Raw genomic sequence first — 144,179 nt, 5'->3', positions numbered from 1 at the left:
ACGAACTGTTACAAACTGGTCACGTCAAGGACAGCTCCGAGCCAGACACCCTGTAGCGTGCATTCCATTGACACCAAACCATCCCCATCACCATCTTCAGTAATGTCAAGGAAGATCTCATTGAAGGGCAGGGCGGACGTCTGTTGTGTTTTCCGATAAAAGCTGCTTCTGCTTCGGTGCCAGTGATGGCTGTTTGTCGATTAGAAGGAGGCCAGCTGTAACTAACCCATCTGCATGATATACACACTGCACCTATAACTGGATTTATTGTCTCGGCTGCGATTTCGTAAGACAGCGGGAACACACTTGTTGTTATCTCCCATGCCCTTAATGCAAATTTGTCTGTCTGTGTGGTGATTCGACTTGATGTGCTGTCATTCATGAACAGAATTCCTGGGGATTTTTTCCAACAGGATAACGCACGCCCACATACCGCTGTTCTAACCTAACATACTCTACAGAGTGTCGATACGTTGCATGGCCTGCTCGATTACTAGGTCTGTCTCCATATGGGACATCACTTGACGACAATTCCAGTGTCACCCACAAACAGCATTAACCGTCCCTATATTGATCCAGAAATGCGAAAGGCATGGAACCCCATCCAACAAACAGAGATCCAGTTTCTGTTCAAAGCAGCTTACATGCTTGCTTTCGACGTTTTGGCGGTTACACTGGTTATTAATGTACTAGCATTTCACATAAGCAATGGCTTGTCTCGCGCTTACATTAACTTGTGATCTTAGAATGTTAATCACTTAAATGTGTTACATAAACAAATGTATTCCCGTAATTTCATTACTCTGCGTCAATTATTTTTTGGTGTTGCGACTTTTTTCCGTAATGTGAAAGGGGACTGTCCCATCTGCCATGACTGTTTTCAGGCAATTTTGTCCATAAATGTGAATGAAGTTACGAATTTGTTAAATGTACTCAACCTGTGTGGTACAGTGAAGCGCCAAAGAAACTAGTTTAGGTATGTGTATTCAAATACAAAGATATGCAAACAGGCAGATTACGGTGCTGTGGTCGGCAACGCCTATATAAGGCAACAAGTGTCTCGCGCAACGCTTTTATAAGATAACAAGTGTCTGGCGCAGTTGTTAGATCGGATACTGATGATGCACTAGCAGGTTATCAAGAATTAAGTGAGTTGGAACGTGGAGCGATGGGACACAGCATCTCCGAGGTAGCGATAAAGTGGGGATTTTCCCGTCGACCATTCCATGAGTGTACCGTGAATATCAGGAATCCGGTAAAACATCAAATCTCCAACATCGCTGAGGCCGGAAAAAGCTCCTGCAAGAACGGGATCGACGACGACTGAACAGAATTCAATGCAGGGCCATTTACAAGTGTCAGCGTGCGAACCATTCAACGAAACATCATCGATATGAGCTTTCGGAGCCGGAGACCCACTCGTGTATCCTTGATGACTGCACGACACGGAGCTTTACACCTGTTGCCTGGACCCGTCATCACTGACATTGAACTGTTGATGACTAGGGACATGTGGTAGTTACCATTCTGGCCAGACAGCTACATGAATGAAAATACAAGACCGGATCCTAATCCTTTAATTTATGTTATGCACTTTAAGAATAGAGATGAATACTCAATACCGACAAATGATAACAAAATGACGACCATCTGTATACTTGTTGAAGCAATATGGTTAAAACGATATCAGAATTTTACTGACAGGTATTATATATGGTTCATATGGCACCCAGGCTACAAGCAAATCATTTTTATTGTATATATTAGATGTTGTTGTTGTGGTCTTCAGTCGAGAGACTGGTTTGATGCAGCTCTCCTTGCTACTCCATCCAGGGCAAGCTTCTTCATTTCTAACCAACTACTACACCCGACATCCTTCTTAATCTTCTTAATGTATTCATCTCTTGGTCTCCCTCTACGACTTTTACACTCAACGCTGCCCTCCAATACTAAATTGGTAATCACTTGATGACACAGAACATGTCCTACCAACCGATCCCTTCGTCTAGACAAGTTGTGCCACAAATTTCTCTTCTCGTCAATTCTGTATAGTACCTCCTCATTAGTTATGAGATCTACCCATCTAATCCTCATCATTCTTCTGTAGTACCACATTTCGAAAGCTTCTATTCTCTTCTTGTCTAAACTATTTATCTTCCACGATTCATATAGATGCATGGCTACACTCCATACAAATACTCTGAGAGAGACTTTCAGACACTTTAATCTATTCTCGATTTTAACAAATTTCTCTTTTTCAGAAACGCTTTTCTTGACATTGCCAGTCTACATTTTATATCCTCTCTACTTCGACCATCATCAGTTATTCTGCTCCCCAAATAGCAAAACTCATCTACTACTTTTAGTGTCTCATTTCCTAATCTAATTTACTCAGCATCACCTTATTTAATTCGACTACATTCCATTATACTCGTTTTGCTTTTGGTGATGTTCATCTTATAGACTCCTTTCAGCTGCTCTTCCAGGTCTTTTGCTGTATCTGACAGAATTACAATGCCATCGACAAACCTCAGAGTTTTTATTTCTTCTCCATGGATTTTAATTTCTGCTCCAAATTTTTCTTTTGTTTCCTTTACTGCTTCCTTTATGTATAGATTGAATAACATTTGGGATAGGCTACAACCCTGTCTCACTCCCTTCTCAAACACTGCTTCCGTTTCGTGACCCTCGACTCTTATAACTGCCATCTGGTTTCTGTACAGATTGTAAATAGCCTTTCGTTTCCTATATTTGATCCCTGCCACTTTCAGAATTTGAAAGAGTATTCTAGTCAACATTGTCACAAGCTTTCTCTAGGTCTACAAATGCTAGAAACGTGATTTTTCCTTTTCTTAATCTGTCTTCTAACATAAGTCGTAGAGTCAAATCCAAACTGATCTTCCCCGAGATCGGCTTCTACCAGATTTCTGTTCGTCTGTAAGGAATTCGTGCCAGTATTTTGCAGCCAGGACTTATGAAACTGTTAATTCGGTAATTTTCACACCTGTGAACACCTGATTTCTTTGGCATTCGAATTATTACATTCTTATTGAAGTCTGAGGGGGTATTTCGCCTGTGTCATACATCTTACTCACCAGGTGGTAGAGTTTTGTCAAGGCTGGGTCTCCCGACGCCATCAGTAGTTCTAATGGAATGTTGTCTACTCCCGAGGCCTTGTTTCGCGTTAGGTCTTCCAGTGCTCTGTCAGATTCCTCACGCGGTATCATATCTCCCATTTCATCTTCACCTACGTCCTCTTTCCATAATATTGCCCTCAAGTACATCGCCCTTGTATAGACCCTCTATATACTCCTTCAACGTTTCTGCTTTCTCTTCTTTGCTTATAACCAGTTTTCCGTCTGCGCTCTTTATATTTATACAAGTGACTCTCTTTTCTCGAAAGATCTCTTTAATTTTCCTGTAGGCAGTGTCTATCTTACCCCTACTGATATATGCCACTACATCCTTACGTTTGTCCTCTAGCCATCCCGGCTAGGCCATTTTGCACTTCCTGTCAATCTCATTTTTGAGACGTTTGTATTCCTTTTTGCCTGCTTCATTTCCTGCATTTTTATATTTTGCCTTCACTATTTCATCTCTCAAAGCCACCCATTCTTCTTCTACTGGCTTTCTTTCCCCCATTCTTGTTAATCGTTCCCTAATGTTCTCTCTGAAACTCTTTATAACCTCTGATTCTTTCAGTTTATCCAGATCCCATCTCCTTAATTTCCCACCATTTCGCAGTTTCTTCAGTTTTAATATACAGTTCATAACCAATAGATTGTGGTCAGAATCCACATCTGCTCCTGAAAATGTCTTACAATTTAAAACCTGATTCCTAAATCTCTGTCTTACCATTATATAATGTAACTGAAACCTTCCAGTGTCTCCAGGTCTCTTCCACTTAATATATTAGATAAGGTTTTTAAATATGGCAGATGTGCGTGGAATTATATGTTTTTCGGGACAATTCATTATGGCGTTAAGATGTATGTAACTAGTTATCTAATTCTTTCGTAAATTTGTTTCATGTATTCTGGACACGAATGGGAAGCGATCTTGGCTAACATACACACACAAACGAATCTCAATAGAAAGGTGATGCTGGATGGCTTAATGCAATTTGCTGTGGCTCTATGCTGAATGTCATACCATGTCTTAGCTTATGAAAGATGGACCAGTGGAAACAGTGCTAATTATGGCAATTCTACAGCAATGACTGTAGTTCTTCTAATTCTTGTTTGTCAGTGGAGTTTATAACAAGATACTCCATCCTCCCTGAGTCTGCCTGGGTATCATTGTTATTTTTAGCTCTGTGGATTGTCAGTGGGGAAACTGAACGCAAAATACCATGCGTCTTGAGTTTTTCCTAGGAACGTGCTCTTGCTACCATGCTGGTGCAATTGTGATACGTGTGTGTATGATAAAACAGTGGCGTGTGTGATATTTTGCTGTGATATTTTTTCCTCACATTGCATGTTGTGGTTCTCTTAGATTTTTCAATAATTTTGAACAGACACTTGTATTTTGTACCATACTGTAAATGTACGTATCTTTTTTGCTTTATTTGAACTGATAAGAATATTCACTTGTCTTCATAAAATTTTCGTAAACATTTGAACAGATAATTATAACTGTTTTGAAAAGTTTTGTACTTTGTTGCATGGAATGTGTGTATCTTTCTTACTTCATTTGAATTGACAGGAATTCTTACTTGTCCTTACAGGTTTCTTCTAAGCAATTTTACAGCTAATTGTAATGACTTGTAGTGCTTTGTACCTTATTGTAAAACAGTAGGTATTTATGCCTTTGTATCTGGCTGAATTAGATTATTGATTTATCACAGCAAGCATCGGATTATGCCATGTCCTCTATTACACGAAAAATATGTAAACTGACTTATTACTGGAAGATTTGTACACTTGTTGGCATATATTTACTGTTACTTCTATTTGAACTCACGTACCATATTTACTTTATAGCACTTTGTACCTGTTCACCGACAGTCGTCAATCACGCCAGGTCTTTTTAATCAAACGTTTTGTGCTCTCCTTCTGTGATTGTCTCTTTTGGACAAATTTTTGAGTGCCTCCTGCTATTGAACCAGTAGAAAACACTCTGTAAACTTCTTCTTTAATAGATAACTGGTCTATATCCAAGAAGTAAAGAGGGAGTAAGATACATAGTAGCACTACATGATATTTTCTCGAAACATACCAAAAGGTATGCCATTAAAAATGCAACAGCCACAAATATCAGAAAAAGAATTGAGGAAGACTATTTGAGAAGAATAGGTAAACCAAAGGTACTACTAACTGATAATGCTTCATTTTCCGTTGGCAAAAGTGGAAACAATTTATGACCTCTCATGGTATAAAAAAATGTATTAGTAAACTTTGTCACCCAGAAGTAAACCCAGTAGCACGAGTCTTTCAAGAATTTAACCGGTTTATTAGAACATACACCCCTCACACACACACACACGATGGGTAGAATACGTAACTCCTTTCACTGAAGTTGTCAATAATCTTCCACATTCTTCAACAGCTTTCGCACCTAACGAATTGATGTTCTGAACAAAATAAACAAATGAGTGGGAGTCGCCCATACCAAAAGTATCCAATACAGAAACGACTAAATCAAACAAGTCATGATTACACTCGAAAATAGGGCAGAGTATAGAAAGAAAATTTATAATAAGAAACTGAAACGTGTTACACAGTTTTTTGAAGAGCAACGAGTCCTCTTATGGACGCACCCTAAATTGACAAAATTGGCAAAATGAATAAGAAGTGGCAGTTATTCTATTGAGGACCATATATAATTTCCAGAATACCTTACTCTGGAACATACAGATTCGTCTATGAGAAAACGGGGAGAGACAAGGGTCTCCACCTTCACAAAGACGTTGTATAAAATGTACAGAACGGTAAGTGTAATTTTTCTCTTCTGGAGCGTATTTTAGAATAAAGTGATGTGTATAGGTATAAGTAATTCTTTTTATTTGTACACGTAAGCATAAAATCAACAGGAATGAGATGGAATACACTGCTTCACGCGAAGCGAAATTTTAATCCAAATTAGCTTATGGCTCAGCAGTGCGCGCTCAACAATGCACGCTGACGTCAGTAGCATAAGAGAAGGCATTGACCTGTGCACATGCGCGACAGACTGGCAGAAGGTGCAACCAAATACGTGTACGATATGTACAAGTACCTAACTTAAATACAGAGTAAACGGATATACTAAGCAATTACATCCACTGTCTAAGAACGAAGGAACCTATTCATAGATGTACACAGAGATTTACTTAAATACTAAGCTATATACAACATATTTACAAGCGAAAGGAACCATTATGAAGAAATGTACAAGACGTTTAAACTAAGAATAAACGATAAAATAACGTAGGAAATGTCAAATAATTTTCTTTGCATGGTAAATGGTCATCAAGGGCAACGGAATAAACGAATTTCTATGAATTTAAATAAAGTATGGAAATATCTGCGGACGTATATAATGGCCAAATGTATCAGTGGCCACCGAGCTACGTAATGCAAATAGTATTAAGTTTTTGTTTTCTTTCAACGACCAGTGCATTGTCACGGCGCAGAGGAAGAGAATTACGTCCAGAGTAGCAGGTACCAAATAGACAAACAGGCCACATCTCGAGAAAACAATTTAGTTATGAGGATATTTATACAAAGATCACAAGGCAATGAAAAATAAAAATATGCATAATCGCAGTATATCTCCGTTACATTGACCGGTACCTGTTAGCTGCAGAGTACACATAAACATGCAAGCATGTGATTTTCCAAAAGCCAATTAACTTTTAACGTATCACATGAAAGCATAAGTAATACATTTCCAGATATTCGAGAAAGATAAATCTACGATGGGTGAAACTCCTTCATAATTAACACTAAGCTACACGTGAACTGAAGTAAGTACCACTAGCACATGAAGAAACAACATGATACTACATGAATAATTAGTCACTACACATCATTTCCATGGAATAAGAGTTCCTTGGCAACTAGAACATTATTGTACGTTTTATATTTCCTCATAAATCCTTGACCCAGTAGATCGGTATTTCATTTCTTCCTTCCGAAACAAAGTAGACGGGGCCAAGCGTAGTTAGGCCAGCAATGCCTAATGTTTTAGTCCTATTTTGGATGTTTTTCTGTCTTCTCTACCCAAGGAAGAAATGGGCTATCTATAAAATGAAGTAAAAATGTATCATATGCTTGTATTGTACAATAACAATGTGTTATGTAATTAATTTATATATGTGATGTGAACGAAGATAAGTTAAAACTAACGAACTGTAGTAACAGAACCCAGTTAATGAAAAATTTATGAAGTTTTAAAACTTAAGGAATTTCTGTTCTTAGTATAAGCAAGGGATGGAATGTCAGCCATAGGTATGAGCTATCATGTTATATATTGTTATAACTCAATGCTTGTATGAATTTTCATTGGAAACCAAACTCCATATAAAGGAATGAACTTGAAAGACAAGTAATTTATATATTGTTTTGAATGGTTGTATATGTCTTTCAACAAAGTGAATAGTGAAATGTGGTGACATTAACATACGTGTTCAACGAAGTAATCTCTGAGTATTGTGTCTCACAATGTCCGTTTATTCATTAATAAGTGAACTATAGTTGTTCGAACCAGTACTTATTTCGTCGACGGATGCTGTTGACCAGGGTTCTCTCCACTGAAAATGCGAGTACGACGGGTAATAATGACGGCCGGGCCGTAAGAACGGAGATGTTCTGCCACAGCGTCGGGTTTTGAACAATAAGCACACACACACACACACACACACACACACACACACACACAGCACCCAGAATGAAGACAAACGCCACGGAAATTCTTTAATATGTAATACACAGGTGAAAGTGCGACACTCAATGTGAAATTAACGCTAAGAAAACGAATGTACACACGTGCGACCGTTTCAACTAGTATTTTGACTGTTAGCGGCGTGTGCTTAGGCGCCCAACGTACTAGTGCGCAAGCGTGAAACCTGGCGGGGAGACCAAAGCAAACTGAACATTATTCTCAGCGCGCTAAATTCAAGCATGTAATGGACGTTCATATCATGTGTACAGTTTCTCAATTTCTTGTAGAATTTTCACATACATAGGATAAGCTGACATATCCATTCCATTAAATAAAAGAGAAGCTAACAAATAAAGAGCATGGACCCCTATCCGCAAAAGTAAATATAAATATGTACATGCAAAAACATTGCACTTCTTCATACCATGTCAACGTACAGTGTGGAGGCCATTGTGTAGGTACATGGTGAAAGACCGCCCCTGGATATAGTAAAGTTAAAATTTACTAAAAGAAAATGAAACAGCGAGAATGACAGAAGCAAAAACCAACCATAATTGTCGACAAAGACATTAATTATGAATGCGCAGTAAGACACAGAAAAATGAACAAAAAACATCATTAACTTTTCTTTGCACATGATTTTCGTTTCACTCTCTGATATGCAGAAGGATGGTTTAAGATGTATTGCTCAAAGTATGATGTGCTACGAGTGTTTTGTATTACGTGTGATTCTGAATAAGAGAAGACTTAACAACAGTACTGAGTATTTTTATTGAAGTGAAGTGGTGTCAAATTGAGAGAATTTCCTTCATCTCGAAAGGCGCTGGTGCCCTTGGAGTCGGCTCACTGCAGCTGCAATTTAAATATAAGAGAGGAAGGCCACAGTTCTATTTCGTAAGATTAACAGAAGTATAAGAGCTTTCAGAAGACGACAAATATAATTAAAATATACATGGTGATGGACACACACAACACGAGGAAGTGACGCAAGGTAAAGTGAATGAAGAATAGCAAAATTTAGTACACGCAGAACATTTACTAACAATGAAATTGTACTACCCTTTAATTTTTTTCCTTTTTTTATCATCCCCGTTTCTGAAATGAGGCACACACACTGCATAGAAATCTAGTGTGATTTGGGAGGGGGGGGGGGGGGGATAGCTTGCAAAATGGTAGACCTTTTGGCCTCTTCGTACACTTGTTAAGGAACATCAAATCAGCCTATCTTGCATTTCAAAAATCTAAATTTGCATACATGCAAATTAATGTTATTTCACTACCACACTTCACTGGCATGCAAAGCAGGTAATCAGGTGCTGTGTACTGGTATGTACATAAATGGGAGTAGGATGCATGCATATCATAATTCTGTTCATCGGTTGTAGGAGGCGTCAGGAACTTTTGGGCTGTGAGGTGACCAATTGCCCACAACAGCACAGGTAGGGGAAAATTTGGTCACTGGGAATTGCGGACAGAGCACTACCCGTTGGCTGTCAGCTTTCTCTTTTGATGTCGATGTCAGAGGCCAGAGCGACAGGAGAACGCTATTTTTACAATGGCTCACGAAAGCCGCATGTTTTGGACAGGACCGCACTAGCTCGGCGTCTCAGTTGTGCTATTGCTTGGTACGTTTTGGAGAAATAGTCACTGAGCTCCACGGGACAGCAGACATTGTTCAATGCATGGTTCATAAACACAGGGCAAAGGCATTTTCCAGAATCTCAACAACTTGTCTGAAAATTCACTGCCAGTAAATTTTGATTCAATGGAAAATCAACTTCTGTCCAAGTCTACCATTGGGCAGGTCTATTGCTCTATGCAGTTGTTATATTACATTCTTATTACTGTGATTATGAAAAAAAGGTAAAACTATTAATGAGGGTACAACATACTTCTACAGATGACTAGATAATGAAGGGGAGGTTTCAGGACCTAAAATATAAGTCCTTGTTTGTGGGGCTTTTTTCTTGAAAATACTCTTTCCCCTTTGCAAGCAGAAGCACATTGACTCAGTAAGAGTGTTTTGCGACAGCTGTTCATCACAGAACAAAAACTGTTGTAACCTTTTCACGTTGCAAGTGATTGCTCATGAATTCAATTTGCAAGTAGAGTGGTTCTTTCCCATTAGAGGTCATTCCTATACACCTGCAAATAGGGAGATAGGGCTTTTGAGCTCGTTAAAAAAAATGAGAAAAAAGCTGTATCCGTTTGCCAGAAGAGTATGATAACTTGAGACCGGGTTATATGCATTTGCATGTTGCATATGCATTTGCATATGTGGCCCCTCTTAACTGAGAATTACATATTTTAACTAAAAGTTAAGGGAGATGCATATTTTCGCACTATGTTTACAGTGTTTTAAAAATTCTACCTTAATCTGGTTTTGATGTCTCACAGTTTGACCGTGACCTAGAACTGCGAACAATCGAAAACCGAGAGGCCACTGGCTAGCGAAATCATTACAGAAGAGGAACAGGAAGAGGTAGACCGAGTCGATGCTCCTGCGCCCGCGCCCCCGATTGATCCCCTCCACTGTCATATCGTACGTGTCGGCAACAATTAAATTAAACTACGCAAACTTTCAGTCGCACGTCCATTGAGACAGTTTAGTTTCTGTTTACTTGTATACAGTTGCGCGTGTTTACGACGTGTAGTGTGTATCGTGTTGTGCGCCAAGCCGCCCGAGAAAAGAAACGTGGGTAACTGACCATCCAGGAACATTTACATATGACGAAATTGTTTTGTATTGTCTATTTTGCGAGAAAAACTTTTCGTGCAAAAGTAAAAGTTTCAAATAGACCAGCATGCCAAGATAAGTCTTCATATCGCAAGAATGTAGAAGAAAGGACCACGACAACAACTTCTGACAACAGCAAGTTGCAGTAGCAGGGACTTGTCCAAAGGTAACAAAAAAATTCGGTTTAACATAGAACTATGTGAATCATTCCTTGGAAGCAATATTCCTATTCGCAAACTTACAAACCCTATCCTCAAAGGTTTCCTGCACAAATATTGGTTAAATGAAAATATGCCAGATGAATCAACATTGCGTAAAAATTACATGCTGACAATTTACGTAAATATTGTGGAACAAATATGCAATGAACTCAAGGACAGCGTTATCTGGATTTCAGCTGACGAAATTACAGTCATTTGTGACTGTTATATTGCAAATTTAATTGTTGGTGCTTTAAAAGAAGAACTTTCTTCTTCCTATTTAGCGGCCTGCAAAGAACTTGAAAAAGTAAATGATTCTGCGATCGCCATATTTGTGAATGAGGCTATTAGAAAAATATTTCCAGATTCTTCTGCAGATGAAAGTGTTTGTGTTTATTTCAGATGTTGCTCCCTATATGATCAAAGCAGGAAAAGCCCTCCGAGTATTTTATCCCAATCTGATTCATGTGACATGATTTGCTCATGGAGTACATCACCTTGCTGAAGAAGTACGTTCCACATGTGTGAATGTAAATAAACTGATTTCATTCACAAAGCAAATCTTTCTAAAGGCTCCTACTCGCATCAAGACCTACAAAGAAAATTATCAAATGTGTCTTTACCTCCCGAACCAGTGGTAAATCGTTGGGGTACGAGGGCCGAAGCTTTGCTGTTTTACAATGAATATTTCGATGCCATTAGTGGAGTAGAAACGATTTCGATAGTGCAGAGGCTTTGGCGGTTTGCCAGTGCAAAGAGGCTTTTAATGATTCTGGTATTAAAAAAGACATTGCTGTAACTAGCACCCATTTTTCCCATATACATGAAAGTATTAAAAAGCTTGAAACTCAAGGTTTGGCGTTGAATGAATCTATTCAGCTAATGAATGAAATTATTCTGGTGAACTCCTAATTGCCGATAGTATTTCCAAGATAACTTAAAGAAAAGTTTGAAAACATTTTAAACAATAACCCATGAAAGGGAAGCAGTGGTTGGGAAGGGAGTGAGATAGGGTTGTTGCCTCTCCCCGATGCTATTCAATCTGTATATTGAGCAAGCAGTAAAGGAAACGAAAGAAAAGCTCGGAGTGGGTATTAAAATCCATGGAGAAGAAATAAAAACTTTGAGGTTCGCCGATGACATTGTAATTCTGTCAGAGACAGCAAAGGACTTGGAAGAGCAGTTGAACGGAAGGGACAGTGTCTTGAAAGGAGGTTATAAGATGAAAATCAACAAAAGCAATAAGAGGATAATGGAATGTAGTCGAATTAAGTCGGATGATGCTGCGGGAATTAGATTAGGAAATGAGACACATAAAGTAGTAGATTAGTTTTGCTATTTGGGGAGCAAAATAACTGATGATGGTCGAAGCAGAGAGGATATAAAATGTAGACTGGCAATGGCAAGGAAAGCGTTTCTGAAGAAGAGAAATTTGTTAACATCGAGTATTGATTTAAGTGTCAGGAAGTCGTTGCTGAAAGTATTTGTATGGAGTGTAGCCACGCATGGACGATAAATAGTTTAGACAAAAAGAGAATAGAAGCTTTCGAAATGTGGTGCTACAGAAGAATGCTTATGATTAGATGGGTAGATCACATAACTAATGAGGAGGTATTGAATAGAATTGAGGAGAAGAGGAGCTTGTGGCACAACTTGACTAGAAGAAGGGATCGGTTGGTGGGACATGTTCTGAATCATCAAGGGATCACCAATTTAGTTCTGGATGGCAGCGTGGAGGGTAAAAATCGTAGAGGGAGACCAAGAGATGAATACACTAAGCAGATTCAGAAGGATTTAGGCTGCAGTCGGTACTGGGAGATGAAGAGGCTTGCACACGATAGAGTAGCATGGAGAGCTGCATCAAACCAGTCTCAGGACTGAAAACCACAGCAACAACAACATCTTCTTTTTAATTTAGAGAGCAACGAAAGCTGTTTACCATACAGCCAGGAAAAGGATATTATGATCATGAAAATCTCCTTATGAATGATAAATACAGTAAGTCTTCAATATTGTTCTGCATGGCGGCAGTACTGCAGAAGTCACAGGGAGTGCCATTTAGTTCATTGTTCAGGTTGTGCGAAAGTGAAAATAATGAGTAAAACATTTTGTGAAATAAATATGTTCTCAATCATTTTATTTGTAATTTTTCTACATCCTTAAGTTAATAAGAGTTGAAAATAACACATGGAGAGTGTAAACTGTAGTACAAAATGCAGCAAATAAAACAGACACTTATATATTACTTCTTATAGTAACATGTGTAATGTAACTCCAAAATAGCAATTACCAAATTTAACACAATTTTTTGATAAACGGTACCAAATCCACTTTTATTTATACATTAAAAGTTAAACAAACAAACACTTAATACAGATACTTGGTGTAATGTGTCTTAGCATCTTCCTAAATATAACCAAAAAAGCTACAAATCATATTCTGATACTACTGTGATTGTGAAAGTGTCTCCTGTTAGATTAGATATTATGGATGTTGTACCATTTGAAAATGAGCTTCTCACTTTCCTTCAAATATCCCCACAAGATAAAATCGCATGGAGTCATGTCTGGCGATCATGCTGTTCAAGAATATTGGGCAGTGTCTAGGGGTCCCCCACGTTGAGGCAGAGTGTCATTGAGAAACTGAGTTACGTTGTTGTGCCACTGTGGTGGAGATCGAAAAATGAAGTCAGCAGAGTACTCTCGCAGTTGTGAAAAAAGAGCAGATTGTCGTAGGCTCTGCTCAAAAGTTTGCTGAATTCTTTCCACCTAGTCATCCGAAATTCGAGGTTGTCCTGGACTCTTACCTTTGTGCAGATACCCTGTCTCTTCAAATTGACCATAACAACGACGAATGTTTTTGCTTGCAGACGGATCAGTGCCAAAACGCCGACAAAAATCGTGGTGGACCGAAATCACTGATTCAATCCTTGCAAACAGCAGCAACAGAACGCCTTCTGATGAGCAGGTGTTACCTTACTTCCGACTGACTGCCGACTGAGAAGATACATTGACAGACATCTAACGGCGATTTCTTAAACTCTAGACGACCACTCATATTGAAACAACGCTCATTTCCTTGTTGACACGTCCCATGTCTCGTAATTATTACGAAATCAGGGCACTCTTTTTGAAACACCTTGTATTTTCACTGGATATTTCCAGTGCAACAGCAAGTATGTACAGTCAAAGTGGTGATTTGTCTCAACTTTTGTAACAGGATGTGCCAGGAGCAATGATCATTACTTAGAAATATGATTGAAAGCTCATTTGAAGCAAGATACCTAGTTTGAATATATGCCCGACTCCAAATGATTTCAGAACTTGAACACATTCAATGGGCTAGTAGCGTGCATGATGAGACGGAACTGCATTCCCTTTTCCTTTTTTTGGGGGGGGGGGGGGGGGAATTAGTTTGTTGAACACCTTGAGAACTTTACTTGGGCCACGTGAACTACAGTGTACTCTGACCATGACAGGTCACTTCCACATTCAAACAGATGTGTGAGGTAACAATTAAAGCACACATAGTGTGATGGCTGGATTGTTTCTAAAAGTACAGTCAACTGGCCACCAAGATCGCAAGAACTTACACCATTAGATTTTTCATAATTATGGGGTTAAATGAATTCTGAGGTGGAAACTGTGTCCATATGAAGTTTATTGCTTCAAACAATCGTTTCTTCCTTGACACCCTGCACGCAGTGCAATAAGGTTAATATGCCTCTAAGCACTATGGGACTTAACATCTGAGGTCATCAGTCCCCTAGACTTTGAACTACTTAAACCTAACTACCCGAAGGACATCACGCACATCCATGCCCAAGGCAGGATTCGAACCTGCGACCATAGCTGCAGCGCGGTTCCGGACTGAAGCGGCTAGAATCACTCGGCCACAGCGGCCGGCGTTCAAAAGGATACAATGCTTTCGCTTACTATGAAAGGCTTTTATTTTTTCATGCCTACCATAATCTCAATGCAGGTCAGTAAAGGACAGTGCAACTGTGACGGCTTATTATGTAAGTGGAATCATGATAATGCCATATGGTATACCTGGAGGGTATGTTTCTAAGTGACAACTTATGTTGCTGCTTCTTTATTCAAGTCGACGTTCATGTTTCAGTGTCTCCCAGCGCTGATGTTACTGGGACTCAGACTTATGAGTGCATTGAAAGGGTACAGTACCGCCCGACATTGAAAATAGGTACAACATACTTCACTATTTTTGTCAGAACAACACATTATTTTTTGTAAAATAACTCAATTTCAATTAATACAGCGAAGCCGGATACCAGTGTGGGAAAGAATGACAATTTATTTATTTAATTGATCACATGTGCACTCCCACAAAGTAAATCCCCACATCCAGTTTGGTGAGATCTGTGAAATGAATGAATGTATGGTCGTCTGCTAACCGCAGATAGTGAATGTGAATATATGATCATCTTTGACCTGAGCTTTGAGCGCCTGAAATGTGGCTGACCAATACGGTAGCAAGGTGCTTCCCCACTTCAGCAGAGGTGCGAGATGACCTGAAGAACGGCCATGTCTCGGCACTCTGCCGCTGGATCTTGTGCTGTTAAGACCTGTCTTAGTTGTGCTCTGTAAGGACAAAAGAGTGGAGACATGGTATGCATGTGGAACATTTAAGAGAAGATTGAAATAATAATTTCTCTATTTCAGGAACTTTTGTGGGGAGAATTAAATGTCAGGCAGGTAATATTAATGGGATCGTAGTAATCTTCGGAAGTGACCAACGGTCACAATGAAACCACTTGTAGCAATAAGTTGAAATACTTCCGTGTGCTTAAGTTAAGCTGAATTACTAGCGTGTGTACAATAAGTTGAAATATTTAAGAAATAGCGTGTGTACCATAAGTTGAAATATTTCAGAAATGGCGTGTGCAGGACTTGAAATTAGAGATGAGTACTTCCACGTGGTGAGTACTGTGTGAGTCTCAAACTGTGTATGAGACAAAAGATAAAGAGAAGTACTCGTCCATGGTATCAGTTGAGGACTCGCGTGTGTGATGAATATGTTCTTAATATTACTTTGTGTGATATGATTCCGTGTGACGCTAGATTCAAACTCTGAGAGAGAAGCAAGGTGAGTCGGCCGTCTATCCAGCAACACCACTTGCCTTGCATTGCGCAGGAAGACGTGCATATATCTCCAGAGTTCATAGTAGGAAAGTAGAATTACGAAGTGGGGCAGTGTCGTGTGAAACTGGGATAAATATTAATTGAAGTGGGAAAGCTGAAAGTGATAATGTTGTGACTATTCCCTGTGTAGTATTTCATATTGTAGTGTGGTGTATGTCATGTAATTTGGGTATGTGTGGTTCACATAGGAGAGTAGCGAGGTAGTTTCAAGAGATTAGTGGGCTATGCGTGTTCCTCTTGTACTGCTCGGTCTGGAGGAAAGTTTCGTGATGATGATTGTGAGAGTCGAAGTGTGAGAAATAATAAAAGATCCACCATCCTATCCAGAAAGTGAACTGTAGCGTTAAATAATTACGAGACCATAAGGTAGAGAATCACCAATGTTAAGCCATGCCCACTGGGCGGAATTTCTCATGTGTTCTTGTTGTAGGTTATAGAATTTGTGTGTTTAGGTTATAGAATTTATCGGAATAAATAAGACACTGAAAAGAAAAAGATTGGTGGCCTTTTCCTTCGAATTGTATGTTGTCATGATATCCAGAATTTATAGTGTGTGCGCCACTCATATTCAGTGCGATGGCCACGTGTTGATAAAAGCCGTTAAATAAAAAGGAAAGAAAATGTGGTATTGCCAGTGCATAGTGAACAGTCAGAGTTCTGTAAATTACTGATAGTCAGTTGCGTGTTTCCGTTGCGTATTATTCATACAGGAGGATAATTTGTAACTAAATTGTGAGTACGAGAGTTCATGTTACTCGATAAGTAAGAATGAATCCACTCGCTTGGTAGACCACTCATCTTGCAGGCCTGACTGCTTGATGCCACAGTATGAGCAAGGCATGTGGGTGCCTCTCATAATTTCGACCCTGCCAGGATAGTTTTGCCAGGATATTCTGCCAGGATAGTTTGCCAGGATTCTGCTGTTAGGGTTTGCTGTTAAGATTTTTTTTATGGACTGTATTGTGATAGCGCTAAGAAGTAAAATTTTTTTTTGTTTGCAGTTTCTTTCTGGATTGGTGAGGATCTTTTATTTTTTTTATGTAATCGCTTGCTACGTCATCTAAGGTTGGTAGATCACTGTATAATTTTTTTGCGTAATGTCCGTAGTAACTAGGTCGCAGTCGAAAAGTGTAGTCACCATGGAGAATAGTGATTCTGGCGTGAACGTAGCAGTGCGGCAGGAAGTAGCTGTCGACCATGGGCTAATGAGCGGGAACGGCAAACACTCGGAAGGGGCTGAATTGTTCAGCGGACCGCGACTAGGTGATCCTTTATGCGGTGGGCTTTGTCCACAAACGGGGGCTTTTCCCAATGACGCGGGCGAGCCGAGACTGGGTCAGGTATGCAGTGAAAGTGAAGCTACCCTTGGCGAAGCGCTAAGAAGTAAAATTTTTTTTTGTTTGCAGTTTCTTTCTGGATTGGTGAGGATCTTTTATTTTTTTTATGTAATCGCTTGCTACGTCATCTAAGGTTGGTAGATCGTTGTATAATTTTTTGCGTAATGTCCGTAGTAACTAGGTCGCAGTCGAAAAGTGTAGTCACCATGGAGAATAGTGATTCTGGCGTGAACGTAGCAGTGCGGCAGGAAGTAGCTGTCGACCATGGGCTAATGAGCGGGAACGGCAAAAACTCGGAAGGGGCTGAATTGTTCAGCGGACCGCGACTAGGTGATCCTTTATGCGGTGGGCTTTGTCCACAAACGGGGGCTTTTCCCAATGACGCGGGCGAGCCGAGACTGGGTCAGGTATGCAGTGAAAGTGAAGCTACCCTTGGCGAAGCTACGGTTTCTCAGGCGAACGAGGTGAGCGCACCGAAAGTAGCAAATGACAATGTGCTACTGCAGTTTTTACAGAGGGTGGACAGAGATAATAAGGAGAGAGATAGGGAGACTAAGGAAAAATTGGAAGCATATAAGGAAAGATTGGAAGTGATTGATAAAGATAATAGGGAAAGATGGGAAGCGTATAAGGAAAGATGGGAAGCGTATAAGGAAAGATTGGAAGCGATGGATATAGATAAAAAGGAAAGATTGGAAGCGGTGGATAAAGATAATAAGGAAAGATTGGAGGCAGTGGATAGAGGAAATAAAGAGGCAATGACGAAGCTACACACAGTTATCAATGAGCTTCTGCCCGCAGTTAATAATCGGTTAGATGAGGGGGAGAAGAATCCGGGTACGTTGAAGCAAGTATATGACGCCGTGAAAGAAAAAGCCAATAATTTGGAGGTACGAATATTTGCAATAGAGAGTGATACTAATGAACGTAGGGACGAGTTGCCGGACGAGCGAATCAAAGAGGTAGTGATCGGAATGAATACGATTAGTGCAGATGTAGAAAAGCTCAGTAGAAGAGGCGAGACAGGCTCTGACAGCACGCAGCGAGAGGTTTGTGCCAACCAGGGGGAGATACAATCACTATTACAACTTAAAGAGGCGCAATTAGAAATAAGTAGGAAACATAGGGAAGAACTAGCACAGTTGCAATTAGCGTGCAGTAGCGAAGGTGGCACATCACCAGGTAGATTGCAGAGGGAGAGTGAGATAAATTCAAAAAACGAAAATAGGCAGAAAGCGGAAGACGAACTCAGAGAGTTAGAAGAACGGTTGTGTTGCATTAAACAGGTGGCAAACCCAACTGGGTATAGTCCAAGGCTGTCTCAATTTCAAGATTCATTACCTTCATCGCGTGGACTGCCACTCAAAATGAAGTTTGTGTGTAACCATTTGAGGGACGAGGCGTGAGTGAAAATGCATGAAGTTATTAAAGACTGTAGTAGCTATTTAAATGAATTCTGGTCGAAAAGTAAGCAGGACCAGGTTATGCAAAGCATATTGATGATGCCAAATTGTAACGAAGGTGGTATAAGAGATCCAGTGGCGTGCTATCAGGAAATGATGAGACGAAATAGGTATTTGGATGTGCCATACGAACCTGGGGAGCTCTTTAGGATCTGTATAACGAAGTTGCCAGTGAAATTGCGCAGAGATATAGTGATAGCAGGCAGAGGCTTAGACAATTCTTCGTCATTTCAGCACTTGTTACAGGAACTTGGTAATGGGAGCAACATCGTAAACGGAGCCACGACTCATAGGTCAGACAGAGTCGAGGATAGGAACGGCAGAAACTATCAGAATGACAGGAGAGCATGGAATCCTGGCATTTCATTCTTGTCATAATGGATTGAAGAATAGGAGAAACTAATCCAACATATCGGCCCTTAGCATCTTGCCTTAAAACACATGCAGCTGGCACTGAAAATTGTCTATATAGCAGACATACTCTACTGATATGTAGGAATGCAAATACCATGCTTCTGATCAGAGGATAAAACACCAGTAATGGCATCTGTTAGGCTGGTCTCTCAGAGCAATATTTGCAAATTTTTATTTCGAACAGTAAAGTAAAAGGACTGTTTCCTCATAGAAACCAGTTGCTAAAATGTTATGTAATAATGCCAATGAGTCCAGTATAATTAGTGTGATTTGACTATTGCAGGTACTTAACACGGAATGTAAAAAGTCAACATAGTGATCGAAGTTTTTTAGATTAGCTGCCATCTGATCGGTAGTATGTCATTGTCATAGTGACAGTTATGAGGTGCGGCGTATGGATGTTCGGAATCTGGTGTTAGGGAAAGAGACCACTAGCACCAAAGTTTCTGCACTTGGGCTGTCCCATTTCTCCCAGCTTGTATATTCTCTGCACACATTTAATTTTCATGTAAGCTTAGATTCCTAACTAGCAAATTCTTTACTGTATATAGTGGACCATTCAGAGTGAGGCGGATTGTCCATGAAAATGCTGTTCTGATTGAGACGATCAAGGGAAAACAATCTCGTGGGCTTCATCACATTTCTAACATCAAATTATGGAAAAGTTAAGGATAGATCGAAAGTAGGCAATTTATGGTAGATAGTCAGTGTATTTATTTGTGGTGTGTAACGTTGTGCAGGGGCAAATCGAACATAAGAATTTTCAGGCGGGATGTCAGGAAGTATGACGGAATAGACTGGTCGAATGAGTCATGAACGGGAGTCGACAGAGTGGTGTATGTACGTATTTTTTGTCATATGAATAAGGGTCAAGCAGAAACGACGTGATGATTAATGAGTGGATAAAGATGGTAGATAGAGAAGCGACGTGATAAATAGTAGTGGATAAAGGTGATATTTAAGGAGAGAAGCGACGTGAAGTAGTGTGATTAATAAAGAGAGATTCGACGTGATGAAACAGTGGCAAATAAAGGTGAGTAGAACTAATAATGCGGAGATGTCTTAGAGGTATGTTACAGAGAGGCCTGTGTATGCTGCAATCGAGATTGATGCGAATGGCGAAGGAAGACCAGGAAATGATGGAGTAATCTACGGACGGAGAGCCGAAATACGAATGAAGAGATGACGACAACTGCACAACGTGAAAGGAAGTATGAGATCCAGATGGTGAACGTTGTGGAATACTGACGTAAGATGTAATATAAGTGTAAATCTAAATCTTACCATAGCATTTGCTATACGAAAAAAATAATTTTTGTTGTTGTTGTTGTTGTTGAAGCCTGGAACCAGTGTAACTAATCAAAACGGTACCAAGAATGTGTACATTTATTTTGCAGGATGAATAATTTGTGTATTTCTTGTTCTTAGATGAAATGTCGCAATTCTATGTTGATATTTAGCATGATGAATTATCGGTAAAGTGAATGCAGAGGTAAGCCGATGGAGAGAGGTGCCGGAGTGAAAGGACGAATTCGGAGACTGGAAAGCTATCTCCAAAACAGCTTCATGTGTTATGTGGTTGAGTATACGGGAGCAAAGGTATGGTATGTTGTCGTGAGTGTGGTAGTGTTAGGGTTAGCTGACTTCTAGACCTATTCTGTTAGTGTATTAATGGGTTGAATGAGAAGGAAAATGTGATGTCTGGTGAGTGAGAGTCGTAGAGTAGTGTGATCAATGCGCACACTTCTGTAAAGGGGATGCTACCGACCCATAACTAAAACATTATTGTGTTTTATTGTTTGATTGGGATGAACCTCGATGGCAGGTCAGGATCTGACATGTGGATGGTACATACGTGTCCTAGAAATGTTGTTATATATAATAAAATGTAAAATATATAAAGAGATACTAATTTCAGTCTGTCACGAGCACAAAGGTGCATTGTATGTTGTAGATTTTGAGTCACCAGTTTCTAAAATGTTTATTGTGTTAGGATGTTAAAGTAGTTTACTATTTAATAACATGTGGTAGGTAATTGTGAGCTCTGTAGATTATTTCTTATTTTTTTGTTAGAACACTTTCAAGGGGTATTAATTTCAGTCTGTCACAAGCACAAAGGTTCACTGTATATTGTAGTTTTAGAATAAACGGTTTCTAATATTTTCACTGTGATAGGATGTTAGAGTAGCCTACTATTTGATATTGTAATTATGAGCTGTATAGATTGCTTATTATTCCTTTTGTTATTGTTTTTTTTACACTTTCATGTTTTGTATGAGGGACGACAGGTACAATCAATAGCACAAGTGTGGGCTGTATATAGAAAAGGGATAAATGTTGATGTTGTATATGTAGAAAACTAGGGTGTATGATTTTATGTTTTTTAGAACAAAGATTCTTTTATTACCAATGTATCTAATAGATCATACATGTAATCAATGAGTATTTAAATACTGTAAAAATATCCTTTTGTCTGTAATGTTGCGAGATGCACAGAAGGGTCTCACTGATTGGGTGTCGTAGCGCTGAGGGGCTACACCGAACGCGCCCATACCACATAAGCCAAGCAGACGTTGGCAACAGAGCCGGTGCGCTCCCCACTCCACTGCCGGTCGGGGTACACTCCACGCACCCGCTACAGCAGGTCAACGGCCTGGGGTTACACGCACGTACCACTGGCCATTCATAATTTCCGCCACCATTACGACTGGGGAAAGTATCCCGCGGAGGCAACAGCGAGTGGTTTCTTCTGCTCAACGGGGCGCGCGGCGGCGCCATGGCAGAATGAACGACGCGGGGCAGAGTCCGGCGGGCATTTGTTACCAGCAACTATTAACTAGTACTGGACTGTGGAGCCGTGGAACAAGATGACTGCTCGTTACGTCTTCATAAGGTGGAAAGTGAAGGACTGGTATTCCCACGTTGTGAGTGGTGGAAAAGATTTAGTCTTTAGCAGACAGGACGATTGTTTTGTTTTGTCTTGACCACTGAATGGTGGGATCCATAAACATTTGGCAGTGACTTGATAAATGTGCTTTGTGAATTGCATGTGGGACGCTTGGTATACTTAAAGAGAACATTTGTCGTTTGGTGACTAATTATTGTATGAACGCAAGAAACTAAAGTGGGACATTGACATTTGCATTGGTAGTAGGAGACATTTCTTTAATTGGTGCGGGAATAAGTGCTGTTTGTTGGAACTTACGACTTTTAATTACACCATGAACTGAAAGGACAGAACCGTGGGTAATAGTAGTTGTAGGGACATTTTTGGACGACCAGATTTGTGTGGATGGTACTCTGAGAGTGACTATGACATTTGTGTTTAATGTGAGATACAGTTTACTGTTCAGTGCGTGTTCAAAATGCCGATTTGAGTGACTTAAAGACTTTCGTCCGGGTAACCATGGGAGAGCTTTGACACTGAGACAGCGTTTCTGGGGAACCTGTCAGCAACTTTTTTTTTACCCCAAGAAAATCACTGAATGAAATGATTCCGTGTGACTCGCAAGATAGAGAATAATGTATTTTTACTTGTAATTGTGTAAAATTTTTTTATGTTTCATTCCTGAAGGGACAGCAAGTGTAATTGTATTTCATTAACATTTGTGTTTAGAATAGTTAGAGTTTTTTTTGTTTGTTCTGGACTACCAGTTCACGTAGCATGTTTATTAGAAAATTTGGTACAATGATGCTTTAATTATTAGCCAGTGGCGTAATACTAACGTAGCGGCTCTTGTTGCGTAGGTCAGTAAGGTTGTCACAGGGGACAAGAGTTTGCATTGCACAACAAATATCGGAATTAATTGATGCATTTTGATGTTGTTGACAGTAATGATCTTGTTGGTGTGTTGACTGAAGCCACTTATTTTCATTATCACAGTGGTGATATTTCACATTAAAGTGTAATGAAGGCTAGTCGAAATGCAAGTTCTTGTCGTCCAAATATATAACAACAGAGAAATGAGCAGTAGAGTAAGATACGAGAGCTACTGGTGGATTCAAGCACTTATTGCTAAACTATTTACTGCGTGTATTGATCAAAGTTGATGGACTGACTGGCGCAGCAGCACGTATTTGTACTGGTGGACAAGGATCAGGATAAACTCACAGTAGAGTAGTGGTGGCAATTGCTTAAGTGATGATAGTTAACGAGGTGTGACATGATGTCTTAGGTTGACTATATTACATAACCAGTATGTAACTTGTGGTATGTTTCATTGTTTTTCTTCTCAGTTTTATTTCTCTGTGGGTTTGATTTATATTTTAGAGTACTGATATGGAGCCTGACTTCTACATGTAACTAGTGTACGCAATTGTTTTCTTTTGTTGATTTTGTTTTGTATTTAAACATTGCCATGTAAAGATTATTATAACGCAATTTATGAATGTCAGATTACTTGCCCTCTGTTTGGACGGTGGGCTATTTAAAATTTCCTGAGTAATATTAGTATTTTTTTTTATTTGTCATAGAATTATTGAAGTCTGGATTACTCATAAAAATAACGAAGATCCCAGTAACGAAGCAAATTTTTATCTCAACATTATTTTTTTATTGGTATGATGTAATGTTTTATTTGTCATCTGGATTGTTGTAAATTTGTACGTGTACGTTACTCCGGATTGTGGAGAGTACAATAATGCAACAACTGTGTCAATAATTTTGTAAAGTAACAGCATTTGGTCGTCTATTTGAGGTCACCAGGGGCTAAGGTCTCCTCCTGGTTACTTTGATGACTTGCTACGTTTGTTCTAATACAGTTTTCTTAACAAAAAAATGTTCGGAACTACCCTCGCATTGCAAGGATAGTACCGCGCCATTTTTTTCTGCATGGGTAGCTGATGGTGAAAGGGTACAGTACCACCCGATATTGAAAATAGGTACAACATACTTCATTATTTTTGTCAGAACAACACATTTTTTTTGTAAAATAACTCAATTTCAATTAATACAGAGAAACCGGATACCAGTGTGGGAAAGAATGACAATTTATTTATTTAATTGATCACATGTGCACTCCCGCAATGTAAATCCCCACATCCAGTTTGGTGAGATCTGTGAAATGAATGAATGTATGGTCGTCTGCTAACCGCAGATAGTGAATGTGAATATAGGATCATCTTTGACTTGAGCTTTGAGCGCCTGAAATGTGGCTGACCAATACGGTAGCAAGGTGCTCCCCCACTTCAGCAGAGGTGCGAGATGACCTGAAGAACGGCCATGTTTCGGCACTCTGCCGCTGGATCTTGTGCTGTTAAGACCTGTCTTAGTTGTGCTCCGTAAGGACAAAAGAGTGGAGACAAGGTATGCATGTGGAATATTTTAGAGTAGTTTGAAATAATAATTTCTCGATTTCAGGAACTTTTGTGGGGAGAATTAAATGTCAGGCAGGTAATATTAATGGGATCGTAGTAATCTTCGGAAGTGACCAACGGTCACAATGAAACCGCTTGTAGCAATAATTTGAAATACTTCTGTGTGCTTAAGTTAAGCTGAATTACTAGCGTGTGTACAATAAGTTGAAATATTTAAGAAATAGCGTGTGTACCATAAGTTGAAATATTTCAGAAATGGCGTGTGCAGGACTTGAAATAAGAGATGAGTACTTCCGTGTGGTGAGTACTGTGTGAGTCTCAAACTGTGTATGAGACAATAGATAAAGAGAAGTACTCGTCCATGGTATCAGTTGAGGACTCGCGTGTGTGATGAATACGTGCTTAATATTACTTTGCGTGATATGATTCCGTGTGACGCTAGATTCAAACTCTGAGAGAGAAGCAAGGTGAGTCGGCCGTCTATCCAGCAACGCCACTTGGCTTGCATTGCACAGGAAGACGTGCATATATCTCCAGAGTTCATAGTAGGAAAGTAGAATTACGAAGTGGGGCAGTGTCGTGTGAAACTGGGATAAATATTAATTGAAGTGGGAAAGCTGAAAGTGATAATGTTGTGACTATTCCCTGTGTAGTATTTCATATTGTAGTGTGGTGTATGTCATGTAATTTGGGTATGTGTGGTTCACATAGGAGAGTAGCGAGGTAGTTTCAAGAGATTAGTGGGCTATGCGTGTTCCTCTTGTACTGCTCGGTCTGGAGGAAAGTTTCGTGATGATGATTGTGAGAGTCGAAGTGTGAGAAATAATAAAAGATCCACCATCCTATCCAGAAAGTGTACTGTAGCGTTAAATAATTACGAGACCATAAGGTAGAGAATCACCAATGTTAAGCCATGCCCACTGGGCGGAATTTCTCATGTGTTCTTGTTGTAGGTTATAGAATTTGTGTGTTTAGGTTATAGAATTTATTGGAATAAATAAGACACTGAAAAGAAAAAGATTGGTGGCCTTTTCCATCGAATTGTATGTTGTCATGATATCCAGAATTTATAGTGTGTGCGCCACTCATATTCAGTGCGATGGCCACGTGTTGATAAAAGCCATTAAATAAAAAGGAAAGAAAATGTGGTATTGCCAGTGCATAGTGAACAGTCAGAGTTCTGTAAATTACTGATAGTCAGACGCGTGTTTCCGTTGCGTATTATTCATACAGGAGGATAATTTGTAACTAAATTGTGAGTACGAGAGTTCATGTTACTCGATAAATAAGAATGAATCCACTCGCTTGGCAGATCACTCATCTTGCAGGCCTGACTGCTTGATGCCACAGTATGATCAAGGCATGTGGGTGCCTCTCATAATTTCGACCCTGCCAGGATAGTTTTGCCAGGATATTCTGCCAGGATAGTTTGCCAGGATTCTGCTGTTAGGGTTTGCCATTAAGATTTTTTTTATGGAATGTATTGTGATAGCGCTAAGAAGTAAAATTTTCTTTTGTTTGCAATTTCTTTCTGGATTAGTGAGGATATTTTATTTTTTTATGTAATCGCATGCTACATCATCTAAGGTTAGAAGATCGTTGTATAATTTTTTTGCGTAATGTCTGTAGTAACTAGGTCGCAGCAAAAAGTGTAGTCACCATGGAGAATAGTGATTCTGGCGTGAACGTAGCAGTGCGGCAGGAAGTAGCTGTCAACCATGGGCTAATGAGCGGGAACGGCAAACACTCGGAAGGGGCTGAATTGTTCAGCGGACCGTGACTAGGTGATCCTTTATGTGGTGGGCTTTGTCCACAAATGGGGGCTTTTCCCAACGACGTGGGCGAGCCGGGACTGGGTCAGGTATGCAGTGAAAGTGAAGCTACCCTTGGCGAAGCTACGGTTTCTCAGGCGAACGAGGTGAGCGCACCGAAAGTAGCAAATGACAATGTGCTAGTGCAGTTTTTACAGAGGGTGGACAGAGATAATAAGAAGAGAGATAGAGAGACTAAGGAAAAATTGGAAGCATATAAGGAAAGATTGGAAGCGATTGATAAAGATAATAAGGAAAGATGGGAAGCGTATAAGGAAAGATGGGAAGCGTATAAGGAAAGATTGGAAGCGATGGATATAGATAAAAAGGAAAGATTGGAAGCGGTGGATAAAGATAATAAGGAAAGATTGGAGGCAGTGGATAAAGGAAATAAAGAGGCAATGACGAAGCTACACACAGTTATCGATGAGCTTCTGCCCGCAGTTAATAATCGGTTAGATGAGGGGGAGAAGAATCCGGGTGCGTTGAAGCAAGTACGTGACGCCGTGAAAGTAAAAGCCAATAATTTGGAGGTACGAATATTTGCAATAGAGAGTGATACTAATGAACGTAGGAACGAGTTGCTGGACGAGCGAATGAAAGAGGTAGTGATCAGAATGAATACGATTAGTGCAGATGTAGAAAAGCTCAGTATAAGAGGCGAGACATGCTCTGACAGTACGCAGCGAGAAGTTCATGCCAACCAGGGGGAGATACAATCACTATTACAACTTAAAGAGGCGCAATTAGAAATAAGTAGGAAACATAGGGAAGAACTAGCACAGTTGCAATTAGCGTGCAGTAGCGAAGGTGGCACACCACCAGGTAGATTGCAGAGGGAGAGTGAGATAAATTCAAGAAACGATAATAGGCAGAAAGCGGAAGACGAACTCAGAGAGTTAGAAGAACGGTTGTGTCGCGTAAAACAGGTGGCAAACCGAACTGGGTATAGTCCAAGGCTGTCTCAATTTCAAGATTCATTACCTTCATCGTGGGGACTGCCACTCAAAATGAAGTTTGTGTGTAACCATTTGAGGGATGAGGCGTGAGCGAAAATGCATGAAGTTATTGAAGACTGTAGTAGCTATTTAAATGAATTCTGGTCGAAAAGTAAGCAGGACAAGGTTATGCAAAGCATATTGATGATGCCAAATTGTAACGAAGGTGGTATAAGAGATCCAGTGGCGTGCTATCAGGAAATGATGAGACAAAATAGGTATTTGGATGTGCCATACGAACCTGGGGAGCTCTTTAGGATCTGTATAACGAAGTTGCCAGTGAAATTACGCAGAGATATAGTGATAGCAGGCAGAGGCTTAGACGATTCCTCGTCATTTCAGCACTTGTTACAGGAACTTGGTAATGAGAGCAACATCGTAAACGGAGCCACGACTCATAGGTCAGACAGAGTCGAGGATGGGAACGGCAGAAACTATCAGAATGACAGGAGACCATGGCATCCTGGCATTTCATTCTTGTCATAATGGATTGAAGAATAGGAGAAACTAATCCAACATATCGGCCCTTAGCATCTTGCCTTAAAACACATGCAGCTGGCACTGAAAATTGTCTATGTAGCAGACATACTCTACTGATATGTAGGAATGCAAATACCATGCTTCTGATCAGAGAATAAAACACCAGTAATGGCATCTGTTAGGCTGGTCTCTCAGAGCAAAATTTGCAAATTTTTATTTCGAACAGTAAAGTAAAAGGACTGTTTCCTCAAAGAAACCAGTTGCTAAAATGTTATGTAATAATGCCAATGAGTCCAGTATAATTAGTGTGATTTGACTATTGCAGGTACTTAACACGTAATGTAAAAAGTCAACATAGTGATCGAAGTTTTTTAGATTAGCTGCCATCTGATCGGTAGTATGTCATTGTCATAGTGACAGTTATGAGGTGCGGCGTATGGATGTTCGGAATCTGGTGTTAGGGAAAGAGGTCACTAGCACCAAAGTTTCTAACACTTGGGCTGTCCCATTTCTCCCAGCTTGTATATTCTCTGCACACATTTAATTTTCACGTAAGCTTAGATTCCTAACTAGCAAATTCTTTACTGTGTATAGTGGACCATTCAGAGTGAGACGGATTGTCCATGAAAATGCTGTTCTGATTGAGACGATCAAGGGAAAACAATCTCGTGGGCTTCATCACATTTCTAACATCAAATTATGGAAAAGTTAAGGATAGATCGAAAGTAGGCAATTTATGGTAGATAGTCAGTGTATTTATTTGTGGTGTGTAACGTTGTGCAGGGGCAAATCGAACATAAGAATTTTCAGGTGGGATGTCAGGAAGTATGACGGAATAGACTGGTCGAATGAGTGAGTCAAATGAAAACATTAAATATTTTTAAATATTATTCATTGTGCAGAAGTGGTACAAAGCTGTATCACTTTTCAACGTAATATCCCCCACGCTCAATACAAGTCCTCCAGCGCTTACAAAGTGCATAAATTCCCTTAGAAAAAATTCTTTTTGCTGTCGGCGCATCCACTCATGCACCGTGTGGCGTACCTCTTCATCAGAACGGAACTTATTTCCTCCCATCGGGTCTTTGAGTGGTCCAAACATATGGAAATCACTTGGGGCAAGGTCTGGTGAGTATGGTGGATGAGGAAGACACTCAATATCCAGGTCTGTGATTGTTATATCGATTGTACAGGCAATGTGGGGCCTTGCATTGGCATGTTGCAAAAGGACACCTGCTGACAGCAATCCGCGTCGCTTTGATTTGATTGCAGATCGCAGATGATTTTTTAGGAGATCTGTGTATGATGCACTGGTGACAGTGGTCCCTCTAGGCATGTAATGCTCCAAAATGACGCCGGTTTCGTCCCAAAAGAGAGTCAGTATAACCTTCCCTGCTGATGGTTCTGTTCAAAACTTCTTTGGTTTTGGTGGTGAGGAATGGCGCCATTCCATGCTCGCTCTGTTTGTATCCGGTTGGTGGACGTCAACCCAGGTTTCGTCCCCAGTAACGATTCTTGCAAGAAAGCCATCACCTTCTGGTTCAAAGCGCCGAAGGAGTTCTTCACAAGAATCAACACGTCGTTCTCTTATTTCAGGAGTCAGCAGCCATGGCACCCATCTTGCAGACACTTTGTGAAACTGGAGCACATCATGCATAATGTGGTGTGCTGACCCACGACTAATCTGTAAACATGCTGCACTGTCATTCAGCGTCACTCGGCGGTTTTCCTTCACTATTGCTTCAACTGCTGCAATATTCTGTGGAGTCACAACTCGTTGTGCCTGATCTGGACGAGGAACATCTTCCACGGAAGTCACACCATTTGCGAACTTCCTACTCCATTCGTAGACTTGCTGCTGTGACAAACATGCATCACCGTACTAAACCTTCATTCGTCGATGAATTTCAATAGGTTTCACACCTTCACTACGCAAAAATCGAATAACAGAACGCTGTTCTTCCCTGGTGCAAGTCGCAAGTGCGGCAGCCATCTTTACACTGATACTGTGACGGTATGTGTGCATCTGCACTATGCTGCCACCTACAGGCCATTCTGCACACTGTTTGTAGTACGCTTACCAAATTACAGGATAACAGCGCGAAATTTCGTTTTGTTATTACAAATTTAAAGTTTTCATGTCACTCACCCTCGTACATCACAAGCCACACACTGATAATTTCTCCCAAACCAGAAGACTACCTCTGAGGCAATAGTATACTGCAACTGTAGCAAAAGTCTAATAATCGTTAACTACGCTCACAAAGAAAATATACTAGGCATCAAAGCCTACATTGTATGTACAGGTAACAGTGGCTTTCGTCTGATCAAGTTTCCTTGTGCATTAGGAAGATCTGAAGTTGCTGGCAAGAAATGCTCAGCAATGAAACAAGAAATATTTTAAAATATTTATTTATAAATTACGAGTAACGAAGATAACAGTCTATAAATAATGATACAAAGACAACAAAATAAATTACAGTTGGTAAAATTGTCTTACTATACAGCATGGTTTCACTGTTTGAGATCACTTTCTGTGTTTGAAAACGTCCATATCTGCAACTACCAAACATTATCATAGAAAACGAGAACAGAATTTATGTTGTGGAATTGTAAAAATAAAATAAAATAAAAAATACATAAAAATGCATAAATATATTAAGTGTCCTAAATAATTGTCTTCTTTGGGATAACAAGCAACAAGAATATGATCGAAGCAATCCTGTTTCTGTTAGATAATTAATCTGAGTGAGAATATGTCGATGAAGTTTGTAAGTAGGTTGTTTAGGTTTTTATGTTGGTAACGTCACGTAGCGCTCTGTATTAAAATCACTGGCTGTGCTGTGTGTAGTCTGTGACTGGTTGGCATTGTTGGAATATTCGCTATTGTAGTGTTGGGCAGTTGGATGTGAACAGCGCGTAGCGTTGCGCAGTTGGAGGTGAGCCGGCAGCAGTGGTGGATGTGGGGAGAGAGATGGAAGAGTTTTGAGAGTGGACGATCTGGACGTGTGACCATCAGAAAAACGAAATTTGTAAGACTGGATGTGATGAACTGATATATATATTATGACTTCTGAACACTGTTAAGGTAAATACATTGTTTGTTCTCTATCAAAATCTGTCATTAGCTAACTATGCCTATCAGTAGTTAGTGCCTTCAGTAATTAGAATCCTTTATCTAGCTGGCAGCAGCTGGCAGCTGTATTGCAGCAGTTCGAATAACGAAGATTTTTGTGAGGTAAGTGATTCATGAAAGGTATAGGTTAATGTTAGTCACGGCCATTCTTTTAGGGATTACTGAAAGTCAGATTGCGTTACACTAAAAATATTGTGTGTCAGTATAGTGATGATCAGAATAAGTAAAGAGAGAAATGTTTGAATACATTCAGTTTTGCTCAGCTGTTTGAAAATCAAATAACGTAGGGGGTTTACCAGCAAATTAATTCATAAATTTTTCTATGGGGAGGTTTCAAGTTTAATCGTTGAAAGTAGGCCATGAAAGGTATGGGAATGGAGGGTAACTTATTTTGTTACTAAGTAGAATGGTATATTGTGTCAGATGATACACCAGTTGTTATCAGTAATACAGTTTCACATAATTTGAAATGAATCACATGCTTTTCAATTATAACCCTTTCTAGTTCTGGCGATTTTCAGTTGGCATCCATATTGCTTTAGCACATTCTATTATTCACAGAATCGATTTTATTAAAAATTACTGGATCTACTAGTCGGCATAATCAGTTCCTCAGTCCATTCCGTGCATGTAGATCACGCAACACGAATGAATTTCATTTTCTCCATTAATGATAATTAGTTGTCAATTTTGTGTCTTTTAAACAAAAAAGATACTGACTTGGGAAAAGTTAGTAGTGAAATTACAGTATCTTAAAAATGATTGGGCGGAATGGCATGAAAACAGATCCTGCCTCTGAGTTAACATAACATAAGGTGTAATATCGCTGATAGTCGTCGTATTAATGTGCATATTAGTATCTGGGATTTCATGTACTTCACCTGCAGGCACGCAGTCGAATAATGGACAGGTGATAGTGATACAGTGCGATGCGGTGTAGGATGTGTACATGACATTAAGGCCGAATGGTGTTGAGTATCCAGGTGAGGAAGGAGGAGACGCGGGTGTAGACTCCGGGGTAGCCCTCCATGCCGCACTCGCGGGGGCCGAACGAGACGACGCCGACGAGGACAGCCCTGGGCGGCCGGCCCTCGACGGCCATGAGCGGGCCGCCGCTGTCGCCGGAGCACGAGTCCTTGCCCTCCCTGCCGCCGGCGCACATCTGCGACGGCACGATGAGCCGGTTCCAGCGCGAGTACCGCTGCTGGCACGTCTGCTCGTCCACCACCGGCACACCCACGTACAGCTTCACTGGGCTGGAGTCACCTGCAAACCCCAAACACGCGCTTTTTAACCACTAATCAGGCATACAATAAATGTTCTAGAGAGAGAAAAATTCTTGAATGAGATTTTCACTCTGCAGCAGAGTGTGCGCTGATATGAAACTTCCTGGCAGATTAAAACTGTGTGCCGGACCGAGACTCGGGACCTTTGCCTTTCGCGGGCAAGTGCTCTACCAACTGAGCTACCAAAGCACAACTCACGCCCCGTCCTCACAGCTGTCCTCACAGCTGTCCTCACAGGCCTCACAGGCTGTGGCTAAGCCATGTCTCCGCAGTATCCTTTCTTTCAGGAGTGCTAGTTCTGCAAGGTTCGCAGGAGAGCTTCTGTAAAGTTTGGAAGGTAGGAGACGAGGTACTGGCAGAAGTGTGGTGGTGGTGGTGTGTTAGGGCTTATGGGCGCTCAACATCGAGGTCATCAGCGCCCTGACACACATTAAAAGGAACGAATGTGGACAGACCTAATAAAACTAAAGCACACACTCAAAGAAAGTAGGAAAAGAAGGAAAATTCTACATAAGAAAGTCAAATCTAAGGAAAGGGAAAACATAGCAACAGGAATGCCACAGGAAATTGTTATTGGCTGGCCACTTACATAAAATATGGGCGAGCTTGTCACACAGTGAGCAAATTAAAATCCTCTTCCTAAAATCTTTGTAAAAACATTTGACATGGCACAGAACTTTAAAACTTTAACCACATTTGTCCGAGTGTTGCCTAAAAGAGATAGCAGGTCCGCTGGCAAGTCAACCGCGGCCCGCTGGCCAGAAAATAAAACGCAATCCAATAAAACGTGGCGCACAGTGACCTGGACGCCGCAAGCGCCACACATTGGAGGGTCCTCTCGGCGGAGCAGGAAGCCATGCGTCATAGGGCTGTGCCCTATTCGAAGCCGAGTCAGGAGAACCTCGTCCCGTCGATGGGGCTGAAAGGAAGTAGCTCAGTTGGTAGAGGACTTGCCGGCGTAAGGCAAAGGTCCCGAGTTCGAGTCTCGGTCCGGCACACAGTTTTAATCTGCCAGGAAGTTTCAGAAAAATTCTTTTCATAAATCGTCATGGTTTTAGAGAGCATTATTCAGCTTGATCCTTTCTCACATAATATCCTGTGAACCACAAATGAAGGGGAACAAGTAGTTTCCAAACTGCTAGATTTCCAGAAAGCAGTTGTACAGCGCCCCACTGTAGACTGTTATGGAAGATCGGAGCATACGAAGTAGGTTCCTCGATATGTGAATGGTTCGAAGACTTAAGGAAAAAAACACAGTACATTTTCCTGGACGCGTGTGTTCGTCAGTAACAACGACACCATCAAGATTGCCAAAGGCAAATGCAACGGGACCAGCCTGACGGATAGAGTGAGCAGCAATCCGTGATCGTTCGCTGATGACACTGCAGGGTAAAGTAAAGTGCTGTCTACTGACCGTTGGAAGCTACAGCACGATTCTTTGGGTGTGACAGATGGCATATTGTTTTAAATGTACAAAAATGTAAGCTAATCCGGATGAGCAGGAAAATTAATCTTGTAATGTTCGACTACGGCATTAGTGGAGTTTGCTTGGAAGTCACGCCACGTCATTTAAATACCTAAGCGTAATGTTGCAAAGCGATATGAAATGGAACAAGCACATAAGAACAATAGTAGAGAAGACGAGTAGACGCTTTGCTTTATTGGGAGAATTTTCAGAAAGGAGATAGAGTATAGAACACTCGTGTGACCCATTCTCGAGTATTGCTTGAGTGTTTGGGATTCTCAACAAGTCAGATTACAGGAAGAAATCGAAGCAACTGAGATGCATTCTGCTAGATTTGTAACTGGTAGGTTCCATCATCGTCACACAGAAATGTTCTGTGATCTGAGTTGAGTCCCTGGAGGAAAGACTGCGTTCTTTGTGCAACATGCTATTTGAAAATTTCAGTGCCCTCATTTACAAACGACACTAGCATGATTTTATAGCCGCCTAATACATTTTGCATTAACACTGTGAAAACTGGGTAAGAGAAATTACAGTTTGTAAGAAAACATACCGACAGCCATATTCCCTCGCACCATTTGCGGGCGGAATAGAAAAGGGAATGACTAGTAATGGTACAAGATGTCCTCCGCGACGCACCATATAATGGCATGGGGAGTATTTATATAGATGTAGATATGCTAAGCCCTATTTGGCTGCCTTCAGTGTATGTATGTAGATGTCGATATGGGGCTGGAATAAGGTTTTCTTGGTGAAGAGGATGCAGAATGTTATCTCTGATGATGAGTCACCGACAGATGTAGACTTTAACTTGAAGTGTGCTCCAGGAAGTGTGTTAGGAGCCTTGCTGCTATTTTTTTCTCTTAATGACGTGGCAGACAATATCAATAGTAAAACAAGACGTTTAGCAGATGACCTAAAATGAAATATTGTTTGGAAAACTCAGCACAAGTTTCCAAACAGATGTTATGCTTAAGGCTTTCACCACACAATAACAATTTCAAAGGTTCTCTAGTGTTGTACTGGATAGTTTTGTAGAAACTGCACAGTATTTATACCAGATGACACATGAATATGACGAACAGCTGCATCACATAAATATCGTGCAGCTCCAACGACATTACCCAACACAATGGCTGAGAGTGTTTCAAGCACTATAGCAAGTCTTCCTAATATTTTAATGAGGTGCAAAGATTATTATCTTACTTTAAATGTACAATTGTGCAACAGGTGAAGTGCAAAACGTTAATATCTCTTCACAATAATACCAGTGAGTCACGGCAAAGACAAGGTCAGACAATCACAGCATGCACAGAGGCTTGTAAGCAGTCGTCCTTTCTGTCCTCCAAACGTGAATAGACAGGTAAGAAACATTAATAGGCGGAACAATTGGAAATACCCGCTATCACACATTTCACAGTTGTTTGCATAGATGTAGAAGTAGACATTAAATAGTGTACATTATTTGGAATGTAGTTACAGATGGCACAAAGAAATACACATTATAGAAGTAAGACGTGAAATACCTATAAAGCTTTGAAATCTGGCTCTGGAGAAGAATGGAGGAAATTGAACAAGTAGAGAGAACACGGAAGTTTTCGAAATAAAAACAAAAGCTCTCCTGAAGTAAATCAGAAACAAAAAACAAAATCTATTGGATGTATTCTAAAGAAAAACCATCTCCAGAAAATATCAGAAATTGTCATTGAAAGGAAAGCAGAAGATAAAAAAAACCAGATGTAGTAACAGATGTGTTATACTGATAGATTTAAAGAGAGCAATATTCCAGGAAGAACTACACAAAACTGCAAGGAACTGAATTTTGTACGAGACTAAGTTCAGATGAAATCAGTCTTTGTAGAATATTTATGGATCATAATGATCCTTAGTAGTACCAGAAAAATATGCCAGAAACTGGTTAGCATATTTATTTGTCTTGCCTCCTGAACTAATTTTTTGTGTCCATTCAGATGTACGAAGATCACCTCTTATCATGAGGAGCAGTAACAACATAACATAAAACATACAGTGGGAGCATTTAGGAAGGAACCTTCAGCCACAAAGTGATTAGAAAATCCATGTATTACTTATGGTTTTGTCAGAAACAGCCTAGGACAGACAAACTAGTTTCTGCAGTATAAATCATACCTAGGATTCCAAGTATGAAGTGAAATGCTCCTACATAGCCAAACCACAGCATTGTTCTTTCTGACTGAGTTGGCACGAAACCTAAAATGGTAGGTTTTACGATCTCCTTAGATACTTCAGTGGCATTTTCTGTCTTAGGAGAAGCGATTCCAGATAATAATGTGTACACTGAAGCACTAACTTACTCAGAGACTCTACCCGTTACATGAAAAGTAGTGGTTCTATGTGACAACGGCATGTTATTTTGCGTAAAATACAAGCACTAAGCTTCGCCGCCATTGCAACTATTACATAAACGTAAGATAGACAGAGCAAATACAAGTAACTAAGCTTAGAGAGAAATACAAAAACTCTTAGTGCACGAATAGCCCTTCATAAGAAAACATGCATGTTATCATATGTGCTTCACTTCCTTTATGACATTGCTTTGTTATGAAAAAGTTTTTCCAGATCTTTGGTTTTACTATCCAAGTGCCTTCAGAGCTAGTGAAAACAAATAATTAAACGACAATGTCTGCCAAACATCATGAAATGAAAATGCTGTATTAACGAAAGCTGAAAATATGTATTAAGTGAGTATGCTAATTTCTAAACGGCGTTCATGAGTCGACTCAGTGGACACCAGAACCTAAGTGGCAGGCAGACGTTTGATTCCAAGTACTGCCAAGGATTTTTCCTGACAATGGGACTAGAACAGAGTGCACTCAGCCTTGTAAGCACGACTAAAGAGCCACATTGATGAGATGTAGTGGTCCTGGTTCAGAAAATTACCGCGCGAGAGGCGTGTTAACGAAAAGATTTCCCTCAATAACGTTGAAGTAACGCCATCGATAGGTACATGACACTGCATTCTGTTAGAATCGCTTAAGTATATATTAAAATTTTGGAAATTTGTGGTAAGTTCCTCGGGAACCAAACTGCTTAGGTCATCGGTTCCTAGGCATACACACTACTTAATCTAACTTTAACTAACTCACGCTAAGGACAACACATACACCCTTGCCCGAGACAGGGCTCGAACCTCCGACGGGTCCCCCTACGGGTTCGGGGGTAAGAATAGGCCCACGGTATTCCTGCCTGTCGTAAGAGGCGACTAAAAGGAGTCTCAAACGTTTCGGCCTTATGTGATGGTCCCCTCCCGGGTTTGACCTCCATCTTTCTAAATTCTTCCGAAGAGCGAGCCAATTGGGGAAGGGCGCCTTACTTGGTGCATTGTGCCCATTTTGCATTGAGAACTTTCGCCAGTTTATTCGTCGTTGCATTGCAGTCCTGCCCGCTCTCCATCTCTTGGGCATGGATACGTCCCTGCGTGCACTTTCTGCCAAGCAATGTCCAGGGCCACTTTCTGCACTGACGGCGACCATGGACTACACGTCACCTGAAATCCAGCACGGTAGCCAGTCCGTTGTGGTGGGGCTGCCATGTACCCTGTTGGTTGTAGCCCCCTGACAACACGGGGATCGCTCTACTGATGCCTGCACGTATGTCAAGGAGTAGATGCCCATCTCCTTGGGCATCAGGACTCCCGGCAATGGCCATCCTGCCAGGTGGCCTTTGCTGTGGGGAGGGCCCTTGGTTGGAGTGGGTGACATCAGAGTGGATGACACGCAATGAATTATGGCACATCTTCCCTTACTGGTGGCCAGTCACCAGCAGTCTCTAAGCGTTCCAAAGCACACTTTAAGGCTAATGTGTATGACCCCAAATCTTTCCCCTCCCTGGCCACACCATGGGAGGAACGAAAGGCTATGACTGACAGTGAAAGGTATTCGCCCCGGTATCTCGTCTGTTCCAGAGCTGACAGGGAATCCTTTGTGTCTGTGAAGCCTCAGTTCTTTGCAGAACATTTAGAGGGCAAGTTCGGGGAGGTGGAGGGCTTGTCCAAAATGCGATCAGGGTCAGTCTTAATAAAAACAGCATCCTCTGCCCAGTCACGAGCCTTGCTCGCTTGTACGAAGCTGGGGGATGTTTCTGTTATTATCACCCCACATAAAAGCTTAAATATCGTCCAGGGCATTATTTTTCACAGAGATCTTCTTTTACAGTCCGATGACGAGCTGCCCACCATCTTAGAGCGACGAGGTGTCCTTTGCATCCACCGGGGTCCGGGGGATCACCAAGTTGCCACCGGTCCCTTCATCTTGGCCTTCGAGGGTGACACATTACCTGAGAAGGTCAAGGTGATGGTGTTCCATTGTGATGTCAAGCCATATATCCCTCTCCCGATGCAGTGCTTCAAGTGTTGGAAGTTCGGCATATGTCTTCTCACTGCGCTTCCACTGTCATCTGTCGCGGTTGTGGTAGACCATCCCATCCTGATATTCCATGTGCCCCATGTCCTATCTGTGTCAACTGCGGGGAGCACCATCCCCCTTGCTCGACGGACTGTGAAATTCTCCAGAAGGAGCGGAAAATAATGGAATACAAGACCCTGGATAGGCTGACCTACACTGAGGCTAAGCATAAGTTTGAACGACTGCATCCAGTACACATGACGTCCACTTATGCCACCACTGTCACTCCTGCTACAGTTCCCATTGTTGCACCACCCACCGTCAGCCCTCAAAGCCAAAGGACCGCACCTGCCCCCTTGATGGTACGGGGTGCTACACTCCCTGTTGCTCCTGCTCTATCTACTTCAGGAGCAACACCCCCCCCCCCAACCATCGGGGACATCAGTTCCCGCTTCCAGCCGGAGGAGGAGGAGGAGGAGGAGGAGATGGAGGAGGAGGAGATTATTGTTTAACGTCCCGTCGACAACGAGGTCATTAGAGACAGCGCAAGCTCGGGTGAGAGATGGATGAGGACGGAAATCGGCCGTGCCCTTTCAAAGGAACCATCCCGGCATTTGCCTGAAGCGATTTAGGGAAATCATGGAAAACCTAAATCAGGATGGCTGGAGACGGGATTGAAACGTTGTCCTCCCGAATGTGAGTCCAGTGTGCTAACCACTGCGCCACCTAGCCGGAGAAGCGTAAGTCTTCTTCGGCTCCTCTCGCCAGGAAGGGGTCCGTTGGGGACCTCCCTTCACAAGTTCCGACCGGTAAAAAAGCGGACACCCGCAAGTGGCTCAAACAACCACCGGTCCCTGGTCGTAGGGCCTCACGGTCGTCGTCTGTCCCTGAGACTGACACAGTGAGGCCCTCCCAGCCTGAACCACCGAAGGCACAGCGAGATAAGCTGAAAAAGAAAAAGGTACCCAAGAGTCCCGACATTGCAGTGGCACCCGTCCCACCGCTTCCTACAAGCTCAGTGTCTGAGGACGAGGTCGAGATTCTGGCGTCTGCTGAAGACCTGGATCTCGCCCATCCCTCAGACGCCATGGATGTCACTCGTGCGGGTACTGAATCGGTGGCAGTGAGTGAACAAGTGGCGTAAATTCCCTTCCCAGTCTCTTCACGCCTTTCTCAGCCATGGACAATAACATCCTCCAGTGGGACTGCAGCGGTTTCTTCCGACAACTGATCAGCCTTCACCCTTTCTTCTGCATTGTTTGGTTTCCAGCAATGCAAACCCCCACCCTCTGTGGCTATCGGGGTTATTATAAGAACTGGGCAGCTTATGAAAGGGTGTCTGGTGGCGTCAGTATCTATGTCCTTCACTCTCTGCACAGCGAGTCTGTCCCTCTATGAACACCTTTGGAGGCTGTCGCTGTTTGGGTGTGGACGCCACAGGCTATTACCATCTGCAGTCTTTACCTTCCACCGGATGGTGATGTCGTGCAGCATGTCCTGGCTGCGCTGATAGCCCAATTGCCGCCACCTTTCTTGTTACTAGGCGACTTCAACGTCCATAATCCTCTGTGGGGTGGGGCAGTGGCTACAGGTCGAGGTGCCACCATTGAGCATTTATTGGCACAGCTAGATCTTTCCATTTTAAATGGTGGTGCCGTCACTCACTTCAGCATGGCGCATGGCACGTACTCCGCCATCGACCTTTCGATCTGCAGCCTCAGCCTCTTACCTTCTGTCCAATGGAGAGTGCAAGACGACCTGTGTGGTAGTGACCACTTTCTGTCACTGCCACAGCGTCACTCTTCTGGGCACCCTAGCAGATGGGCTATGAATAAGGCTGACTGGGACTTGTTCTCCTCCATTGCCGCTGTTGAGCTTCTCTCTAATGACGCCATTGATGCGGTGGTTCACTCAGTCACCACCGGCATCGTTACTGCCGCAGAATTTTCCATTCCCCATTCTTCTGGGTCCCCTCGGCGGAGGACTGTGCCTTGGTGGTCGCCTGAGATCGCTGAGGCGATTAAAGATCGCCGGCGGGAGCTACAGCGTCACAAGTGACATCCCTCCATTGAACACCTCATCACCTTTAAACGGCTGCATGCGCGGGCCTGCCACCTTATCCACCAACGCAAGCAGGAGTGCTGGGAGTAGTATGTGTCCACCATTGGCCTCCATGTCTCTCCATCGCAGGTCTGGGCCAAGATCCGACGCCTCTATGGCTATCGGACCCATGTCAGCATCCCTGCGCTCTCACTGAATGGAGCAATTTGTACAGACTCCAACGAAATTGCCAACAGCTTGGCAGAGCATTTTGCTCTGAGTTCCGCTTCTTCCAAATACCCACTGGCCTTCCACTCCATTAAAGAGCGGATGGAACTACGGCGCCTTTCTTTTCCCACCCACCATCCTGAATCCTACAATGTTCCGTTCAGTGAAGGGGAATTTCACAGTGCCCTCGCCGCTTGTCCTGACACCGCTCCTGGGCCAGATCGCATCCACTGTCAGATGCTGAAACACTTTTCAGTGGACTGCCAGCGACGACTCCTCGATCTTTACAACCGTATTTGGGTTGAGGGTGAGTTCCGCCGCAATGGCGGGAAAGTATTGTTATCGCCATTTTGAAAACTGGCAAGAACGCATTGGAGGTGGACAGCTACCGTCCCATTAGCCTCACCAACGTTCTTTGCAAGTTGCTTGAATGGGTGGTTAGCCGGCGGTTGAATTGGCTCCGTCTCAGGGTGGGTTTCGTAAAGGCCGCTCCGCCGCCGACAATCTGGTGAGCCTGGAGTCAGCCGTCCGTACTGCCTTTGCCCGCCGTCAGCATCTGGTCGCTGTCTTTTTCGACATGCGGAAGGCGTACGATACGACATGGCGTCATCACATCCTTTCTATGCTTCATGGATGGGGTCTTCGGGGTCCACTGCCGATTTTCATCCGAAATTTTCTGTCGCATCGAACCTTCCGCGTGGAGGTCCTGGCCTCATATAGTTCCTCCCGAGTCCAGGAGAACGGGGTACCATAGGGATCTGTCCTCAGTGTCTGCCTGTTTTTAATTGCAATAAATGGGCTCGCTGCAGCGGTTGGAAATTCTGTCTCCGCTTCCCTGTGTGTTGACGACTTCTGCCTCTACTATAGCTCCATTGGCATTGCAGCTGCTGAACGTCAGCTGCAGGGCGCTATCCGCAAGGTGCAGTCTTGGGCTGTAGCGCATGGTTTCCAGTTTTCAGCTGCCAAGACCTGCGTTATGCATTTCTGCCGGCGCCGAACAGTCCACCCTGAGCCGTGGCTTTATCTTGCAGGAGAACTTCTTGCTGTGGTGAAGACACATAGGTTTTGGGAGTTGTTTTTGATGCCTGGTTGACTTGGCTGCCTCATATTCGGCAGCTTAAACAGACGTGTTGGCGGCAACTAAATGCTCTGCGATGCCTGAGCCACACCAGCTGAGGCGCCGACTGATCTACCCTCTTATGGCTCTACCAGGCGTTAATCCAGTCCCGTCTGGATTATGGGAGTCTGGCTTATGGCTCAGCATCCTCATCTGCATTGCGGGTGCTGGATCCAATACTACACAGCGGGATACGACTTGCCACTGGTGCCTTCCGGACCAGCCCTGTGGACAGCATACTTGTGGAGGCAGGTTTTCCTCCACTGCGGTTGCGGCGCCAACACTTACTGGCCGCTTATGCTGCCCATGTTTTTAGCTTGCCCAGGAATCCAAATTATCGTCTTCTGTTCCTGCAATCGGTCGTCCATCTGCCAGAACGTCAGCCCCGGTCAGGTTGTACGATCGCAGTCCACATCAAAGAGCTTCTCTCCAGGCTTGGGGTTTTCCCCGTTCCACCTCCTTTCCGGGCCCCTTTGCGTACACCAAAGTCAGCTCGACTTGGCACAGGGCCCAAAGGACTCAGTCCCTCCAGAGGCCTTCCGCCGCTGCTTTTATTCCATGCTAGCGACGTATGAGGGCTCTGGCGTTGTATACACTGACGGTTCGATGGTTGCTGTTCGGGTCGGTTATGCTCTCACTCTAGGGGACCATTCTGAACAATGTTCATTGAAGACTGGCTGCAGCGTTTACACTGCTGAGCTGGTCGCCATCTTTCGTGCCCCAGAGTATATCCGCTCCTACTCAGGTGAGTCCTTCATTATCTGTAGCGATTCCCTGAGCGGTTTACGAGCTCTCGACCAGTGTTTCCCTCGTTCTCGTCTGGTGATGGCTATCCAGGCGCCCCTGCATACTCTTGCCCGTTGCAGCCGCTCTGTGGTCTTTGTGTGGACCCCCGGCCATGTCGGGATACCCAGCAATGAAAATGTTGACCGCCTGGCGAAAGCGGCCACCAGTAAACCATATCTGGACGTTGGCCTCCAGGAGACTGATTTGCGAGCCTTCTTACGCCGCAAAGTTTTTGCGGTATGGGACGCTGAATGGCGCAATCTGACCGCACCCAATAAACTCCATGCCATCAAGGAGACGACGACTCTACGGCCGTCATCCATGTGAGGCAATCGCAGAGACTCAGTTGTCCTTTGTCGTCTCCGCATTGGCCACTCCCGGCTTACTGCGCCGGGAGGACCCTCCTCTATGTCGATGCGGGGCGGCTTTGACAGTGGCCCACATTTTGTTGGCCTGCCCCCTTTTAGCTGTGGTCAGGCAACCATTTGCACTGCCTGATACGCTCCCTGCCCTTTTACAAGATGACACTGCCATGACAGGCTTAGTTTTGCGTTTTATTCGGGCAGGGGGCTTTTATCATTTGCTCTAAGTGTTTATTTTTATTTTGTGTTGATTCTAGCCTTTGGCCTACGGTTTTAGACTGAGTTTTTAATATGTTTCTCGGTGGTTGGCTATTCTTTTTTTTTATCTATGGTCGGCCAACCACCGTCTCACTCTGTGTGCTTTTAATTCGTTTTGTCTAGCCTTTGTCTCAGTTTCTCTTGTCCTGTGTCGTCTGTCATCTTTTCCATTTTTCGTTTTTACTCTGTGTTGGTGTTTTCAAGTCTTGTAACAAGGGACTGATGACCGTAGCAGTCTGGTCCCTTTAATCCCCAAAATCAACCAACCAACCTCCGATGGGGTCAGCCACGCGAACCATGGCAAGGCGCCCGAGACCGCGTGGCTACCCCGCACGGCAAGTACATATTAAATTTCATCATTTTACGTAGTAGACCTGTATGTGAGGTCATGAAATGGTTATACTGATATCTTTAAAAATTGGTAAATGTGTACAGATCTTGACAATTGAATATCAGATCTCCTAATTGACTTTACAGATTTCCAGTACCTTATAACAGTCTAAGCAGAAATTATTCACATCACATGAAGAGTAGCTAAAGAGCACCAAATGCAGAGAACAGCTGACAACAGACATATAGAATGTGAACAAATTGAATCTCTTATTTCAGGATTTATCTTTCATGTTATGGGAGAGAGAAGAAATGTAACAGCAAATGGAGAAATGGTCTTCACTGATTTTTATATAATCTAGTTTTGGTTCAGAATTGTCAAGCGCTGAAAATGTCCGAAAATACAAATAATTTTAAAGACTGATCAAATCTTCTTGTGACTCATTTTACGCTGTATAAATTATTGATCAGAAGTAATATTGCCTATAAGAAGAATTATCCTAACAATAAAGAGCTACCACGTAACCATGTCGTACTTTCAAAGAATATAAGAAACTTTTCAACAAAAGACACGTTCTAGATCAAAATTATTATATTAAATTATCTATGGAACATATACTTAATAAGAATTGTGACGGATTAGTTGTCATTGATTCACAACCCAGAAGTCTATTAGCATCATAAACACAACGATTTTCATTATATAAGAAAGCTCTTCAAGCTGATTGGACACTTGGAATTTTCAAACTAGGAGAGCGTTAGTTATCAACAAGAAGCTTTAAAAATACCACTATCATTGGAATTAAAATTCTCTTCATGAATTTAGAGAACTGAGCTTTACTCATCTGACTAGAAAAACGTACTCGTTGCCACATCTTAACAACAGTAATTTAGCAATGTATTATGAGGTCCGCTTTACTCTTAATTGTAGTATCAGTCGGAAAATGAGGAAGAGAAGAGATACAGCGAGGTTGACAATAGTTGTTGCTAATCTTGAAATCCACATTAGGACATGTACTTTCGTTATTGTTTCAGTCAAGGAACAATACTTTTGAGTTATGGTTATCTTAGCCACCCCAAAATAACAGTGTCAAGATTAAGAAGAAGATGTTACACAATGATATTGTTTCGTTATTGACAAAACATTTTCCACAGCAGTTCACAGACAGAGAGGCTTACCGTATTCGGTTGTACCCCATCCAGCCACAACAAGATTCTTCCCGATGAACGTCGCTTGTCTCATCTCAGGTGTAACCGGCAAGCAGATTGGTCTGATGAAAGCTGGAATTTACAGAAGTGGGTCTCTTTTATAAGATCTAATATAACAAAATTGGCAATAAATTGTTATCAAATATACCAGCTATGTTAAAAACAAAAACAAAATTTAGTGATTGCAGTCTCAGGGGAACAAGTATAAGCAAAAACGTGTGCCACAAAAAATAACTGCCTGTATTTACACCTCATAAAATCAAAAGTACGTAAGATCGAAATGAAAGCCATTGAGACCTAGCGAATTACAGGCGTCCAATTCACAGCTCCACACAAATGGTTCAAATGGCTCTGAGCACTATGGGACTTAGCTGACCGAAGTGGCCGTGCGGTTAAAGGCGCTGCAGTCTGGAACCGCAAGACCGCTACGGTCGCAGGTTCGAATCCTGCCTCGGGCATGGATGTTTGTGATGTCCTTAGGTTAGTTAGGTTTAACTAGTTCTAAGTTCTAGGGGACTAATGACCTCAGCAGTTGAGTCCCATAGTGCTCAGAGCCATTTGAACCATTTTTTAACTATGGGACGTAACATCTGAGGTCATCAGTCTCCTAGACTTAGAACTACTTAAACCTAACTAACCTAAGGACATCACACAAATACATTCCCGAGGCAGGATTCGAACCTACGACCGTAAGGGCAGCGCGGTTCCGCACTGAAGCGAATAGAACCGCTCCACACCCAAAATAAAGAACAAGAAGGGTACGCACAACACAACGGAGAACGCCACCCAGTGACCAAGTTTTCGGACATCCTTCACACAACTTGTCTTCAAGGGAAGTATAGTCTGAATTCATCCACGCTTGGTGACAGAGATTGATGCGTTTTCGTTTTCTCTATGGCTGGGTGGCCGTGCGGCTGGGTGGGAAGGACCAGCACTCGTATGTGGACTGTGACAGTGAGATATTTTTATTGTTGTAAATGAAGAAAACCCTCTTCACAGACCTTGAGCCACGTTGATAGATTTCGATTGGCAATAAACAGTTCAAAAGATTTTTATGGCAGGAAGGTATCTCAGTTTATCCATTTATGGAAACATACATTATACCTACCTTAAAAGTCCATAAATATATGTTCCACAGATCTAGTTGACGCTTTATTTACACACATCAAAAAAAGTTTTGCATCATCCCGGTTCCCAGAACTGAAGATAGGCGTTGACAGTGGATACAGTATCACAGACACCATCACTTTGATTGTTCGGAGATGTCACAAGACCACCCGAAGATGTAAACAACCATGCATGGGCAGCGCCTATTAGAAGGAGGGGGTCCGACAGCTCGTCAGTTCCAGTCATTCCACCATGAAGGACGTACACAGCTCGTGTTGTCTGCAGTTCAAAAGTGCCTAGACGGTCAATACCGCGGTCCGATCGTGTCCGCGTTGTTACTTTGTGCCAGAGAGGGCTCTAAACAAGGGAAGTGTCCAGGCATCTCGGAGTGAACCAAAGCGCTGTTGTTCGTACATGGAGGAGATACAGAGAGCCAGTAACTGTCGATGACATGCCTCGCTCAGGGCGCCCAAGGGCTACTACCGCAGTGGACCGTTACCTACGGATTATGGCTCGGAGGAAACCTGATAGCAACGCTACCATGTTGGAAAAATTGGAAATTTGTGGTAAGGACTATGAGACCAAACTGCTGAGGTCATCAGTCCCTAGGCTTAAGCACTACTTAATCTAACTTAAACTAACTTACGCTGAGGATAACACACACACCCATGCCCGAGGAAGGACTCGAACCTCCGACGGGAGCAGCCGCGCAAGCCGTGACAAGACGCCTAAGACTTCCCGGCTATCCCGCATGGCCAACCATGTTGAATAAAACTTTTCGTGTAGCCACAGGACGTCGTTTTACGACTCAAACTGTGCACAATAGGCTGCATGATGCGCAACTCCATTCCGGACGTCCATGGCGAGGTCCATCTTTGCAACCATGGCACCATTCAGTGCGGTACAGATGAGTCCAACGACATGCCTAAAGGACCGCTCAGGACTGCATCACATTCTCTTCACCGATGAGTGTCGTATATGCCTTCAAGCAGACAACTGTCGGAGGCGTGTTTGGGGGCAACCCTGTCAGGCTGAACGGCTTAGACACACTGCCCAGTGAGTGCAGCGAGGTGGAGGTTCCCTGCTGTTTTGGGGTGGCATTATGTGGAGCCAACGTACGCCGCTGGTGGTCATGGAAGGCGCCGTAACGACTGTACCATATGCGAATGGCATATGTGAATGGCATCCTACGACCGATAGTCCAACCATATTGGCAGCATATTGGCTAGACATTCGTCTTCATGGACGACATTTCGCGTCGCCATCCTCAACATCTTGTGAGTGACTTCCTTCAGGATAATGTCATCAAAAATGGTTCAAATGGCTCTGAGCACTATGGGACTCAACTGCTGAGGTCATTAGTCCCCTAGAACTTAGAACTAGTTAAACCTAACTAACCTAAGGACATCACACACATCCATGCCCGAGGCAGGATTCGAACCTGCGACTGTAGCGGTCTCGCGGTTCCAGACTGCAGCGCCAGAACCGCGCGGCCACTTCGGCCGGCGATAATGTCATGGCTCGACTAGAGTGGCCAGCATGTTCTCCAGACATGAACCTAAGGAAGATGCCTGGATAGATTGGAAAGGGCTGTTTATGGACGACGTAACCCACCAACCACTCTGAGGGATGTACGCCAAATCGCTGTTGAGGAGTGGGGCAATCTGGACCAACAGGTTCTTTGTGAACTTGTGGATAGTATGCCATGACTAATACAGGCACGCATCAATGCAAGAAACATGCTACTGGGTATTAGTGTGTGTACAGCAATATGGACCACCACCTCTGAAGGACTGGCTGTATGGTGATACAACAGGTAATGTGTGCTTTTCATGAGCAATAAAAAGGGTGGAAATGTTGTTTATATTGATCTCTATTCCAATTTTCTGTACAGGTTCCGAAACTCTCCGATCCGAAGTGATGCAAAACTTTTTTTGATGTGTGTACATTATTCCTCAATACATTATTAGGAAAAGTGATGGCTGAAAGTCAAAGTGCTCAACAAACGCTGTGTGAGGACGTGTCGAAGTTCTCAGCCTGCAAATAAAGATGGCGTTATTTGCAGGCTGAGAACTTCGACACATCCTCATACAGCGTTTGTTGAGCACTTTGACTTTCAGCCATCACTTTTCCTAATAATCGATCACAAATAATGTGATCAAATAATAAAGATGCAATGTTTTGGTTCCCATTACGAACAATACAGGTTTATTCTAAATGATGGACCCATTTTCCAAACTTCGTATTTATTCAAGTACAAATCCAAAATGAACGAGCTTTATGCCAATGAAAAGAGGGAGTTTAAAAGTGTTTTCATAATGTTTGATACCAATTTAATAAATTTAATAATTTTTAATTAATTAGTTTTATAATTATTTAATAATTAGAAATGTGATAAATTTTATAAATGCCCAATGTGGCCACCATTGGCTCCGTGGCCAACATCGACGCAGTAGCCAACACACGCGAAAGCGCATCTGCTGTTACTGAGTGAAGGGCAGCAATGATCCGGTTCCGCGGATCGTTCACTTTGGTTGTTAGAACCAGGACGTAAACAGCTTCCTTCACATAACCCCATAAGAAACAGTCGCAGGGTGTGACATCAGGAGACCTCGGTGGCCTGAAATGCGGAGCAGGTCCTCAAGTCCCCTGCGACCGACCCAGTGCTGAGGAAGGGAGTCAGTCAGAGGGCCTCGTACATCACGGTGGCAATGGAGTGGAGTTCCATCCTGTTGGAAAATGAAGTCCTGGGAATATTCCATAACTTGAGGTAACAGCAATTGTTCCAACATGTGCAGGTACATGATTCCCGTTAGAGTTCTTTCCGCAAAGAAAAATGGTCCATAAACCTTTTTACCGGATATGGCACAGAAAACGTTGATCTTCGGTGAGTCTATTTCATGTTGCAATGATTAATATGGATTTTCCAAACCCAATATGCGAACATTGTGTTTGTTGACTTCATCGCCAAAACTTACACGCTGTGCAAACGCGTCACCCTCCATCTTTGCTAACACAAAACCACGAAATGAGACACGCTTCTCTTTGTCATTGGGGTTGATCGCCCGCACAAGTTGTAATCGGTAGGGCTTGTACAGCAAACGCCGCCTCAGAACTTTTCATACAATTGATTGGAGTATTCCAAGTTCTCGACTCTATCTATTGGTGGACTTACTGGAACTGCGCACAAAACTTCCTTGAATACGTCGGACGCCATCCTCTGACACACGTGGTCGGCAAGTGCTTTTTTCTTTGGGCACAGTCCCAGTCTGTTTAAACTGCTTAAACCAACTGCTAATGCTTTTGCGAGTTGGTGGTTGAATACCGAATTTGGTAAGAAATATCCGCTGCACTGCAATAAGCGAGTAATTTTTCGCAAACTGAAGAACGCAGAAAACCTTGTGGTCCACAGTCGCCATCTCTCTCACAACTAACAGTGAAACGGAATGACGGCCATATTGGCGTGCGAACTCTACCGACCGCTTCTGAAACCATCACCGCCCATCCGCCGCCGCCCGCCATAAACTTTCAAACTACTTCTTTTCATTGGTATAAAGGTTGTTCATTTTGAATTTGTACTTGAATACATGCGAAATTTTGAAAATGAGTCCATGTTATTTGAAATGAAAATTCACATTCCCGATTTATGGATCATCCGCAAGTTAATCAGATGTGATAGTTACTTCAGTGTGCTTCTGTTTTTGCAGCAAGTACTGGGAATATGCATGGAACGGCGTTCATATTGGATATACTGTGCCATTCTGATATGAAACATTTCTCGTAAGTTCTGCTTGGCAGTGCAGCTACCGAGGTGTTGCGAGGAAGGGCAGTGGAAATATAGTTCACTCACAGTTATCGGGTGCGTCACGGTCGAGTCTGAGGAGCGCGATGTCATTGGCGACGTTGGCGCTGGCCTGCGGCCTGTACTGTGGGTGCGGCGTCGCAACCTCGATGCTGTAGTCCTCGGGCGGCGGTGCGCAGATCTCGCCGTCACAGTCCACGTCCGTGCGCTGGTCCCACTCGCCCAGACGCACGCTCACCCTGACAAAGGGAAAAAGCACACGTTGGTCTCCGCCATCGTTCAGATCAAAGTACTGGATATAAAGCTCCTGACTTTTGCTACCTTTCTGCTGCATATCGAAATAGCTCGCTCTTACCCCTGGTGTCTGTATCTTTACTATTTCTTAAAAGGGGGGGGGGGGGGGGGGGGTAGGACGTCAAACGGGCCGACTTGGAGCAGAAGAGGCACCACAGGACATTTTAATTTCCACTGTCTATCCTTTTACAAGTAAATTCATAAAACTTTGTCATCGTGACCAGGAAGGATTGAGGATTCACACTCGCAGCAGCGGAAGTTCAAAAACATAACAAAATATTTTTTTTACATGTGAAATTTCATCATTTTTTTCACTTACTATTCGCTGCATTTGTGGCTGTAGGTACACTTTTCTTCAAAATTAAGATAGACTGTTCGATGAATTTTGCACAGCATACAAACCATACTTACAGGTGTCTGAAACCCTAGAATCTATTTAATTTATGAAAAAATGAATGAGCTGTTACGTTTTAAACTTTATGTTTAGAAGAAAATCAAATTTTGTAGTTAACTATCTCAATTTTTAACACAGTTTTTAATAGATTTGGAAAATTCTAGAGTTTTAAACACCTGTAAATATGGTTTGTATGCTGTGTAAAATTCATCAAAGAATCTCTCTTACTTGTGAAGAAAAATGTACCTATAGCAACAAATGCAGCCAACAGTAAGTGAAAAAATGATGAAATTTCATATCAAAAAAAATTATTTTGTCATGTTTTTGCACTTCCACTGCTATGTGTGTGAATCCTGAATCCTTCCTGGTCAGGCTGACAAAGTTTTATGAATTTATTTGTGAAAGTGTAGGCAGTAGAAAATAAAATGTCCTGCGGTGCCTCTCCTGCTCCAAGTCGGCCCGTTTGACGTCCTACCCCCCTTAAGGCAAACCTTTCACCCTGCAGTCTTTTTCAACGTTTTCTTTTTAGGGATCCATACCTAAGTCGGCAAAAGTGGAACCTTATCACACCACTTTGTTGCCCACGTGTCTGCCCTTCTTTTAAGACCCATTCTTCTCAGGAACGGCTACAGGAATAAAACTGAAATTTACGTCTAATATTAATGTCTACAGTTCTTTGGTGGTGTAAAAATTTAAGCTGCTAAGTCAATACAATGAAAAGAAAAGGCCATATGTGTCACATATGACACTCGCAAACTCACTTTTCAGAACATATAAATGAACTGTTTGTACACAGGAGTAAGTTTGCATGGGACCCACAGAGCACGAGTCGTACTTGTAATTCAACAATTTTTTTTATATATACTGTCTACTTACGTTAGACATGATAATTTGATCTGCTGACATGGCAATCTTTATAAAACCTCTGATTTATCTAGCAACACCACGTAATAACTTCGAATACTTCGATAATAGATACACAGATATTCAAAGCTATATGGTTACACTGGTTTCCATTCTCTATAATAATTTTTCATACAGTCATAAGACAGTTATACGCACTACAACATTTCTACTACCTATGCTAAATGGTAGCCAACAACATATCTCTTTACAAATAGGTACAATTTGCATGCTACTAGTAACACATGCATAAATTTTTGCAACACGAATATTGCAGCATTCATTATAACATTTCTCGTGTTACACAGGGATTTGTTGACTTTCAGAGTGATCTGCACGTTGATATATTAGTGGCATCTCTGAATAAAACCTCTGATAATATTCAATCGTTTGTAGAGTCTACCTCCTCTACAACAATATACACTACTGGCCATTAAAATTGCTACACCAAGAACATGACGTGCTACAGACGCGAAATTTAACCGACAGGAAGAAGATGCATTGATATGCAAATGATTAGCTTTTCAGAGCATTCACACAAGGTTCGCGCCAGTGGCTTCACCTACAACGTGCTGACATGAGGAAACTTTCCAACCGATTTATCTTACACAAACAGCAGTTGACCGGCGTTGCCTGGTGAAACGTCGTTGTGATGCCTCGTCTAAGGAGGAGAAACGCGAACCATCACGTTTCCGACTTTGATAAAGGTCGGATTGTAGCCTATCGCGATTGCGGTTTATCGTATCGCGACATTGCTGCTCGCGTTGGTCGAGATCCAATGACTGTTAGCGGAATATGGAATCGGTGGATTCAGGAGGGTAATGTGGAACGCCGTGCTGGATCCGAACGGCCTCGTATCACTAGCAATCGAGATGACAGGCATCTTATCCGCATGGCTGTAACGGATCATGCATCCACGTTTCGATCCCTGAGTCAACAGATCGGGACGTTTGCAACACAACAACCATCTCTACGAACAGTTCGACGACGTTTGCAGCAGCACAGACTATCAGCTGGGAGACCATGGCTGCGGTTACCCTTGACGCTGCATCGCAGACAGGAGCGCCCGCGATGGTGTACTCGACGACGAATCTGGGTGCACGAATGGCAAAACGTCGTTTTTTTCGGCTGAATCCAGGTTCTGTTTAGAGCATCATGATGGTCGCATCCGTGTTTGGCTACATCATGGTGAACGCACATTGGAAGCGTGTATTCGTCATCGCCAAACTGGCGTATCACCCAACGTGATGGTATGGGGTGCCATTGGTTACACGTCTCGGTCACCTCTTCTTCGCATTGACGGCACCTTGAACAGTGGACGTTACATTTCAGATGTGTTACGACCCGTGGCTCCACCCTTCATTCGATCCTTGCAAAACCCTACATTTCAGCAGGATAATGCACGACCGTATGTTGTAGATCCTGTACTGGCCTTTCCGGATACAGAAAATGTTCGACTGCTGCCCTGGCCAGCACATTCTCCAGATCTCTCACCAACTGAAAACGTCTGGTCAATGGTGGCCGAGCAACTGGCTCGTCAAAATACGCCAGTCACTACTCTTGATGGACTGTGGTATCGTGTACACGCCATCCAAGCTCTATTTGACTCAATGCCCAGGCGTATAAAGGCCGTTATCACGGCCAGAGGTGGTTGTTCTGGGTACTGATTTCTCAGGATCTATGCACCCAAATTGCGTGAAAATGTAATCCCATGTCAGTTCTAGTATAATATATTTGTCCAATGAATACCTATTTATCATCTGCAATTCTTCTTGGTGTAGCAATTTTAATGGTCAGTAGTGTACATAACATCAATGTAACTTTCGTGTTCTCGGGAGGTTGTTTCATGAGTGTATTGATAGCTGCCTCTGGCACTGGTGGTGCACAGAGTCGCTTTCTATCACGATTTCTTGATGTATGACAGTCTCAAATTTCAGATGTATGTATTTTCAAGTTTAATGTACATCGTGCAAGACGCTCTTATCGAACCAGTTCAATAGATCATCAATAGTAATAAATATGGTTACAATTTATTATTATCAAATTTTAGTACTCTTGGTCTGTAAGTAGGTTTTTCTGCCCATGCTTTTTGGATTGTATAACATGAAACTCTCCATTGCACGATGCCAGGGTTATGAAACAACGCACAGTAGCTGTGTAGAATGGCTTGCACGCTCTTAGTTGGTTCGAATGGCTCTGAGCACTATGGGACTTAACTTCTGAGGTCATCAGTCCCCTAGAACTTAGAACTACTTAAACCTAACTAACCTAAGAACATCACAGAATCCATGCCCGAGGCAGGATTCGAACCTGCGACCGTAGCGATCGCGCGGTTGCAGACTGTGGCGCCCAGAACCGCTCGGCCACTCCGGCCGGCACACTGTTAGCAGCCAGGAGCTCAGGGCTGCCACGAGACTGACATCTGACTGTCGACTTGTAATATCTCTTTATATTCGATGAATTATTCTGATACAATTCTACCCTTGAATGACGTTTACTAATTTTCTATCTTCATACTCGCAGAATCCATGCGAAAAGTAGTTCATACAATAGCTATGCCATGAGCGCATAAGTATTATTTGTAGTACTCTCTCTGGTGGTTGTTAAAAAAAACTTCCGAGATTGTCTTCCTGCCGATTAGCCTGAGCTTGGTTTGGAAGAACTGTAATCTGATTATTGAGATTTATCACAGAAGATAACTGATACGAACTGTACGATTAAAAAGGAAATATATACATAAATTACTCCTTCATACTAAAGGTGTGTATTTGACATTTGAGAATTAATGATATTTATCGATATTTTGCGTAGTTGTTAATCAGAAGGGAACTTCCGAAAGACTGGATACGAACCTGCATTTAATAATCCAAGAGCTCCATTACTTCTTCGGAAGGTTAAACTTCATCAAAGCCAAATATCCGCTTGATCTGAGGTTTCCCGACTGGTTATACAACGGTCCCAAAATTACGAGGCATTTTATTAGTACAGATTAGAAGACTGCCGCGAAGCACGAGCCTGCAGAGAAGAAGAATCATCGCCTGATTTCATTCTAACAAGTAAAATTTCAGAATCATTTTAAGTGACTGAGCTATGACTGTGTTTCCTATCATGAATGATTGATTGCTCGAACGAACTGAGAGCTACATAATCACGTAGGTAGGAGGAAAAATTACAGTGGCGCCAGTGTGACAGGACTCTCTTGGATTGTTATATAATATATGTATTTTTTTGTTTCATGAAAACCAACGAGAACGAGAGGTAACTAATCTGAAGAGAGATTCGGTGCCCATAGTAAAAGATTGCTGATACCAAGAAACGATTTCAACTATTGGACAACACCGAGACTACAGAACAAGGCCAGAGAAATCTAATTTTTTTTCACCTTGTATTTAAAATAGTTTGAAATCAGTTTAGAAAGAACTTTTTTCCAGATAGTAGTTAGATTGTAGAACTGTATATTGTGTGATTTTCGTATCTGAGCAGTGAACTTTATACCATCTGTGAAGTAATTAGAAAGTTAAGTGTGTCTACGACAGTAAATTTGAAACTGTATTTAGTGACTGGAACCTGATATTACAGTTATTTAATGGTATTGACTAGAGCGGCATTTAAAATGTCATTGAATCAGCAACGAGACGTGCAACAGCCTTCAGCTGTTTGCACAGAAGCAGAGGCCACGGATAGTAATTCTGAGACTGTTGTGGCTAGCGGTAGCAATATAAATAATCCCGCTGATTCAGAAAACATTCATACAACAGCTGATCAGACTGTTGTTGACACATTAGTTGTTATTATGCAACAGTTGTCTCTATTAGCCGAAGGCCAAGCGGAGGTGAAACGAGACTTATCCGTTATACAAAATGAATTCGAAAATGAACTAGCCGAAAATCAAACAGAATTACAAAATCAGTTAAGAGCAACCTTTACCGAATTAGATCAGAGATTAAATACCCAGACACAGGAAATAAAAGAACAGGCAGAAAAGACCGAACAGAATCTTATTGCTCGAATTGAGCGGGTCCGCCGACAATGCCAAGAAAACAATAGTAAATTAAAAGCGGAACTAACCGAATATGTATCCGTCAAAATTGACACGATACAAAAACAAGTAGAACTGTTTCCTCAAGTAATACAAGCTCAAGAGGACATACAGTGTTCCGTATCTATGATACCAGAAATAACAGAATCCCAAGATAATTTAAAGAAGCAATTTGACGAAGTGAAGGAAAAACAGGAGACAGTGGAACATAGAATGAATGTACTTGCGGGAAAGTTTTCAGAAATGACATTAGAGCGGCAAAATTCTCCTTCGGAAACGATAGAAGAAACTGTGAAAGTAGCTTTACAGTCAATTTCAGAGAGTTCCGAGGATAATTTTTTTAACAAAGGGTTCAAGGAAGTTCGAGAACAACTTGGCGAAGAATTCTCGCGTTGGAAAGAAAATATCGAAAGATCACTAAATCTCTCGCAGCAGGATTTAGAAACAGCGAGAAGTAGGAAACAAAACTCTCAATCTGCGCGTGACATTCCGTCCACGTCAAGATCCGATGTAGATAGAACTGGAACATCACAAGTTAGATTGGATATAACGGAGAGCCACAGGGAAAAGTACGAACAGGATGATTTTTGGAATCGTAGTAGCGTTGAGGAGAAGATGATTAAACAGAGACAATTTCAAACCTTTAACCCTGACAAAAAGAATGTTCATCCTGTAGTCTTTATTCGAAGTTTCAATGGTCTATTTCCACGATCTTGGACAGAATGGCAAAAGATTAGTTTTGTATCTGGATATATACAAGGAACAGGAGCATTGTGGGCATCCGAACAAACATCTTCTTGTAAATGTTACAAAGAATTTGAGCAGGCTTTTCTAGCAAAATATTGGTCTGCTGGAATACAAGAAAGACTTAGGCAGGAAGTATTATATCCTGAGCCTTTCTCGTTTTCTAGAGGACCTCTAAAGAGATATTTTGAGAAATACATTAATAAATCTTTGTATTGGGATGTACCGATTCCTTTGCCGGATATACTTAGAATACTCAAGTCCAGACTACCCACCAGTATAAGGAATCAGCTGTTATATATAAATGATAAGGATATAGACTCATTTATGACTACGCTTGATCATATTGATATAATTGAGGAGGACAATAAAAGGGCAAGAGAAATGTCATATCAAAGAAGAGCAATAGAAGCGAATCCGAGCTGCAACTCGAGTGGGAATAGCTGTAATGGTAGCAGTAACAATAATCATAACCAACTACACTCTCCGAGGAGACTTAGAAATGGACAAAATGCAAACAATAATTATTACCATAATGAAAACTTTAGTAATGGTGCAGCGAGGGGCTATTTTAGAAACAGTAGGAATTTTAATCGATATGATCCAATGTATGGCAACACAGGACAGTTCTACCAACACCAGCAGAACAACAACAATAATTACACAAATCAAGCAAGACAATATAGACCGAATTCACCACAACAACCGATAATCACTGAAGTAGCTGAAGAGATAAATACCAATCGGACCAATAATCAGTCAAACTAAACATGACCGCATCGTGCCCCGGAGGAGCGGTCAGGGGATCTGTTAGGGGCGAAACAGTAAAATTACAATTGTTAAGATATAATGATGGTGAGCTGTTGACTGAAGAGTTAACAAAGGATTTAATAACGTGTCATAATGACAGATCGAGTGTTCCGGTATCGGAAGTATGTGTTGAAATAGAGGAAGTTCCAACGAATGTGATATTGGACACCGCCGCTTCCGCCAATGTCATCTCAGGCGCTCTTTTTCGGAGAATTATTAGGAAGATGAAGGTACCAATTTTGCCAGTACAGAACTGCAAAATCATCGGAGCTGTTGGAGGACGCTCTCCCAATGTCAAAATACAAACACAATTAGAGATGAAAATGGGAAATGTAGCAATAAAATGCACGTTCCTTGTAGTGGAGAAGTTATTAGTGGACTGTATTCTTGGTATTGGGAGTATGCAGGAGTACGATTGTCAGATAGATTTTTTGGAAGGAATAGTTAAATTTAGATTAAATGGAGAAGAGATAGCACTGGATTTAAATAGAAAGGAAACTGTGCATGAGAAATATTGTCGCGGTGCCATAATTCAATTAATTGACACTACAAACGGTCGTTGGAAGGAGCTTTCAAAGGATTTGATACAACAGGAGGACTTTAACCAAACAACAATGATAAAAGCTAGTGAATCAAATCAGCTTACCGGAGAACAAAGGCAGCAGCTTCATTATTTGTTAGAGGCATATGAAGAGATTTTTGATGAGAAACCAGGAATTATTAAAGGGTATATTTGTCACGTACAAGTGAAGCCACATCAGACTTACTGTTACACGCAATATCCGATCCCCTGGCGTTTAAAACAATCCGTTCAAAGGGAGATAAATAGAATGTTAGAATGGAACTTGATTGAACCATCAACTAATCAGATTGAAAAGAACTTCTGGATAAACCATCTGCCAAAGTATGAAGACCAGAATTTTAAATGGGAGGAAAAGATTCGACTCGCACTTAAAAATTTAACTAAAAAGGCAATACAACGGAAATTGACATATGATAAACGGATTCACCGGATTCAGACGTTTCATCTTGGAGAAAAGGTTTTATTGAGGCGACACATCCATTCCTCGAAACTGATGAAGAACATAAAGAAATGGAATCTTATTTATACCGGACCATATGTTATTGTAAATATACCAAATCCTGGATCATACTTGTTGGCATATCCCGAATCGAAAAGGATAAAGGGATTATTCCCGCATAATGATATTAAGAAATTTAGTGAAGGATCGTACATCTGTGATACCAAATATGGAGAAGAATTTAGTGTGGAATTTGACTATGAGTCGAATGTGTATATAAATATCAAGAAGTTTATGTTGTCTAGAGGTTAAGAGACAGTGAGATCTGTGATAGGTTAAGAGACAGTGAGATTACTCCTGTGATAAGTTAAGAGACAGTGAGATTACTCCTGTGATAGGTTAAGAGACAGTGAGATTACTCCTGTGATAGGTTAAGAGACAGTGAGATTACTCCTGTGATAGTTTAGCACAAAATTTTTAAGATAGGTTGAAGAATTTGTTAATTACTAGTGTTTGTAAGTGTGGACTATGAGCAGAAGCCACAGTGATATACAATGAAAGTGCATCTACATCTCCTCAAGACGCGGCACTTATGTGAGAATTGCGTGTGAAACTTGAACAGTGTGGGATATGTAGGTAAATACGCTGTGTGTATGATATGCGCTGTTCGCGCAAGAAAACAAATGAACTGTGAAATGAAGCAACAGTCGATAATGTCACTGTTGCAAACAATTGATGAAACTCTCTGGTTGCGCGAGAGGAAATTATTATAATTTTTAGATTTTTCATTATGCCTTCTTTACCAGGAGAATTAATTTAAGAATTTTAATTAACATTTTATGAACAATAGTTTGTGTGTTTCATATTATGGACGTAATTGTTGAAATAAATTTCCATAAATGTTCATGAGAGGATGAAGAAGATTCTGCGAGTGGATGATTTGTTAAATGAACATACGTCATCATTAATGATATTTATTTGCAAGTGGATCTATAAATCAATTAATTATAAGAATAATGAAAATTTTTCAAATTATTCCTTTTGTGGAGTCAGTGTCATATGCCTACGTTTAAAATTTTTCATCAGGTGTAAACTTAAATTTTATCCATAATTTCGTAATTGAAAGCAAACCTCGGACAGATTCAATGCTCTACTACCACCTGCACTATAACAAAACGAAGATTAGATTAAAAAATTTTTTGAGAGGAATACATTCGATATGAGCTACAACAAAATTTAAATGCCCACAGTCTATTTGGCAATGTTTTGGGCAATCAGCAGTTGTGATTCAAAACAACTTTTGTATTGAGGACTACAAAAAATTCGCGATTATCAGGACTGATGGATGTAAGGATCCACTCCGATTTTGAGTTCAACGATGAAATATGGACTTCGTTGCCTTAATCCACTCTCTTCCAGGGATTTATTCAGTCAGAACCTTTTCTTATACCACTTTAAACCTGTTTCATGTTCACGTCCCTGACCATCTGTTCCTGAGATCATCTTCCTGTTTCTACTTCACATCACCAGCTTCTATCCTGTACCATAAGCCATCGCCTGTCCTCCGTGCCGCCTCCACCAAACGCTGTACGTCGCCTACCCGGTGTCCGTACCCAGTGTTCCTGTTCCATCGACTTCACGACGAGATCGCCGGCTACATCGTCGAAAGAAGAATTTTGAAAATTTTTTTGAGCAATATTGTAAAAGTTGTTTTTTTTTTTGGCTATGAGGCACTTTTCCTTCGATCTAATCTATGGAGCATCTATATATTTCAAAATTACTGGATTTAGGCTTTCCTATCTTCTTTAATACCTGAGCTGCGGTCTATTCTTCCGGTTTTCCAGGGTTTCCCTGTGAAGGCCAGTTCCAAAATGGGTAGACCTTTTTCGTAACTACACCAATCTACATCTTCCCTGGATATGTACTCGGGATGCGGGTATCCCGGTACATGTAAAAGCTACAGCTTAGGTATTCTCGTAACTTATTGTCTTAACATGTTACCCATACTCTCTATAGTAAAATTCTACTAATTCAAAATATTCCTCTTTTGAATAAACAACCCAACAAATTTTTTCTGTTAGCTCGCAAAGTGTATTATCATTAACTTTGCTCGCTGCGAGGGGCAATTGTAATATCTCTTTATATTCGATGAATTATTCTGATACAATTCTACACTTGAATGACGTTTACTAATTTTCTATCTTCATACTCGCAGAATCCATGCGAAAAGTAGTTCATACAATAGCTATGCCATGAGCGCATAAGTATTATTTGTAGTACTCTCTCTGGTGGTTGTTAAAAAAAAACTTCCGAGATTGTCTTCCTGCCGATTAGCCTGAGCTTGGTTTGGAAGAACTGTAATCTGATTATTGAGATTTATCACAGAAGATAACTGATACGAACTGTACGATTAAAAAGGAAATATATATATAGATTACTCCTTCATACTAAAGGTGTGTATTTGACATTTGAGAATTAATGATATTTATCGATATTTTGCGTAGTTGTTAATCAGAAGGGAACTTCCGAAAGACTGGATACGAACCTGCATTTAATAATCCAAGAGCTCCATTACTTCTTCGGAAGGTTAAACTTCATCAAAGCCAAATATCCGCTTGATCTGAGGTTTCCCGACTGGTTATACAACGGTCCCAAAATTACGAGGCATTTTATTAGTACAGATTAGAAGACTGCCGCGAAGCACGAGCCTGCAGAGAAGAAGAATCATCGCCTGATTTCATTCTAACAAGTAAAATTTCAGAATCATTTTAAGTGACTGAGCTATGACTGTGTTTCCTATCATGAATGATTGATTGCTCGAACGAATTGAGAGCTACAGAATTACGTAGATATGAGGAAAAATTACAGACTGAAACAACTGTAAGCCTCATACTGGAGGAATTACATATGGAAGAAGGTCATCTCACAGAAGATGAGCAGCTTTTTACAGGTCCCTGATGTTACGAATATTTAGTAAGCCTAACCCACAAATTTATCAACATGATATGTTATGACTTCAGTAAGTACAACCAAGCTACGAACAAGTATATCTTACCATCAAATGGCATTTAAAGCACTTTCAGTTGACCAGCCATTTCTGAAATCCCAGTATCATAGTCTCGACGCAGACACATACTGGTGTTGAGCAGCGTGTGGGAACAATCAAAAATAATTTGCTACTACTGACAGATTTTTGTATTTATGGCTTTATTCTCTCCAGCTATATGTGGGAAACTATGTAGCTTTCATATTTAAGTAAATGGGTTATCTTCGCTTATGTGGTGGCATTATGGCGGCTCCCTGTCCCTAAATTCACTTTTTGGTGACCCTGAATCTTACTGATTAATGCTTATTGTTGGATTTGTGTTTGTCATTTAGAAAACAAAGCAATGATAAATTGTCAAGTATTCCACCTGGATTCCTCTTCATTGTGTTGCCCTCATGTCCAGTCCTCCCACTAGAAGAACGCACAGGGCTTCAAGCAGTCAGATCATCCTTATGGCGCTCAGCAGCCTTAAGCAGACCCTCCACACAATGGATAGTTACTCAGTGAACTCGTGCGAGGCATCATAGACTGTGCCTGCGTCTTCGCATCTAATAGAGCAGATCCTACAAGACGTCTAAACTTGCCCTCTCTCTCTCTCTCTCTCTCTCTCTCTCTCTCTCTCTCACTCACTCACTCACTCTCCCCTCCCTCTCTCTCTTCCGATGATGACATGCCGCTGGGAGCCAGTATGGAGAGGTGTACTCACACCCTGTAGGAGCCGAGCTTCCTGCCGTTGACGCAGTGCGATGCGGTCAGTACGTAGCGGCTGGTGATTAGCGACCCACCACATAGGAACGACACCGGTCCGCCTGCAAATGAGAAGCCTCACAGTACTACACCAGCAAAACACCTAGAAAATATTTCACTAAGACTTTTAAATCATTACATTATTTGGCGGTTTATCATTATAGTTGTGTTGTGTTGGCTGATGAGCCAACACCGTGTTACTATTGGATGCCGAAATGCACGCGTTTTAGCTCACACAGGCTGGCGTGAGGAGGGAAGAACTTTATTGACGTGAGGTCTGGAACATGGCAAGGAATTAGAATTCAGAAAGCGGACGTAATTAGTTTGATACTTAACTTTAATCCATTAATGATGAACGTCGCTCTTGACGGTACATGATTCACGATATTGTCTGTTCAGAATTCATTCTAACTACTGAATAAGGCGCCTTGCTAGGTCGTAGCAAATGACGTAGCTGAAGGCTATACTAAACTATCGTCACGGCAAAAGACAGCGTAAAGAGACAGTGAACCATCGCTAGTAAAGTCGGCTGTACAACTGGGGCGAGTGCTAGGGAGTCTCTCTAGACTAGACCTGCCGTGTGGAAACGCTCGGTCTGCAATCACTGATAGTGGCGACACGCGGGTCCGACGTATACTAACGGACCGCGGCCGATTTAAAGGCTACCACCTAGCAAGTGTGGTGTCTGGCGGTGACACCACAAGTTGCAGCTGTTATGGTGGTGTTAAAGGGAATTAATTTTAAAGGTAAAGCACATGGCTGGTATGAAATACTACAGAACTATTGGACGCTACAGAGGCACTAGTTTTTCCGGTTCTCTGATAAGTAGCTCGGTGGTGACGTTTCCACCTACGAATCCAAATGCCTGGAATTAGACCCGCAGTCAGTCGCAGTTTTATCTGTCACTTATCCTTCCTTTAACCTCTGATAATTTTGTTACTACGGAAAAATGGCAATCTCCCACGTTATAATAAGTTCACATTTAACTGTTGGTTGCCCTGTAATTGGTCGGTTAAGTCTGCTCGGAGGTCTGAGGAAGGTATACCACCTCCAATGGGGCCATTCCTAATAAACCACTGCGTTGTTCAAACCAACTTGTGTGCTGAGGAAAACTTTATCTTCTTCTACTTTAATAATGTTTCATTATTTGCACGGTTATTGTTGGTACTATCGAGATTACAAATACACTGCTCGGGATATGAGATACCGTCTAGACATCAAGTGTCACTGGACAGTTGGCGGTTACATCTACACGCAAGAATCTGCGTTTCTGCGAGCACGCCTCTTGAAAATTGGGAAAATGGTGTAGCAAACAATATTTGGTTCGACCTCATTCTGGGGTGCAGAACGTCGCAAAAACTGCATTTACGGAATCATAACACTGTTGTGCTTCAGGCTGAACAATGTTTGTTACCAAATTACTAGTCTTTTTCAGCTATACAGTCAACATAGACCTTTTAGTTATTGCGTGGGATGCTCAGAACACCTCAGACATCCTCATCAACGTATTATTACGTAATGGATAGGAGTGTACCTTCACGATCTTTGGTACCTTCCTAGGAAGTAATGTGCGAGCCTTGAGTGAAAGTACACTCTATAATGAAAGCCCGTTCCAAGAAAATACGCAACACTATCCCTTGCGTTGTTAACATGGCGCGCGATATTTAAGATAAATGTGAGCTAAGAAGGCTTAGAGTGTTGTATTTCGTAGCAGCTCCTTGTATGTTGTCACCCTGTGTGGTTAATACGTCAATGGATCCTTACGAAGTAGAATACGAAAGAGTTCGGAAGCTTCTGCAAGAGAGATTGGATGAATGTTCCGAAGGAGAAGAACAGGGTGGAGAGGAAACCGAGAGTTCTTAAGTTCTCTCTCATCACAGCCACACAGAAACGAAGAATGGAGACAATCTAGAACCACAAGTAAGTACACAAGGTAGTCAAACCACGCGTAATTTCTTTGTTGGAAAGGATAAGGTTACCAAATGGATGAAAAACTGTCATAGTCGTAATGTTAGAACTAAGTGTATATCTTGTAATTTACGTACCTGGTATGAAAGCTGTCACAAAAACTCCAAAAACTGCTGCCGACTGTTTTTCACCACTTGTATATGACGTAATAATTAGAACGATTACATTTCGCACAAAAACTTATATAGAGCACTCTGCATCAAATTTCACAAGATACTGTGACTCCAGTTCAACCGATGATAAGGAAATCAAGTCTTTTCTGGGTCTGTTGATACTGGCAGGGAATCACCAAGCAGGACCCCAAAATCTGGAAGACTTATGGTTTAGAAATGGTTTTGGAATTGAAATATTTCTTGCAACAACGAGTTTGCGGCTCTTCCGTTTCTTGTTCCGCAGGTTGAGATTCGATAACATTCAAGGTAGACCATAATGCAGACAGCTTGATCGCTTGGCTGGTCATCAGGGCTCATTTCGAAGCGGGAATCGTCACCGAAGACAACTCTACTCCAGTTAATGAGATTCCTGGCGGACTACGTGTCTGAAGACGCTCCGAATGCCAGCGGGATACCAACACTGACTGTCGCCTGCCAGACCGACAACCAAGAGTGATGGTCCGCGGTGCTGCTCCTTTTCACAGCAGTACCCTCACAGTACGGCGGCATGTCTATGATACTCTACCCCCCGTTTTGTTCCCCTTCATTGCAAGCCATCCTGGGCTTACATTTCAGTAAGATAATGGCCGCCGGCGCACAGCGAGAGTATCTACTGCTTGTCTTTTTGCTTGCCAAATCCTACCTTGGCTTACAAGATAGTCAGTTCTTTCCAAAACTGAGAACGTTTGGAACATCATGGACAAGCCCCTACAAATAGCTCGGGGTTTTGACGATCGAATGCGCCAGTTGGACAGGATTTGGCACGTTATCCCTCAGCAGGACATCGAACAACTGTGTCAATCAATGCCAAGCCGAATAACTTCTTGCATAACGGCCAGAGGTCGACCGACACGTAACTGACTTGCTCAAATTGTGGAGATCTTTCTGTTGAATAAATCATCCAATTTTTCTGAAATTGTATTCATTTGTTTGTCTGCATGTACAAATCATATCTACTGATTTTCGTCCCATTCGGATAGTTACTTCGTCATGTGTTGTTTTCTTTGTTACTACATAATACGACCAAAGCTTAAGTAGACACAACAGATGAAATGTGTGCTACTTTTTCAGCCTCATGTAAAACCAGACGTTGGCTCCTCGGCTTATTTGTCCGATGACTGACATTGCTGGCGTTAATGCTTTCAGCATGTTTGTAAGTAACAACAGCCAGAAGAGTTCCGAAAAATGTTTTCCCCTTTAGTGGGGAAAGCACTAGTTAACCCCATAGTGCGCAAGAGAGCAGTCACTCACTCAGTCAAATGTCACAGGGAAAACAGCTAAAATGGCGGGAACATATGACAGCGCCAATGTAGCACCTTCTGAACAAAGGATAGCTTAGAGCAGGCGCTGCGCAGTTTGTTCTCGAAGTGACGACATGAAAGTTAACTCGCATGTTTGAACGCCTTGTGTCTTAAAGTACATGACCAATGTGTTATGATAATGCTCCCTTTGCAGCCAGTGACAGTGGCTAAATTCATAAAACATTTGTAGGAGTTGACAATAAATGTTTAGTGATATATATATTTATTTTTACGAGTAATGGTCATTCGGAATCCAGGATAAATGTGAAACTTACAGCAGACAGCCGTGCATAACACTGTAAAATCAGCTATCGACTTAAACAGTAATCATAGAGAACCAGTGGGTTTTGAATTATCTCTCTCGTTTTAAGGAGAGACACACTCTGCTGCAGTACAAAGCATAATCAGTACTAACGTAGCTGATTAAGATATAGAGAGGGAAAAAAGGGTGACACGATGGTTATGATAGACAACGGCCACATAGATATCAGTCACATCGTTGTACACAACCAAGAGAAGTGTTGCCGACGAGTCCAATGAACAGAGAGACTGCACTGCCGCGGCTGGCTTATCATTGTAGTCAGGTTCTAAATTAGAGCTGTGAGTTGAAAGAGCGAATCATCCACGATAATTTTCTGGGAATCCTGATTTCGTTATCTCTCCTCTTAACGATCCATCTCTCAACGATCTAAAATGAATTTTAGATTATGACAGTCACTGAGCTGAAAATGATTAGCTTACATTGGTCTTCACTGGAAAGGAGAACAGCGACAACTACAGTACTAGTCACAGGTTGATCTATTACAGATAGGTATTAAAAATCAGTACCAACGGTCTTGCCGCAGTGGTAACACAGGTTCCCGTCTGATCCCCGAAGTTAAGCGCTGTAGGGCTGGGCTAGCACTTGGATGGGTGACCATGCAGTCTGTCGAACGCTGTTAGCGAGCGGGGTGCACTCAGCCCTTACGAGGCAAACTGAGGAGCTATTTGACCGAGAAGTAGGGGATCAGGTCTCGTAAGTTGACATACGGCAAGGAGAGCGATGTGCCGAGCACATACCCCTCCATATCCGCACCCGTGACGCCTGCGTGCTGAGGATGATCTGGCGGCCATGTCGGTGCCGTCGGGCCTTCAAAGGCCTGTTACGACTGAGTTTAGTTTTACACACATCAAAAAGTTTCGCGTCACTGCGGAACCTGTACAGAAAATTGGAATACAGATCAACATAAACATCATTTCCGCCCTTTTTATTATTCATGAAAACCACACATTACACGTTGTACCACCATACAGCGAGATCTTCAGTGGTCCATATTCCTGTACACACTGGTACCTCTAATACCCAGTAGGTCGTCCTCTTCCACTGATGCATTTCTTTACTGGTAGTGGCATACTATCCACAAGTTCATCAAGGAACTGTTCTTCAAGATTGTCCCACTTCTCAATAGCGGTTCGGCGTGGATCCCTCAAGTGGCTGGTGGGTCACGTCGTCCACAAACACCCCTTTTCAATCCATCCCAGGCATCTCCCATATGGTTCATGTCTGGAGATCATGCTGGCCACTACTCGAGCGATGTCGTTACCCTGAAGGAAGTCATTCACAAGATGTGCACGATGGGGGCGCGAATTGTCGTCCATGTAGACGAATACCTCGCCAATATGCTGTCGATATGGTTGCACTATTGGTCGAAGGATGAAATTCATGTATCGTACAGCCGCTACGGCGCCTTCCATGACAACCAGCGGCGTACGTCGGTCCCACATAATGCCACCCCAAAACAGCAGGGAACCTCCACCTTCCTGCACTCACTGGACAGTGTGTCTAAGCGTTCAGCCTGACCGGGTTCCTCTAAACACGTCTCCGACGATTGTCTGGTTGAAGGTAAATGCAACACTCATCGGTGAATAGAAAGTGATGCCAATTCTGAGCGGTCCATTCGGCAACTAATTGGCCCCATCTGTAACGCGGTGCATGGTATCGTGGTTGCAAAGATAGACCTCGCCATGGACGTCGGGAATGAAGTTGCACATCATGCGCGCTGTTTGAATCATAACACGACGTCCTGTGGCTGCACCAAAAGCATTATTCAACATGTTGGCGTTGGTGTCAGGATTCCTCCTTGCCATAATCCGTAGGTGTCGCTGATCCACCGCAGTGGTAGCCATTGGGCCGCCTGAGCGAGACATGCCATCGACAGTTCCTGTCTTTCTGTATCTCTTCCACGTCCGAACAACATCGCTTTGATTCACTCCGAGACGCTTGGACACTTGCCTTGTTGAGAGTCCTTCGTGGCAAAAAGCAACAATGCGGACGCGATCGAACAGCGGTTTTGACCTTCTAGGCATTGTTGAATTACAGACAACACAAGCCGTGTTTCTCCTTCCTGGTGGAATGGCTGGAACTGATCGGCTGTCGGACCGCCTCCTTCTAAGCGGCGCTGCTCATGCATGGTGCATGGTTGTTTACATCTTCGGGTGGGTCTTGTGACATCTCTGAACAATCAATGTGACTGTGTCTGTGATTGTATTCACAGTCAACGCCTATTTTCAGGTGTTCTGGGTAATGGGGTGAAGCAAAATTTTTTTGATGTGTGTTTGTATATACACGGCTGCTGACTCATACAAGTATTGTCTATTATTTCAGATATGTATGAAAGAAAATGACAACACACAGCATATTTATCAAAGTTGGCTGTATGAGCCGGTACCGTTCATGTAGGGTCATACATCCTACTTTGGCTCTGACATCAAAGTTGGCTGTATGAGCCGGTACCATTCATGTAGGTCATGATCCTGAAGATAGGCGTTGACTGTGGACACCGTATCAAAGACACAGTCACTTTGTTCAGGGATGTCACTAGGTTCGCCACAAGATGTAAACAACCATGCATTATTAGAAGAAGGCGGTCCGACAGCCGATCAGTTCCAGTCATTCCACCAGGAAGGACGTACATGGGTCGTGTTGTCTGTAGCTCAACCACGTCTAGACGATCAATACCGCCGATCGATCGCGTCCGCATTATTACTTTGTGTCACAAAGGGCTCTCAACAAGGGAAGTGTACAGGCGTCTCGGAGTGTACAAAGGTATGTTGTTCGGACATGGAGGAGATACTGAGGGACGGGAACTCTCGATGGCATGCCTCACTAAGGCCGAAGAGTGTCGCATATGCCTTCAAGCAGAAAATGGTCGGAGACGTGTTTGGAGGCAACACTGTCAGGCTGGACGCTTAGACACACTGTCCAGTGAGTGCATCAAGCTGGTGGTTCTCTGCTATTTTGGGGTGGCATTATGTGGGACCGACGGAGACCGCTGGTGGTCAGGGAAGGCGCCGTAACGGCTGTGCGATACGTGAATGGCATCCTCCAACCCATAGTGCCACCATATCGGGAGCATATTGGCGAGGCATTCGTCTTCTTGGACGACAATCACGCCGCTGTCCTCTACATCTTGTGAATGACTTTCTTCAGGATAATGGCATCGCTCGACTAGAGTGGCCAGCATGTTCTCCAGACATGAACTCTGTGGAAGATGCCTGAGATAGATTAAGAAGGGCGGTTTATGGACGACATGACCCACCAACCACTCTGAGGGATCTACGCCGAATCGCTGTTGGGGGGGGGGGGGGGGGGGAGGGCAATCTGGACCAACAGTGCCTTGATTAACTTATGGATAGTATGCCACAACAAATACATTCATGAATCAATGCAAGAGGACGTGCTTCTGGGTATTAGAGGTTCCGGTGTGTACAGCAATCTAGACCACCACTTCTGAAGGTCTCGCTGTATGGTGGTATAACGTGCAATGTGTGGTTTTCATGAGCAATAAAAAGGGCGGAAATGATGTTTATGTTGATCTCTATTACAATTTTCTGTACAGGTTCTTGAACTCTCTGAACCAAGGTGATGCAAAACTTTTCATCCATCCTCCAGTGCTCCCCATCTAGCCTAAAGTGCCACATGCTGCACACTACAGATGTAGCTTCCTCCGCCCATTATCCCCCATTTGCTCGCAAAGTTTCGGACGAGTGAGTGCATCCCCATAGAAGATATCATTCGGCCGTCGAGGCGCTTACATGTACTTATTTAGTTGTATGGTCTCCGTACTCTCCAGCATATCAGGAATGTTTGCTATTTGCGAATACATTTCGTTAAATCTGTATTTGTTAGTATGAAATTGTGGCTGTTGGGACCTGAAACCGGAGATCTTAGTTACCAACGCAACCGAATTCATAATCACCAACTCAAACTCAATTACCCGTTTGGATTTATTTTGATAATATTTTGGTTTATGTTATATTTACAATCGAACGATTATGTATTTATAAAGAATTTTATATAATGTACAGTTCTAGCGCAGATACTCCCTCCCACAGTTGCCTATAGGGAAGGTCTAATTGCGAACCGTTTTAACAAAACTCAACAATCACGTTTTTTTTTCAAAACACGTTTTTTTAACGGATTCCGGAACTTCAAGAAGCGCTCACACAATGACTAACAGAAAATACGACAAGAATGAATATTTCTCTTTGTAAAAGGTGCCTGAATACAGCAAATTTTTGGAAAACTCAACATCTCCATTTTTCAAGAATCCACAAAAATCAACTTATCCTTTTATATTGAATAACTGAAGCTTTGAACATAGAATTTAAAAGTTAAAATTAATAGCTTTTAAACTTGCTTACTTATATTGTCGGTCAGCCACACAACATCCTACAAGACAAATTAACTGTACAGTAAGCGGTTTGTTAGAGAACAATGCATATTGTCCCACGTATTTGCCTTTCGCCTTCAGCTACTATTTCACTATAAGATTGGTAACAGTTGTAGAACTTTCTGGTTGGAACATCATTTTTAAGGTTTTAGATGATACAGAATATTCTGATTCAATCCTGTTTGGGCAGGTATTGTCAACGTCAAACGAGTAACAGGTGCACAATCGCAACCTCGAATGAAGATCTGAATATGACTGTAACTATACTGAAATGACAAAGCAAACAACATCTAAAACTATATGTCTGCGTTTCAATGATCCTATTCATCTTAAAGATAGCCTATAAATGAATAAAACAAAAGCTCAACAGGATAATTTCTTATTGCGACACATGAGAGTGTATTTACGTAAAACACGCATAGGGAAGGAAGACGATAAAGGTAAACAAAGATCTGTTTCGATCTCATACTATACAGTAGAAGAAAAAGGCCGAGAGAGTTCTTCATATGTCTCAACATTCAGAAAAGTGGTAGGTAAGTCTGATTTTGTTCAAGCCTAAACAAAAAGTTTGTAGAATGAAAATAATTGTCTGAATAGGTTATATTTATTTATTTTTTTCCAGGAGTGTCCGGAAACAGATTCAGCCTTATTGTCAAAAGATATATGCTGGAGGGTGTACTACCTAAGGAGATTCGCGGAGGACGAGATTGTAATCTGTAGGAAAGGGACTTAGAACACACGCGTCAATTAATAAGGATTACTTATATAAAATTGCACATCTTTTCATTAGACATAAAAGCTTACTGAGTATCGTACTCCGCCAAAATGTAAACCAACGTTTCGGAGAGTTACAGTGACCTTTTTCTGAGTCTACTGGTAGAGCCTACTTAATTTAAATTCTTAGAAAATATATTTTTAACACCTATCTCAACAAAATAAACAAGAAACATGAATGAAAAAGCAGATACGTTGAGTTTGTAAAAATTTGTAATTTTTAACTTTTTTCTCAATAACGGCTGTTAATGATGCACTTCAATTATTCATTCATCAATCCTTATCCACACCATGTGATCAAAAGTATCCGGACAACCCAAAAACATACGTTTTTCATATTAGGTGCATTGTGCTGCCACCTACTGCCAGGTACTCCATATGAACGACCTCAGTAGTCATTAGACATCGCGAGAGAGCAGAATGGGGCGCTCCGCGGAACTCACGGACTTCGAACGTGGCTAGGTGATTGGGTGTCCCTTATGGCATACGTCTGTACGCGAGATTTCCACACTCCTAAACATCCCTAGGTCCACTGTTTCCCATGTTATAGTGAAGTGGAAACGTGAAGGGACACGTACAGCATAAAAGCGTACAGGCGGACCTCGTCTGTTGACTGACAGAGACCGCCGACATTTGAAGAGGGTCGCAATGTGTAACAGGCAGAAATCTATCCAGAACATCGCACAGGAATTCCAAACTGCATCACGATCCACTGCAAGTACTATGACAGTTAGGCGGGAGGTAAGAAAACTCAGATTTCATGGTCGAGCGGCTGCTCATAAGGCACACATCGCGCCGGTAAGTGCCAAACGACATCTCGCTTGGTGTAAGGAGAGTAAACATTGGACGATGGAACAGTCGAAAAACGTTGTCTGGACTGACGAATCACGGTACAAAATGTAGCGATCCGATGGCAGGGTATGGGGATGGCAAATGCCCGGTGACCGTCGTCTGTCAGCGTGTGTAGTGCCAACAGCAAAATTCCGAGGCGGTGGTGTCATGGTGTGGTCATATTTCTCATGGAGGGGGTTTACACCCCTTGCTGTTTTCCATGGCAATATCACAGCACAGGCTTACATTGATGTTTTAAGTACCTTCTTGCTTCCCACTGTTGAAGAGCAATTCAGAGATGGCGATTGCATCTTTCTACATCTACATCCATACTCCGCAAGCCACCTGACGGTGTGTGGCGGAGGGTACTTTGAGTACTTCTATCAGTTCTCCCTTCGATTCCAGTCTCGTATTGTTCGTGGAAAGAAAGATTGTCGGTATGCCTCTTTCAACACGATCGAGCACCTCTTCATAATGCACGTCCTATGGCGGAGTGGCAACACGACAATAACACCCCTGTAATGGACTGGCCTGCACAGAGTCCTGACCTTAATCCTATAGATCTCCTTTTGGATGTTTTGGAACGCCGACTTCGTGCCAGGCCTCACTGACCGACGTCGATACCTCTCCTCCGAGCAGCACTCCGTGAAGAATGAGCTGCCATTCCCCAAGAAACCTTCCAGCACATGATTGAACGTATGGCTGGAAGGTGGAACCTGTCATCGAGTCTAAGGGTGCGCCAACACCATTTTGAATTCCAGCATTACCGATGGACGGCGCTACGAATTTGTAAGTCATTTTCAGCCAGGTGTCCGGATACTTTCGATCACATAGTGTGTGTGGAATACCAGTATTATTTTTTCTAACTTTTTCAACCAACGATATTGAGTACAACTAAAAAATACTTCTCCCGTAAAATTTTGTAGACGTCTTTTGTTGAATTTTGTTAAAACGGTCCTCAGTTTACGGTGTAAACCCTATTTCAAATAAACTGTCAGAGCAAATAACTTCCAACTGCTTATCGATTCCTTGTGCTATCCGCAAGTTTAAAGGAAGAGAGCAATGGAACTCTCATTGTTTTCTTTTCAAGTTAAGATAGAATGGTAACTGAAGCTTTCGAATACTTCCTCCGTCATCTTCGCAGATACCGCCTATTTTGAATGATATTGTTGTTGTATTGAGTGTGTAACAGTTGGCCGAATACGCCGTGATGACCTCACTCAGAAGTTAAAGAAATTCAGCTCTGCTACGAGTATTAATTAGCTTCTGATGAGAACGGAGGAAGACTTCAAAAGCTTCCATTATTATTTAAAATTCATCAGATAATTTTAACAAAATATGTCACAGGCATAAAAAACGTCTCCAGAACATGAGAAAACGTTCACCTTCGTCATGTAAGTAGAAAATAAATAGTAACTGCCAGCAATAAGCAATAGAGGGTGCGGCCCATAAATCCGGACAAATGAAACTTTTTTAAAAGCAAATTTATTAAAACAAAATACGAATTAAAATGAAAATCCTTTTACATGTAAGTAGTGGTATCTTTGAAGAGTAACAGTATTGATGTAACCCCCTTCAACCGAAATGACCTCTTGCAATCGTGTCCTAAAGCGATCGCAAGCAAACAGCGCTGTCCATATTCGCAAAGGATGCTTCGACAGCGGTGCGTAAAGATGCGTCTTATTTGGTAACTCTTTCGACTACGCTCCAAACATAGTAGTCGAGGAGATACAAATCCGGGCTATTCGTGAGCCAGAACTCCTTTAACCAGAAGATATCAACGTTAACCGAGAGCCAGGTTTGGACTAAATGGTTCGTATGAGCCGGCGCACCGTTCTGTCGAAAGACATACTGTCTCCCCGAGGCCACAGTTACCATCCACGGTTTCACAACATTCGTCAAAACTTGCAGATTTCTTTTGTGACAGTTTGTCCCTTTTCAAAGAAATGCAGTGACATGATATCACCCTCACTGGACACAACATCTAGGATGTGAATCCCAGACTTCTCCGAAGCATTATATTTGGCCACAATATTGTAAACAGTTGATCTTGCATACCCGAAGAATCGAGCTATTACAGGAGGCGAACGCCCAGTGCGAATAATCGCAGCTCTTCGGTTGTACTCCGCACTTTCCCGTAACATCTCGACCATTTGGAGCTTCTGACTGTTTACTATGGCTTTCAAGAACGCCAATGGCGATCTCCGGCGGAACTGTGATATGGTGAAGCGTCCGATCCCACCCGTCGGTTTGACCCGTGACGTCAGGCTGTTGTGGTGTGTGACGTCACAACGGCGCGGAATTTAGTTTGTGAGAGTGGCGTGATTGTAGGTGTCGTTTTGATGTGATCGGTGGTGCTCTCTGGTAGTGTGTTTATGTGTTGTGTGTTAGGTGACGTTTTTGGTTTAGTTTGAGTGTGTGGCGCGTTTATAGGTGGCGTATTGTTGCGGTCGGTGGTTCTCTCTGGTGGTGTGTTTATGGGTGGCGTGTTACGTGGCGTATGGGGTTCATTTGCGTGGTAGCATTGCATATGTGTAGTATTGGTAGTGAATGTGCTTTCAACGGAATATTTTTCAGTGAGTTAACGATTTTGGTTTTGTTATGTCGATGTAATTGTAGTTTTTTTTCTGTTCGTCGTGTGTGAATTTTGGTAAGCTGCTTTTTTTATGTCTTTGGTAGGTATGGATATGACTGGCAAAGTCAACAGTTTTCGGTTGTCGGCGATGATGGGGGACAGTGCGTTGCCTGTAATAAAATTTCTTCAACTATTCGGATTTTTGGATGAAGTCGTGAAGTGTTCAGTGTGTCGTGAAGAAATGAGGCTTACTAAAGTTCCGGCGGCTCGGACCAGGGACGGCTATATGTGGAGATGTCGTAAGGATAACAGGTCAAGGGAAGTGTTCGATTCCAATTTTGTTGGTTTGTTGTGTTTTTTGAGGTAATGATGATTGTGGACGTGGTTGTAGTTTTGGGCTTTATGATTTGGTGTCGGTAGTTTCGGTTGACCCTAGGTCAAGGGAAGTGTCCGATTACAGAAGATATGGTGTTTAGTGGAATTTGGGGAGTTTTGTGTTGTCGGTTTTTTCGTCGTTTTGTGCGGTTTGGTATGTTGGTGTGTGTCTAAATTTGTTTGTATTTACTTTGTCCCCACCCCAAAACCCCCAATTTCCCACGCTTGTCCCGTTAGTTTCATTAGGTTTTTTGTGGAACGTGTGTGTGTTAGTTTTTCAATGTATACTCGTGTTTTTGGTCATGTTTACGTAATGACGTCATAGGCGCCTTATTGGAGTCGTGTTGTATGGCCGGTTCCGCCATATTTGTGACGTCATGGGTCAAAGCAGACGGGTGGAATCGGACGCTTCTGTATCTGCATTCAAATTGAAATTAGTCCGGATTTGAGCACCGCACCCCGTATATGAGGCGAATAATGGTGGGGTGTGGAACTTACCGTTCGAGTAGCCAAGCAGAGCCATCCATGGGTACTGGTTGACGGCAGTCACGTTGCCGCGGGTGATGCGGTCTGAGTCGTCCTGGCCGCACGTGTCCCTGCAACACACAAGCGCACCGTCCAAGGAACGGAAATGAACTTTCCCGTCAGAGGCAAGTAACGAGGCTCTAGTGCCACACACAATCTTCCTGTTTTGAATATCATTGTCATGTTACGTACCTTCATGAATTTAGAAACTAACAGGTAAGTACAAATGACATTGGACAGATTCTTAAACATCTTTCAAAAGAAGAACTAAACAAACAGAAACTTTTGTGTAACTCTGCAGGCTTACGTGATCGCTGTTATTTAACTTAGAATCTACTGGGTTGTTACGCCGTCTCTTATTTCTTCGATGGGTCGACGTTTCGACGCCTCTGCTGGGATTTTCTTCAGGACCTTTTGGTGTCCACGTTGACCGAGTACTCATTACCTGTAGAATATTTTACCTATGAGGATGTTCCATCTTCAGTGGACATCACGGGATCCTATAGAAATTCTCAGCAGAGGCGTCGAAACATCGATAATTTGAAGAAATATGAAGCGGCCTAACAATTCAGAAGATTTTAACTTCAAGAATTTTTGTATCTATCTAATGAATCACCTGTGTCACTAATGTTTAACGCGATCCATGATTCATGGCAGACAGTTGCAGGATGCCTATTTAACCACTTCCAGGGCCACAATCATTTTATTTTCAATATTCGATATAGTTATTGACCGAATTTAAAAATTTGGAAGTATCTCATAATCTACTCATTAACAAGTATAATATTACGTTACTGGTTTAGCACAAGAAGACAAGTATTCGACTTATCACTGTGTACATCTGTCCCATAAAACACAGACATTGTCGACATGGGGTGGCTTGCATCCGTCAACGATACATATAGCCGTACCATGGGCACAACCACAACGGAATGGGTATCTGTGGAGAGGTCAAACAAACATTCCTGAAGATGAACAGAAACCTTTTCAACAATTGCAGGGACAACAGTCTTGATGATTAACTAGCCTAGCCTTGCAACATCCAACCTGGCCATTCTGTACTGGTACTGCGAACAGCTGAGAGAAACAGGAAACAACAACCGTTACTTTTCGTGAGGACGTGCAACTCCATTCAATGGTTAAATGATAGCATCTTCATGGGTAAAATATTCCAGAAGTAAAATAGTTTTCCATTCGTACCTGCAGGTGATACACTATGCATTAGAGTGTGGAATGTTAGATAACTTAATCTGGCAGCTAAGCTAGAGATTTCATACACGGAAATGGATAGATTGACGTTGGATATAGTGCGACGTTATTGGTGGCAGAATGGACAGAACTTGTGGTCAGATGAGCACAGGGCTACAGATGTAAAATCAAATAGGGGTAATGCAGGAGCAGATCAAACACTGACTGAGAAAATAGAAATGCGGGAAAGGTACAACGAACAGCGTAGTGAACGCATTATTGCAGCCAAGATAGACACGAAGCCCACATCAAGCACAGAAGCGCAATTTTATATGCCAGCTAGCTCCGCAGGTGACGGAGATTCAGGAAATGTATGATAAGATAAAAATAATTATTCAAACAGTTAGGGGTACTAAAATCTAATTGTGATCAGAGACTGGAATTCGATAGCAGGGAAAAGAAGAGAAAGAAAACTAGTAGGTGACTAAGGACTGGAGGAAAGGAATGAAAAAGGAAGCCTCCTGATAGAATTTTGCACAAAGCATAATTTAATCATCCCTAAGAATCATGAAACAAGGTTATATAGCAGGAAAAAACCTAGAGACTTCAGAAGGTTTCAGATTGATTATAGAATAATAAGGCAGAGATTTTGGAACCAGATTTTGAACCGTAATACATTTCCAGGGGCAAATGTGAACTCTGACCACAATTTATTGGTTATGAACTGTAGATTAAAACTGAAGAAATTGGGAAAAGGCAGGAAATTAAGGGGAGACCTGTACATATTGAAAGAACCAGAGGCTGTTGAGATGGGGAACATAGGCAGTGGTTAACTAGAACAGGGGAAAGGAATACAGTAGATGACGAATTAGTAGCTTTAATACATGAAATAGTGCAGGCAGCAGAGGATCAAATAGGTAAAAAGTCTATCCCTAGTAGAAATCCTTGGGTATCGCCGGAGATATTGAATTTAACTGATCAAAAGAGAAAATATGAAAATTCGGCAAATGAATGTCAACAGGTGAGATGGAAAACGAGTTCTAAGCAAAAAAGAGAAAGCTGAAAGGTGGAAGGAACATTTAGAGGCTCTATATAAGAAAAATGAACTTGAAGGCAATATTATATAAATGGAAGAAAACGTAAATGAAGATGAGGTGGGAGATGTGATACTGCGAGAAGAATCTGACAGACCACTGGAAGACCTAATTCCAAACAAGGCCCTTGTGGTAGACGATATTCCGTCATTACTACTGAGACAGGAGACAGCCAGCCTTAACTAAACTATTCCATTTGGTGTACAAGATTTGAGACAGAGGAGAAATACTCTCAGACTTCAGTAACAATGTAATGACTCCAATTACAAAGAAAGCAGGTGCTACGTCAGTGGATATTACCGAACAATCAGTTTAATAAATCATAGTTGCCAAATACTGACATTAATTATTTACAGAAGAATGGAGATGTGATAGAAGCCGATGTTGGTGAAGGTGAGTTTGAGTTCCGGAGCAATGATGAAAGAGGTGAAGCAATACCGCCCCTAAGACGTATCTTGGACGACAAATTAAGGAAATGTAATCCTACGTTTAGCCATTTGTAGATTTGCAGAAAGCTTCTGAGATTGTTGACTGGAAAACGCTCTCTAATTTTCTGAAGGTACCAGGGATAAAACACGTAGAGCAAAGGTAATTTACAGATCGTAAAGAAAGCAGACAGCAGTTTTAAGTCGGAGGGCAAGAAAGAGAAGCAGTAGTTGGAAAAGGATTGAGACTGGGTTGTAGCGTATTCCCAGGTGTTATCAGTCTGTACGTTGAGCAAGCTGGGAACAGGAAATTTGAGAAGGGAATTAAAGTTCAGTGAGCAGAAATGAAAACGTTTTCTGTTTGCCGATGACACTGTAATTTCGTTAGGAACAGCAAAGGACTTGGAAGTGCAGTTGAACGGAATGGATAAAGTCTTGAAAGGAAGATATACGATGAAAATTAATAAAAGCAAAACAAGTGTCTAATTTTATCAGCCGACGATGAAGGACTTAAATTATGAAATCTAACACTAAAAATAGCAGACAAACTTTGCTATTCGGATACCAAAATAACTTACGATGTCCTAAATAGAGAGTAACCTGTATGAAATGTACGATGGCAATTGTAAGAAAAGGGTTTCTGAAGCAGAGTAATTTGTCTTCATCGAATATGAATCTAAGTGTTAGGAAGTCTGTTCTGAAGGCATTTGCCTTGAGTGCAATCTTGTACGGAAGTGAAACATTTATGACAGGAACATAAGAAGAGTATAGATGCTTTTTAAATGTCGCGCTAAGGAAGAATGCCGCAGACTGGATGGATAAACCACGTAAGTAAAGAAGAGGTATTGAATGAAACTGAGAAGAAAAGGAGTTTGTGACATAATTTGACTGAAATGTGGGATAGGCTGACAGGACACATTCTGAGACACCAAGGAATCACAAATTTAGTATTGTGTTGGTGGGTACAACTTGTAGGGGAAGAGTAAGAAACGAGTACAGTGAGAGTGTTCAAAGGGATTTAGGTTGCAGTGGTTCGCGACTTACCAGTAGTTGTAGAAATGAGAGAGGAGAAAGACTAATTGAGTTTTGCAATAAATTTCAGTTACTAATAGCGAATACTCTGTTCATGAATCTCAAGAGGAAAAGGTATATTTGGAAAAGTACCGGAGATACGGGAAGGTTCCACTTAGATTACGTCATTGTCAGGCAGATATTGGATTCTAAGGCGTACCCAGGAGCAGAAATAGACTCCGTTCACAATTTAGTAGTGGTGAAGATTAAGTTGAAGTTTAAGAGACAAGTCAAGAAGAAACAATGCACAAAGACGTGGAATACGAAAGAAGCAAGGAACGAAGAGACACACTTGAAGTTCTCTGAGCTCACAGATACTGCGATAACGAATAGCTCAGTAGACCGTTCCGTTGATGAGGGATGGACATCTCTAAAAATGAAAATCACTGAATTTGGAAAGGAGAAGGTAGGTACAAGGAAGGAAACTGCGAACAAACGTTGGGTAACAGAAGAAATGTATCAACTGATCGACGAAAGAAACAAGAACAAAAATGTTCTGGGACATTCAGGAATACAGAAATACAAGTCACTTACGAATGAAGTAAATAGGAAGTGCTCGGAAACTAAGGCAAAATGGCTGCACGAAAAAGGTGAAGAGTCTAAAAATAAATGATTGGTGGAAGAACAAACTTAGCAAACAAAAAAGTCAAAGCAACCTTCGGCGAAAGCAAGAGCTGTTACATTAAGAGTACAATGGGAAATCTGTTAATAGCAGAGAAGACAGTGGATAGGTGGAAAGAGGACACTGAAGGTCTCTAATAGCGAGAGGACTTGTCTAATGACGTAATCGGAGAAGAAACTGGAGTAGACAGTGAAGTGATAGAGGATCTAGTATTAGAATCAGAGTTTAAAAGCGGTTTGAATGACTTAAGATCAAATAAGGCAGTGGGACAGATAACATTTCATCGAAATTCTAAAATCACTGGAGGAAGCAGCAGCAAAACCACAAATCACGGTGGTGTATAGAATGTATAAAACTCGTGACAAATCATTAGACTTTCGGAAAATTATCTTCCACACAATTCTGAAGATAGCAATAGGCGAAAAGTGCAAGATTTATGGTATAATCAACTTAACCACTCATGCATGCAAGTTGCTGACAAGAATAGCATACAGCAGTATGGAAAAGAAAATCGAGGACCTGTTAGATCACGATCAGTTTGGCTTTCAAAAAGGTGGGCGCACCGCAGAGGCAATTCTGGCGCTGCGGTTGATAATGGAACCAAGATTAAAGAAAAATAAAGAAACGGTCATAGGCTTTGCCAAAATAGAAAAAACGTTCGATAATGTAAAATGGTGCAAGACATTCGAAATCCTAAGAAAAAAAAGAGCTAAGCCATAGGGAAAGACGGTAATATACAATATGCACAAGAACAGTAGGGAACAATAAGACTGGAATACCAAAAACGAGGTGCTTGGATTAGAAAGGGTCTAACCTTTGACCTCTGCTGTTCAGTCTATATGCCGAAGAAGCAATGACGGAAATAAAAGAAAGGTTCAAGAGAGCGATTAATATTCAATGTGAAACGATACCGATGATAAAATTAGCTGATAACATTGCTGTTTTCAATGAAAGTGAGGAATAATTACAGGATGTGTTGAATGGAATGAACAGGCTAATGAGAACCGTTTATGGACAAAGTAAAGCAAAGAGAGACAGAAGATATTCAGCGAGTTGTGGAACGTATATCGGAAAGACAGTTTAGAGGCCATGGGGAGAGGGGGAGTGCTCAATGCAGTTGACAAAAATATTGTCTCTGTTGAGGTCGAAGTGGAATGTGACAGTGAATTCATCTGGTCGCGCATAACAGGTGTAGGTGAAACCAAGTTAATTGTTGGATGTTTTTACCGGCCACTTGATTCTCCTATGACAGTTCTAGAATCATTCAAAGAAACTCCACAATCAATAGCGCGTAAATACCTCGATCACGCAATACCGCACACATCAAAAAAAGTTTTGCATCACTTCGGTTCCGAGAGTTCCGGAACCCGAACAGAAAATTGTAATAGAGATCAACATCAACATCAGTTCCGCCCTTTTTATTGCTCATGAAATCCACACACTGCATGTTGTACCACCATACAGCGAGATCTTCAGAGGTAATGGTCCTGATTGCTGTACGCACCGGTACCTCTGATACCCAGAAGCACGTCTTCTTGCAGTGATACATGCCTGTATTCGTCGTAGCACACTATCCACAAGTTCATCAAAGCACTGTTGGCCCAGCTTGTCCCATTCCTCATCGGCGATTGGGCGTAGATCCCTCAGAGTGGTTGGGGGGTCACGTCGTCCATAAACAGCTCTTTTCAATCTATCCCAGGCATGTTCGATAGCGTTCATGTGTGGAGAACATGCTGGCCACTCTAGTCGAGCGATGTCGTTATCCTGAAGGAAGTCATTCACAAGATGTGCACGATGGGGGCGCGAATTTTCGTCCATGTAGACGAATACTTCGCCAATATGCTGTCGATATGGTTACGCTATCGGTCGGAGGATGAAATTCACGTATCGTACAGCCGCTACGGCGCCTTCCATGACAACCAGCGGCGTATGTCGGTCCTACATAATGCCACCCCAAAACAGCAGGGAACCTCCACCTTGCTGCACTCGCTGGACTGTGTGTCTAAGCGTTCAGCCCGACCGGGTTGCTCCAAACACGTCTCCGACGATTGGCTGGTTGAAGGCATATGCGACACTCATCAGTGAATAGAATGTGATGCCAATCCTGAGCCATTTGGCATCTAATTGGGCCCATCTGTACCGCGCTGCATGGTGTCGTGGTCGCAAAGATGGACCTCGCCATAGACGTCGTGAAGTTGCGCATCATGCAGCCTGTTGCGCACAGTTTGAGTCGCAACACGACGTCCTGTGGGTGTTCGAAAAACATTATTCAACATGGTGGCATTGCTGTAAAGGTCCCTCCGAGCCATAATCCTTAGGTAGCCGCCATCCTCTGCAGTAGTAGCCCTTGGGCGTCCTGAGTGAGCCATGTCATCGACAGTTCCTGTCTCTCTGTATCTCTTCGATGTCTGAACAACATCGCTTTGGTTCACTCCGAGACGCTTGGACTCTTGCCTTGTTGAGAGCCCTTCGCGGCAAAAAGTAACAGTGCGGACGCGATCGAATTGCGGTATTGAGCGCCTAGGCATGGTTGAACTACAGAAAACACGAGCTGTGTACCTCCTTCCTGGTGGAATGGCTGGAACTGATCGGCTGTCGGACCGCCTCCTTCTAATAGGCGCTGCTCATGCATGGTGCATGGTTGTTTACATCTTCGGGTGGGTCTTGTGACATCTCTGAACAATCAAAGTGACTGTGTCTGTGATTGTATTCACAGTCAACGCCTACTTTCAGGTTTCTGGGAACAGGGGTGATGCAAAACTTTCTTGGATGTGTGTATCTGGAGGCGACTTTAACCTACCAAGTATAGACTGGGATGTCAATGGATTGGTGGGAGGGGGGTACAGACAGTCATGTGAAATACTTTTGAACACGTTTTCTAAAAAATGTCTTGTGCAGCTCGGCCGGCCACACGCAGTGGAAATATCTTAAAGACCTTATCGACACAGCCAGTATAGAAATGGGGATAAGCGTACATGATGGCATTGTAGCAACTATGATTATGAAAGTTAATAAATCAGTCAAGAAGGCTAGAAGAGCGTTTCTGCTAGACAGAGCAGATATGCAGTTATTAACATCTCACCTAGATAGTGAACTGACGTCATTTAGTTCCAGTGAATTGGATGTAGAGGAATTTTGGCAAAATTTAAGCACATTGTAAATCATGGTCCGGAGAGTTATGTGCTTAGTAAGTGGATAAATGATGGAAAAGACTCGTCGTGTTTTAATAACGAAATTCGGAGGAAGCAGAGGCTGTTGCATTCTCGGTTCAAAAGGGACGCTCAAATGAATACAAGCGGAGGTTACTAGAGAATGTAAAAGTAATGTGAAAAGATTTATGCGCGAAGCATACAACATTAAGCAGTCACACCTTAGCGAAAGATCTGGCAGAGAGCCCGAGAAAATTCTGGTCTTGTAAAATCTCTAAGCGGTTGTAAAGCTCCCATTCAGTCCCTTGTTGAACAGTCTGGTGAGGCAGTTGAAGACAGATAAACGAAAGCAGAAGATTTAAGAAATCGTTCACACAGAAGAATCATCCAAACATACCGTCATTTAATCATCAGACTCCCGTATGGAGTACATAGAAATAAGCATCCATGGCGTAGAGAAACAACTGAAAGATCTGAAAGCAAATAAATCAACAGGTCCGGATGGAACCCAAGTTCGATTTTACGAAGAGTACTCTACGGCAATAGTATGCATTTATCGTGAATCTCTGGCCCAGCTCAAAGTACCAAGCGACTGGAAAAAAATGCCGGTGACTCCAGTACACAGGGTGGTCCATTGATAGTGACCGGGCCAAATATCTCACGAAATAAGCATCAAACGAAAAAACCCCAAGAACGAAACTCGTCTCGCTTGAAGGGGGAAACCAGATGGCGCTATGGTTGGCCCGCTAGATGGCGCTGCCACAGATCAAACGAATATCAACTGCGTCTTTTATAAATAGGAACCCCCATTTTTATTACATATTCGTGTAGTAAAAGAAATATGAATTTTAGTTGGACCACGTTTTTCCCTTTGTGATAGATGGCGCTGTAATAGTCACAAACATATAAATACGCGGTACCACGTAACATTTCGCCAGTGCGGACGGTATTTGCTTCGTGATACATTACCCGTGTTAAAATGGACCGTTTACCAATTGCGGAAAAGGTCGATATCGTATTGATGTATGGCTACTGTGATCAAAATGCCCAACGGGCGTCTGCTATGTATGCTGCTCGGTATCCTGGACGACTTCATCCAAGTGTTCGGACCGTTCGCCGAATAGTTACGTTATTTAAGGAACAGGAAGTGTTCAGCCACATGTGAAACGTCAGCCACGACCTGCAACAAATGATGATGCCCAAGAAGGTGTTTTAGCTGCTGTCGCGGATAATCCGCACATCAGTAACAGACAAATTGCGTGAGAATCGGGAATCTCAAAAACGTCGGTGCTCAGAATCCTACATCAACATCGATTGCACCCGTACCATATTTGTATGCACCAGGAATTGCATGGCGACGAGTCTGAACGTCGTGTACAGTTCTGCCACTGGGCACAAGAGAGATTACAGGACGATGACAGATTTTTTGCACGCGTTCTATTTAGCGACGAAGCGTCATTCACCAACAGCGGTAAAGTAAACCGGCATAATATGCACTATTGGGCAACGAAAAATCCACGATGGCTGCGACAAGTGGAACATCAGCGACCATGGCGGGTTAATGTATGGTGCGGCATTATGGGAGGAAGGATAATTGGCCGTCATTTTATCGATGGCAATCTAAATGGTGCAATGTATGCTGATTTCCTACTTAATGTTCTACCGATGTTACTACAAGATGTTTCACTTCATGACAGAATGGCGATGTACTTCCAACATGATGTTTGTCCGGCACATAGCTTGTGTGAAGTTGAAGCGGTATTGAACAGCATATTGCATGACAGGTGGATTGGTCGTCAAAGGATATTTGCTATCGTGATCCAACGACAACACCTGACAACATGCGTCAGCGCATTGTCAATGCATGTGCGAACATTACGGAAGGCGAACTACTCGCCGTTGAGAGGAATGTCGTTACACGTATTGCCAAATGCATTGAGGTTGACTAACATCATTTTGAGCATTTATTACATTAATGTGGTATTTATAGGTAATGACGCTGTAACAGCATGCGTTTTCAGAAATGATAAGTTCAGAAAGGTACATGTATCACATTGGAACAACCGAAATAAAATGTTCAAACGTACCTACGTTCTGTACTTTAATTTTAAAAAAACCTACCTGTTACATCCTGTTCGTCTAAAATTGCGAGCCATATGTTTGGGACTATTACAGCGCCATCTGTCACAAAGCGAAAAAGTGGTCCAACTAAAACATTCATATTTCTTTACGTACTACACGAATATGTAATAAAAAATGGGGGTTCCTATTTAAAAAAACGCAGTTGATATCCGTTTGATCTATGGCAGCGCCATCTAGCGGGCCAACCATAGCGCCATCTGGTTTCTCCCTTCAAGCTAGACAAGTTTCGTTCTTAGCAGTTTTTTTTCCTTTGACGCTTATTTCGTGACATATTTTGTCCTGTCACGATCAATGGACCACCCTGCATAAGAAGGGTAAAAGAATGGACCTGCAAAATTACAGACCAATATCTCTAACTTCTGTTTGCTGCAGAATCTTTGAACATATTGTCAATTTCAATATAAAAGATTTTCCCGAGCCCGAGATCCTTTTCTCCACGAATAAGAACAGTTTTACAAAGCATCGCTCATGCGAAACTCAGCTTGCCCTTTTCTCAGACGATATACTGCGAACTACGTGTGATGGGCAACATACATATTCCATGTTTCTAGATTTCCGGAAAGCATTTGACACGGTGCGCCATTGCAGGCTTTTAAAGAAGGTACGAGCATATGGAATAAGTTCGCAGATATGTGAGTGGCTCTAAGAGTTCTTAAGTGATAGAACCCGGTATGTTGTCCTCGACGGCGTGCGTTCATCAGAGGCAAGAGTATCGTCAGGAGTGCCCCAGGGAAGTGTGACAGGACCGCCGTTGATCTCTATATACATAAATGATTTGGCAGACATGATGGGCAGCAAATTGCGGCTATTTGCTGATGATGCAGTGGTGTGCGGTAGGGCGTGGAAGTTGAGTGACTATAGGAAGATATACGACGACATAGACAAAGTTTCTAGTTGGAATGTTGAGTGGCAGCTGGTCCTAAATGTGGAAGATCAAACCTATAACGTTGGGATACAGTATAACTAGTGCCCTGCTTGACACAGTCATGTCGTTTAAATATCTGGCGGAACGTTGCAGAGCGATATAAGGTGGAACGAGCATGTGAGAACCGTGGTAGGGAAGGCTTCGACTTCAGTTTATTGGGAGAAGTTTAGAAAGGAGATCGCTTATAGGACGTTGGTGCGACGTATTCTTGAATACTGCTCGAGTGTTTGAGATCCGTACCAGGTTGGATTGAACGAAGACATCGAAGCAATTTAGAGGCAGGCTGCTAGATTTGTTACCAGTAGGTTCTAACAACACGTGTCACGGAGTTACTTTAGGAACTCAAATGGGAATCCCTGGAGGGAAGGCGATGCTCTTTTCGAGAAACACTACTGAGAAAATTTAGAGAACCGGTACTTGAAGCTGATTGCCGAACGATTCTACTGCCGTCAATACACATTGCGCGTAAGGACCACGAAGATAAGACACAAGAAATTAGAGCTCATACGGAGGTATACAGAAAATCATTTTTCTCTCGCTCTGTTTGCGAGTGGAACAGGAATGGACATGACTAGTAATGGTACATGGTACCCTCCGCCACGCACCGTACAGTCCCTTGCGGAGTATCTGTGTAGAACTAATGAGAGGTAGAAGTAATGAGAAGACGAGATACTTATCTGAGTCAGAGATAAAGAAGCAGATGTGATTAAGGAAGTGTGCTTTCCAGGCAGCAAAATAACCCATTACGCACGGAGGACGAGTAAACCATTACTTAACATGCATATCTTAAAGAGACGCTGTCGACTATCCACGACTGTACGAAATACTTCGAAATTTATTCGCCGATAGAACTCTTTGACATGAGCTGTATTAGATATAGATTCACTACCCAATAGTGACACACACTTAGGTGACAAAACTCATGGGATACGCCGTCCATAACAGCGAAACTGTTGAACGTGCAGGATTTTGTGCACGAATTGACGCCTCGATTATGTTCCATAATTGTTCGATGGGATTCGTGGTGGGCGATCTGGGTGGCCAAACCATTTGCTCGAATTCTAGAATGTTCTTCAACCGACCGAGAACATTTGTACCCCAATGACATGGCGCACTGTTACCCGTAAAAATTCCATCGGTCTTTGCGAAAATGACTTCATGAACCGCTGCAACAGGTCTCCAAGCAGCCGAACATCCAGAGGACCCAGTCAATTCCATGCGAACACAACCTGCACCATTATGGAGCCACCACCAACTGGCACAGTGACTTGTTGAGAACTTAGGTCCATGGCATCATGGGGTCTAAGCCACTCTCGAACCCTACCATCACCTCTTACCAACCGAAATAGGAACTCATCAGACAAGACCACGGTTTTCCAGTAGTCTAGTGACCAACGGATATGGACTCAAGTCCAGGACAGGCGCTGCAGGCGATGTTGTGCTGTTAGAGCAGGCACTCGCGTCGGTCGTCTGCTGTCATAGCCCAGTAACGCCAGATTTCGGTGCACTGTCCTAACGCTTACATTCGTCGTACGTGCCAAATTGATTCCTGTGGTTATTTTACGCACTATTGCTTGTCTGTTAGGACACACCTCTACGTAAACGCCTCTGCTTCTGGTCGTTAAGTGAAGGCCATGAGCCACTGCGTTGTTCTTGTAAAGAGGTAATGCTGGAAATCTGGTGTTCTCGACACATTCTTGACTCTGTGAATAGCGGAATATTAAATTCGCTAATGATTTCCAAAACGGAATGTCCCAAGTGTCTGGCTCCAACTACTATTCCGCGTTCAGAATCTGTAATTTCCGTCGTACGGCCGGAATCATGGCGGAAACCTCACGTGAATCACCTCAGTACAAATGACAGCTCTGCCGGTGCACTGCCTTTCCATACTTTGTGTACGCGATACTACTGTCATCTGTATATGTGAATATCACTATACCACGTCTTTTGTCACCTCAGTGTGTATAAGCACTTCTTTGATATATATGTATTCACATAATGTAAAGCACCAATCACACACACCAAAAATATTTCGCCATATGGAAGGATGTATACAAAGATGCCGATATCACACCCCTACCAGCGTCAAAGAATATGTCCCTCAAAGATATTTCTATATGTGCTGCGAAGTGACAGTAAAAATTTACAAAATGCAAAAGTTTCATTATTTACAGTTTATCTTAAATGATAAATTACTACAGTTAAGATACACAAATAAAGCAGCCAGGTTGTTACAAAGATTAATCGCCATAAAATAATGTAAATATTATGGTGTACAATCGAAGCAAAGTAAATGATGAGGGACAGATATGCAAAAATAAATATTACGCCAGTGGACGTAACAAAGTGAAAAGTAATGTAAACTACAACAAAAATGTATCTTAACGTGAAGAAGCCATCTTATGATGACCCTGTTAATTTGAAACGTGTCACGGCGCAGTTTATGTAAATAAACGACGTTATAAAAGGTGGTCAGTTGCTGTTATCGTCTCTTCAAGAACCAACCTGTGTTTTGTACACAGCCACTGTCTAAAAATGTCAGTTTTCGATCAAATAGCCTAGGTATAGATTTGCTACCCTATAGTGTCGTATAAACATTCATGCCGGGTCTACAATATAAAGATGTAGCCAGCGCAACACGTGAAAATCGCGGTGCGTGCACGGACAAAAGGAGAAGTTATGGCAACCACTTGGGATAAGCAGGAAACTTGGGTAGTAACATCCACCAAAAATTTTTCACATGTCACTACTGGGTACTAATCTACACTACTGGCCATTAAAATTGCTACACCAAGAAGAAATGCAGATGATAAACGGGTGTTCATTGGACAAATATATTATACTAGACTGACATGTGATCACATTTTCAAGCAATTTGGGTGCATAGATCCTGAGAAATCAGTAGCCAGAACAACCACCTCTGGCCGTAATAACGGCCTTGATACGCTTGGGCATTGAGTCAGAGCTTCGATGGCGTGTACAGGTACAGCTGCCCATGAAGCTTGAACACGATACCACAGTCATCAAGAGTAGAGAGTGGCGTATTGTGACGAGCCAGTTGCTCGGCCACCATTGACCAGAAGTTTACAATTGGTGAGAGATCTGGAGAATGTGCTGGCTAGGGCAGCAGTAGAACATTTTCTCTATCCAGAAAGGCCCGTAAAGGACCTTCAATATGCGGTCGTGCATTATCCTGCTGAAATGTACGGTTTCGCGGGGATCGAATGAAGGGTAGAGTCACAGGTCGTAACACATTTGGCACTGTTCAAAGTGCCGTCAGTGCGAACAAGAGGTGACCGAGACGTGTAACCAATGGCACTCCATACCATCACGCCGGGTGATACGCCAGTATTGCGATGACGAATACACGCTTCCAATGTGCGTTCACCACGCTATCGCCAAACACGGATGCGACCATCATGATGCTGTAAACAGAACCTGGATTCATCCGAAAAAATGACGTTTTGCCATTCGTGCACCCAGTTTCGTCGTTGAGTACACCATCGCAGGCGCTCCTGTCCTTGATGAAGCGTCAAGGGTAACCGCAGCCATGGTCTCCGAGCTGATAGTCCATACTGCTGCAAATGTCGTCGAACTGTTCGTGCAGATGGTTGTTGTCTTGCAAATGTGCTCATCTGTTGACTCAGGTATGGAGACGTGGCTGCACGATGCGTTACAGCCATGCGGATAAGATGCCTGTCATCTCGACTGCTAATGATACGAGGTCGTTGGGGTCCAGCAGGGCGTTCCGTATTGCCATCCTGAACCCACCGATTCCATATTCTGCTAACAGTCATTGAATCTCGACCAACGCGAGCAGAAATGGCGCGATACGATAAACCGCAATCGCGATAGGCTACAATCCGACCTTTATCAAAGTCAGAAACGTGATGGTAAGCATTTCTCCTTCTTACACGAGGCATCACAACAACGTTTCACCAGGAAACTGCTGTTTGTGTATGAGAAATCGGTTGGAAACTTTCCTCATGTCAACACGTTGTAGGTGTCGCCACCGGCGCCAACCTTGTGTGAATGCTCTGAAAAGCTAGTCATTTGCATATCACAGCATCTTCTTCCTGTCGATTAAATTTCGCGTCTGTAGCACGTCAACTTCGTGGTGTATCAATTTTAATGGCCAGTAGTGTATATGCTATACACCTGTCATCGAAAAGCATTCGGATTAAATCAATATTTATTTGTCTGTAACGAGCCAGCAGAAACCACTGGTACACCAAAATACACGGAAAATATGGATACACAACGTCCGAAATGTTATCGACGGAGTTGGGATTCATCTTGTAGCCAGTTGTAACTGGCCAGTATAAAAGATTGAAAGAGCAGAAAGCAAGAAACGGCGCCACTCACATGGGCAGGAGCCGTATGTTGGGGTGCTGCAGCGGGTTCTGTGGCCAGGCGGGCCCCTGCGGCTGCGGCTCCGGCAGTGGTTGCGGCTCCGGCGGTGCTTGTGGTTGTGGTTGTGGCTGGTCCGGCGGCGAGCCGCAGCAGACGAGCACGAAGCGGCCCTGCCAACCACAGACGCGGCGGCGCATCGCCTCTTCGACGCCGGGAGGCCGTGGCTCCTGACGTAGCAGCGCGGCAAGCCAGCCGCAATCCGCCACCTTCACGCAAGGCGTCTCGCACCGCACTGAGGACAAAGACCTCGCTGTAGCACGGTGTGCCAATCTGGAAGTCTTAAGAGTGTACAGTACCTACCACTCCTGTATGCACTCTATAATTACGGAACACTTTCCTGGGGAGTGGGTGTCACACAAAACGGACACAGTCTTCATCCTACAGAAAAAGTGCCGTTATAACTAAAAAGTAGTAACTCAACTCTGTGTAAAGATCTCGCTAAACAGCTGTCATCTATAACTGCACCACCATATGAGTACACCAACCCATTTATTATGCACATGACGGAACATCAGTTGTTGTTGTTGTGGTCTTCAGTCCTGAGACTGGGTGATGCAGCTCTCCATGCTACTCTATCCTGTGCAAGCTTCTTCATCTCCCAGTACCTACTGCAACCTACATCCTTCTGTATCTGTTTAGTGTATTCATCTCTTGGTCTCCCTCTACGATTTTTACCCTACACGCTGCCTGCCCTCCAATGCTAAATTTGTGATCCCTTGATGCCTCAGAACATGTCCTACCAACAGGCCCCTTGTTCTTGTCAAGTTGTGCCACAAACTCCTCTTCTCCCCAATTCTATTCAATATCTCCTCATTAGTTATGTGATCTACCCATCTAATCTTCAGCATTCTTCTGTAGCACCACATTTCGAAAGCTTCTATTCTCTTTTTGTCTAAACTATTTATTGTCCACGTTTCACTTCCATACATGGCTACACTCCATACAAATACTTTCAGAAGAGACTTTCTGACATTTAAATCTACGCTCGATGTTAACAAATTTTTCTTCTTCAGAAACGCTTTCCTTGCCATTGTCAGTCTACATTTTATATCCTCTCTACTTCGACCATCTTCAGTTATTTTGCTCCCCAAATAGTAAAACTCCTTTACTACTTTAAGTGTCTCATTTCCTAATCTAATTCCCTCAGCATCACCCAAGTTAATTCGACTACATTCCATTATCCTCGTTTTGCTTTTGTTGATGTTCATCTTATACCCTCCTTTCAAGACACTGTCCATTCCGTTCAACTGCTCTTCCAAGTCCCTTGCTGTCTCTGACAGAACTACAATGTCATCAGCGAACCTTAAAGTTTTTATTTCTTCTCCATGGATTTTAATACCTACTCCGAATTTATCTTTTATTTTCTTTACTGCTTGCTCAATATACAGACTGAATAACATCGGGGATAGGCTACAACCCTGTCTCAAACCCTTCCCAACCACTGCTTCCCTTTCATACCCCTCAACTCTAATAACTGCCATCTGTTTTCTGTGTTTTACCCATGCCACCATCAGAATTTGAAAGAGAGCATCCCAATCAACATTCTCAAAAGCTTTCTCTAAGTCTACAAATTCTAGCAACGTAGGTTTGCCTTCGCTTAATCTTTCTTCTGAGATAAGTCGTAGGGTCAGCATTGCCTCACGTGTTCCAACATTTCTACGGAATCCAAACTGATCTTCCCCGAGGTCGGCTTCTACCAGTTTTTCCATTCGTCTGTAAAGAATTCACGTTAGTATTTTGCAGCCGTGACTTATTAAACTGATAGTTCGGTAATTTTCACAACTGTCAACACCTGCTTTCTTTGGGATTCGAATTATTATATTCTTCTTGAAGTCTGAGGGTATTTCGCCTGTCTCATAAATCTTGCTCACCTGATGGTAGAGTTTTGTCAGGACTGGCTCTCCCAAGGCTCTCAGTAGTTCTAATGGAATGTTGTTTCGACTCGGGTCCTTCAGTGCTCTGTCAGACTCTTCACGCAGTATCGTATCTCACATTTCATCTTCATCTATATCCTCTTCCATTTCCATAATATTGTGCTCAAGTACATCGCCCTTGTATAGACCCTCTATATACTCCTTCCACCTTTCTGCTTTCCCTTCTTTGCTTAGAACTGGGTTTCCATCAAAGCTCTTGATATTCATGCAAGTGGTTCTCCTTTCTCCAAAGGTCTCTTTAATTTTCCTGTAGGCAGTATCTATCTTACCCCTAGTGAGATAAGCCTCTACATCCTTACATTTGTCCTCTAGCCATCCCTGCTTAGCCATTTTGCACTTCCTGTCGATATCATTTTTGAGACGTTTGTATTCCTTTTTGTCTGCTTCATTTACTACATTTTTATATTTTCTCCTTTCATCAATTAAATTCAATATTTCTTCTGTTACCCAAGGGTTTCTACTAGCCCTCGTCTTTTTACCCGATTGATCCTCTGGTGCCTTCACTATTTCATCCCTCATAGCTACCCATTCTTCTCCTACTGTATTTCTTTCCCCGGAACATTAGTGGTTTTCCCAAACAGCAGCGTCAATGATCATGGAGCAAGAGCCTTACTGAGCTTACTTTTACGGAGAGTGTTGCGTCCTACTTCATACACAGTAATAAGGAGAGGTGGGCTACTGCGTGGAGAAGCAGCTGCCGTCGTAGGGAAGATAGACAGGAGCAGAAATCATTAGCGAGTCGTAAATACAATAAACAGAAGTTTTACTTACCTTGTAGTATACTCCAAGCACTGCGAAGAAATTTTACAAACAAACAGCAGTAAAGTCCAGCTGTTACGAGAAGCAAACTACAAGCGCCATGCAATGTGAGGCTTCCACTACTAATGGACGAGCGAATTGTCGAAGGCTGACTAAGACAAGCCTTTCGAAGCTTGGGACAGAGACTGCGGCGTTTAGCTGCCACCGGCCACCCTATATCGCGGCGGCAGAGGCTGCCGGTAGTCGGAGCCGCTGAAGGTGTGGCCCACTGGGCTCGCATCATTGGTTCCTCGCGTGACTGCTATCGGTGTCTCTCGGAAACGTGTGTTCCCGTTGCCAACTGTGAAATGCTAGGGGGTGTACTATCGATCTGTGTACATTTTATTCTTTTTTCCCTGGTCTTTATTCCATATTGTCACAATGTTGGCATGTTAACTTTCTAATTTGGCAATGTCAGTGGCTGTTGCCACCCCGTCTGTCCTCCCCCACCCCCCTTCTCTACCCGCAGGTCACAATTTGTGTACCCTATCGATCTGCATCTCATTTTCACATTCAAAATGTGCAGAGGTGTTGTAAATGTTTGCGAACAGTATATCTGGGGTGGAATATATATACCAATCCGGTATTCAGTTGGTTGAATGTGGGAAACTGCTTAAAAACCACAGCCAGGCTAGCTGAAACACCAGCTTTCATCATCAGACGATCAATTCCAATTACAAAATGATCTAGAGAGAATTTCTGTATGGTACAAAAAGTGGCAATTGGCACTAAACAAAGAAAAGTGCGAGGTCATCCACATGGGTCCTAAAAGAAATCCGATAAATTTTGGGTACACGATAAATCGCACAAATCTAAGGGCTGTCAATTTGACAAAATACCTAGGAATTACAATCACGAGCAACTTAAATTGGAAAGACCACATAGATAATATCGTGAGGAAGGCGAAACAAAGACTGCGCTTTTTTGGCAGAGCTCTTAGAAGATGCGACAAACCCACTAAAGAGACAGCCTATATTACACTTGTCCGTCCTCTGCTGGAATACTGCTGCGCGGTATGGGATCCTTTCCAGGTAGGGCTGACAGAGGACATCGAAAAAGTGAAAAGAAGGGCTGCTCGTTTCGTGCTATCGCGCAATAGGGATGTGAATGTCACTAATATGATACGCGAGTTGGGGTGACAGTCACTGAAACAAAGGTGGTTTCCTTTGCGGCGTGATCTATTTGCGAAATTTCAATCGCCAACTTTCTCTTCCGAATGCGAAAATGTTTTGTTGACACCCACCTACGTAGGGAGAAATGATCATCATAATAAAATAAGAGAAATCAGAGCTCGAACGGAAAGATGTAGTTGTTCCTTTTTCCCACGCACCGTTCGGGAGTGGAATGGTAGAGAAATAGTATGAAAATGGTTCGATGAACCCTCTGTCAGGCACTTACGTGTGAATTGCAGAGTAACCATGTAGGTGTAGATGTAGATGTTAATTTACCCAGCGTTCTCAGTCCAGAGCCAGCACTCATTCTACATTCTGTAGATGGCGTGTTAACATGATAATTTTTACATTCATCAAGATTAAACAAAAATAAGAAAAAAACAAAAGAATGTTCTACATCTGCATAAACTTTTACGATAAATTTCCCAAGAAGATCAAAAAATCTGAAATCCAAATATTTCTAAGTCTAACACATACTACAGAATCAACGATTATTTAGAGAACACAGAGTAGGGAATGGTTAAAACTGCAGTTATTTAATACTAAACAACAGTAATTCCGTAATAAATTGTCATGGTGTAATAATTCTTACTGCAAAATCCACTCTCAGGATTTTTGAAGGAAAATTCTGATTTATTTACACTCTCTTCAACTCAGCATCTCATTCATTGTGGTGTGGTTCAAATGTCTCTGAGCACTATGGGACTTAACATCTGAGGTCATCAGTCCCCCAGAACTTAGAACTACTTAAACCTAACCAACCTAAGGACATCATACACATCCATGCCCGAGGCAGGATTCGAACCTGCAACCGAAGTGGCCGCGCGGTTCCAGATTGAAGCTCCTAGAACCACTCGGCTACAACGGCCGGCATTGTGGTGTGGCTGACCCCAAACAGCAGCACCCACCAAAACCCACACACAGCCCTGTATTAGAAATAAAAAAGCATTGCATATGGGGGAGAGGGACGAAGAGATAGGAAACATGTACTCTGGACAATGACAAAGTAGAACTTGCAGTGCATAGGTTCAGTGTGTAACATCAAACTACTAAGTATGTACGAACCTTCCCTTGTAGAGTATTAAAGCCATGAGGTATAATTATTCACAGCAACTGTGTTTAATAGTATAGAATACAAATATTATGTAGTGAGCCTGGTGAGACGAAAAAGAACCGCAGTTCAAGTTTAATAGTATAGAATGCAAATATTACGTATTGAACGTGGTGAGGCTAAAAAGAACCGCAATCCAAGTATGACATGTATAGAGTTGTCTTTTAGTTGGACGGAGTTTTACTTCGTAAAACCTGCCATAGATCGGGACAAGTCATACTATGCTATGGAGGACTGTGTATATATACATGTGAACCAAGTTGTACACCACAGAAAAATATATGGATATGTGTGGCAGAGTAATTGTCACATAAATAGGAATATGTGACCTACCATAACAAGAAAGTATAGTACATATTATATATGTTACGCAGGGCTGCTTTGCAAGGCTGGATTATACAGGATCAAAAATATTGCTAAGAATAAAGGTCGCAGCAAAGTGACAGCTTGCAGTGCGGTTATTTCTGTAATGGGTAACTGCAGGAGTGCTACTAAAGTTTGCTGTCAATAGCAAGTCCAGGTGAAACTCGAAAGAGACGGAGGTCGATGAAAGTACTCCGATGAAGACTGATAAGGCGGTAAGGCGATGACCACTGCATTTTGGGATTATCACAATGTTTTCAGTAGGCAGAAACATTCTAGGCTGCAAAAATATCATAGGATTTATTGACGTCTTTTGCCTTTTTGAGATATCTTCAGAAATCCTACATAGGAAAAATACATAAAATCAGATTAGCGGTATGCCCTATGTAGCACAAGAAGGTGGTAAGAAGTTTTGTAAAATACTAAAATCCACTATTACATAACGAGCACCCACGTAATAAAGTATGATGCACTCTATGTCTTACGTCTTACATGGGACAGACCAGCTGGATCTCCAGAACAAGATTTCTGGAGCATATGCTCACTAAAAAAGATACGATTAAAAATAATTCTTCATTCGCCGAGGATTTAAAAGATAGCAGGCGTGCAGAGCCCGTACTAGAATCGCTTCAAATTTTTCATCTCGCACCCAAGAGTAAAAAACTGGCTTTGCTGGAGAAATTGGAGAATGTGGATCACTCTCGTAGCTAAACATGTTAGTCTTAGTGACCAGCTGATTACCAAGAATCAGACATTTTACGAGAGAATGATGATAGTTTTTCGAAGAGTATAATTGAGCAGTGGCATAATTCTCCTCATAAAGACGCCAGTTTATTTCTATATCCTATATTTTACGTTTGAGTTACGGAATTTTGTAAATAACTTGTCTGTTTTGTAAACAAGCCATTATGTCCATGTATTTCTTATGGACTTCTTGTCCTTACTTTTGACACCAACAGATGGCGCCACAGTTTAGTTGCTTAATTTCTTCTTTCGTTGTTCGTACATCTGTTTCATTGTTATCACCTATTTTAAATCCATTGTTTATTTGTATTGACTTTAACTGTCACTATATGTCCTTTTTTATTGTTATTCACTGTACTTTGAAACAGGTAAACGTCACCTTGAGGAGGTTCCGCCGGCCGAAGTGGCCGTGCGGTTATAGGCGCTACAGTCTGGAACCGCGTCACCGCTACGGTCGCAGGTTCGAATCCTGCCTCGGGCATGGATGTGTGTGTTGTCCTTAGGTTAGTTAGGTTTAAGTAGTTCTAAGTTCTAGGGGACTTATGACCGCAGCAGTTGAGTCCCATAGTGCTCAGAGCCATTTGAACCATTTGAGGAGATTCCGTCCGCAGCGCCGGCAGCGTCCTGCCTGCCGGTTACATGCAGCGTGCGGAAATGCGGTCATGTATTAACGACCACTGCAGTTTGTATTCCAGTACTTGTGTCAAGATTAGAAGTGTTGTCCTATCTAAGCATAGCTTCGTGCATTCGTCGAAGGCAAGGTTCGGCGCCTCTTTCACGGCCCCACTCCTAATTTGCAATTTCGCTCTTCGTTGCTAGTCTAAGGCAATGTCTTTTACTTTCGCATTTTATGTGCACACAAAAATTTCGACTACTTTATGACTAATGCGATACCTGCAGTTCCTATACGTACGTCCCTCTTCAATCTGATGCTTTTATAGTATTGTAAAAAGGTTTTTACAACTTTCTTATGCTACACAGGACCATGTACCGAATCTGAATGAAATGATAATTAAATCAAGACCCTAAAGCTGCGACAGGCGTTGATATACATCAACCGGGACAGGTGAAAATGTGAGCCCCGACCGGGACTCGAACGCTGGATCTCCTGCTTACATGGCAAACGCTCTAACCATCCTTTTTTTTTTTTTTTTTTTTTTTAAATCTCATTTTGTTCGCTTTTGTTCGTTGCATCTGCTCGGGGCGGACGTCGTAAAACATCCGTTTAAGTTCGTTGTTGATCGATTAACTCAGTTTTTTTATTACAGAGGACAGCTAACCCTCTGACCGAACACGCCGAGCTACCGTGCCGGACTTTTTTTCATTTTGTTCGTTGTTGATCGTTGTGTTTGGTCATTGCGGACGTCACTTGACATCCGTTCAAGTTCGTTGTTCATCCTTTCACTCAGTTTTTTTTTTTTTTATTATTATTACAGAGGCCAACCAGCTCTCTGGCCGAACACGCTAAGCTACCGTGCCGGCTATCCATCTGAGCCACCGAAGGCACAGAGGATGGTGCGACTGCAGGGATTTATCCCTTGCACGCTACCCGTGAGACCCACATTCCCAACTTAATGTCCACACACACTACATTCGTAGTGCCGCTGCCCATTACACTCATTACTCTCGGCAGACAATCTTACCGAGTCCCGTAAGAGTTTGGGCAATGCGTGTGCATCCGCACAGAAGAAGGTCAATGGCCGGTTAGCCTTAACTATACGAAGATGGTATCTGTACTTTCGGACATGTCCGAAAGAACAGATACCATTTTCATGTATATCTAATCTGCTTTCATGTATTTTTCCTTGCAGGATTTCTGAAGGCGCTTTAGAAAGGCGAGACGCGCCAATAAAGCCTGTGCTATTTTTTGAAACTTAGACTTTTTCCTACTGAAAATATATCGGTGTTGCTGCGCAATGTCCATATAGTGGGAAGATTTATTGTCATAATGGTTGTGTGCGGTGCTGTGAATACGTGGGTGAGTTTCAGACTAAAAATTCAGTGCTCCAAGGTTCAATCTTTAGTGAATCCTCGCATAGTTTGTACCACCTATCGCTCCTTTAACTTCCCGCAGGTGATACACAAACCTGTGCAAAATGTTGAATTACACCGTGGTTCGCAGTCCACGTTAAATTGTCGTTACCTCCTACAACGTGCAGTAAGACTACGCCTACTACTGCACTGCGGCGTGCAAACCAACGTTAAAGAGGGTTTTATAATCTTGATACGTCCTTTAAACATAAGAACAACCACAATTGGGACTTCCTTTCTTACTTTTTCTGTTCATTTGAACCAGGAGGTCATTGAAGAACGACCATAACTGGCATACAAGAACGTACTCCTTCAACAGGACAACGTTCAAGTCCACAGCTCTTACAGTGGCTAGGGATCTAACCTGGTGTGGCAGAGCCCCTTCTCGTGATTTAATCCACAGCCATCTTTCTGTATTCCCTACGTTACAGTTGTCTAGGTGACAAAAGCTTTCCGTCACGAGATGAAGTGATCGCCCCCATAAATACATGTTATACAGAAGGTGACGAAATACAATATTACAAGGGTGAAAAAAAGAAAAAATCTATGAAAATCACAGGACTAAGTGCACATCTTTCATAGAAGAGAATGCTGAGAAGAATTGTCTGCACTTTTTCAATAGCTTGTTCCAGCGTCACGCTTGCCAAACTGTTCTAGTGTGAGGTAAAGTTGCTACGTAATCGGCCCAAAATTAAAAGCATGACAAGTTATCTATGAGTTGACCCGTTTCGTCAGTTCCGTCAACTGTCGCCGCCTGAACTACTTTTATTTTTTTGTTATGCGGTGCTCGGAATAGAGTGACGTGGTCCTCTGTCTTCCGCCACAGCTGCGGGAAGCACGCATCCGCGAGAACGGTGCTTGGCTTGCTCAAGTAGGCCGTACTGCGTTGTTTTTCATCGCGTGGCCGACTGCAGGAACCGGCTCCATGCAAAACGCGCACCTAAGGTCCATGACCTTCAGCTATATCTTCTTATCCATTTCACCCAGACACCCGACAACGTAACCCGCTACGTCCTTCGAACTAACGAAAAATCACCTTCAACTTCGAATACCCAATGTTCGCAAAAGTTTTCTCATAAGTCCGAAACATTTCAAAGTTAATTACAGCTTTCTTACTTTTAAACAAAAAAAACTTTACATGCTGTAGTCACACAGATGTCACAATGCAGAGGATTTTCCATTTCCTGTTCTGTCTGTAAATGCTAACTCGCTAGATCTCTCATCCCCGACTTGTTAGTCGTTCTGAAATCAAGATAGTTCATCTACTTGAAAGATACCTTCGGAAGTCATTTCCATATTTACCTTTGGTTTCTCGCCAGGTTGTGCTGTAAGAATTTTTGGCGTTTCGATCCCTGTCCGCCGCTCCATAAGGAATATTTGCATTTCTTTAGCAACGTCACCAATGGGTGCGGGAATTTCCTTCTCCGCAGTCGAAACATGATTATTCTCATACGATGTCAGTATGGGTTGGATTGGGCAGTGGCAGAAATCGTGGGCACTGTTAACTGATTACTTGTGAATTTTGCAGGGAGGGATACTAGCTGTTGTCTGTTGAGCGCTCCTGTTTCGCATCCTTCATCCGCTACATTACTTCACATCTCTAGTTTATATGTAAGTCTATCCCCAGATGCTTTAGCTTCCTGTCTACGTCATGGTCTCTGAAAGTCACTGCTACGTGCGCAAACAAACTACAGGAAACCAGTAACCATGGATTCTATATCTGTCTGCATGGGCTCACTCTTTTGCGCCTGAATAACAGCTCGCACCATTAAATTGTGTGAGCCTGTGTAGGACGGGGAGAGAGTGGGGAGGGAGAGGGAGGGAGGGAGGGAGGGAGGGAGAGAGAGAGAGAGAGAGAGAGAGGACGCACGCACGCACGCTTGCACGCATGGACGCACGCTTCGATGGCATGACAGCAGTGCTTACCTACGAGGGTTGACTGAAAGGTAATTCCTCCATCATCGTAACTCTTCAACAGTTGGCAGCATTGGTATGCCGCAGGTACTGGCTTGTTCCGTACCATAGCCTCTTCTCTACAGCTCCACTTGCGGGAAGCCTTAAGCCGTCGGCACACGGACCGTCCATCCGAACGTTGAGCGTTGAGCGTGGCGAGTTTCTGACGTTATAGCGTGGAATAGCACGTTCGGGAGTCTTTCCGAACGTGCAGAGCAATATCTGGCATGTCAGATATTCTGAGCTTGCGTCTGAGCGTTGACCAATGAGATGGCACAACGCCACCCACGTCACACGCACGCCGTCTCCCTTCAGTACAGAGTTGTGAGGCGCCATATTGGCATTCAAGCCTATATGTATAAAGGCCGTTTCTGAGCACCATAAAATTGAAAATCATTGGAAAACCCGTTGTTAGTTGTGTGATTCGATCCAATAAAATAATGAGAAACATCATATTCGAAGCCAAAGAATTATTGTAACTTGCGTATTATGAGGGTGGGCTATTTGAAGGCAGCGACACACTGAAGACCGACTCAAAACGCATTGTTCTTGATGCAATTTGTTATAATTAAATTTTAATTAGTAACATAATTATCTACAATTAACGTTTTTAGCAAGGGGTAAGAAAATATGATTAAGTGCAGGTAGCGTGTTGTTGGTTTAGCGTAGCGAGTAGCGTCTCTGTCGGGAAATGAGGTTTTGTTTGGGCGGTGGTTCGCGTCGTAATACTTCCAATTTTTTTCCTAACATTCGCGTTTTTATTAGGTTCTGATACTTTATTATTAGTTTAACATAAGCATGTACCATAATATTTGATGTTATGTAAATATAAGTTCACCTTTTTTTGAGGGGTGACTTTGTTCGATTGGCTTAATCTACAGGACAGCTTGCGCTACTTGTATAAAGATATTTTGCTCCTTTTTCTTTTACGCTTCCTAATTCACATGCTGCAAAGATTCTGCTACTGGGCAGGAACAGTGATCAAGTAAGACTGACCTTGGGGTTTTACTAAAATGTGGGAATGGTGAAATAATGTTTATCTTATGCGGAGAAGTATTCCAAATTTGTACCGCACTGTTTGTAATGGAACTTTTATAAGCCTGTGTCCTTATTGTTTGGACATGGTACTTTCCTTTTCGTGGACGATGAAGGAAATGTGCGTTGTGATAGAGCTAACGTGTGATATACGAACTAGAAACATCCCTCAACTGCCGCTGGAGTGCGTTGCGATCGCATATACCACGTTGGGGCCCACGTACCGTATGCACAAGTCGCATCGTTCCTGAGCGTTCACCAGCACGTTGAACTTGGCACGCTCAACGTTAACGTTCGACAGCACGGTCCGTGTGCCGACGGCTTTAGCATTGAACGGTTGTGTTGTTACAGTGTAAAGTGTGGAACCCTGCGCAGACGATCTGTCAATGCGATTTAAGCACCGTGCAGTCATTGAATTCTTGACAGAAGAAGGTGTCACCGCAAAGGAGATTCAGCAGAGAATGAAAACAGTTTGTGGTGTTTGTGCTGATGTGAATACTGTGCGTCGTTGGGCGATTTAAGTCTATGGAATATCGACTTATAGAATCGCCCCAGAAAAAGAAATTCAAGACGCAGCCCTCAGCTGGATAAATCGTGGCCACAGTGTTCTGGGACACAGATGGTGTTATCCATGTTGATTTCCTTCATCGTGGAACAACAATAAATTCAGAACGCTACATCACAACGCTGCGAACTCTGAAACGACGGCTAACAAGGGTCCGAAAGCATGACAATGCCAAACCACGCACTTCACGTGCCACCACAGCAGAACTTCAGAGACTGCATCTCACCAACGTACGGCATCCTCCATACAATCCAGACTTAGCACAGTCTGACTTCCACCTGTTCCCAGTAATGAAAGACGATCTGCAGGGACATCATTATGCTTCTGATGAAGAACCTGTAAGAATGTGGTTGCGGAAATAGTGTCGACTTCTTCCGTGACGGCATCAGAAAACTTGTTCATCGTTGGCAGAAATGTATCCAATTGGCTGGTGATTATGAGGAAAAGTGAATACTGGTAATTAAAGATCATATTCTAAGGATTATTTCTGCGTTTGGTTTATTAAAATATTCCATCTAAACCCAATTACCGAAGGAGGAAGCATTACTTTTCATTCAACGCTCGCACAATTTCTGCGTCGTCATGCTTACGCTGGTCGGTCGGACAGTATTTCCAGTACGCCAGTGGAGCCTTCACAATAATTCTCTATTCTCTCTCTTGTACTTTTCGACCGTGTGATAAGAGTGACTCGTGTGCAGAACTAGCCTGGCTTTTCGACGAAGGTCTCAGCGAAGCTGGACAAAGAATTTAAAACGCTGCTCATAAAACAACCGTCAGGGAAGCCCCGAGTTTCTATACCAGTGCTTCTCAAAGTATAGCTAAATTGCAAAATGAAATGGCGCACACAGCTTGGACACAAGCTGACTCTGGGCGTGAAAAGAGCAAGTGAGCTATCGTTTCATACTGCTTTCCACTGAAATGATGTATGATTCATGGCTGGTTGAGCTCAGCTAGGGAAGTTCGACTCCCGAGATGAAAGTCTCTTCTTTTGGCGCCACATTGATCGACTAGCGTGGCGATGATCGTGATAAAATAATTAGGGCAACACACAGCGCCCAATCCCCGAGTGGCGAAAATCTCCAACCTGGCCGGGAATCGAATCTGGTCCCGCTGCATGGCAGTCAGACGCGCGTAACACTCAGCTAAGGGGGCAGACTGCTTTCCACTAACATTTAAATGATAGATGCAAGAGATGTTTCAGATTCTGTATCATACAAAGCAACAATAAATGGTTTCTGAATGCACAACACAGTGTATGACATCTACTACTTCAAAGTTTTGATCTTTTCATGTGTACTAGAATCTGAGAATGACAGTAGATGACATGGGGCGATGGCTTCGTTAAGTCTGGAGCCACCTTTGAACCTACTAACTGTTAGTATCTCAGTGAATACTTTCCAACATTTCAATTTCGAATTATGTCCTATAAAGCAAATAATATATTGATGAATAGATTAAAGCAACGAACATCGTGTTGTACTCGAAAAGATTGTTTTGCGTTGGTGTGGTCACGGTCAGTGACCCTACACAGCCACACCGAAAGCCTATTTCTTGGAAGAAGTACTAACTGCCGCTCCACAGAAGCAATTGACTTCTTTTCCGACTGATTTCTATTAAGTCTGCACTGAAAATCTTAGGCCTGCCGCATTGCAGGTACACATCTGCAGATTCGCGTTTCACTGTTTGATCAAAAAGCTTTGAAATATTGAGTGAAACGTCCTGTATAAGGAAAAAATTACTAAAGTCATCTTTACATGAGCTATAAGTTTCATTCGTGATTAATAATTCCTCGATTCAACCATTTCAATTTGTTTCATATAGGAAGAAAGAAGTGATACTGTAAATGATATGACAGCTTCACACCATGCGCCCTGTGAGAGCACATGTCAAAGAGAGAATTTCGGAACTATTAGGTTGGTGCGTAAGTCTATAGGGTTTTTTGTTTTGCATGTTGGTATTCCAGTTGCTATGGATTTATTTATCGATTGTCACTTTTTATTTGTAGTTCACGGTTGCTACTTGAGTTCACATGTAGTCATTTGGTCATTTGGAGATAGTGAGTGAAACTGTGTACGCTAGAAAATGGAGCGCCAAGCGGAGAAATCGTAACATTTCATACGTATTCTGTTTGAGTTCAGTAGAGGGGTGACAGCAGCGAAGGCAGCCAGAAACGTTTGCACCCTGTATGAAGATGAAGCTATTGTACGGAGCACGACAAGGAAATGGTTTCCTCAGTTTAAGGAAGATCGTTTTGATATTAGTCACTTTCCGCACTCAGGAAGACTTTCAGGGTTTGAAGAAGACCATTTAAACGTATTAATCCACAATCATGCACGTCAGCAGACTGGATAATTCGCAGACGTGATGAAATATGATCATTCCGCCACAGTCCAACATTTACGTCGAAAGGGGAATGTTCAATAATTGGGTGTATGAGTACTGCGTGCTCTGAGCCAAAATCACAAAAATCAGTGGGTGGCCATAAGCGCATCTCAACTTGCTTGGCATCAATTGGCTCGTGAACAATACCGACCACTCCTATCCTGTATCGTTACTGGTGACGAAAAATGGTGTCTTTATGCTACCATAAGAAAAGAAATGAGTGGTGGACCCCAAACAAAACACAGCTCGCTGTACAAAGACCTGCGCACGTCCACAAAAAATAATGTTATGCATCTTGTGGAAAGGGAAATGTGTGGTGCCGGCCGGAGTGGCCGAGCGGTTCTAGGCGCTGCAGTCTGTAACTGCGCTACCGCTACGGTCGCAGGTTCGAATCCTGCCTCCGGCATGGATGTGTGTGAAGTCCTTAGGTTGGTTAGGTTTAAGTAGTTCTAAGTTCTAGGAGACGGATGACCTCAGATGTTAAGACCCATAGTGCTCACAGCCATTTGAACCATTTGTTTTGAAGGAGTGGTGTACTACGAAGTGCTTTCCCGATTGTAACCATCACTGCTGACAGTTACTGTCAACAACTGAGACGTCTTGCGGACGCAATCGAAGAACAACGTCCAGGAAGACAGCGTGTAGCGATTCTATTCCATGATTCCGCCCGCCTGCGTTCTGCTAGGGTAACAATAAGAAGAGGAGGAGGAGATTAACGTCCCGTTGACAACAAGGTCATTAGAAACGGGGCACTAGCTCGGATTAGGGAATGATGGTGAAGGAAATCGGGACGGCCGTGCCCTTTGAAAAGAACCATCCCGGAATTTACCTGAACCGATTAAGGGAAATCACGGAAAATCTCAATCAGGATGGCCGAAAGCGGGTTTGAATCGTCGTCGTCCGACTGCGGGTCCCCTGTGCTAATCGCTGGGGCATTTCGCTCGGTAGGCAGGCAAAGCACTACAGGAGTTGGTCTGGGAAGTCATTCCGCACGCACCATATTCACCTGATCTTGGGCCCTCAGATTTTCAGCTTTTCCGCTCTCTAAAAATTTTCAAGAAACTTCCTCTCCGGATGAAAATGCACTCTGAACATGGCTCTACGAGTTCTTCGCCTACAGTCTGGAACCGAGCGACCGCTACGGTCGCAGGTTCGAATCCTGCCTCGGGCATGGATGTGTGTGTGATATCCTTAGGTTAGTTATGTTTAATTAGTTCTACGTTCTAGGCGACTGATGATCTCAGAAGTTAAGTCGCATACTGCTCAGAGCCATTTGAACCATTTGAAGTTCTTCGCCTCAAAATCATGTTACTTCTACCGTCGCTGAATCTACCCTAGCGCTGGCAGACTATTTCAAATAGTGAAGGACAATATATCATTGATAACTTAAGTCTCTATTATGTGTATCTGTTGCGTTTATTAAACTTACGGAAAAATGCTAAGAACTTACACACCAACCTATAATTTAGTCCTAAATTTAAATCTCTAACGAAATTCTTCCGATATAGTTGTCACTATATTGAAAATGTTAAATATAGCTAATTACAGTACTTCTCACCTTTTACAACTCGTCGCATCAATTATATATTGCATTGGCAAACAAACCACTATCCTTGTACATGTAATACAGTTAACATCAGAAAAACGGTAAAATGTGAGCCCCACAAGTGCATCTAGCTCAGCCTTACGATTTGTCTGCAAATGTTTAGAAGTTAAAACGACATTACTGCTACTTCAGAGAATAAGTGATAATTTAACGTCTTGTCGACTGTTATTTTCCAGTTACAAAATGGAGCTTATACTTCTCGTTTATGTGCTGTGTGTTTATCCATCTTTCGAGTCCACACTCTACCATCAACACAGGCGGTCTCTACCACTGCACGCAGCATCATTTCAGAGACACTAAGCAAGCTGTAGAGTCATTTAGTTCCACTGTCGTGGGGACGACTAAGCATGATTCTGATGTACATTCTTAGGAGTTTGGAAATGTTTACGTAAGAAAAGAACGAAGAACCAAATTGTATTATTCTCCTAGCGCTTACAAAACGTTCAGTACCATAGTTATCACATATAATGGCTATTATGTTATTCCAAACTTCTCGGAACTGCCATCGATAGAATGTATGTAACGTCTTTGTCGGTGATCCGTGCGCTGATGAGGACATTCAAGTCTGCGTATCCCTTGGTGATATTCCAGAGGAGTAGTTACCGTGCAAGACCTTGTTTCATCCTCTGCCTCCTGTAATCAATATACGACACTACACAACACTACTCTGCACACCTATTCATCACAGGAAGTACGGGAAACAAAGCGACACTTGACAACATTTCTCCCAAGTGGCTTCAGTTAGAAAGGTAGCACCAGGTCACGAAACACAAGACTAAACAAAAATTCGCACAAAATGGAAATGAAGTCCCATGCTTCTTGACAGAGCGTAGGGGAACAATGTGGGAGACCCGCAACGCCGACTTAGGCAAGGTCCTAATAGAGGTGGTCTGCCGTTGTCTTCCTCCAACCGTAATGGGGATGAATGATAATGATGCAGACGACATAATAACGCCCAGTCATCTCGGCGCAGGTGAAAATCCCCGATCCCGCACGGAATCGAACCCGGGGCCCCGTGCTCAGGAGCGATAACGCTACCTCGAGACCACGAGCGTCGGACCCGCACGAAATACCGAAAGAAAAAAGAGAGTAAAACTTTTGTTACTATCACTTGTGTGAGTGAAAGCTGCAATCCATATGTTCTGAAGCGTTTCGCTTTCGATTGGGAAAAGTATCAATACCCTGAAATTACGTGGTGCTTGTAACAAGTTCTTATGGCTATTTTCACACAGTCTATAAAACAAGTTCATTAACTTTTCAAGTACGAATTAGCCTCGGTTGTTAAATCGTACAAAGCTTACATTTGTCCTCAAGATTTTTTGTAACTCTTGCAGTTACGCTAGCTTCTTCTATGTCCTATTGTGAAAACCTATCACTATTTGTCCAGATAATAGCATCATCCATTGTTTTTTTCTCCCGCGTGTAATTTGTACATACAGTGCAGCATTAAATTAGCAAAAAGAGAAGTGGTATGGCTTACTTTATGGTTACCAAGTTTCGCAAGCATCTTAGTTTGTGTGGTAGTCGTCGTGTGCTATTCTGCCGGAAGATAAGACAATGAGGATTCATTCGTCCGCGTATGCGCTTCTGAAGCTATCTTCGCAGACCTCCACAACAGCAGACGCTTTTTAATGGCTCTTTGCGCATAACAAAATCACACTGTGTCGTAAAAATGGATTCGGTTATATTTTGAGCAAGGACAAATGAGAAATTAACACCTCGTCTGTCTGCACAAGGACTTTATGTTGTCTCCGGAGTTGTACGTGGTACACTTACAAAAGCGACAATGCAGTAGTTACATGATATTTTGTCTCCAGAATGAAATTTTCACTTTGCAGCGCCGTATGCTCTGATATAAGACTTCTTGGCAGATTAAAACTGTGTGCCGGACCGGTACTCGAACTCGCGACCTTTGCCTTTCGCGGGCTACCCAAGCACGGCTCACGCCCCCGTACTCACAGCCTGGAAGGTAGGAGACGAAGTACTGGTGGAAGTAAAGCTCTGAGGACGGGGGCGTGATTCGTGCTTGGGGAGCTTAGACGGTAGAGCACTTGCCCGCGAAAGGCAAAGATCGCGAGTTCGAGCATCGGTCAGACACACAGTTTTAATCTGCCTGGAAGTTTCATGGTATTTTGTGTTCGCTGCTTAACTATAGCTACTACGAAAGGATAGCTCCGAGGAGTGTCTAAACTGCTGCAAGGGACATACCACTGATGCATGTATCACGAAACTCCACGGCATTTTCTGCCGAAGTTTCACTAATTTGTGAAAAGAGACGCTTGTGCCGTCCTGTTGCCAACCTGCCACCTACATTTGAAATATGTAACCATTACCTGGCTTTCAAAGGCCCAAAGGCTGAACGCCATACCATATCTACTGGCTAAATAAGCGTTTCTAGCATAATAGGATTACTGGTTGCCGTTTCCTCTAGAGCTATATCACCACTGGAGGTTTTCCCGTTTTTCGTATGGTGTTCCTTATATCGACGCCATTTCGGGAGTAACATGAGATAACCCCCGTGGACAGAAATACGTGTTTCGCATCCTTTATATTGATCACGCAGTTTCCTTTTCATTTTAATGTGTGTGGCTCGAAGAAAAGAATGAAGCCATCATCTTTTACACCTGAAATGAAAGCTCCATAAAACGCATTCTTTGTTGAAGTGACGTAGTGGGGCCCGTTCTGCAGTTTTCGTAGTTGATGCACCATACACGTAATGTATCAAAATACTCGTAGGAGACTTGTCCAGCATCATATACTGGTAGTCTGAATTTATCTTGCAGTTACAGATTTATGACTAAAAGTGCATCAATAAGGCGCGAACGTAAATAATAAGATACGCTACAAATCAATCTGTTGGCGCAACCTTTATGTGGACCTCACTTACGTTGGCTTTTCCTACTCAAAACCAGAATTATAACCTTCGAACCTAAAGCAGATCTCTGTCTACGCTACAATTAGTCTGTCGTGACAAATAAAATTCCTGGACAATCGAGAGGAAGGAGAAGAGTCGAATACCACACTCTAAGCCAGATGTTATTTTCTCATTTCTTTCTTAGCGGTTGTTGTCAGTGTTAAGTATATTATGCACTGCCTAGAAATACTCGTCTTTTTCCAGTGTGCCACAGATAAAAGAAAAGCTTCGATACACCTGCTTGTCTAGCCCATCTCTGAACTGCGGCATGCTTTGGGAGAGTCAATCTGATTTGAGCCCCAAAGTGAGAAAGTTTACAATAAATGGACTGAACTGTATTAGTAGACAGTAGACGGGGTTTTTAAACTACACCACTGGCCATTAAAATTGATACATCAAGAAGAAATGCAGATGATTCATTGGACAAATATATTATACTAGAACTGACATGTGATTACATTTTCACGCAATTTGGCTGCATAGATCCTGAGAAATCAGTACCCAAAACAACCACCTCTGGCCGTAATAACGGCCTTGATACGCCTGGGCATTGAGTCAGAGCTTCGATGGTGTGTACAGGTACAGCTGCCCATGAAGCTTGAACACGATACCACAGTTCATCAAGAGTAGAGAGTGGCGTATTGTGACGAGCCAGTTGCTCGGCCACCATTGACCAGAAGTTTACAATTGGTGAGAGATCTGGAGAATGTGCTGGCCAGGGCAGCAGTAGAACATTTTCTCTATCCAGAAAGGCCCGTACAGGACCTTCAATATGCTGAAATGTACGGTTTCGCAGGGATCGAATGAAGGGTAGAGTCACAGGTCGTAACACATTTGAAATGTAAAGTCCACTATTCAAAGTGCCGTCAATGCGAACAAGAGGTGACCGAGACGTGTAACCAATGGCACCGCATACAATCACGCTGGGTGATACGCCAGTATGGCGATGACGAATACACGCTTCCAATGTGCGTTCACCACGCTATCGCCAAACACGGATGCGACCATCATGATGCTGTAAACAGAACCTGGATTCATCCGAAAAAATGACGTTTTGCCATTCTTGCACCCAGTTTCGTCGTTGAGTACACCATCGCAGGCGCTCCTGTCTGTGATGAAGCGTCAAGGGTAACCGCAGCCATGGTCTCCGAGCTGATAGCCCATGCTGCTGCAAACGTCGTCGAACTGTTCGTGCAGATGGTTGTTGTCTCAGGTAGCGAGACGTGGCTGCACGATCCGTTACAGCCATGCGGATAAGATGCCTGTCATCTCGACTGCTAGTGATACGAGGCCGTTGGGATCCAGCACGGCGTTCCGTATTACCTTCCTGAACCCACCAATTCCATATTCTGCTAACAGTCATTGGATTTCGACCAACGCGAGCAGTAATGTCGCGATACGATAAACCGCAATCGCGATAGGTTACAATCCGACCTTTATCAAAGTCGGAAACGTGATGGTACGCATTTCTCGTCCTTACACGAAGCATCACAGCAACGTTTCACCAGGCAACGCCTGTCAACTGCGGTTGGTGTATAAGAAACTTTCCTCACGTCAGCACGTTGTAGGCGTAGCCACCGGCTCCAACCTTGTGTGAATGCTCTGAAAAGCTAATCATTTGCATATCACAGCATCTTATTCCGGTCAGTTAAATTTCGCGTCTGTAGCACGTCATCTTCGTGGTGTAGCAATTTTAATGGCCAGTAGTGTATATATAGGTATTATACTTTTAAGCATGGTTATCCATCCATCAACATAGCTTATCTCTGCTGCTACCGTTTCAGAGTTCGCATTATTTCGAATAGTTCTTGTCAGCTTATAGTTACAAGAACAGCTAACGTCTGTGACACACACACACACACACACACACACACACACACACACATACACACCTTAAGCAGATGTGATGCAAGAAACGACAAGTGATGAACACGAATTGCAAGTGACTGCTAGGAACAGAAACACGGGATCAAAATGCCGCGGGTAACGAGGCAGACGTACCGAGGTCTTGTCGCTCCTCTGACACTGCTGAGAAATACCCGTGTGCCGCTACTGTTTCTGATGAGTTAAGGAACTGCATTGGTAGTGTGTATGCTGCATGTAGACTAATTAATAGTTATATCCCTTGAACAAATTCGAATCGTGATTTAAAATAGTTTACGCCTGTAGATTGCCTGTCGGAATCTGATTACAGGGTAACTTTCAAAACGTGAAATTTTTAAGTTAAAAGAAATTCTTAAACCCTTTTGCGTCTTCGTTTAGCTTAAAATCTTAGTATACTGCTTTTTTTCTCTTTCTTCTCTGTGCAGTGAAATCATCCAAAAGGTTCGAATTTGTAAGCAAATTAAGTCTGCTTCACATCTGACTATAATTATGTTAATATCACTGGTATAATAGTTTAGCTACCGCTCCATCACTGGATGTATAACTCCCTCAACTTTTCGAGTTTGTTACATCTGGAAACTAAACTCAAATTAAAAGAAAATATATCTATCATCCATTTGCGACCAGAGAATTAACATCGTTTAACTTACTCGGTTCAGGAGATAGAAAGGTAAACCGCATAAAGTTTCAGGACGGACCTCCTGTACATAATGCAAACATAATGTGGACAAAGTGTCTTATTTGTTACAGTATTCTCGAAATTAATGACTTGAAGATTCAGGCACCAGAAGTGCTACGAAAAAGAACGTAAAAACTTAAAAGGACATTATTAACACTGCAGAAAATAGATGAGCTGGCAGACAATCTATAGTCTTATAAAAATAAGACTCATTTTTAACATGGTCGCACTCACGTGAGAATTATTAGTTATGGGGTAAACACAACCTAACCTTCTCTGATATCTGTACTCCGTACTTCATTTTTAAAGTGGTTTTCAGCATTTAAGTTTATATGAAAATATGTAGCATGTTGGTAGTGGAATGTACCAATCGGTCGCATCTTAAGAAGGAACGTAAAAACCAATAGTGGAAAAAAAAACGCTTATCAGTTACAAGATGAATTTATGATCTCATAAACAAGCGTTTTCACCTAAATAAGGAAAGATATTTAGGTGGTAAAATTGTAAATACATCGCCCTGAAGAATCGCTAAAATCGCAATGTAACCAATCAGTGGTCTTATGTTGACTTAAAGGATATGTCGCGAACACAAGGCAGTTTAAACGTGACACTAGCGGCATGTATTTTTCACGACCGATTTGACCGTTTTTATCTGTCTTCCTAATACGTATGTAGGGTGTTCGTAAATATCCCTTACAAACTTCTAGAACATATAGAGGGGATTAAGTAGGTAATATTTTGAATAGGAACCCATCGTCGTTCCAGGACGATTTCAGTTTATATGAGTAACACCTCCACGTCTGCTGAGTAAATGAGTAAAGTCTGAGAGCTGCCTTTCCTGGTGTGCAACAGGGTAGGTAGAATGACGTATACTACGTCAGACGGTCACCTGATGTCACTTAATGCCACTTTAGAGATGAGGAAGATCTGCTCGCACGAGCTCTGGCCGCTGCACTAGAAACTTAAAAGACATCAGCTGGGATGGAGAGTGTGTACCAGAACATGCTTCGAAAGTCTGTAACAATGTTGGTGGTCGCCACATCGAGTCGCTGTTGTAATGTATCAGTATTGTGTTGTACGTAAAGTATGCTGGATTCTTTTTTGTTTCGGAGTAATGTAAGTGCGCAATGTTTGAATGTTAATGCAAACAAATGTGTTTAAGTGAAACGGATATTTCGTTACGTTCCGTTTCAAATTTTTTACGTAACAATTGTACTGCGTCACGCCTAATTCAATTCCCCAAACAGAAGTGGATGAGTTGAACACTCAAACCGTCAGGGCTCCTATTCAAAATATTATATACTCAGTCCGCTCTACAAATCCTAGAAGTTTGTAGCGGAAATCTCCAAACACACTGTTAAAAAACACTTTCACCCATTATTTGCATGATAGTGATGTAAGAGTAGGAGGAAATACATCTAAATGAAAACCGTAGGATGTTCCTGCAAGAAATATCCTTTAGTATTTTGTATATCGATTGGAGTTTCCTTAACCCCTTCCCAGAGTATTTAAATACCATGCCTATATCTGGAGATGCCGAAGGTATTGCCGCATTGGTAACATCTGTTCCTGTTAGATCACTGAAGTCAAGCAGAGTTGGGCTGGGCTAGCACTTGAATGAGTGACCATCTGGTCTGCCGAACGCTTGGCAAGTGGTTTGCACTCTGCTCTTGTGAGGCAAACTGAGGAGCTACTTGATTGAAACAAAGCGGCTCTGGTATGGTAAACTGACGTATGACAGGGGGAGCTGTGTTCTGACCACATGCTCCTCCATATCCGCATCCAGTGACGCCTGTGGTCTGAGAATGACACGGCGGCCGATCTGTACTGTTCGGCCTTCATGGCCTGTTCGAGCTGAGTTTTAGTTTTATATCTGGAAATGACGTTCTGATAGATTTATCGAAACATTTATACAGGCTGGATGAACACCGTGCATTCACAGGTTACCTAGCGGAGCTGTTGAGAAAAGCACATCGTTTGTGCCACACTGCCCCATAACGGTTTACTAGAAACTACTTTCCATATCTGGCCGCGGCGAAAACTGTTACGCATGCTCTGACGTCTGCCGTTAGCTCTTGTAACGCGCGCTACTGTTTCAGCTGTGAAGAAGTCTTCTGTCCCAGAACACTGCACCGTGCTTTATGAGTACTTGCTGTTTTAATTATTAGTGTTAACACACTGAAATTACATACCTTTCTAAATACTGGCTTCTTTCACTTCAATGGAAGTGTGCGAAGACAAAGGTACGCACAAGGGAAACTCCCCGTCGCACCACCTCAGATATAGTGGTAAAATGGGCCAGTGGAAGGCTGTACTGAAGTGCGAAAAAAGAAGCAAAATAGAAGCAGTGAACGGTCAAGCTCAAGATGTGCAACATCGAACTGCTTGCAAATCGACTTGTGTTGTCACTGTTTCGGACTGCGAAGCGGGAGACACGTGTTCAAATCTCCCTCGTGCTTTTTTTCCACAAATTTACGAACTGTCCGTCCGGCCATTGACGTGTCTGTTCTTCTTCTGTTTTTCTAGCAGCTGTCACGCGAACATTAGTTGCAGAATATGAGTTTTGTGGTAAGAATACATTAGCGTCGCAAGTAAATTTGATGAATAGTGAGAGCAGGCGAGATCCCGCATAGAAATCTCGCAGAAATCAAAACAACAAACAAACGGGTATGAACCGTGTTACAATGAAGGAATTCAAGAGTCAAAACTTCCAAAACTGAACGCAGTAGGCATTACACGCAGTAAAATGGCTCTGAGCACTATGAGACTTAACATCTATGGTCATCAGTCCCCTAGAACTTAAACAACTTAAACCGAACTAACCTAAGGACATCACACAACACCCAGTCATCACGAGGCAGAGAAAATTCCTGACCCCCGCCGGGAATCGAACCCGGGAACCCGGGCGTGGGAAGCGAGAACGCTACCGCACGACCACGAGCTGCGGACTACACGCAGTACTTGTATGGAACAAATAAGAGGTAAGTACGTCTGGAGGTCCCTTCGTTAGATGTCGCTGTTGCAAACGAACGTTACACGACGACACAGACACAAATTTGAACACAGGAAACAGACATGTCAATGACCGGGCGAACAGTTCATAATTTTGTGAAAAAAATAAGGCAGGAGGATTTGGACCCAGATATAACCCCTTCGCAGTCAAACACTGTGACCAGATAACCACGACGCCACCGGCAAGCGCAGTTGCTCGATGTTGCACGTATTGATTTTGGACCATTCACTGCTTCTGTTTTACTTATTTTTTCCACAGTTCAGTAGACCTTCTTTCGTGCTTGATCTGTGTTCAGTTTTTGACTGGCTATTCAATGGCTCATATTACCACTAAATCTGAGGGGAGTGCGATGGGGAGGTTCCCTTGTTGAAGGAAATAGTAATGCGCCAATTGCGAATCCGCTGCCAAACAAAAAGTAAATATTACTAAAGACTTCTTACACATACTGTGTGGGGGTCACGTTACAGTTCTGAAAATCAGAGGGGAAATCTCACGGATTCATTTAAAGGTCACAAGCAGGGCTCTGACCTTGCAGCTTTAATTGTCGATCTTTGGTTATTTGACGTAGTTACACATTATGCCTCATAGCACCTAACACTTTGCACGCGTTTCTGAACTGTCAAGGGCTATCATATGAAATTTTAGATGGAAAACATAAAAAGCTAGCAAATAGAGTGAATAGGTCGCACTAAAAACTAGGATCCGTCTGGGTGTTTCACAGAACGATCATTGTTGATACTTCCGCGCCAGTTACGTGCATATAAAAAGTTTTGATAGTAATACTAACATCGTTTCGACATTATTTGCGCTGTTCACAACAAATAGAAACGATTTTGATAACAAACAACGTTTAATGAGATGCTGTCACCGACTCTTCCGCTAATAACGAGAACTAATTTCTGTATTTTAAGATTACGAATTCGTAATTTTCCCACAGAGGGTTTTGATTTGGCATCATTTACGGAACGGCTTTGAAATTATTTATGCATAGTGGTTGATCTGTCAAATTCATCTTTTAGCTGACATCAGTTTTATTTCAGTAGCAGCGTTCTAAAAGCGCAAAAGTAAAGGATTCCCCGAGACTTCCTACGGTCGTTAACCAGCCAGACAGCCCTCACTCAAACAGACTGGAGGCAAGACGTGCAACTTGGATCAATGGCTCCGTTTTCTGCGTCTGCTATGCAGAATGAATCTTTATCTACATCGCATTGGTCCCTAACTGCCACACAATTACAATACTCCACGCAGGTTCGTCTACTACCATTGATCAGCGTGGAAGGATCGTCCTACTGGCTAAAGACGTAAGTAATTCAGAGGATTACTGCAAACTAATCTTACAGGTAACATTTTTTCTCATACGGGGAACTTCCTTACTGTAATTTTTTTCTGATGTTTCATCCATTTCGTGGCTCGTTAGTAGCATTCTAAATGAATACACACAGACATTTTGCACTATGATTTCTATTACACATTTATCAATTGAAGACAAAGACTGTAAATGAGTCCGCGATCATGTTGTGGCACTTTATTTGTAAAGGTCCCGCTTGATCACATGCGCTGTACAACTCACAATTACCGGTTTCGGCTGCTGCCATCTTCAGATCTCAAAATATTCTAGTGTAGGTAACCAAATAATACACAACCACAAACGGCGTAAACAGGAAGAACACCGTACTGTTCACAGCCTGCAGAGTCGAAGTAGGTGTAACAAATATCTCCCTGTCATCTGCTAGGGCACAGGTACGAAGTAGTGTTAGTTACGGTTAAGACGAGCTGCCCGAAATCGCTATACTCGTACTATGACATGTGCGGCTTTTCGGTGTTCATTACACACGATACTGAGTAAGGAACTTTACGTACTACGGTTAATGTAACATGTTCACTCTCCTAGCAAATTTGGTCGATAACTCGATAAAACCAGTCACAACTGCAGTGCCTAACTATTTTCATTTTCCACTGCTGCTCTGCACCATATTAAGCTTATTTTTATAAGGTTGGTCGTTACAAAATATAAATGTGGTAATGTCTATAAGATATAAGAACGTTTGACTTGAACTATTACTGTAGCTACACAATAAAATTATGACCCAGCTGCATTTGAAATGTTTTTCTACATTGATTTTTCCTCCGCAACTAGATTACCTGAAGAGTGAAAAACTGAAAACAGTTTTATTAAAACATGAAGTTCGTTGTGTGTGAGCTGTACTTTGGACCAACAGGTGGTGCTGGCGTCCATCAGGTCCAACTAAACACCCCTCGAAGCTTAACGTTTATGTTTCTTTACGTACAGTTTTCCAGAACAGTGAGAAGCAATAATTAAATACATTTTGGATAGGTACAGAGGCGGTAACATAAGACTGAAAAACATTAGCACTGTAAATAGTAAGATAAGTTTCACGACACTAAATGAAACTATTCGAAAGCTCCAGTCCTCACAGTCAATTTGCTGTGATGTGTAAATTTAAAACATAGTATATGTTGTAATCGTAGGTGTATCTACATACGAATTGGTTTACATTTCTACTCCTCGGACACTACAACGTCAAACGTACAATTTCATAACTGTTCCTGTGTTCTTATCTAAGTTTTGTTAATATCAAGTTGCAGCTTCACGAATCTGTTTACGTATAGCAGATCAACCACAATGGACATCAATCAACAGCGGCATAGTTCCGAGCTGAATGTGAGGGCCACGCCACCGTGAACTAGGCGATGACAGTGTACTCACGGGCACTTGCAGTGGTGGCGAAAGCTGCGAAGAAGGCGAGTGCGCACGCGCAGTAGGCCAGTGATGCTCCTCGTCTGGCCATGGTTGCACTGCGAGCTCTGGAGACGCACTGGCTGCCGGCTGCCGAGCGCTCCGTTAAATGAGGGCCGATCGCTGCCCGCTCTCCCTACGCCAAAGCAGTAGCTCCGGGCACTCCCCGACACATCGCCCTCAGGGGTAATCTCACGCAACGCCGCGGGCGCATTACAGACCTGGACAACACGATAGGCTATTGCAGTGATAAGTGTACTGGGTAAAATATTACTCATCCCCAGGGGCCATCACGCTAATATGTTGTAACACCGCCTCCAGTCTTGATAATGACCTCAACTCGGCGAGGAAAAAGGTCCACAAGTTTCTTCAAGTACGCCCTATGTAGCTGAAGACGGTCATTTATTATTATAATTGCGGGTATGTGGATTGTTGCGCGTCAGGGCAATTCAAATTAATATCGAGTGGTTTCAAGGGAGTGTCGAGATGCTATAGGCGTCGTGAATCTTCGTCAAACCAGGAATATATGCGTTCAGCACTGCGAACACTGCGGTTGTTATCATGGGAGACGGGAGCGTCCACTCCGTACTGATCGTGAAGGTGTAGAAGAAAGAGCAACATTTGGCCACACAAATGTTGAAATGAACATCCTGGTTCATTGTCACCGTAACATAAATGAGGCGTCCAAGTCACGGTACGATAAAAGCCCCCAAAATATCGCAGTACCACCTCTAGCCTGTATCACACTATCCACACGCTGCATGTTAAATGTCTCGTCCACTGACAGTCTAATTGACGCCTTACATACGTAGTTTGAAGAGAGGCACAATCGAGAGTCGGGAACCAAACTACATGCCTCCAGCAGCTGCTGTCCAGTTCCAGTGTTGGTTTTGCCCTTGAAGAAGTGCTGCTTTAGAGTATGTGCCGCAGTGAGCAATGACCTTTCGCGAGGTATTCTACTCCAAAAGTCTTTTGCATTTAGTTTCTTTCGCAATGTTCGCTAGGGAACTTGTTGAGATACACCTCGATTCACTGTGTCATTGAGAAGTGGTAAGAATCGTTTCCGATCCCTGTCAGTTAAGCTCTTTCTACGACTATTGTCCCTTACGCTGTGTCACATGGCTATGTGTGGTACACCATTCCTTGTACACTCGCCGGACAGTATGCGCGCTCATAAACCAACCAATCGAGCAACTTCATTCTCGATGTGGTCATTGTCACGATCCCTCAAATGGTTCAAATGGCTCTAAGCATTATGGGACTTAACTTCTGAGGTCATCAGTCCCCTAGAACTTAGAACTATTTAAACCTAACTAACCTAAGGACATCACACACACATCCATGCCCGAGTCAGGATTCCAACCTGCCACTGTAGCAGCAGCGCGGCTCCGGACTGAAGCGCCTAGAACCACTCTGCCACAGCGGCCGGCTCACGAGCCCTCCTTTCAGTCATTCTGTGATGCGTCCACGTCTGCCCATGTTACCGCGCTTATTAAATACGAGGGCAGTTCAATAAGTAATGCAACACATTTTTTTTCTCGGCCAATTTTGGTTGAAAAAACCGGAAATTTCTTGTGGAATATTTTCAAACATTCCCGCTTCGTCTCGCATAGTTTCATTGACTTCCGACAGGTGGCAGCGCTGTACGGAGCTGTTAAAATGGCGTCTGTAACGGATGTGCGTTGCAAACAACGGGCAGTGATCGAGTTTCTTTTGGCGGAAAACCAGGGCATCTCAGATATTCATAGGCGCTTGCAGAATGTCTACGGTGATCTGGCAGTGGACAAAAGCACGGTGAGTCGTTGGGCAAAGCGTGTGTCATCATCGCCGCAAGGTCAAGCAAGACTGTCTGATCTCCCGCGTGCGGGCCGGCCGTGCACAGCTGTGACTCCTGCAATGGCGGAGCATGCGAACACACTCGTTCGAGATGATCGACGGATCACCATCAAACAACTCAGTGCTCAACTTGACATCTCTGTTGGTAGTGCTGTCACAATTGTTCACCAGTTGGGATATTCAAAGGTTTGTTCCCGCTGGGTCCCTCGTTGTCTAACCGAGCACCATAAAGAGCAAAGGAGAACCATCTGTGCGGAATTGCTTGCTCTTCATGTGGCTGAGGGTGACAATTTCTTGTCAAAGATTATTACAGGCGATGAAACATGGGTTCATCACTTCGAACCTGAAACAAAACGGCAATCAATGGAGTGGCGCCACACTCACTCCCCTACCAAGAAAAAGTTTAAAGCCATACCCTCAGCCGGTAAAGTCATGGTTACAGTCTTCTGGGACGCTGAAGGGGTTATTCTGTTCGATGTCCTTCCCCATGGTCAAACGATCAACTCTGAAGTTTATTGTGCTACTCTTCAGAAATTGAAGAAACGACTTCAGCGCGTTCGTAGGCACAAAAATCTGAACGAACTTCTCCTTCTTCATGACAACGCAAGACCTCATACAAGTCTTCGCACCCGAGAGGAGCTCACAAAACTTCAGTGGCCTGTTCTTCCTCATGCACCCTACAGCCCCGATCTCGCACCGTCGGATTTCCATATGTTTGGCCCAATGAAGGACGCAATCCGTGGGAGGCACTATGCGGATGAGGAAGAAGTTATTGATGCAGTACGACGTTGGCTCCGACATCGACCAGTGGAATGGTACCATGCAGGCATACAGGTCCTCATTTCAAGGTGGCGTAAGGCCGTAGCATTGAATGGAGATTACGTTGAAAAATAGTGTTGTGTAGCTAAAAGATTGGGGAATGACCTGGTGTATTTCAATGCTGAATAAAACAACCCCTGTTTCAGAAAAAAAATGTGTTGCATTACTTATTGAACTGCCCTCGTACATCCGACTGGTACATCCTCTTCATTACAAAGACTTAAATCAGCGTTGTAGTGTCAACCGCTCTACCCTTTTTTAAGAGAATAACTAATATTTTATCCTAAGAGCTACCATGAGCTGCGGTGCTATATCGTTCATTTAATGACGTTTTGTGACACATGCCACAATGATATGGCTACAAAGTTCACCGTACAGCGGCTGTGATGTATTCCATCGCAGGTGGCATACAGAACATCGTCAATGGCGAGCGATGCTCTCATATGGACACACATTAAATGAATCGGCTTCCCATCCTGTGACTCAGATGGATTTCGCTCATGCCATCCTCTGTATGACAAGCGGCCTCTACAGGTTACAATGAAAGGTATGTGGTGGCAGTATTAGAACAACAGTCCTATGGCCGGCCGGAATGGCCGAGCGGTTCTAGACGCTACAGTCTGGAACCGCGCTACCACTACGGTCGCAGGTTCGAATCCTGCCCCGGGCATGGCTGTGTGTGATGTCCTTAGGTTACTTAGGTTTAAGTAGTTCTAAGTTCTAGGGGACTGATGACCTCAAAAGCTAAGTCCCATAGTGCTCAGAGCCATTTGAGCCATTTGAACAACAGTCCTATGCGAATGGAATAGGAATACTAATGACTAGTAGTGGTGCAATGTATCCTCCACCATGGACCATACGGTGGGCTGCGGAGTATCTGTTCACATGTGGATACAAACGCCTACAGCGTCCAGTAACTACACAATCAGACTGCAGTCTGGGAACTGCAGTGATATACTCTAGGTTCTCCACGTCGTGCTAGTTTCTTGAATAAATTTCTAGCGGGCAGAGCTACCCACTTACTAGATTGTCAAGTTTTCGCATCACAATCCTAAGAGGAATGTCCTGGATGTGCTAGCACCGAAAGTTACCCGCGAAGCAGACACAAATCTGATTTTTCAAATGGTTCAAATGGCTCTGAGCACTATGGGACTTAACATCTATGGTCATCAGTACCCTAGAACTTAGAACTACTTAAACCTAACTAACCTAAGGACATCACACAACACCCAGCCATCACGAGGCAGAGAAAATCCCTGACCCCGCCGGGAATCGAACCCGGAAACCGGGGCGTTGGAAGCGAGAACGCTACCGCACGACCACGAGCTGCGGACAAGAGCTATACGATTAGAAGACCGCCTAATTTAACTGCAGGTTATGACGCGCCATGGTTCTTAATTCAATTTCTCCTTGTTGATGTTTAGTCTATACGAACAAATTTGGGTTCGTTATGCTGTACAGAATTCCCATGCCCGTAACATCGGTCCAAATAAGACTGTCACCTGAGGATATAAGATCCATTATGTCCTGTTCCACACTGAGCATCCTCAACTTTTTCCCATCTCTGTTCGCAGCTATTGCCAACGTTAATAACAAGTTGCCAGAACAAAAACTATTTTCCGTAGCCATGTTAGTGCAAATGAAAGGACGCTCGTTGCCAGTGAAACAACGTTGCGACTAATACCAGACTCCTGGCCTGCCCCTTCTCCCGACTTAAATCCATTGAGCACGTGATATATTGCAGCACATCAACGTGCACCAACGCCCATCTAGCAGTTCTCAACGGCGCTTCTCGAGAAAGAGAACGTCACACTTCACCCTCCTCCCATTTTCCTAATGATTCTTCTCCATGTAAAATCATCCAAATCTTGTCGCCCGGATAGTTTGTAATGAAGAACATCACCACAGAGCTTCGCTATTTGTTACTGATTGACACATACCTTTCCCGTTCCTTCACCTCCTCGTTTTGGGGGGTCAGCCCCATTCGGCGCTATAGGCAAGCTGACCTCACACAATGTGATGTCCATCTTTGACTGGTAGACCTCAGGCAACATGTTCCCGCATTTTCATTCATTTCCATCCAATAGGTAATATGTTACATAACTTGCTACGTCTTCTACTTAAGTTTAGCTATTCATCGGTAAAAAAATTTAGTTTAAAATTTCCATCATATCAAAATATAATTCATTTTAATGCTGAAGAATGCCAGTGCTTTTAATTTATACTGCACATTTTTATTTTATGAAAATCTTCAAATTTTGGAACCACGACACTCCCATTTGTCTTACAAAAAATGGTTCAAATGGCTCTGAGCACTATGGGACTCAACTTCTGAGGTCATCAGTCCCCTAGAACGTAGAACTACTAAAACCTAACTAACCTAAGGACATCACACACATCCATGTCCGAGGCAGGATTTCAACCTGCGACCGTAGTGGTCGCGCGGTTCCAAGCTGTAGCGCCTAGAACCGCTTGGCCACTCCGGCCGGCCATTTGTCTTACAATTTTGGAGGGTACATCAATGTTAAATTTTCACGATTTTTACTCTCTTAATCATTGGACTTTGCATCACAACAGCACAATTTGAGATTTGTTTTTGTTTCCCTTTTGTCTTCTATTTGTAGTTATACTTTACACGTGTAAACGTAAAGTATTTTTTATGTTGTAACTTCTACATTCCTGTTACACAAATTATTTAAATGTTCATTACATCGGTATTTACAACTATCATGTATATATACAGACTAAAGTGATGAATGAAAATTTGTACCAAGGCAGGGATTCGAGCCTGGGTCTCCAAGCCTTCTGAAGCGTGAAAGAGAGTTTGGTTCGAGGGGAAGGCGGGCTACGATAGTCCGTGTAATTGTGCAAAGCCACTGTGCCAGGTTGGCGTAGAAGCTAGCGCATCTGCTTCGTGAGCAGGAGACTCGGAATTGAATTCTGGCCTTGGGGCAAGTTTTCATTCATTGTTTCAGTGTGCACATGTACATCGTAGACGTTTGAGGCTTGAAGAAGTCCGATATATTTTCGTCTGATTACGTACAACCTTTGGTTGCAGTTGCTTTGTCAGTTTCAGATTCCATTTGAAAAGGATTCAATAGGAAGCCAAAGTCGGTCGTGGAGTAAATCAAAGAACTTTCTAAAAACTGGAGCGGCTATTCATCTGTTATCGAAATGAAGACTAATATTGTCTATGGGTCATCGGAAACGGTTTCCTGAATTTTGTGTCGTTATTTCAAATGGTTCAAACGGCTCTAAGCACTGTGGGACATCTGAGGTCATCAGTCTCCTAGACTTAGAACTACTTAAACCTAACTAACCTAAGGACATCACAAACATCCATGCCCGAGGCAGGATTCGAACCTGCGACCGTAGCAGCAGCGCGGATCCGGACTGAAGCGCCTAGATCCGCTCGGCCACAGCGGCCGGCTTGTCGTTATTTGATATAACTGGTGCAACCAATTTTCAAGATAATATGATGACATCGTAGTGAAGGTACTGAAAGCACCTTCATCTTCCATGTTCATCTCGCTCAGCAGGACATTCCTATCACGTTTTTATACCATGTTTTCACCACCAACGACGGCACCGTTGCTCCCTTCTTTTTATAGCGCTGAGTTGTATTAAGTTATCTTCCTTACTGGATATAGCATAGCAGCCGGTTCGAGTACAATGCTAGACTTTTTTGACCCCAGCGCGAAGAAAGAAACAAACAACGAACGCAGTCGCAAAAATGTTGCGAAAAGTGACGGAACCAACGTGGGAAACATGGCCTATTTTTGAGACTCGTGTGGACGCGCCAGCATGAAGACCCGATGGCAATAAACGACGAAATGGTTCAAATGGCTCTGAGCACTATGGGACGTAACTTCTGAGGTCATCTGTCCCCTAGAACTCAGAACTACTTAAACCTAACTAACCTAAGGACATCACACACACCCATGCCCGAGGCAGGATTCGAACCGGCGACCGTAGCGGTCGCGCGGTACCAGAGTGTAGCGCCTAGAACCGCTCGGCCACTCCGGCCGGCAATAAACGACAGAACGAAGCTTCAGAACCTTGTTTAACTTAGCTGCCCATCATTCCTATAAATCTGTAGCACATGGCGAGTAGTGTTATCTTGCAATCAATACTCCTGTGTCCGTATCGAAAATCGGGAGTTGGTCCACCAGCTTCTGAGAAAGGAAAATGACCCGGAAATGACTAAGAGGAAGCTTGGTTGCGATGAGAATTCCCCGTCCCCTAGATAGCGAGACCATTAGAGGCAAAAGCGCTGGCTAAGTTGCACACGGATAGCGGACGCGGACTTACGTGACGAATCTTCCTAGCGTTCACCTGGAATAATTCAGGTAAACCGTAAAAAATATGAATCTGAAGGATACGGACGAGCTTGATTCTCTCTCTATTCTGATGCATGCCCAGTGCATCATCTCGTGCGGGCTAGAAACCGCGACGAACGGCACAGTGTCAAATGTGACCGAAGGTCTGCTTCAGATTCCGAAACCACAATTCCAGGAAAGGGGAGTGAGCTTAAAATGGCCTCGTGCAACTTCTGTTTTTTGTTGGGAAAAAAAATACTGTCCAACAGAAGCTCTACGAAGGTACAAGAGTCAGTTCCACTGCAAAGGACTTATACTGCTCACGAATCCCAAAGTTAAGCACACTTTTTTAGGCAATTAGACTCTTTAGACGAAGCGTGGTATTTAATAGCCCTATTTTACGCCTGATAAGTCTTCAAATGGTTCAAATGGCTCTGAGCACTATGGGACTTAACATCTAAGGTCATCAGTCCCCTAGACCTAGTACTACTTAAACCTAAGGACATCGCACACATCCATGCCCGAGGCAGGATTCGAACCTGCGACCGTAGCAGCAGCGCGGTTCCGGACTGAAGCGCCTAGAACCGCTCGGCCACAATGGCCGGCCTGATAAGTCTCACAGATCTCCTTCTGCCTCAGCAATCCTGATGATTATTAGCTGCTCTAGACGGTCAATAAATGATTGAACACAACATTGTCCAGTTTACTTTGCAGATAATTTGCGGAGACGCGGGTCAGTGGCCTACGTAAGTTCTAAGCAGCCTAGCAAAATTTGACTAGTGGCGGTTCACAGCTAAACAAGTATTTCTGTAATATCCTTTTGACTGTAATTGTCATTGCAACTAAGAATTTCGATTAGCGCATTAAGATTCTGACTGACGCGGAAGCAGACACTCTAACATAGTAAATTCACTGCTAAAACGCTAGTTGCCGACGGACATAGAAGTTTTGCGGATTGCATGACGGGTGATAACTGACTGCTGACTTTGTGTGCGACGAATATTTCAGAACCGCGTGAAATAGATGTCACAAAACATTAAAATACAAAGTTATTGCGTTTTAGATATTAACATAATACACTGAAAATTGTAGGAGATAGATCCACATCAGGCTCAAACGCTATTGTGGTTAACAAGTGGTTGTATGTCCTTTAAATTACCACTAACAATAGTTCCGTTTTATCCAGCCGAAGCTTTTCCCTGCACTTGAATTGATAAAATCCCGCCAAGAACTTCCTAGAAACTTAAATATTCTAATTTGAATATTCCGTAAATTAAAGCGTTGCTCTAGGGAAATTTGCATTTTTGTACTAGGAAAACTCAGAGGTACAAAACTATAAGACTAGATTTAGTAAAGGATTTTAGGTTCACACACTTTAGATTTTGTATGCGATTGACTTTTAAATTGCACAGTTCTCAGGAAAGATAGTACGTTCCGTAGAAAGACTGGAATGAAGGGTTTTTAAACAAGGTATATCACTCCGGAAACAAATAGTTACTAGCAGATAGAATTTTGAAGTGCATGTGGTTTACAAGACTTTAAAATCGTGAATATTTCTTTAAGTAAAATATTTCAGTGCAAGGTATCAGATATCATCAATAGTTCGAAAGCCTTGCCGTGTACAGCGAATTACAGCGTAATAAGAACTTAACAGTTTTATATGTTGATGGTATGTGCTGTATGTGCAGTAAAGGTGTCACAAAAGAACAAAAAAAATTTTAAAGGATAAAATGTTTGTAAAGGAGTCTGATTATAGCAAGTCGAGCTGTTCGACGCTGCTACGTTCTGACCCACTGTCGAAACAATGTTCAGTCATAGGCTGTGCGGCTGGTCCCGGCGGAGGTTCGAGTCCTCCCTCGGGCATGGGTGTGTGTGTTTGTCGTTAGGATACTTTAGGTTAAGTAGTGTGTAAGCTTAGGGACTGATGACCTTAGCAGTTAAGTCCCATAAGATTTCACACACATCATCATCGAAACAATGACAAACACTGAGAAATGTTTCCCGCAAGTTCTGTGAAGGTGTAAGTTAGTCAGCGGACAGGCATTTTGACTGCCGTCACAGGGGTCACCGATATTAAAACAGGAAGTATATACAGAGCACCGCTCGAAATGCCTGTTGCATAACTCTGGAAAGTACAGATCAAACCGCAAGCAAACAAGGACTTTCAAGCTATCTTAATGCAGCCAAGTTGTCCGTTGCTCAAAGGAATGTAAACTTACTTCCAAGAAGTGTAATAAATGAAATGAATTTGCAAAGGAACATTTTCTCTATCCTCACGTGTAAATTTGCAAGGTAGCACTCTTTCTCTAAGAGCTGTCGTATCAAACGTATAGCGAATAGTCGCTTCGTGTTTCCTTCATGGTGACAGGAGTCATATCTGTCTGATGCGGGGAGTCGGAGATGTCAGCTGTCTGGTCGTTCCTTTGTCAACATCGTTACGACGTACTATCGTGGAAGTGTCTCTCATCCAAATATATTGTTCGTAGAGTAACGTTACACAGCCTGAAATAAAATATGATTTCTGCACTACATAATTCATTTATTGTCTCGTACACTCTTCTGCAAAGGACAAGACACACAATGTGACATAACACATTAACAACTCAATGGAAATGAATGTAATTTCGGCAGCGTGTTGCCTCAGATCTGCCAGTTGTGCGCAAAAAGCTGGACGTCACATTGCGTGGGGTGTGCGTGACTATAGCGTCAAATGGGACTGCCCCCGCAACACGAGTCAGCTGGGGGAACGGGAAAAGGCAGTGCGTATTAAGCAGCGGGCAGTTAACAGGGCACTGTGTAACTGTTCTACATTGCAACACGGCCAGGAGACAACATCCGGATGACTTCACGGGGTAGAGTCATAGAGGAAATGCAAGGAAGGTGTGTAACGAAACTAGCCCAGGAATTCGCTATTGCCCACAGCGTTGTTTCAAGTGCATGAAGAGCGTTCAGAACCACAGACACTGCAGCCATTAGGAGAGGAGATGGAAGGCCACGGTCAACCACAGCATCAGATGACCGCCACATTGTTGAACAGGCAAGAAGAGACACACGTACAACGCTTCACAGAGCAACGGCGATTGCAGGGGGGTGGGGGAGGGGGGGGTCTCTCTGCCGGACGGTCAGTACACTGTTTTCCATTGACAACCGCACATTGGCGGAACCGTGCGATGGTTATAGGAGCATAAGGACTGAATTAGCGAGAAGAATCGTGTAGTCTTCTCGGATGTAGCAGATTTAGTCTGAGAAGTGATTCTGGATATACCCTCATATGGCTAGTCGCGAGAAGTTAGTTCCATGCTCCATAGATCATCTTAAGGACTTCTTTACTGAGCGTATGTGGAACGAGTCAGTTTACAGGATACGTTCACACGTCCAGTGTTAACGTTAATGAATACGTTATTTTAGGCCAATTCACCCAACTAAAAACTTGGATTGTCCTTTTTTTGCGGACTAACACATTTCAAATAGAAATTCGTCCTCGAAATGGAAGGAGTTGTCAAGGTTAATGACTTTAGGTTAGATTTAAATCTTGCTTTCCAATCTGTCAGACATTTTGTGTTATTTAACAGTTGATCAAAACTTTTGGTTGCTGCGTATTGAACTCCTTCCTGAGCGACTAATAGCTTTAATGATGAATAAGTCATTTTTTCCTCTACTGTTGTAGATGTAGGCATCACTATTTTTCTCAGATTGTGAATATTATTTATAACGAATTTTTTGAAATGGTTCAAATGGCTCTGAGCGCTATGGGATTTAAAATCTGAGGTCATCAGTCCCCTAGAACTTAGAACTACTTAAACCTACCTAACCTAAGGACATCACACACATCCATGCCCGAGGTATTATTCGAACCTTCGACCGTAGCGGTCGCGCGGTTCCCGACTGAAGCGCCTAGAACAGCTCGGCCACACCGGCCGGCACGAATTTTTTAAGCGAATATATGTGTTGCGATTGGGCAGTTAAAATTCCTAACCCCTTGCAGAGGTACCTACAGGACGACCGCAGGTGAAATGTTACTGCTCGGTTTTTTGTTTCTCAGTCAAGAGTTACCCCAGTAAAACACACAATGCACCCAGGAACGTGCTAGGACGAGGTCATTTTGGTGGTCCATATGTTATGGTATGGGGAAATATAATGTTGTACTACGTACTTTCGTTCAGATTTTTGAGAAAGATGCACCCATGGGTCAACTTTTTGTGACACTGTACCCCTTTCCCATGCGCGTGTTTTAGGGGTGCATTCGACCCAGACATCATTTTTATGGATGACAATCCGCGAACGCTTTGAAGAGCACAAGTCGGGGAGCTCTTGGAACGAGAGGATGTTCGGCGAATGGACTGGCCTGCCCGTTCCCAAGACTTAAATCCCATGGAGCAGGTAAGGGACGCGTTGGGAGACGTACTTCAGCACGTCCACATCCATCAACTGTCAAAGGCGCTGATGGAGGAATGGCACGCCCTGCCGCCAAACCGCGTACGAGCCTTCTGATCAGCGTGGGAGTACGTTGCAGAGAATGCATTGTTGTTCGTTATGATCACACACCCTGTTTTAATGTTCACTGGGCCATCATAAAGCGTTTTGACTTCGGTGTAATTATTGTCTATAAATAAAACTGTTTTCATCTGTTCGTCTCAGTGTGCATGCTTTTACATTTAGTTACCTTCTGCACTGCACCGTAGCAGTTCTTTCTATGTATGGTCCACGTTTCACCTAGTTATATTACTTGGTAGTAGCACATCGTGTGGAACTTATTTTCGTCCTTAAATTTTGCACATCAATGTTTTACTGTGTAGAATGCAAGGAAAGCGATCAGCCAGTGTCTCCCAGATCGTCATCCTGTTATTCGCATCTTTCCAAAAAATAGTATGCCTTCCTCCATGAAAGTGCTGCAGCTATGAACGTCACACGCGTTGATAACACAGAGTACTTAAAACATCATTAGTTCGACCTTCCCCATACGCAGCGAAACCTCAACGGCCGTTTCTCCAGTAGGCTTCATGAGAATGCAAGCGTATGAATCAGATACGTCGGAACGGAAACTGAGATTATTATTGTAATGCGGCAGATTCATAAAGCTCGAAGCTAACTGGGAATGATATGAAGACCCGGTCATACTGTAAAATAATTACACAATATACATTATAAAAAGTCAGTATGAACATGCGTCCAAAAATCCTCCGTTAGAGAATTACGGAAGAAATTCCCTGTATTGATTCCTGATTGCGAAACGAACGTCAGGCATACATTTTTACTTACGTTCTTCTTTACTTATGATCTTGACATTTGTTTTAATTTTGTCTGATTGTCTTTTGTTCCATATCAACGTTTGAGGTGAAATCATTAATGATCATCTTAATCGTCGCCATTTCTTCTCGCTAAATTTCTTAGAAATGAGGTACTTCTTTAATTTGACCTTTGTCAAATATTTCTGTCAGTATCAAATCTCTCCGCTGATCTTCATCTACGTCCACTGCCCTTTCTATAATATTGCTTTCAGGTTCATGTATCTTGTTCAGACCCTCTATAAACACCCTCCACCTTTCAGCTTTTCCTTTCCTGCTTAGGATTGGTTGACGATCTGAGCTCTTGATATTTATACAGCTGCTTCTCTTTTCCCTAAAGCCCTCTTTAACTTTCCTGTTGTCGTATCTGTACTTCCCTACATAAAAATGCTTCTGAATCCTTATATTTGTCCACTAACCGTTCCTGCTTAGATATTTTGCTCTTCTTGTCATTTTTTTTTTCAACGTTTTTATTCTCTTCCGAATGCTTCATTTGCTGCATTGTTAAATTTTATTAATTAAATTCAATATCTCATGTGTTATCCAAGGATTTCATTACTCCTTGTCTCTTTTATCTGCTTGATCCTCTGCAGCCTCCACTGTTTCATCTCTTAAAGCTACCCATTCGTATTCTGCTGTATTCCTTTACCTGTTCTAGTCAACTGTTTTCTAATGCTCTCTCTGAAACTATCACAACTTCTGGTTCTTTCAATTACCCAGGACCATCTCCTAAATTTATTAACTTTTTTCCCAATTTATTCAGTTCTAATATACAGTTCACAACCAATACGTTGTGGTCAGAGTTCAAATCTGTACCTGGAAATGTCTTACAATTTAAAATCTGGTTCCTAAATCTCTGTCTAACCATTACGTAATAAATCTGAAACCTCCAGTGTCTTCAAGTATTTTCAACGTATACAATCTTCTTTTATGATCCTTAAATCAGTTGTTAGCGATGATGAAATTATGCTCTGCGCAAAATTCTTCCAGGTGGCTTCCTCTTTCATTCCTTACCCCCCCCCCCCCCCCCCAACACATGTACACCTATTATTTTTCCTTTTCTTCATGTTCCTACTATCGGATTCTTCGTTTCTACCTTGGCTATGATAATACGCTCACTATGCTGTTCATCGTAGCTTACCCGCATTCCTATTTTGTTATTCATTATTAAAAGAACGCCTGCACTACCCCAATTTGACTTCGTATTTATAACACTGTATTCACCTGACGAGAAGTCCTGTTCCTCCTGCTACCGATCTTCACTAACTCCTGCTACATGTAATTTCAACCTGTTCATTTCCCTTTTCAATTTTCTAACCTACATGACCGATTAAGGGATCCAACAGTCCACGCTCCGATCCGCAAAATGCCAGTTTTGTTTCTCCTGATGACGATGTCCTGAGTAGTCCCCACCCAAAGAATCCAAGGGGGGACTATTTTATCTCCGAAAAATTTTACCCAAGAGTGTGACCTCATCATTTAATCATACAGTAATGCTGCATGTCTTCGGCTGTAGTTTCCCCTTGCTTTCAGCCGTTCGCAGTACCAGGACAGCAAGACGGTTCATTTTGGTTGCTTTTACGAGGCTAGACCAGTCAATTATCCTGACAGTTGCCCCTGCAACTGATATGTTTATCTTAATTTAAAAATATATTTCCTTAATTAAAAAGAAAATCTAAATCATCATGTTGTAAGACACTCGAAGAAATCAAATCACAGTGTTACGTAACTATACGATGTTCATGTTCATTGATTTACGAAAATAGCGTAACTGTCGGATATTTTGTGCAGTGAACTAGAGGCTTTGAAGTCTATTGCGCGAATACAGAATTCTGCCTCATTTCAGTAGTTGATGTGCTCACTGTAGTCTGAGTTCTTTTCGTTGGTTTTTTTTTGATCAGGTATTTAAAAATGCTGCACTGGAAAAAAATTGTGTCACTTCACAAAAGGTCCCAATGTAAACTACATCATATAACGAGCCGTATTCACAAGTTTTTCTCATCCGCAAGCTGCGTTTCGACACCTCTAGCTGAGGGGGAATTATTTCCGATTTGTACAAGTACTCAATTTCATAACATAACATCTCACAACCGCATGAACAGTATCGCTACAAGGAGTGAAGTTTTGCCGTTTCCTTTATGAGAATCTATTTCCTCCGATTATTTTCTCTTTGCAATATCTGCACCGGCGTAATTCCATGTGTCATGCATTTGTCCTTGTCGCTACTTTTCATACCTTAAATCTTTCTCCTTGAAGTAATTTGTTACCGACATTTATTCCCAGTGAACAATCACGGTCAATTTGTACTGCGTTGTGAAGTATTACATGGATACCGCTGCGTCCTGGTACACATAAAGTGTTCTCCCCATCTCTCTGGAGTACTTAGAACATCTGCTAATATTTGCCGTCCTTATGAGGCAGCTAGAAGATACGAAATTTTCCAGTAGAGATATCCGCTGAGGTACAACGATGTCACATGCATCGCAAGTCTATGTAGCGAAAACATTATCAAGAGAGTTTTCTCCAACGTAATCGTGCGATCTCAAGTTATGTTGCTATCTGCAAAAGATAAGAGAAGGGTAGCGTTTCCAGAAAGAGAACATATGAACGCCATGAAAGAAACAGTCATTACAGTAATTTAGGTTATCAGAAAATGTTCTGCTGTAGGATACGCCTATTTCTAAGTTGTCTGGAGATAAACTGCGGTCAGGTCTTGTACATTTTTATGTTATAATGGGCAATCAAATAGAAACAAGACAGATGAAGAAATAGTAGATAAACTTTTTTTATAATTTCAAAAGTAATCGCCATTAACAGCGGAGCGGCCGTCCAGAGCCCGGCTTCTTGCGATCGTACATTCTCGTGATGAACGCTGCCAGCAGTCGTGTACAGCGACTACATTCCTGCCAAGACTTCCTGCAGTATTACAGAAGGAACATTCAGCTTCTCGTAGCCCAGTTGCAAGACTTCGTTCAGACACAATGAGATGTTGACAACGGTGTGGTTTTCGCCGTGAAGACATTCTTGACTAACACGAACTCAGCGCGTCCAGTCTCAAAGGTAGCTAACACTTACGACTGTTACAAAGTGTATTTAAAGCAAATCTGATTTGCGTACACATAGTGGCGCTACTAGCACCGTTCTTATGCGACTGGTGCTAAATTCGAACAGACACCATCTTTCAGATGTAGAAACACGCCTACCAATAGACGTTTATGTCGCTCAACTCCATATGGTTGTTGCGAATTTTTTTCCGAAAGTTGTAGTTGTATATATATCAAATTTTTGTAAACGTGTTTTCTTGTTTATCGATAATTTGTCATAGTCTTGCTAAAGCATTATATTTATCACGAGCGTAAAGTGTCTGACTTGCTGTAGAATTGCGAAGTTCGGGGTTTTGTGTGATGTCTACTGTAGTTATTTTCCATTTGGGTGACAGTAGTGCCGTGGGAATTGGGGAATTAAGTGAGGCTCTCCAGTGGTTTTGCAGGACATCTAGCAGAGATAGACAGATAGTGGAACAGGAGGGAAAAATGGCTGTTCTTCTGGCTGATTTACACACCCTAGGAAACACCTGGAAACGTTAAAGAGAATGAATGGTAAAGCCAAGTAGGAAGTGCCAACAGGTGATAGAAGGAACATTTAGAACTACATCTGACAGTTTTCTGGTGAATGTGAAAAATGAGTTTGACCTTTTGCTTCAGTTAGAAAGTTATGTTCCTCAAATAGATGTAAGTGTAGAGATGGCACAGCAAATTTTCAGCAATAAATCGAAAAGTAGGAATGTAGGGAGGTCAGTAAAGAGAAAGGAAGTTTTGTTGTTGAGTAGTTTTCATGCTAGAGGCGCTGGCTAACTGTTGCAGAATGAACTAGTATCAGATTATTACGTCACCAATTTTTAAACCTAATGCTGGTGTGGAAGAGGCGATAGAGGATTTAGGATCAGTTTGCAAAGACTTCACCAGGGAAAACTCCGTGATTATAACGGGCGGGTCAGGTAACAGCATTGACAGCGATCCCGTGTACAATATAGAGTGTGATCTGTATCAAAACCGTGACAAACTAATTTAGAGTTTGTCTCTGCTCTCAGACGCCATGACTGCCCTCGTTTCAATTCTTCTGTTGTGAGTTTTAATTTAGAGTTTGAACGGCTGCTTATGTCAGATGCAGAGTCACATATAACAGCATAATTCTGACATAGTGCATCAGCACAAATAGCTGCTGGTTAAAAATTTTCAGCAATCAGCAGAAATTTTATTCTACCAAATTTTAACTCAGTCATTGCGAAACGCTAGCTGTCTTTGGTATATCAATATATTTGAAGATTAAAAAGTAAAATTAATGAAGTCATTGTCTGTACTGATGAGTTACAGTCATCAGATCCAGGTTAAGTAATCTGCGTCTCTTATCATGTGACTACTAATGAAGATGTGTTAAGTGTTACAGGATTTAGTTTAGCTCAAATGGCTCTGAGCACTATGGGACTCAACTGCTGAGGTCATTAGTCCCCTAGAACTTAGAACTACTTAAACCTAACTAACCTAAGGACATCACAAACATCCATGCCCGAGGCAGGATTCGAACCTGCGACCGTAGCGGTCTTGCGGTTCCAGACTGCAGCGCCTTTAACCGCAGGGCCACTTCGGCCGGCTTTAGTTTAGCATTTCACTTTTGCAGACAGGGGGATGCCCCATTAATCTGACATTGTCATAAATTTAAGAACATAGATATTCACAAAATTTTGCTAAGAGAGAATATGGAAAATATGTGCGACAGAAGTCGAATTCCATAATAAATCCTTCATAGTGGCAAATGTATACTGAGTACCTGCAGATTACTCCAATCTATTCATTAACCACCTTGAAGCTCTACTGGCAAGTTTAACAACAACCAAATCGAATACGTGGCTACTGGTAATTTTAATGTAGACTTCCTTAAAAATTATTTTAGTAAGAATTTCTTAGTCAGTAATACTAACGTTGAACGTAATTCCTATCGTAGACTTCCCAGCTAGGGTAGTTAATGGCTCACATACGCCTGCTGATAACATCTCTTTAAAAAGGTACAAAAAACAAAATTATATTACAAAACCAATATTCGGTGGCGTCTCAGACTATGACATGCAGTTTCTTTTCTTAAACGTTAATAATGAACAAAACTGATACTCAAGAGGAAGCCAGTAAGCCAAAAAATGGATTATTTTAGACACCACTTAGTGACATGAAGCGGGCGATGTGCATAGTGCTCAGTGCATAAATTAAAAATACAACACTTTTATTAATAAATTACATACCTTATCTACCCCCCCCCCCCCCCCCCAGCTTCAGACAAACCCAGATTAGGCCAAAGCCTACAAAGAGGCCATAGGTTAGTCAAGTATCTTGTAAAACGAAAGGGAAACTATATGTGTCAGTTAGAAAATGGTTTGATGTTGACGCCGTCGCACTTTACAAGACCTATTGCAATATATTAAAGACAGTAATAAGGACATTAAAGCAAATGCATTTACAAGAAAAAGGTAATTACTTCAAATAACAAAAAAAGACAATATAGAATACAGTGAAGGATGGGACTGATAGAATCGGGCATGGGTATGGGCAAAAAGCATTAACAGTAAATTACGCATTGGAACAAATATGTGCAGTGTTGCAAAACTTTTTAACTAGCGTTTCGTAACTGTTAATGGAAAGATGGCGTAGTCAGGTTCAGTAGACGCTGTCTATGAGTACCTCAAACCAGTCATTACAAGTAACTTATCTAATATGCACCAGTAGAAATAAGGTTCACTCTAGAATCTTTAAAATAAAACAGCCTAATGATTCCGATTAAATATCAAAAACGTCAATAAAAGAGAGTGCAGCCGAGTATAGTAACACATTAAACAAACTGTGAACCAAATGTTTATCAGTGGAAAATTTCGTGAATGGTTGAAATACGCTGAAGTTAAAGCTTTATTTAAGAAAGGTGATAAAAAAATACCGCCAAATTTCCGTCCAATTTCACTTTTCCCAGTATTCTTGAAAAATTTTGAAAGGGTAAATACTGTATGTTTCTTAACCATCTGACAGCAAATAATGTATTGTCAAAATCACAGATATGATTCCTGAAATCCAGAATGAGATTTTCACTCTGCAGCGGAGTGTGCGCTGATATGAAACTTCCTGGCAGATTAAAACTGTGTGCCGGACCGAGACTCGAACTCGGGACCTTTGCCTTTCGCGGGCAAGTGCTCTACCAACTGAGCTACCCAAGCACCACTCACGCCCCGTCCTCACAGCTTTACTTCTGCCAGTACCTCGTCTCCTACCTTCCAAACTTTACAGAAGCTGGCAGAAGTAAAGCTGTGAGGATGGGGCGTGAGTCGTGCTTGGGTAGCTCAGTTGGTAGAGCACTTGCCCGCGAAAGGCAAAAGTCCCGAGTTCGAGTCTCGGTCCGGCACACAGTTTTAATCTGCCAGAAAGTTTGATTTCTGAAATGTTCTGATATCCAGAAGGCTATTTACACATCTAGTGAGAATATACTTCATTCAATAAATCACAGGGAATTGATATATTTTGTAATCTGTCAAAGTCATTTGACTATGTAAATCTAATGGGCAACAGGAAATGCCGAAAAATGGCTCAAGTCCTACATCTCTGACAGAAAATGAAAGATACACGTATTAAGCTACCAGGCATCATCCAACTTCGAACTGATTACATGTAGTGTCCCACAAGGCTCCACCTTAGAGCTCATACTTTTTGTTGTGTGTATTAACGACCTTCAATATGTAACATTACATGATGCCAAGTTTGTTTTGTTTGCATATGAGACAAACATTGCAATAATTAGAAAATCACGTATAATCCTGGAAAGATTGGTTAATGTTACTAATAACATCAAATAATGCGAGTATTAACACAATCAGACTTCTGTAGAAATTCAGTGCAGTAATGTGATAATTGTGAATAAGTGCTGTAAAATGCTGTTTCTATTGGATGACGCATGACTACAACAGCCTAAGAATTATCATACGCACCTCAGTGTATTGAACATTTACATGATTTGTGACAAATATTTGTTACCTTTTTAATGAAAAATGTTTACTTTCTTTTACTTATTCCACATACGTGATCATTTCACTTGGGATCTACTGAAGTTACACTAGCGTATTTGTTATTATTTTTAAATACTTATTGTGTATTCTTGTTTTTCTGACTTGTTCTATATCCAAGAGTAACTCCTCAGTATGGATCTATTAGAACAAAAATTATATGCAATCTAATGCAATGTAAACACTGCACACAGGAGCAGCACCACGTCGTCTGTTAAGACGAACCCAGTTGTGACCAGTGGTCACTGCACAACGATGGACGTCTGCATGTGTGGAGGCTCCAAGGAAAACTAAAATTATCTGGTTGCTTTCGTCAAGATCACATGGGCCCAGAAGCTAGAGTGATTACGCATGGTGCCATTAGTTAGCCAACACGATCACCTCTGATTCACATAACCACTAATGTAGGCGCCATTCGGAAATTAAATTTCTGACGTGTTAAGCGCGGTGGCTGTGCCCAATCTTCGAGGTTTCCATGACGATATATTTCAACAAGAAAATGCAAAATATGTTGTTTATGCCGTCCTGACCTAATGGATCCGGAGATTCTTAGACTGTTGCCGTAATCAGTACATTCTTCAAATCTTTCACACACTGAAAATATCGTGTCATATGTTGTCAAGAGACTCGCACGCCACCCACAACGTTTGATAAACTCTCAAACATACCCGAAGCGGCATGGAATGATTGTCTCGTATCTCTCATCCAATCTCAGTTCGATCCGACGCACAGCCGCATAAGAGCCGCTGCTGCTGCCTGAGTTGGCAGCTCTGTTACCCAAATTTTGTACCCTGTATACCCTGAAATAATCTACAAATTTAACCACGAGTTCTTCCTACTATACTGTACACGAACAATAAATAAAATTTCGTCATTTGCCATCGTTCCTGGTATTGTAGTTTTAATTAACAGCAGTGCATTTGTCTGGAGTGGTGCGCCATATGGAAGAACAAAGTGGATGTAAACAGAGCTGACAAGACGAGAACAGAAGCTTTTAAAATGTGTTGTTATACGGGTACGCTGAAGGTAAGGTGGGTAGGTCGAGTGACCAGTGAAGAGGTACTGTGTCTATCTGAAGTGAAAAAAGCTTTATGCATACCTGAGTAAGGGAATGGACAGACTGATGGAACACATCATGGGATGCTAAGGAACTAATTTAGTAATGGAGGGAAGTGTCATGTGTGATTACTGTAGAGGGACAGTAAAGCCCGACTACAAATATCACGTTCAAGTGCACATGGGTTATAATAATTATATAAGAGATACACAGGATAGAATATGGTGCAGAACTATGCAAAACCAGTCCTCAGTAGGAAGACCACGACTGCACGACATTCCAAGTGAAAACCATGGCTTTCATTACGTAACACTACATCCCAGACATTATAGTGGATAATAAAATATTTAATTATGTGAAATACCTGACACTGAAATTCAGGAATACGCGGATTTATTCAACTTCGTCACAGTACAAGTGAAATAGTACACTGTCTCTCCATATCGAGTCAGTTCTCTAGAGCCCATAACAGAACAAAATAGTTTCAACAGAATGTCCAAGGATCGAAGACAAGGTCGTTGTACACAAAAACAAAGTCCTCCAGTGCAGCAGTGCCGTAGGCCTACGTACCCAAGTCCACAGGTGACGACAGGTGTCCTCGCTCAGTCAGATGTCACTAGCTACCTCACGTTCCGAACAGTTCTTGCACTGGCCACGCGCGCTAGTTGAGACCACCACTAGATGTTGCGAGCGCTTCCTAGCTCGTGCCGTGGTGTCTTGCTAGCATCTACTGGCACATGTGTCACCGACTGAGCCGTGTCGACATCGATGCCTGCGTTGGAGAATGAGCTGCCGTCAGGCGGGGTAGAAGGTTATGCAATTTTGCTGCCTTCCCTCGTAAACAGGGGACTGAGAACTACATTATATAATTCCTCATTAACCTGGCTACCGATCCATATACCTTATTTCATGATGTTAACTCGGTTTGTGATTTTATTTCTTCAAGTATCGCCAGTCTCTCGTTACAACTAAAATCTACTCGTGGTGCCATCCCTTTGAGGCCTATGCACACACATTGTTAAAGGATTCTTAATGGCGAGGGGGGACAAAAGGTGGAAACTTCCCAGCTATTCCCGCTTAAAAACGCTGAGAGTCTGGCAGGACCATCCCTTGACAGGCTGATCACGGAAATTAGAACTTTCTTTCTGATAATCTTCTGTTTCCTTACGAAGTAAAGGCACGTAAGGGACTGGTACCGCCTCCTTTCCATCATTCCTGTTTCTTGTCTGGTGCTGCTAGAATCAGTTGTAAAATCATGTCGTCACGCAAGATCCACGTCGTTGCCTAGCTCTCAACTCTATTTGCTGTCTTAGGTACACAATCAAAAAAAAAATTAACGTCTTTTAATAAATCTCTGCTTGACTAACCATTCGGTTTATCATAGTCAGTCATCTATCTAGTGCGAAGATGATGCAGTCCGTTCAGTACCTATCAACCGGCATCACATTGAGTATGGCCAGATAACAAGACTCATTTTAAAAATTAATGCTGGCGTGATATTCAGTCACTCAATCGCACTTGTCTTGTGTTTTTTTCTAAATAACACTAATTGACTATTTCAACGTCCTGTTATGATCGTATCGCTATGCTGTTTTATCGCTGTATCTCCAAGTGCAAAGTATTGTTCTCTTGTATTTGAAACTTATTTTTAAAATTTCTTGATTGTTGTAGCAAGATTACTTCTTTCTTTCCTGTACTCGTTTGTTCGAGAATATGTCATTAAACGAAGGTGGGGTAATGCCTGCCTGTTAGGAGATTAAGAGGGAGAATGCTGCGAGCAAATCTTGAACTCAGTCATGGAGTTCGGTATTTTGCACAAGAGTTGCTACGGCTTGGTAGAGAAGACTAGCCTACTCCTAACCTCACACACAGATAATGGACGAGTTTGCACTTTGGGAAACACAGAATTTGTAATTTCCAGGAGGAACAATCTGAATGCTGGAATCTGTTCTGAAGCGGAAAAATGCAATAGTTGAAATATAGCAAAAAGCAATTTTTGTGCGTAGCATAATTGCGTTTTTTACACAGTTCTTAAGTATTTAATAATGAAGAAGATGATCTCTGTCGTCTCACATTTGTATCTGGTTTCATCGGTTCAAAAGCAGTTTCAGAGGTACCAAAAATTACCTCCTCGGAACGGCGATTCACTCATGATGCAGCTGCAGGAACGGTCTTTGTAAGATAACAAATGACATACGATAATAGCTTTTGTTGTTTTCCTCGGGAGCTGTTCGGTAACGCCTGACAACTCTACTCTCGAAAAGTTGATAAGGAGTCAGTTGTGCGAGTCAACACGGCATTGTATGAATAACAGAAAAGAAACAGAAGTTGACAGAGAATACTGTCAGTTAAGAACGTTACTTACTACTTCACGTGTCCCAAAATTTTCGACCGAAGATATTGTCTTAACATACTTCTTGCCACAGCTATACACAAAAAATAAGGTGTGGCGAAAGAGTGTAGACAAATCGGTATATGTGCGGGCTCTAATCAACTGTGACTTCAATCACTGAAAAAAGCAAAATATACAATCAGTAATCAGAAACAGTCCATTTCACAATGGAAAATAAACTGACGACACTAAATAGAATGCGCACTTGTACGCAAAGATGTACAATGAAATACATCGAGTTCAGCTCTCAGTTTATTTAGCGTTTTTTACACAACTCCAATTGAGGTATCTCAGTTTCTCACTAAAAAGAAACACATAGTATAAGCAGTAGTCTCATCGTGTGCCATACACTATCTCATACAATATATCAGGACACATATCAATGGACATTAATGGATAGTGTCCCCATCCTATGACAACTCGATCTTAACGGGGACTCTTTCTACGGGGTGTCTGAATTTTGTGGAGGAGTGGCATCCCACTCTTCCTCAAGAGCCCTACCAGAAAAGGCAGTGGCGCGAAGCTGACTTTCTAACCCATCCCAGAGGTGTTCCAAGGGGTTCAGGCCGGCACTCTTAGCTGGCAAGTCTCTTTCGGGAACGTTATCGTTCTCGAACCATTGTCTCACAGATGCTGCTTTGTGTCAGGGCGCTTCTTCATACTAACGCAAATAATAGTCTCCGAATGATTCCCATACTGTACGCAGTTCATAATGCTGCAAAATGTGTTCATATCCTCTTCACAGTTATCTATTTCGTTTCAAGCGCAATAAAAGGGACCACAAGCTGATCACGAAAACTCCCCTATACCGAAACGCCACTCCTCGTTACTTCACCGTTGGCATTCACCAAATCTTAATTCTTCCCTCGTGTTTTCATAGGGAGTAGTGTGATTCATCACTTGAAATTACTGGTTTCCAGTCGTCCAATATCCAGTGGCATCGCTCTTTGTACCACCTCAAGCGTCGCTTAGCACTGACAGCAGAAATGTGTGCGTTATGAGCAAATGCTCGATCATTGTACCCCATCTTTTTAACTGCATACGCATAGTACTATGCTAGCTGGACTGTTGGTAGCACTTGTGAACTCACGAGTTATACTTTCCGCTGATTACTTGCGATTTTTTTACAACCACCCTCCGCAGTGCTCGGCGGTCCGTGTCCGTCAGTACACGAGGTCTGCATGATCTTGGTTTAGCTGTGGTTGTTTCCTTGCGTTTCCACTTCACAGTCGCCTCACCACGAGTCGACTGGGGCACCTTCAGAAGGGTTTTAAAGTCCTGAATTTGTTACTCAGGTAGCATTCAGTGACCAGTCCACGTTCGAAGTGGCTCTTCTGACCCATCCATTCTGCTGTTGTTGCTTCTGTGCTGGCGCCACCGCTTCTTTTTATACTGTCGGGTCCGCCTCTCTTGACATCTAGTGGTCGATTTCGCATTACATGGGGGTATCCGTATACTTTCGATCAAATAGTGTACACTAACCTGAGCCTCATTCGCATCAGCAAACTTTCAGCTGTTGATATCATATTAAAGTATTACAGTAGCAGTTATTATCTTTCCGATATTCGTTATCAGATGTTCCATCTAAGTCACAGTATGTTTTCTTGTTGAGTGTATGGGCTATGTAACGCAAAGGCCACTATCACCACCTCCTCCGCCATCCGAATATCATAACGTCGTGGCCCTTGGAAGATAAGCACAAACCTGTCTTAGCTCCGTTCGATTCTATTCCTTAGGAACGTTCTTTTCTTCAAAAAAAATTAAAAACTACATTCACATTGTTCTTTGCTCATACCAACTAATAACATTTGCTATTAATAGGTGACACTAATTTCAAGTTCAATGGTCTTGTACTGAGCATAGTTTTTGCTACTGTAATATTACCCTTTAATTTCAGCTAAAGAAAAGATATCAAATAATTACAAATGTGATAGTTCCCCATCATAACTGAACCGTCCTGACTGCAATGAAGCGTTGTCTAGGCTCTGAGAGATTTTTAGAACTGTTTCAGTTCGAAATATTTATCTACAACGAACTGTAAAGACTACGTTGTTGCCTAGTCAGACTGTAAGAAGGTAAATCTGAAACAAAAATTCAAAGAAGATAAAATGAAATAGATCTTTCATTATAATCATTCTTGCAGTGTGACAGTTATTGAACTATTTCAAAAGAAAACTAAATTAGTTACAAACTACGGGGTGCACACACGTTATTCAACATAAAACGTCACTAAAGATACTCGGATTTAGGTTATGACATGTCCGATGTTCCTGCTATCATTGTCAATGATGTGGCGCAGACGAATAGCAAAATTCTGCATCACACGCTGAAGTGTCGGAACATCGATGCCCTCGATGACCTCCTGAATGTCTGTTTTCGGATCAGCAATGGTTTTGGGGTTGTTATTGTGCACCTTGTTATAATATAGCCCCACATAAAGGAATCGCATTTGTTCGAATCCGGAGAATATGGCGGCTAATTGAGGCCCAAGCCAGTGGCCTCCGTGTACCCCAGACCCAGAATGCGGTACCAAAAGTACTCCCCCAATTTTCTCCAATTACTTTCTCTTTGCAATGCCTGCACTGACGTAATTCCATGAGTCATGCATTTGTCCTTGTCGTTACTTTTTATACCTTAAATCTTTCTCCTTGAAGTAAATTTTTACCGACATTTATTCCCAGTGGACAATCAACGTCAATTTGTACTGCTTTCTGAAGTATTACATGGATACCGCTGTGTCCTGGTACATGTAAAGTGTTCTCCCCGTCTCTCTGCAGTACTTAGAAAAGCTGCTAAGATTTGCCGTCCTTATGAGACAGCTGGAAGATACGAAATTTTCCAGTAGAGATACCCGCTGAGGTACAACGATGTCACATGCATCGCAAGTCTATGTAGCGAAAACATTATCAAGAGAGTTTTCTCCAACGTAATCGTGCGATCTCAAGTTATCTTGTTATCTCCAAAAGATAAGCGAAGGGTAGCGTTTCCAGAAAGAAAACACATGAACTCCATGAAAGCAACAGTCATTACAGCAATTTAGGTTATCAGAGAACGTTCCGCTACAGGATACGCGTATTTGTAAGTTGTCTGGACATAAACTGTGGTCGGGTCTTGCACAGTTTTATGTTATAAGGGGCAATCAAATATAAACAAGACAGATGAAGAAATAGTAGGTAAACTTTTTTTATAATTTCAAAAGTAATCGCCAGAACTGTCAATACAGTTGCCCTACTGTGAGAAAAGACGGTCAGCGCTGACAGGTGATAGCAGGACAGAGAGCTACTGGAGTGAAATGTCTGCACCCAACTGAGGATACAATACAACAATATTCTTTATTTACCAAAACATGCAGTATTGCACACTGATATAAACATCCTCATCCAGATTACACCAGCCGGCGCTTAGCCCATAAAATATACAATGCCTAAAAACTTGAGTTTCATGTGTATGCATACATATGCCTCAGTTGAAATGAGCTATCCGTCATTGAAAGATATTTTTAATGCGAACTCGGGTGTATCGCAAGCAGAATAGTATTTCAAAATAAATTTGGGAAGTAAGTGCATTAACAAAATTTCATAAATCATAACCAAACTGAGCATCAAAGATTCAATGACCCCCTCCGAAAGGGGGAACTTTAAGCAAAATGGAATTCCAAAAATCAAAAATTTATTTAATCAAAATTACTGAGGGGAGAATCTTTTAGACAACGGGTTTATTTGTCAAACCTCAGGCCAGATGGATCCTACAGAATCGGAAGTCCTTACTCTTATCTTAAAATCGTATGTCTTACAAACTATTTGAACTATGAAGGGTGTTTCAAAAATAGTTTTACAAAGTTAGGGAACAGGTTCTGTAAACCAAGGCAAGAAAAAAATTCATATATACACGTGACCGACAATCCTTCATTTTAGCGTTACTAATTAAGGTTTAAAATGTAGGTGACTGGAACTCATTAACATATAAACTCATAATAAGTGCTCTTGTTTTTAAACACACATACACTTGCCGAATCATGGACTGTCGTACCCTTTGAAATACAGTCTGCCCATTTCGAATGGTTGCACAGGCTTACATGACACGTCGAAGGATTACTTGTTTATAATGCTCCTAGAGATAACAATTTGAAGGATTGAGGTCGGGGCAATGTACAAGTCATGAAGTTGCTCCTCCGCTACCTAGTCATCTGTCATGCTAAATGCCAACCAGCGTATCTCGAACATTGAAACAGAAATGTTCTGGAGCTCCATCAGGCATACACCACATGTTTCTTCTTATTTGCAGTATCAAATCTCACTGGTTGAGGATGATACAGATACATATGTTGCTCAAGAAGTATCCTCCATGCTGAAGTTGACAACGTATTACATGCCAGGACCACTTCTGTTGCGCAAATACCTGGTTCTTCTTCACCAGCCCGTTGAAATTGCTCTTCCTGGCCAGACGTATGAGTAACACGCGATCTTTCATGTGGTTCTACGGACCTCGTCCCGGCAATGCGACGATACACAGCTCCAAGGGTTGAATGACTTGGTTGTATTCGGTCTGTAAACTCCGTCCGATATAGCCATGCAGCCTCATGTCCATTCCCAATTGTGCAGCCGAACGTAAAATACATAGCCCGCTCATGGAATAAATTTCCTAGCACGTTTGAATGGAACATTTTCAATTCACGCACTACCTGTAACACATGTACACAGTGGACAAGTGGAACGCAGACGAATGACGAATGTGAACAAGTCTCTCTGGCAACACAATGCCATGTAGGAAACAATAAGCCAAATTGGTGCATAGATAAGAGGAATTGTTGGGTTGTACCTGGAAAGCCACTGAACATCAACATTTGTTAATAATTCTGAAGCAAAGAATTCTTGAACGTATGTTTATATTACCTTTTTTTAATTGT

At 42.4% G+C, this 144,179-nt stretch overlaps 1 protein-coding gene across 1 annotated transcript; it reads right to left on the bottom strand.

Annotated features, from left to right (window-relative positions):
• Positions 1–31,121: 31,121 nt before the first annotated feature.
• LOC124623255 (serine protease easter-like) lies at positions 31,122–116,541 on the bottom strand. The gene is made up of 7 exons (XM_047149024.1): positions 116,443–116,541; positions 89,483–89,762; positions 74,475–74,572; positions 61,248–61,350; positions 49,338–49,528; positions 44,351–44,452; positions 31,122–32,183 (listed from the first exon to the last, which is right to left on the bottom strand). Exons 1-7 carry the CDS (start codon positions 116,522–116,524, stop codon positions 31,873–31,875), a joined length of 1,167 nt encoding a protein of 388 aa, XP_047004980.1. The 5' UTR covers positions 116,525–116,541; the 3' UTR covers positions 31,122–31,872.
• Between the last annotated feature and the right edge of the window lie 27,638 nt (positions 116,542–144,179).

This window comes from Schistocerca americana, chromosome 1 (assembly GCF_021461395.2).
Source record: "Schistocerca americana isolate TAMUIC-IGC-003095 chromosome 1, iqSchAmer2.1, whole genome shotgun sequence".
Lineage (NCBI taxonomy): Eukaryota > Metazoa > Arthropoda > Insecta > Orthoptera > Acrididae > Schistocerca > Schistocerca americana.
This window is presented reverse-complemented; position numbering and strand designations above follow the sequence as displayed.

Bases quoted from the DNA above. Each gene is read 5' to 3' on its own strand.
- LOC124623255 (XM_047149024.1), bottom strand. From the start codon at position 116,524: ATGGCCAGACGAGGAGCATCACTGGCCTACTGCGCGTGCGCACTCGCC. The intron at 89,763-116,442 runs GTGAGTACACTG...CTTTGTCCTCAG, and splicing joins CGCCACCACTGCAAGTGCCC to TGCGGTGCGAGACGCCTTGC. The intron at 32,184-44,350 runs GTAAGCCTCTCT...TGGGGTTTGCAG, and splicing joins ATGGGGTACAACCGAATACG to GTGACTCCAGCCCAGTGAAG.